The sequence below is a fragment of the Quercus lobata genome, chromosome 8 (genome assembly GCF_001633185.2).
Source record: "Quercus lobata isolate SW786 chromosome 8, ValleyOak3.0 Primary Assembly, whole genome shotgun sequence".
In the NCBI taxonomy this organism is placed as follows: Eukaryota; Viridiplantae; Streptophyta; class Magnoliopsida; order Fagales; family Fagaceae; genus Quercus; species Quercus lobata.
The window spans coordinates 57649226-57793404 of record NC_044911.1 but is presented as its reverse complement, the minus strand read 5'-3'; the positions used below and the strand labels follow the sequence as shown (position 1 = coordinate 57793404).

At 34.9% G+C, this 144179-nt stretch overlaps 9 protein-coding genes, 2 long non-coding RNA genes and 4 other non-coding genes across 17 annotated transcripts; 11 read left to right on the top strand and 4 right to left on the bottom strand.

The window, feature by feature from the left end:
* The first annotated feature begins 7607 nt into the window (after nucleotides 1-7607).
* Nucleotides 7608-9409, top strand: LOC115958613 (60S ribosomal protein L35). Its single transcript, XM_031077040.1, has 4 exons — nucleotides 7608-7718; nucleotides 7857-7992; nucleotides 8111-8267; nucleotides 9123-9409. Exons 1-4 carry the CDS (start codon nucleotides 7715-7717, stop codon nucleotides 9195-9197), a joined length of 372 nt encoding a protein of 123 aa, XP_030932900.1. The 5' UTR covers nucleotides 7608-7714; the 3' UTR covers nucleotides 9198-9409.
* Nucleotides 9410-27321: 17912 nt separating this feature from the next.
* Nucleotides 27322-29644, top strand: LOC115958407 (exocyst complex component EXO70H1-like). Its single transcript, XM_031076826.1, has one exon. It carries the CDS (start codon nucleotides 27648-27650, stop codon nucleotides 29556-29558), a length of 1911 nt encoding a protein of 636 aa, XP_030932686.1. The 5' UTR covers nucleotides 27322-27647; the 3' UTR covers nucleotides 29559-29644.
* A 555-nt stretch (nucleotides 29645-30199) lies between these two features.
* On the bottom strand, nucleotides 30200-34354 carry LOC115958196 (probable pectate lyase 4). Its single transcript, XM_031076589.1, has 5 exons — nucleotides 34154-34354; nucleotides 32488-32839; nucleotides 32194-32404; nucleotides 31980-32048; nucleotides 30200-30649 (listed from the first exon to the last, which is right to left on the bottom strand). Exons 1-5 carry the CDS (start codon nucleotides 34278-34280, stop codon nucleotides 30413-30415), a joined length of 996 nt encoding a protein of 331 aa, XP_030932449.1. The 5' UTR covers nucleotides 34281-34354; the 3' UTR covers nucleotides 30200-30412.
* A 984-nt stretch (nucleotides 34355-35338) lies between these two features.
* LOC115958640 lies at nucleotides 35339-35454 on the top strand. The gene has a single exon (XR_004084571.1). It is a non-coding gene; the product is annotated as a U5 spliceosomal RNA (small nuclear RNA).
* On the top strand, nucleotides 35349-36784 carry LOC115957834. Its single transcript, XR_004084410.1, has 2 exons — nucleotides 35349-35969; nucleotides 36136-36784. It is a non-coding gene; the product is annotated as an uncharacterized LOC115957834 (long non-coding RNA).
* Nucleotides 36785-37316: 532 nt separating this feature from the next.
* On the top strand, nucleotides 37317-37434 carry LOC115958652. The gene has a single exon (XR_004084582.1). It is a non-coding gene; the product is annotated as a U5 spliceosomal RNA (small nuclear RNA).
* Nucleotides 37435-38964: 1530 nt separating this feature from the next.
* LOC115958651 lies at nucleotides 38965-39081 on the top strand. The gene has a single exon (XR_004084581.1). It is a non-coding gene; the product is annotated as a U5 spliceosomal RNA (small nuclear RNA).
* Nucleotides 39082-41071: 1990 nt separating this feature from the next.
* LOC115958653 lies at nucleotides 41072-41187 on the top strand. The gene has a single exon (XR_004084583.1). It is a non-coding gene; the product is annotated as a U5 spliceosomal RNA (small nuclear RNA).
* Nucleotides 41188-60375: 19188 nt separating this feature from the next.
* LOC115955750 (ankyrin repeat-containing protein ITN1-like) lies at nucleotides 60376-64528 on the top strand. Of its 2 annotated transcripts, none has more exons than XM_031074062.1 (4): nucleotides 60376-60537; nucleotides 60636-61175; nucleotides 62053-62462; nucleotides 63412-64528. In XM_031074062.1, exons 1-4 carry the CDS (start codon nucleotides 60516-60518, stop codon nucleotides 64234-64236), a joined length of 1797 nt encoding a protein of 598 aa, XP_030929922.1. In that variant the 5' UTR covers nucleotides 60376-60515; the 3' UTR covers nucleotides 64237-64528. The 2 variants fall into 2 exon arrangements, with proteins under 2 accessions (XP_030929922.1, XP_030929921.1); XM_031074061.1 differs by having other exon boundaries at nucleotides 60630-61175.
* A 10378-nt stretch (nucleotides 64529-74906) lies between these two features.
* On the bottom strand, nucleotides 74907-76405 carry LOC115955289 (probable membrane-associated kinase regulator 4). The gene has a single exon (XM_031073371.1). It carries the CDS (start codon nucleotides 76223-76225, stop codon nucleotides 75140-75142), a length of 1086 nt encoding a protein of 361 aa, XP_030929231.1. The 5' UTR covers nucleotides 76226-76405; the 3' UTR covers nucleotides 74907-75139.
* A 3703-nt stretch (nucleotides 76406-80108) lies between these two features.
* Nucleotides 80109-96454, bottom strand: LOC115955295. The gene is made up of 18 exons (XM_031073386.1): nucleotides 95866-96454; nucleotides 94627-94848; nucleotides 93715-93810; nucleotides 92736-92788; nucleotides 89933-90029; nucleotides 87995-88068; nucleotides 86490-86607; nucleotides 86023-86133; nucleotides 85070-85146; nucleotides 84224-84290; nucleotides 83413-83478; nucleotides 82471-82578; nucleotides 82213-82343; nucleotides 81965-82031; nucleotides 81797-81864; nucleotides 81625-81718; nucleotides 80975-81045; nucleotides 80109-80839 (listed from the first exon to the last, which is right to left on the bottom strand). The coding sequence occupies exons 1-18, from the start codon at nucleotides 96016-96018 to the stop codon at nucleotides 80461-80463; spliced, it is 2052 nt and encodes a 683-aa protein (XP_030929246.1). The 5' UTR covers nucleotides 96019-96454; the 3' UTR covers nucleotides 80109-80460.
* Nucleotides 96455-118143: 21689 nt separating this feature from the next.
* On the top strand, nucleotides 118144-121521 carry LOC115957508 (chalcone--flavonone isomerase-like). The gene is made up of 4 exons (XM_031075766.1): nucleotides 118144-118339; nucleotides 118746-118904; nucleotides 120197-120420; nucleotides 120972-121521. Exons 1-4 carry the CDS (start codon nucleotides 118234-118236, stop codon nucleotides 121182-121184), a joined length of 702 nt encoding a protein of 233 aa, XP_030931626.1. The 5' UTR covers nucleotides 118144-118233; the 3' UTR covers nucleotides 121185-121521.
* LOC115957509 lies at nucleotides 121293-122570 on the bottom strand. Its single transcript, XR_004084368.1, has 2 exons — nucleotides 121962-122570; nucleotides 121293-121910 (listed from the first exon to the last, which is right to left on the bottom strand). It is a non-coding gene; the product is annotated as an uncharacterized LOC115957509 (long non-coding RNA).
* A 7086-nt stretch (nucleotides 122571-129656) lies between these two features.
* On the top strand, nucleotides 129657-132945 carry LOC115957501 (receptor-like protein kinase HERK 1). The gene has a single exon (XM_031075757.1). It carries the CDS (start codon nucleotides 130268-130270, stop codon nucleotides 132710-132712), a length of 2445 nt encoding a protein of 814 aa, XP_030931617.1. The 5' UTR covers nucleotides 129657-130267; the 3' UTR covers nucleotides 132713-132945.
* A 4372-nt stretch (nucleotides 132946-137317) lies between these two features.
* On the top strand, nucleotides 137318-142743 carry LOC115957500 (protein RDM16). Of its 2 annotated transcripts, XM_031075756.1 has the most exons (7): nucleotides 137905-138070; nucleotides 139444-139527; nucleotides 139610-139728; nucleotides 139922-140374; nucleotides 140467-140661; nucleotides 140749-140909; nucleotides 141563-142743. In XM_031075756.1, the coding sequence occupies exons 3-7, from the start codon at nucleotides 139687-139689 to the stop codon at nucleotides 142434-142436; spliced, it is 1725 nt and encodes a 574-aa protein (XP_030931616.1). In that variant the 5' UTR covers nucleotides 137905-138070; nucleotides 139444-139527; nucleotides 139610-139686; the 3' UTR covers nucleotides 142437-142743. The 2 variants fall into 2 exon arrangements, with proteins under 2 accessions (XP_030931615.1, XP_030931616.1); XM_031075755.1 differs by having other exon boundaries at nucleotides 137318-138070; nucleotides 139444-139728.
* The last annotated feature ends 1436 nt before the right edge of the window (nucleotides 142744-144179 follow it).

Below are 144179 nucleotides of genomic sequence, written 5' to 3'. Positions count from 1 at the left end.
CTGCTCGGCTGTTATAGATGGCGAACACCGGTTAGTTGAAGCGTCTAGGCAGCTTAGCCCCTTCGATTCTATACGTGAAGGGTGACCTTGAGACCTGATCCAGCGCTTTCTTCATGGCGTCGTTCCCCGAACCCTTGCTGGATGGGCTCTCATACTTCCGCACAGGGCGTGGTTCCCTTTCGTAAGAAAAGGTTTCACTTGGGGGGGTCCTTGACCTTTGTCTGTAACTCGCATCCTCCACATTAGAAGACTCGCCTGAGTCAGAGGGAGATCGTTTTCGCTGCACACGTCGTAACTTCCTTTTTAGGTTATCTATCTCTCGCTGCATGGCCTGGTAACTATTTCGCCTCTGAGACACGTGACTACCTATCTGAGTGTGACTCTGGCTCGTCCGGATAGTATGCACACTTCCCTCACGATTCCCCCTGCCGCCTGGGTTGGTTAGGTTATTTTGCCTCTAGGACTCGGCGGGTTGTGTCCGTTGGGAGTTAGCTTGGTGAGGATCCTCCTGGTGCGGACCTAGTTCTGCCATGCTCGACCGTTGCACTAGCTGATGCCTTAGTTCTTCTCATAGACGGCGCCAATTGTAGTTGCACGATTTTCCTGGCCCAAATCCTATTGATCAGGTTTCGGTCTAAGATGCAACCCACAACAAATTTTTGTAGAGGATGGGTCAAAGAACTTAGCCTCAGCGAGCCTATTTGGTATGATACATGGACAATATTATTGCGGAAACAAAAACACAAGGATGGATCTCCAACGTCAGATTCTATTTCTTTAGTCCCGAATACAGTTTTTTGTGTCCCCCTTCTTTGAGGGACTCCACTACATTATATAGCTCTCTTGTTCTCATCTCAACCTTACACTTGTTGATCATCTAAACATCTACTTGAGCACCTGTCCCATCAGACACCCCTATCACTCCCTTTGTGAGTTGCAGAGGCCAAGGTAGTACTGTTCAGGGGTCTTTTCCTCATTAATGCGGCCAAGAGGGTGGTTGTGGCGTAATTAATGTGGTGGTGACAGCTTTCCATGAGATATTTTGGATTTTATTCTTTTTATATGCTGGGAGGATGAACTACAATGGTTGGGGCGAGTTCCTCGTCTGGACTTCGTAATGTCCGAGGAAGAATTACTCCTCGGACAGGTTTCTTCGGTGTAATTGGGCCTGAATAATGCTGTCTGTGATTTCTCGTCGGACAGGATGCTTCTCGGACGGGCCTGTAGTTAGACTAGCCCATTATTTTGGGCCGGGCCCCACACTCACCATTCACCTTCATTGTCATATCAATTTGTAAGTTTTATGTAGTAAAAATTATAGTGCTTGAAAAATTATTAGATACTCCTGAGGCACGATAGTGTTGTTCTCTCCTCTACTTACATTCTTGGAGAATCCCACTCATTATTTTAATTAGTAAGATTTACGATAAATATGAGAGATGTGAGCACTACTTTACCATATTTCAAGAGTACCGAATAATTACTCGTATTACTTTGAGCATGTTCCTTCTTTTAATATTTGAAATGGCAAAATATCTTCTTCTTCTTTTTTTGATAAAATTATCTTTATTTATTGACTTGCCTTTTAGTAGAAAATTGAAATTTAGGTGCCAAATAAAACTGTCAAGGGTTAAGATCCTTTTCCCTCAAATCATTTTACTATAATGAATTATTAATAATAATTATATGATGAGTCTTTACCAAGTTAAGAATACAAATTGTACACCTAATTTTTATTATAATTCAATAGTAACAACAATGAAAGAAACCATTTTTCCTTAATTCATTTGACTTCAATTTTTCTTAAACCTAAAATGTTGAATATTGAATTTGTGTGAAAGATTATCAATATTAACTAATTATCTTATCCATATTAACCATACTAACCATACATCCCTAATGTTGTCAAATTAATAATTTAACCAGTTAACGATTACAATTAGTTATTAAATAACATATAATTGTAAATCATTCTCTCTTTTTTCATTAGGTAATTATCAATCATTCTTAAAGTTATTTTTCACTTCTTCCCAAAAAAAAAAAACTGTGTTATATTCCTTTACTCATGCTGTTTGGGGGGGATTTCTTGGTGACGGCAGGTTTGACTAGTCATGTACCATGAATTTCACGATCGTCAGAATTACCTTTTTCTTGGGTCAGACTTTGCTTTCATTTCTCTAAAATTGCTTTTTGACTACAGCCATACGGGCCATTTATGCAACTTGAAACTTGGAAGTCACAAATGGTTGATGCGTCCATTCAGATAATTATTGATAACGTACAAGGACAAGGATGAGTTGGAGTAGAATAACTTTGAGGATAAGTATACTCTCATTTCCAATATAAATTTAAGGTTGAGATTTTTTTTTTTTTTTTTTTAGTATCTAGTAGTTACATGAAATACATTTATTTGGGATGCTAGACTTTTATGGATTAATAATTTGCACCTTTTTGTTGTGTGTGCTTTAAATTTTTTTTGTTTTTTTGGAAATTTGTGATTGTTGAAAGTTTATTTTTACCTTAACAGAATGTTCAGTTTTATCAAATACAAGTGACAGAACATGTCAAAAATTGAAGCCTAGAAATAAATTAATATATTAATAATTTTTTTAATAATAGAAATAATAAAAAAATATTTCAAAAGCGGACACCATAAATTGAAACTTTATCAAAAAAAAGAAAGAGAAAAAAGAAACAATAAGGGATATTTTAAAATTTGAAATAATTTAATGACCAAGTCTTAACTATGGTTAGTGGTTTCTCAAAAAAAAAAAAAAAAAAACTATGGTTAGTGAAAATTTTGTTGGTTAAATATCACTGTTCGTTGTCACACAAAATTTGAAGGGAAAAAAAACTTCCAACACAAAATGATTAGGGCTTGGTTTAAAAAAAAAAAAAAAAAACACTTTCATACCTGATCAAGCTAGAAGTGTTTTTTTGAAAGTTCAGTGACAAGGAATTGTAATATTTATCTCAAAAAAGATTTCACTAATTAACCGTGGTTAGGATTTAGTCAATAGAATCTTTTCGGAATTTGAAATATTTTATTAATGGTATTAAGTATTTTAAGTGCATAGTGTCATCACTCAATTAAATAAAATACTATATGACTACTTTTAAATCTTTAACAAAAAAATAAAAATAAAATATCTACTGCTACTATTATGCGTGAGTCTTGTTGTAAGCATGTCGTCTCATACAACATGTAGTTTAAAATGTATATGTATATATTTTGATTATTAGATAGTTGGGGGAGGAAGATTTAAATCCTAGATGTTTTCGTTGGAAATACCAAAAAATGTCAATTGATCAATCTACAAGGCTCTTGGCAAAAATTTTATATTTAATAATTGACATGTCATTTAATTTATTAGGAAAACAATTGAAAATAAATGTAGAATGGGTTTGGAAAATAGAAGTGAACAGGATTTTTGTTTTTCTTTCTCGTGGGAAACTGATTCCACAATCCACATTCCAGTCTTCTTTTTTTAAGGCACATTCCAGTCTTTTTTCATGCCTTTATATATAGGCAATGATACATTCAACAAGAAACATGCTTTGTCACTCATTATTTTTTTATCCTTTTTCAGACTAGAAAAAGTAAAAAGCTAATCTCTAATTCGGGTCATGTTAAATGATGCTCTTAGAATAATTGTTAATAAATTATATTAGGAAAGTTTTGACATAACTTTTATAGAAAATATAAAAAATTGTTAATAAAGTTAATTGCTTTATCATTTTCTCATAAAAATATTTCTCCTAAACCAATGCTCTTAATGCATTCATCTACCTTCCCCACCTCTAATTGGCTGTTCTGCAACAGTTTCCCGAAATATACATGATTTTGGAGTTTAAATTTGATGTTTGTCCAAAGGTGGGTGACTTTGTTTTCTGTTTTCTGAGTTCTAATATTGCTTGCACTAAGAACAAAAAGTTACCAATGTACCAAGCCCTAGCTAGATAGTATACACGAATAATACGACATAGTTACAAGTTAAGGCTAATCAGAAAAAGTTGTGGTCAATATGCAAGCATCGTGAACTTTGTCATCTAGTTGAGGAATTTTTGCACTTGTTTCTATCCACATGTTGCTTGCAAATTACTTTGGGCCTGCACCCAATACATATTTAGTTATAATATTATTTTGAGTAAAATATGTAATTTTTTTTTTTTTTTGAAAGCAAAACCAACTTCATTTAATTAGAAATAGAAATCGAATCCAAATACACTATATTTCAATTTAATCTCTAACCTTTTAATTGTATCATTGGTCTTTTAACCTTTCAATACCATGTTAATTTAGTCTCTGCTATTATTTTTTGGATGAAAATTGTTGATATGGTTAACAGCAAAAATAAAAAATTATTTTTTGTTGATATGGCAATAAACTAGTTTTTTATTTTGGTTGTTACCAAATCATAAATTTCCATACAAGAGATAACAAAGTGACTAATTTGACATAGCATTGGAAGATTAGAAACCAAATTAAAATATGGTATAAAGAATAAGGATGAAATACATAGTTTACTCTAATATTTTTCACATCATTGTTATTGTATTATATATTTTTTTTTTGGTAGAATGTTATATTATAATTAAGTCACCATTGAATTTCTCTCCAAAAAAAGGGAAAAAAAGTCACCATTGAATTAATGATAGCGGTCGATGTATTTTTCATGTGCTCACATTCCACATTCAAATAATATAAAATTTTGATGGAAAAAATAAAAGGTAAAGCTATGTTCACATTCCACATTCAAATAAAAGAAAAGGAAAAGTTGCGTAAAATGATGGCATCGCCAACTTAGGTTGAATTGACCTTTTAGTAGACGGCTGACCAAAGAAACAGAACCCAATTAAAACCAAGGTTTTATACACACGTCGTAATAGGTAGACAATGCTGTGCACATCACATTTTCTATAAAGCTTGAACTCAATTTCTTCGGTTTTTTTTTTTTTTTTAATTATTTTATTTATAAATTCAATAAGGATATGGTGAAACACTGAAACCCCACTTCCAATATAAGTGTGCATAGTCAAATTTTTTTTTTTTTTTTGGAAACTTTGTGCATACAAATTTGAAGTGGAAGGTTAAAAAAGTGTATTTACACCATATGCTTATTGAATTAATTTTTTTTTTTTTTACTTTACATTTTTTTCTAATTTTTTCAATAATCGATTTTAGAAACTTTTTTTGCGACTAGTAGTTATATTCATTCTGGATTGGTCTTGTAAAATCGGACACGAACTTGTCAATCCATCCAAATTTTAAAAGGAAAAAAATGGGCTATGGATTAAGAAGTTTTGGAACCTCTTATTAATAATATAGATAAACCTCTCTTGAATAGGTCATATAATTGAGGATATCTAATGCCTTACTCATGGCTTGCGTTGGATGACTATTAGTTGTGTAAAACAAAGTGCACGTTGTACAGTCGTTATGCTAGGGATGTATCTGATGAAATTGTTTGGATGGAAGAGTCCCCTCCACCAGCTTTGGAGGCATTATACTTTGATTCTCTATTATTTTAATGAATGAAAGGTTTTTCATGCTTCAAAACATATTTAGGATCATTCTCTTAGTTTAATTGCAATTAGATGAAGTTATTTGATTCAAATGGTTGTAAGTTACATTTGTTTTGTCATAAACACCTAACTACAAAAGATTTTTTTAGGGTGGTATGCATAGTTGTTCGTATTGAACAATACATGATGTGTTTTGTAGGAGATTAGAGTTTTAATAAATATTACCCTTGGACATTGACCAAAGTTTCAATTTAGTCATTAACACTTTCAATTTGAACAATTAATCATGGCCTTTGACAAACTAGATATTTTGTTCGTATTTTCCTTTGGAGATTAATGAAATTAATCACATCATGTGCACACAATTTCTACCCCATTATCAATAATTTTGGAAATTTTATCATATACACATCATGTGATTAATAAGTTTAAACTGAAATACTAACAAATGGTTTGATTTGCATCATTTGCCACAAACCTCAAGCCTAAGGGAGTTAATTATTCGAATAGAAAGTCCAATAACCAAGTTGATACTAATGCCAAAGTCTAGACAGTGATTAGTATAAATAATAATAATAATAATAGGGTAAAATACTATTTTAGTCCCTAAACTTTATCAAAAGTTTGTTTTTCATTCATAAACTCTAAGAAGTTCATTTTTTATTTCTAAACTATTGAAAAGTTCATATTTCATCCTTAAACTATTGAAAATGTTTTATTTATGTCCTTAAACTTTACTAAAAGTTTGTTTTTCATCCCCTAAACTATTGAAAAAGTTCTTTTTCATCCTTATTTTTGTCTCTATACCGTTCAAAAAACTACTTATTGAGTTTAGGGATGAAAAAAGAACTTTTAGTAAAGTTTAGGGACCAAAATAGTATTTTACCCATAATAATAAAAATAAACATAGTAATGGCTTAAACAACTTATATAAGGACAATTGCAACTTGCAAATCGTTAGTGAGAGCTGTCCTCATCCAGTAACTTGTTGATGGTGGAGATGAAGTCAAATGTAGTATATTATTTGAAAATCCGAATGGCCATTAACTTAAACCATATAATAATCTGATGGAAGTTTATTTTCCTTCATTTCATTTTCATGGAAATCATTGTCATGAACGACTTTCTCATCCAAAGAAAAGACACAATGTGGTTCGGCACTAGCTTCGTCCCACATGGAGAAAGGGATGGACAGTTAAATTTAACATTATAAAAAGTTAAGATCTCTCAAGAAGCCACAAATTTGTTTCTTCCAAAGATATAATTGTCCTAATATTTATCTTGCCCTTATTACTTCGAGTACAACTATTCTCTATTATTGATATGTCTACGATATTATAGAAATTAAAAACACTTTTTTTTTTTTTAATGCTATAAAACATTTCATTTTGTTCCTAATATATACATAAAGATTAGAATCCTCTAAAGTTCTTAGAATAACTCCCTTATAAAGTTCTTAAGATTTTATTAATCTATTTGGAAATATGAGGACTAAATTTTATCACAACATCAATATTAAAAATAAAAGATGAATATTTCCAATTTGGTATTTCGTTAAAACTTTTAAAATGTAGTAAATTTTTTTAATTTTAAAATGGATATTAAAATATATTATACACAATCATAACTCCATGATGAAATCACCATTAGAGGATTGAAATGTGGAAATATGCAAGGGTTGATCTAAGTTTAATGGTGTCCAAATGTTTGAAAAATCTATTAATCTTAAACAAAATTAAAAACTAAAATTTTGTTACTAGGCCCATCCGAGATTTATAGGACTCCCTAAAAGATGAAATAGGCCCGAGATGGGCTTTATTCTTTTCAGTTCTATGAGTTAAAGAGAATGTGTAAATGTTGAAATTGGACCAAACTTCAGATACACCTAAGAAACCTTAAAAATTGGGTCAAAATTTTCTTCATCAGGCCACAGTTTGGCCCAAAATGATTCATATCCCTTTCCAACTCTTGAACCCAGTTATGAACCCATCCCATGACCCAAAATAACAATTCTAAAATTCCCCAAAACCCAATAGAGCCTAACCCAAATCTAGAAAATTCACCAGCCCAATCTTAAAACCTATATCTATATATATCATATATAAACTAGCCCTTTCGCTCTCTCAGTTTCCTAGGGTTTCATTAGTAGTGAAAAAGCATCCGCCGCAGCGTGTAGCTCAGAGACGCAATGGGTACAAACCAAAAGCCCTAATAACCCTTTTCTGCATTTCTCAATTCTGATTCCACTTTTTATGTTTTTCTCGTAAATTGAATATGAAAAAAACGTGTTTTTGTTTATTGATCTCTACGTGTTTGTGAAAATGCCACAGCGAGAATCAAGGTCCACGAGTTGCGTCAAAAGACAAAGGCGGAGCTGCTCAACCAGCTGAAGGATCTCAAGGCCGAGCTTGCCCTCCTCCGCGTCGCCAAGGTCACCGGTGGCGCACCCAACAAGCTCTCCAAGATGTACTCTCTCTCTCTCTCTCTCTCTCTCTCTATTTGGTTTATATTTTTTTGTGTTTTCAAAAAACAAGCTTTTGGTTTTTTGGTTATCTGATTTGGGTTTTCGTTTTTGGTTATGCAGAAAGGTTGTGAGGCTGTCTATTGCGCAGGTTTTGACTGTGATTTCACAGAAGCAAAAGGGGGCTCTGAGAGAAGCTTACAAGAAGAAGAAGTACTTGCCACTCGATCTGCGTCCCAAGAAGACTAGGGCCATTAGGAGAAGGCTTACCAAGCGCCAGGTATGTCTATCTGCGAGCTTGATTCATATATGCATTTTTTTTTATGCTTGTTACTTTTTACTTTATTGGGTATGCTATTTCCAATTTTAGTTCATCTATTGTGATAGTTTTTAAAGTTTTTTGTGTGTTTGTTTATGTTATTAAATATGGGGTAATTGAAAAATGTTTAATTGGAAATGCTATAAAGTTTCGGAACATTATGGGTGAGTTATTGTAGGACTAATGTTGTATAGGTTTTTTAACCTTTTAGTTGCTCATAGCTTGTTGAGAGAATAAGAAGGGTTAAAATTTTGGGAATTGGAATGAAAAATTTTATGTTTAGCTTAGCTGAATTCATCGCCCTTAGATGGAGCAGGCCCATACATCAAAAAGAGTTGCTTACTAATAAGAAAAATGTTTTCCATTTTGACCAATGGGTTGTCTGGAATTCCTATAGTTGTTTACTGACTCTGTGCGTTTGGTAATTCGTTGAGCAGGATATATGTGAATTAGGGACCATTTTTGCTTCTGCTTGTATCGGTCATAGTTGGTATTTGTTGGTTGGTTTAAATGAATGAGAAAAAGTCATTATTAGATGGTATCTGATCATATGAAAGTTCCAACACACCATTTTAGGATATAACGATCAAATCACTTAATGTTCTCATTGACCATGAGATTTCCATAGTGCAAAGTGGGTTCTTGTTAGCTTTGATTATTATTGTTGTGTTGTTGGTTTGCTTAGATTATAAGTTGTGTGATGGCTCTGCGTTGTGTACTTGTATAGTCTTGTCCAATTAGCATGTTTATATTTGTGCTTGGAGTGTCTGGCTTGGCTGTTGCCTGATTTGTTTTACTTTCTTTTTGTTTGCATAGGCATCATTGAAGACTGAACGGGAGAAGAAGAAGGAGATGTATTTCCCCATGAGGAAGTATGCTATCAAGGTGTAGGGTGTAGGGCCTTTAGTTTATGAGATCTTGCTACCTTGCTACCATAAATCCATTTGGTTTGCAAATTTTGCCATTTGTTTACTTAATCTTAATTTCATATTGGTGGGACTTGATCTTATGTTTTTGTTTTGACATTGTAAAACTTAAAAGTGAGATTTTAGGCTATTTGGTGTGTGAGTTAAAAGTATGCATTTATATCCTTCTTTCGTGAATGTCATAGTATTATTTTAATGCTATTTTTAACGCCTTATCAATTTTGCCTCATTTTGTTGTAAATTTGTAATCCTTCTTGTACCATTTCATGTTATGAGGAATGTCCAGCCATGGACATACGAGTGTCATGACCTCTGAAATGCCTGAGCTTTGAGTCATTACTTGAAACCTAACCAGTAAATGCCCATGCTTAGTTTAATGTCTATTTTCAGGTCATGATTCATAACCATTGCGTTGTGCTGGATGTTGTGTTTCAACAGTTCTCAGTTTTAAATAGAGTTTTTTTTCCCTCTGACATAGAACTTTGGCGTTAATTGTCCTTTCCCCACTCTATTTTTGTTTGTCACAAAGTTTTCATTCATTCTATTTATTTTTATTTTTTAATAAATGAACACTGTTTACCATGACTATGCACGATAAAGTCACTCTTTCCAATACCTTTTCTTTTTCATTTCTGAAGGACAGATGATTTTATTGTTTTTCGATTTAGAAGGTTTGTAACATAGAACTTTTATTTGGTTTATTCATGGCTGTAAGTGAGTAGAGTTTATGCTTGATTGTTGAACAAGTTGAGTTCAAAGTTCAAACTTAATATAATGTGGTCTGGTGGTTTTGGTAAATGCTTGGGAAATATGAAGCTGTATATATGTGTATACATGTATTAAAATTTATTTATAGACTTAATATTATAATGAATAACGTTGTAAATAAGTTATATCTTATCAAATTATCGTTCGTGATTTATGGAGAGTTATTGGTTCTTAATCACCGAATGTTTGAGAATCTAATTTGTATGTGTTACAAGTTACAACTGCTACAATAAAGTTGTAGTTCCAAAAACTTGGGTTTACTATGGATTCTTAACAAACTAGTTAGGGTTGATCTCATATATTATTTTCTTTCAATCTAATTTGTATAATTAATAAATGAAAATCACTATATTTAATTGATTTGTATGAAATAATTTTTACCTTTTTTAACAAGAATGTGATTTTAATTATAGTATAAATTTGTAAAGGGATAAATTTTTTTAGTTATTATATGTACTATATTTGGGGGAAAAAATGTAAATCAAGTCTGATCAATATTTAAGGTCAAAATGAGAAGAGTGATTAATAAAAATAAGGGGTAATTGCAATAAACTTTCCCCAAACTCATTTTGTCTAATGTTACTTTATTCACTTAAGGTAAGTTTCATTTGTAAAAAAAGGTAAACATGTATTTTTGCACTTTTTTTTTTATGTCTCTCTCATTCTAAAAGCATAAAATAAAATAAAAAATTAAAAAAAAAGGTTAGGGTTTCTTAAAATTTAAGAACAAACATAATCAATAGCCAAAAACACCTTATACTAAAAATTCAATTTGGGTTTGTTTGTCTTCTGTTGATGGTGTTTCTATCTCTAACTCTCACTCATACAGAACCCCACGGCTAAAAAGCCTTAGGCTTGTGTTCTTCGTCTTCTTCCTTGATATATATACATATAAACTAAGAGCATCCACAGCAGTGGAACTAAAAATTTAGCTTTTTAGTTCTACCAAAAGTTACTTTATCTATTTTACCTACACACATGCTACAGCAGTGGATTTATTTTAACTTTCAACACAATAAAATAATATAAACATCATAATAAAATAATATAACTACTACAATAAAATAATCCATCCCACTACAATAAAATAATATATTCACTACCCACAATTATCACAGCCACACACTCCATCAGTGACAACCTTCATGTGACAACCACAGCCCACGGCAACAACCTTCATGTGACCACCACAGCCCACGGCCATAACCATAACCCAACATAGCCCACGACAAGAAAAAAAAAAAAAAAAAATCAAACCACCACCAACACAGCCACAACCACCAACATAGCCCACGACAAACACAACCACAACTACCAAACCACCACCAACACAGCCACAAAACCTCCATTTCAACCACAATCCACAATCACAACCAAACCCAACAAAAAATAAAAAAATCAAACACCCAAAAACCCACAAACTCAGCAATCCAAAACCCATGAAACCAGAATTCCCGTCGCAGATCATGGGTCCGTGGGTCCGTGGCGCGCTTGATGGGTCCGTGAACCCACAAACCCATGAACCCAAAAATATTGACCGAGCATAGAGCTTCGATGGGTCCGTGGCGTGCTTGAGTTCAATGATGGCAAGATGGGTCAGCGGCGTGGGACGGCAACTGGGCGACGACGATGAAGATCGGTGATGGCGAAGCAGAGAGTAGACGAGTCAGCGGCGTGGGACGGCAACTGGGCGACGACGATGAAGATCGGCGACGATGAAGATCGATTATGAAGATCGGCGACGATGAAAATCGGCGATGGCGAAGCAGAGAGTAGACGAGGGAGAGAAAAAAAAATGAGAAGGAAAGAAGAAGAAACAAGAGAAGCCGGAGAGAGAGAGAGAAAATAAAGAAAAAGGAAAAAATATTTTTTTAATAGAAGTGGAGAGAGAAATTTAATAAAATAATATTTTTTTTTTTTTTATTTTAGATGGTATGAACAGTGCACATCTATTTATAGATGTGCATTGTAGCAATGGAGCTAAATTTTTTAGATTTAGCTCCACTGCTGCAGCCAAGTTTTTATGTTTGTGGAGCTAAATTTTAGCATTATAGCATTATAGCTCCACTGCTACAAATGCTCTAAGAAATTTATTTGCCAATGTAGTAGAGGTGAAGTGAAATTTTCAAAGTCAAATAACAACCCAGAACCCACACAATCACCAAATCTGCCACAATACAGCCCACCAAAAGCGAGATCCAAACCTTTAGTAACCAAACTTCAGAGCTGAGATCTGTTTCCCAAACCCCCAATCTGCTACTTCACCACCATGGCCACCATTTCAATATCAAACCAAGTTGATCCAACCACAAGTCCCACTTTCCTAAACACCATCTAAACCCTAAAGAATTGCCCTCTGCCACTGCTGCTATGTTTGGAAGTTTCAGAGAGAGGAGAGTAAAGGGGAGTAGAGGGAAGGAGAGTAGTGGAAAGGAGAGTAGATGAGAATGGTTATTCTCAACCTTGTTTAAATATTTTTAAAATTAAGTAAAAGGGAGGAGAATAATTAGTCTTTTCATTTGTAATTTTGTTAATATGGTAAGGGTAAATTTGATAATTCATTTGATCAAGTATTTTCATGCTCCACTCTCCCTCCAAATCTCTCAAATTTGGGAGAATTAAAAATGAAGGGTTAGAAGTAGTTCAAACCCCACCAAATCCCTCCCTCTCTTTCCTTAAAAAACATCCAAACAAGATAATTAAATTACTCTCCCTTTCTCTACTCTACTCCCCCTTCTTCCCCCAACATCCAAACATAGCATACAGGTTTGGGAGGAGTGAAAACTTGGGAGGAGTGAGGAGTGAAAACTTAAGTGAAGGGAAATTTTTTAGGATTAAAAAAAATAACCGAAAAAAATACTAGCATATATTAGTAGAAATAGACAAGAGTTGCTTTGCTAGATGTGTGGAGTCTATGGACAATGCATTTTCTTACTGGCAAGTAATATGTCTTAACAAAAAGATTCTCAAATTTTTTTTTCCATTAAAGGTTAGTGCGTTATGTTGAAATTAATTGCTCCATTGAAGTTCTTCATAAAAAGTAAAACATTTTTTACAAATACACATTTTTATCTTGTTTTCATTGGTTTTGTTATGTTTTAATGGAAAAAGTAATGAGATGAGTTACGAAATCCTAAAATGATACTTTTCAAATCATGAGTAGGTAAAATTGATTTCAGATCAAATCATAAGTGAGTTTATTGCTGTGGGGCCAGAGGATTTGTGACCCTGGCCCACTTTACATTGGGGGCCAAGGCCTGAGCCGAGGAGAGATATAGCCGAGGACCTACAATGAAAGTTCAAATAGCCTTGAGACATGGCCGAGGATGACTCTATCCTCGGCATCCCCAAGGTACTCCTAAAAGAAATGGCAAGAACAGCATAGGAACAGTTTTGGGATGAGCCGAACACATCCGCGTTGATAGATAAAGGAGCCCTGGACAATATGGCGACAAAAAACAAAGGAAAGGCTGCCATTACTGCAATAAATACTCTGCGCCAGACAGAGCAATACTTTTCAGCTTTTACAACCACCCCCAACCACTTTGGGTATGGGCTGATGGGACAAGTATTAGCCCTGGAAAGTTGAACCTACACGTGGACGTTGGAAGAGGGGTAAAGGCTAATATAAAAGGAGAAGTAAGCAGTCCAGAAAAAAGTGGCTGGGAAAAAAGGCCAAGAACCAAAGCCTCCCAGGCCGTATCGAGGAGAAAAACTTCTCGAGCGAACATGGTTTAGTTCTGTATGAACACCATGACTAACCATCGTCCGGTGACCAAGGCCTAGCATTTCAAGCCCAAACTTTACAAATTATATTGTTTAGGCCCTTAACGTGAGAACCCAACATCATTTTTGGGTTGTTACAAATTGAGTCCTTACAATTGGCGCCGTCTGTGGGGAGGCTTGTGCGTTGGCACAGGCGGTGGGTCGAGAAAGTCCCTCCACCACTTCCAACGGCCCGTTGTTGTGCTCTAACATAAAGTTCCACTAGGAGCTGCGCTTCGAAGCACCAGTGGCACGGGCAGTTCTTGGGGCTTCCAATGTCAGATCAACGTCCCACACCTTGGCTGAGGGGCTGGTCCCCCCAAACTTAATGAAAATATCTAAGTTTTGGACAGAACTAAGGTATTGTATGATCCTCGGACTCAAACCTATGAGGAAACCAACTACTTAAAGAAAATATCTAAGTTTTGGACAGAACTAAGGTATTGTATAGTTTTCGGACTCAAACCTATGGGGAAACCAACTACTTAATGAAAATATCTAAGTTTTGGACAGAACTAAGGTATTGTATGGTCCTCGAACTCAAACCTATGGGGAAACCAACTACTTAAAGAAAATATCTAAATTTTGGACAGAACTAAGGTATTGTATGGTCCTCGAACTCAAACCTATAGGGAAACCAACTACTTAATGAAAATATCTAAGTTTTGGACAGAACCAAGGTATTGGGGGAAACCAAATACTTAATGAAAATATCTAAGTTTTGGACAGAACCAAGGTATTGTATGATCCTCGGACTCAAACCTATGAGGAAACCAACTACTTAAAGAAAATATCTAAGTTTTGGACAGAACTAAGGTATTGTATAGTTCTCGAACTCAAACCTATGGGGAAACCAACTACTTAATGAAAATATCTAAGTTTTGGACAGAACTAAGGTATTGTATGGTCCTCGGACTCAAACCTATGGGGAAACCAACTACTTAAAGAAAATATCTAAATTTTGGACAGAACCAAGGTATTGTATGGTCCTCGAACTCAAACCTATAGGGAAACCAACTACTTAATGAAAATATCTAAGTTTTGAACAGAACCAAGGTATTGTATGGTCCTCAGACTCAAACCTATGGGGAAACCAACTACTTAATGAAAATATCTAAGTTTTGGACAGAACCAAGGTATTGTATGGTCCTCGAACTCAAACCTATGGGGAAACCAACTACTTAAAGAAAATATCTAAGTTTTGGACAGAACCAAGGTATTAGGGGAAACCAAATACTTAATGAAAATATCTAAGTTTTGGACAGAACCAAGGTATTGTATGGTCTTTGGACTCAAATCTATGGGGAAATTAGTCATTAGAAAATGGATTAAGTCTTAGACAAAATGGAAATCCCGTCCTGTTCTCGGATCCCCAGCTCTAAGGAAACTAATGTAAACGAGTATTTAGGCCCGGTACAGTTATACCTCGGTCCTCGGACCGGATGCCAAAAATGGTCAAAGCCATGAATGAATGTTGTTAGGAACGTGGTAAAGCACTCTAGTACATAGTGACCATCTCGGATAGTTCATTTTGAGTTACCTATCCTCGGATGATCGCCTCATCTGCAATACAGAACATTCAACTGTTATCTCGATTAGTCTTATATGTATAACCTTTTTCAGGTCGGCATTATTGTGCCTATTAGTCTCAGTAAGTTCAAAATAATAGTTTTTTGTTAACAAGGGGTTCGGCCTTAAGTATCGTTCAGAAAAAATATATATATAGCACATCCATTCACAATATAGCTATGGCAGAAAAGAAAGAATGTTTAGACTAAGATAAAGTCATCTTTTATTAATATCAAGAAATAGTACAGCATACAATGAAGGGCTTAAGTAAGCCTATACCAGAAGCTAATTACAAAGGCAAAAAGAGAAAGCAAAAAAATGAAAAAAATACAAGGGAACGATAAATCCTTCAAAATTCTGCTTTTATGGCGACTAGGTGTGTCAGGATGAGCCCTTTTGACGGAAGGGGGGAAGAGGCAGAAAAAGAAGAAGTAGAAACACCAGGATGTCCCTAGTGATGGAAGAGAAGAAGAAGCGGAGGCAAAAGAAGGCACCAGAGAAGGAGGAGAGGAGGAAGCGAGGATGCCCAATCCCTGCATCAGCTCTGACTCCTAACACGTGGGTGCCATATTAGCAGCACTCGAGAGAAAGCGGATGGTACCGACGATGAGAAACCCTATTGCTATCGCACCGAAAATCTGGTGCGACCAATATCTGCTTCGGATTTTGGCTGAAGGAAGAGAAGACTTCTCCCCCGCCTTGCGAAAGGGGAGAGCTGTCTTGAGTCTCCGTCTCCCTTGCCCTCACCCCCACTTTTGCCTCAAACATATCACTCACTAAGGCTTGAATTGCACTAGTAATGAAAACTTTAAACGCAGCTGGAGGTTTAGGAATTTGAAAAGACTGAAGGGTCTGTACGTAAAGGAAGTGACCTCCTGCCTTACTTCTTATACGGAAGGCAAGCCTGGTGGCATTTAATCTGTACAGATTTCCAAGAAAAGCTACAAACGAGATAATTCCCACTCAACTCCCAACGCCGTCTACAACTGTTGGATGGGCGTCGCCTCGTAAAAGGAACTTATTAAAAACGCGCCTCGTACACTGAAACGATAGAGGCGCGACGTGAGTAAAATTAAAGGAATGTCTCATGGCCGGGAGCGTTTCCCAGGCAAACTAAAAGACACCGATATTAATGAAGGACAAAGTTGGGCAAGCCATGATATAGGCCCGACATCACCAAAACCCTCCTCCCCGACCAAGAAGTCGGGTAGTAGGATTTTGATGGGCTATTGTGGGGCTAGAGGATTTGTGACCCTGGCCCACTTTACATTGGGACCCATGGCCCGAGCCGAGGAGGGATATAGCCGAGGACCTACAGTGAAAGTCCAAATAGCCTTGAGACATGGTCGAGGATGACTCTATCCTCAGCATCCCCAAGGTACTCCTAAAAGAAATGGCAAGAACGGCATAGGAACAGTTTTGGGAAGAGCCGAACACATCCGCGTTGATAGATAAAAGAGCCCTGAACAATATGGCGACAAAGGACAAAGGAAAGGCTGCCATTACTGCAATTAAATACTCTGCGCCAAACAGAGCAATGCTTTTCAGCTTTTACAACCACCCCCAACCACTTTGGGTATGGGCTGATGGGACAAGTATCAGCCCTGGAAAGTTGAACCTACACGTGGACATTGGAAGAGGGGTAAAGGCTAATATAAAAGGAGAAGTAAGTAGTCTAGAAAAAAGTGGCTGGGAAAAAAGGCCAAGAACCAGAGCCTCCCAGGCCGTATCGAGGAGAAAAACTTCTCTAGCGAACATGGTTTAGTTCTGTATGAACACCATGACTAACCATCGTCCGGTGACCAAGGCCTAACCTTTCAAGCCCAAGTTCTACAAATTATATTGTTTGGGTCCTTAATGTGCGAACTCAACATCATTTTGGGGTCGTTACAAATTGAGTCCTTACAATTGCAATTACCCCTAAAAATTACAAAATGAGAGTGATTAATAAAAATTTATTTAACCGTAGTGGTCAGAATTTAGAAAGTTTCTCATGAGTCTTGGCTCGTGAAGCACCTCACACACATTTGGTGGACTGCACAGTTGACACTTCACACGTAAGATTAACATTTTGTTCTATTGGTTGCTCGACCTTTTGCTTGCAGAGTCCATCCTCTTTTTGTGGGCCATGGGTTTGTAATTCAGGCCCAATGGGTTGGATTGGGCTTAAAAGCTAATTCCATGTAAATTTTATCATCAGGCTTTGCTGGGGTTCAAGAGAAGAGACCATGCTCGGGACATGGAAAAAGGTGAGTGCTACAAATCGTTCACAATATGTTGACAAAACTAAATCCTTCTAAGAAAAAAAAAAGTTAAGAAAAAGAAGAGACTAGGTGTGACATGTTCAAGATATGCGAAGAAACAATTGTTTTCTTCATTGGTTGATTGTGGTTAGTATTTTTATATCATCCGTTAGATCTTCAAGGTAGTCTACAAAGTTCAAAATTGTATACAAAATTAAACTTTAGTGTACAATATAAGTATAAGTGTATAACCATGGGGTTTAGTCCTCATTTATTTATTTATTTTTTTTAAATATGAGTAAGGATAAAATTAAAGAAAGAGTGCAAAACCCAACCCATCTCAATCTTAAAAAACCCAAGGAGGAAGAGAAGAGATGGAAATAGGTCTATCCCAATTACAAAAAGTAGCCCAACATGCCAACTTAGTCCTACTCTTTGTGGTTGTGTCCCCATCAAATGTTCTGCAGCAAAAATAAAATAAAGAATATGATTAGATTCAAATTATACTTCATGAAACTCTTATCGATAAATTCACTACCGGAATTCATTCCCTTGTAATCTCTATACAAAGCAAGTAATACTCATGTAGGGGCGGTTTTTGGAGCCCAGGCCCAGCAAGTAAGTGGTTTTGGTCCAAAAGACCCTAGACAATGAATTTGTAAAGAGCGGGTTACAGAACTAGGGCTGGACGAAGTGAACGTTAATTAGTTGTATGTCATGCAACAGTCTGAACGTGAGAATATTTCATTTATGTCCACAGGATACCGGTTCGAGAAGACGTATGAGTGCACCTCTTACTCTGATTAAAGACTACAGAATTCTTTAATCTCTCTCTCTCTTTTTTCCCTCTAAATTTTCCGATCCCTTTTTCATGGGGATTTCGTTCTCTTATATAGCCTCCTTAGATTGATAAGAACCTTACACTTGTTAACTATCTGGACCCTCACTTGAGTGCTTGTCCCATCGGATATCCAACTTATCTTTCTGTGAGTTGCATTGGCCAATGTAACATTGTTCGCCTGTCTTCTCCACATTAATGCGGCTGGGAAAGTAGCTTCTCTGCATTTAATGCGGCAGTTGTGGCTGCCCCCTGGACGTCTCATCTTTTCTTCCTCCTTCCTGCTTTTTGGGACTTATCCTTATTACCAATATTTGTTTGGAATGACTCCTTATTATGGATAGGGTGCACGTTGGGCTTGTATTTGGCGCGTCCGAGGAGACACTCCTCCTCGGACGTCTCCTTTAAATAAGTTTGGACTTATTTGGGTTGGGCTAGCATTTGTTTTGACGGCCCATTTCTCCCTTTGGTCGTAGTTGGACTTTGTATAGGGCCCAAGGCCCATTGTTTGACTTGAGAATTTTACCCCTACAACTCAAATATTAAAATTTCATCTATAAAATATTTAAAAGTTAAGATTTTGTACAATTTTATTTTCTTTGTATATGTGTGTTACTACTTACTACCAAGAAATAGTTGACTTTTTCATCTCAACTTTTTCGAGGATCACTAAAAAAATCTCAAGATATACATTACATTCGACTTAAATTTAATGTAGCTCTTATCAATATTGTACTCCTTAAAAAATTTGATTGGATTAGTATTTTGAGAAATCTATTATTTTTTACCATACTCTTCCAATAATTTTTATTATCACTAAATATCAAGATGATATTTAGGATGACCCTCAAATTTTCTATAGATATAGTTTATAAAATATAATTTGTTATGCTTTTTTACTCCAAAAATTATGAGCTTACCTGTCTTAAAAAAATAAATAAAGATTGGATATTTTAATTCAAGATACTCAAACTTTCAGGGAATCAAAATTTATCTCAAGAAATGAGTAAAAAAAACTGTAATTTGTTCCAATGAAAATAAAAATATCTAACTTATTAATGACTTTTGTTGGGGAACCACAATTTGACTCCCTACAACAACTCTAAAAATAGGCCCGTGTGGTGTGATGTCAAATGCCATAAAAGATTTGAGTATGTCTTCCTCATCACCAATTGCTTTTGAGATGAAATGACATAGCTCACGGTCCGACAAATGGTATCAGAGCCAAGGTCATGGGTTCGAGTCACAGAGTGTCATTGTGAGGGAGGGATTGTTAGGGGGACCACAATTTGACTCTCTACAACCACTCTAACAAAGGCCTACGTGACGTGATGTCGAATGCCATAAAAGATTTGAGTGTCTTCCTCATCACCAATTGGTTTTGAGGTAGAATGACATAGCTCAAGATCCGACAACTTTCATCATTTACTACAAATTTTTAGTACTAAAAGTTTTCAATATTGTATGACATTTTTTCTTTCAAACTCATTAATTACATTCTTTTTTTTTCCTTCTAAAAATGATGTCATCATGGTGACAGGAACAATGACCTTATTATATGTGATGTATGATTTGCTGAGTGTAGTAATGAGACTTGATGATGCGAAAAATCAACAGTTGAGTTCTTCGTCAATGTTGATAGACGACGGGGTTAGATTTGTCTCTGAAAGTAACCTGTAATAAGATTCAAGATAAAAACAAAAGAATGCACCGGTGTGGTGTTTGCTGAAAACCCTCTAATGATTAAGTAAAAAAAAATTCACTTGAAGTGTGTTGTGAAAGAATTCGACTTGAGAGTGGTTTTTGGGATGAAAATTGTGTACCTTTTGGTTTTGTTCCATTTTCTTTTTATAGTCATGTTGGTCTTAATGGGCAATGAATCTCTGCATTTATGTGTGACGGTTAATGCGTTACAAACTGGTGTTTTGATATGCATAGCTCCTTTGTTACAGTTGCTCTGTCCGTTACACTTTGGCATAAATGCTCACAATGAATAACGTATATTGGGCTCGTCAATGTCATTCGACAATTTTGTTATTTTTCGATTCATCAAGACTAAATCTCATATTTCAACTTTGAGGTGGTCACAATCGCATAGAGTTGAATCGACTTTGTGATGTAGTGGACGCAACTCGCAAGTCACAATCTATGAAATCAGGAGCTGAACCCGTCACATCTACTCCATTTATGCCTATTCTATTTACGTGGTCTATACCATCTTCGTTGATTTTGAACCTTCAATTTGCTGAGTTTTGTTCACTTATTCAAAGATTGTAGAATTGCAGATGGTATAGAAGGGAACGCAGAACGCCAAGTTTGTAAATCCACCTTTAATGTTTCTAAAGTCTAATTCAACACCAACCTTACTTCAAAGCCAATTTATTGGTCTAATTACTTGGAAGATTGTAATTTATGCAAAAAAAAAAATTACAATTCAATGTGATGGAAGGAAAATAATGAGCAAACAAAAACTTGATTTCAAAATGGAAAAAAGTTTATCTGTAAACCAGTTTGGAAGAAAATCTTTCCAACTTGTTACACAATTGATAAAACTATTCACATATACTTTTCGTCACATGTTCTATATATTTAATGGGATGGTGACTTATTTAAAAATCATACATGAATGGTTTTATGAATTGCTCTGTAATGAGTTTAATGATAGTTCTTAAATTTTGAATTTTTAAACAAATATTATGTTTTAAGACAAATTAAGAACGTGAGATTATCAAGCTGTTAAAATAGATTGAAGATTGTAGGATAACATTAACTTTACATGAGATCAAAGAATTAATAGTTAAGTGATGTTAAGGTTATCACAATTTTTACTACATTAATTATACAAATTGATGGGTCACAGATTTTAAACACAAAATAAAAAAAGTAATCAAGAAATTTATATAACATGTCATTATTATTCTCTACCCATGTGTAATGTGTGGATGATATGGATTTCAACTATAAGGAACTGCTTTCTCAAAAAAAAAACTATAAGGAACGGAACCTTTTTATCGGCCATGATGAAGTGTTTGTGGGCAATATTTAGAAAATAACGTCAAAGTCATTTGGACCTTAGTTCGTTATTCAAACATTAGTGTGCTTTGTTTGTCAAAATTAATAATCTTGTTATGTAATTGTAATTATAGTTATTCAATCAGAAACTTCATAATATTTTGGTCCATATGCAGGGGGAAAAAAAAAAACTATAAGCCTAGAAGTTTCTGCCACGTCATCTTGACTTTTTTGGAGAATGACGTCATCTTGACTTTTTTTTTTTTTTTTTAAGAATCACGTCATCTTGACTTGAATTAGCCCTCTATAACATTTTGCTCTCTCTATGAAAATTTGCCAAACTAAATATAATTTTAGGTTAACTAGTTTTTGTAATTAATAACCCATTTGAGAATAATTTGTGATATCCATCTATAATCTAAAAGTAGTATACAAATTAGTGGTGTATATTGCAAATGCTTTAATATCTTAGGATGCATGTACCTTGCAAATTATTTCATAATTTAGTGCTCACCTCTATTTCTCTTGAAGTTTATGGTGGATAGTTTCACTAAATTGCTAATTTTTACACTAACTTAAACCCTAGGATAAACATTACAAATCAACATCGAATTAGAGTGTTAATTTCCCATTGTAAAATTCTGAAGTTTAGGGTGGATATTAATTGCAAATGCGTCTACAATTTTAAGTGGATGATTATAATTAGCCCAATAATTAAGTTTGTTAAGAAGCACACAACAAATTGTCACTAGATACATTTTATAGTCCTTAGATAGTATTCAGAAATAGAGTAGGGCTTAGCTCCAGTGCAATAGAGCCAACACGATGCGGAAACGTGACAAAAATCAGACACATGTTTGTATCGTGTTGGCTACAGTTCATTGGAGCTAAGCCGTGTTCTACTATAGATGCATACTATAATAATACTCTCCTAGTGTCTATAAACATGTTCAATGTAATAATTTCTCATCAATTGTTTCCATTTTCTATGCTAAGAATAACAAAAAATGGACTTTTATCATGCATATGTTGCTGCTACACATGAAATTCAGGAAAATTTGTTGCAAGCTACAATTCTTTAATTGATGTATATTTGTTTAGTTGTGATTAATAGAAAGCCCTGATCATCAGGTTATATCACCCTTAACTAGTAACTAATGTTGATTCTCAAAATAATAATAATAATAATAATGTTTTTTCCCCTTTAACTTTTCTGTCTAGCCACAAGTTGCTTTATTTGGTCAAGAAGCTATAAATGGCTTAAAGTAAATTCTCCAAGCACATGATAAAGAATTTTGAAGTTTCTACTTTCTAGCTTGAATTTTACTGCTAGGCCTTAGAAATGACTTGTTGTAATTGTGTAATAAGTTTTTTTTTTTGAGAGGTCATGCCAATTTGGATTTTTTTTAAAAAAAAATATATATATATATAAAACTCTAGAAATATGAAGGTTCAATGTATACTCTCCTAATGACAAATTAAACCAGAATTTATCCACTATGCCTAATATATTTCCTATATAGTGGCTGAAATAATGGGTTTTCAACATAATTATTAAAAAAAAATTATTTCTCTTTTATCTCCACCTGGAAGATTAGTTTGTCCTCAAAGACCAAGCATTAAAAAATGAAAACGATGGGCAAACAATACGTACAAGTAATAACTTCATTGTCAAAGTTTTTTATTATTATAGAATGGTCTTTACGCTATTGACAGGAAAAAACCCGTATCACGCCTAATTACACTACGGTCTCCGTATTAGACATCTAGCTTAAAATTAAAGCCACGACTTGAAAAGCATATCATAGTGGAGTGGATAGATTTCTATTCGGGAAATTTAGAGGAGTTTGGATGTTTCACAATATTGAGGAAAATTGTAATACTAGAGATTAATTGGTTTGAAGATCAATAAGACTCATCATTGTTTGTAAATATAACCTTAAATTGTGAATAAATAACGGGTCCAATTATTCTTAAACTTTATAATTTAGAACAATCAAAAGCGTTTAACTGGTTGCTACTTTTTATTTTTTTAACGAAAACATCTGTAGTTTAAATCATTCTCTTTTAACTATCAAATTATCCAAAGATAAAAAAAAAAATATATATATATATATATATATATTTACTCATTATTATTTTTATTTGACAAATGCACACAGGCTATTGAGACGATAGACAGGTTTTCCTATTCAATACATGCATGCAAGGGTGAAGCTACTGAGGCAGGAGGTCAATGGGGCCCACCATAATCCTAACCCTAAACATTAAAATAACAATTTTCAATTTAACCAAATTTTACAATGATACAAAGGTAAAATGCTAAAAATATTTTCCTTAAAACATTTTATAGCAAAACAAATGGAGTGTAATGAATGACATAAGGGCATAAAGTAAAGAATAATAAATATTTAATTAGGTGTTATAATACAGAATTTCCAAAAACAAGACAAACTTATTGTCCTTTTTTGCCAAGTTTTCTTCTTTGAATTGTTTATATATTTTATAAGTGTTTTGAGGGTAGCTATGGCAAATTTGTTGTTAACTTTGTTTATGATATATATATATATATATATATATATATAGAGAGAGAGAGAGAGAGAGAGAGAGAGGAAATAATATGTTTGGAGAAGAATATGATTAGTAATATTAAAGTGTTTTAATTAACCTTTAAATGCTTCTCACCCTAGTATGATAATCCTAAGTCCTAACAATTTTTTAAATCACTTTCGGAAATTCTTGTATTGACCGAGTCCACACAATCAGTGGTATTTTTATATTTTCGGTTAAAAAGTAAAAGCACCATAACTTTCTAGATATTTAGCAAAGCTTGTTGTCCATATGGGGTTCCATGAGCTAGTGTGGCAACTGGCAAGAAGAGATTCCGTTATTTTTACATTTTCAGATTAGTTTCATTAAGAATTCAGGAAAATATTAACGGATGGTTTAGGGGTATTTATTAGTGAACCATTTTAAGAAAGTTTTTATAAAAAAAGAAAAAAAATTAATATTTTGATAGTCTTTTCAATTTCCAATAAAAGTTGTGTTAAAAATTTATTTAAATGATTTGTTAACAATTGCCTTAAGAACACACATTAACAGTTAACAAAACCCATTATTACAAACTTTCTATAATCTTTTTAAAAAAACACATTATTCCTGCAAATGATCAAAAATTACGACAAAATAAATAAAACCGTTATAACTATGAGGATATTGAAACAAATTAAGAAAAAGGATTGGTTGTGTACTAATTTGGTATTTTTCAAAACCGTTTTGTATGTTAATCATTGCTGCTGATAGGATAGCCTGATTTTAATATTAGATTTTTTTACCACCGCACACCTTTGGTGCATTGGTCACTTCACAAGTATAAGTATTTGTGGGATGTGGAGGGTAAGGATCAGGATTCAAGTCTCTAGGAAGGAACTTCATATACATATATATTTAAATTAAGTTAAAGTAGAATTTCTATTTTGTATAAATATATATATATATATATATTTATATATATATCAAACTTTTTTGACTCCGTTACATTTACAGCATCCACACCAACTCGTGGATACTCATCTAAAATACAAAAAGTGCTCCAATTTACATATTTTATCTCAAAATCTTTCCACATCAGTTCTTGTAAAAATGTCTAAATATACATGATATCTTGCAAAATGAACAGTAACCGTGCATATATACACGGTTACTATTCACCGTGTAAACGATTTTTTTATTTTATTTTCTCTCTCCTCTATCAAACTACTTCTCTTCCCCAACCATTACAACAACCCAATGCGCCAGAATAACCACCCAACCACCAAACCCAGCACCACCACCAAACACCACAATCTAGCACAGAGTATTAACCAAACTCAACTAAAAATTAATCCAAAATCAACAGAAAATTAACTCAAACACATCCACACAGACAAATCAACATGGAGATACATTTGCTCAAAAGTAAAAAAAAAAAAAAAAAAAAAAAAAAAAAAAAAAAAAAAAACATAGAGATACATAAACACACCCACACACAAACAAACCTAAACGGACAAACAACAAAGAGAGATCGGTGCTTATTGAAATGATCGATGCTTGACTGGAACGATCGAAGCTCGTGGGTTTTGCTTAATCGGAGCTCGTGGGTCTCACTTGATCGAAGCTCGTGGGTATGGGTCTTGCCTGATCGAAGCTAGGGAGATACACCAACTGATCGGTGCTTGTGGATTGAAGTTAGGGAGATCGGTACTTGCCTTATCGAAGCTGTGGATTGGAGCTAAGGAGATCGGTATAGAGATGATTCAGAAAATTGATTCAGAAAGGGAGATCGGTATAGAGATGGTTGGAGCTAGGGAGCTAGGGAGCTGTGGATCGATATAGACCGAGAGGGAGAGTTGATTCAGAAATGGGTATAGAGATGGGTTATGGGTAGAGAGATGAGTATAGAGAGAGAGAGCTGTATCAGAAAAAATGGGTTAAAAAAAAATGGGTTGTGAGAAAGAGAGAGAGAGAGAGAGCGCGCATGTATAATAAGGGGTTAGTTTAGGAAATAATAAAAAAATTGAGAAAATTGATTATTTAAATAAAAGAGGTGATAAAATAAATGAACTGATGTGGGTGTTTTGTAAAAGTGGATGTGTAAAATAGAAAAAATAGATTTTTAGTGTAAAAATGGATGTGTAAAATATACAGACTGATGTGATTGCTTAGTGAATGAATATAATAACAAAGAATGTCATATCCCCATAATAAAAAAAAGAAAGTCATATCATTACAGGTATAGTACAAGCACATACATCCATTGTGCAAGCCGCCATTTCTTACTTAGACCAAGATATGATTTCTTGTGTGGGGGGGGGGGGGTGTAAATAATATAGATTTTAAATTCCATGGTGATGGTATTTAAAAATAAATAAAAATAAAATTTTCTTTATTCACATCAATGCAATTCTCTCTAAAAAGAGCACCAGTCCATACCCAAATTCCTTTTAAACACACAAAAAAAAACTATGGATAAATAAACTTCAATTCACATTCAACAAAAGTATATGTAGCCCAATAACAAAGCCCTCCATGGAATTTAACCTTTAATCACTTGCAATTTGAAAGCACGATATCCTTAATACCTTTTATGAGTGAAAAAAACTGAAAAGCAATGCATTGACAGAAACTTTCAAAGTCTCCTTCTTTTGTAAGTGCTTCTAATAAGTGGAGCCAGGAAGTTTTCTCAAAGAGACCGGTGAATACATTTTTGAATAATTTTAGCTTCTATCATTTGATACTAAATGTTAAGCTAAGATAACACCATTCAAAATGTCCTACATTTTTGTTCCATTCTCTAATTTTTTTGAGGAAGGAAGGCTATTTTTCTTCTCAAAAAAGAAAAAGAAAAACAAAAGTCAGTCACTTTGTTTTAATGAAAAGACTTGGAAAATGATGAGCTGTATAAGAGGGGTTGACTGTAGACAAGCATGTCACATTTTCATGGGTTTAGAGAAACTGTATTACTAACAGAAATCCTTTTCATTTCTTTCCAGGTTGTTTCCCAACGGGCCTGCACTAGTTATAGCTTATAGAAAATTATAGAAAATAAAAACATATAAGAAAAAAGAAATGTATAGTTTTTTGTTGTTGAAAATAGACAATTAGTACAATACGTATGTAAATTGAAGAATTAGTAATGGCTAAGTAGTCAAACAGATCTCTACTGCCCTGGTTAAGGAACTACTCCATAGCTAAGTAATTTTTCCATTTTTTTTTTTTTTGAGAAAGAAGTAATTTTTCCATTGATTTCAAAGAAATACATAAATGAAAGACTACTTACCAAGAACTTTAGGATAGTCTAGCAGAATTAACCAGCTCTTATTGCTAAATTTACTTCACTACTAATGACTCACTCATGCTCATATGGATATGTTTGACTAGATCTGAATTACCTCATTTTTTTTAATACCAGAAGCCGTTAATTTATTCCTAATATAAATTTTTAGTAATTAATTATAGGTAGACACTCAACCAGGTCCGTCAACTGTTCTTGTTCTTGTAATCCAATCAAATACACCTTCCTGAAGTGGAAACTAGCAGCTTTCTTCCTCTATATAAACCCCAAATGCAAGAATAGGTAACTATAAGCCTTCTCTCTCTCAATAGCCAAATATTAGATTGGCTTTCATATTTGAGCTTTGACGTTCTCTTAAGTTTTGAGTTCATTGCTCCTAAAGGCTCAATGATGCTGTCAGAAACTCCAAAGAAATATAAAAACATGCCAAGCAGATTAATGTCTAGTCTCTTCTTCTCTTCCTCAAAAACCCTTTCTTCTTTGTCATCATTTCCAAACCCTCACACTCCTTCCACCCATATCAGATTCTCTGAGACCATGATGGAAGAAAACATTGAAAATGCTGAATCAATAATCTCCAAATGGGATTTAAACTCTTCGTTCTACAAAGCCACCTCTCTCTTCCAACAAAACAGAAAAGAAGCCCAGGAGTTTCTCAAATCTGTCAAGGACTTGCAGCGAGCAATGCATTTCTTAATCAGTGAAAATTCTACATCCAAGAAGCTCATACTTGCCCAGAACCTAATGCAAATAGCCATGAAAAGGCTTGAAAATGAGTTTTATCAGATACTGTCTAAAAACCGTGACCATCTTGATCCTGAATCAGTTTCTGGCCGATCCTTGGGTGGGTCAAACAATTCTGATGATGAAGATGACGTTCAATCCAAAGACGAGTTGGAAATTGCTGGTGACTCAATCACTGAGGTGGATAGAGTCTCAGAACTTGCCATGACGGATTTAAAATCAATAGCTGAATGCATGATTAGCTTGGGTTATGGGAAAGAGTGTGTCAAGATATACAAAATTATCAGAAAATCCATAGTAGAAGAAGGATTGTTTCATCTTGGAATTGAAAAGTTCAGATCTTCTCAAATTCATAAGATGAATAGAGAAGACCTTGAGCAAATCATTAAGAAGTGGATAACTGTAACAAAGATTGCTGTGAAAATGCTGTTTTTTGGAGAAATAGTTCTATGCAATCATGTGTTTTCAAAGTCTGAGAAGATTAGAGAGTCATGCTTTTCGGGAATAACCAAAGAAGGAGCCTTCAGACTATTCAGATTCCCCGAACTCATCACAAAGAGCAGGCATTCGCAGGAAGAAGTTTTCCAACTAATGGAACTTTATGAAGCAGTCTTTGAGTTGAAGCCAGAGATTGAATTTATATTCGACTTTGAATCAACCAAGGCTGTTAAATTACAAGCTCTTTCATCACTGGTCAAACTTGGTGACTCCATCCGCACCATTCTATCTGAATTTGAATCAACAATTCAAAAGGACTCATCAAGAACTCCAGTTTTCGGGGGTGGCATTCACCCACTGACCCAATCTGCAATGACATTCATATCTTCACTGGCAGATTACAGTGGTATTCTCTCCAGTATCATTGTTGATAATCCGCAAGCAAGGACTTCACCACTACCAGAATCTTACTTTGAGAGTCCGACCTCTGGCAATGGTTCAACACCAGCAGTGTCAGTCCACCTAGCTTGGCTCATATTAGTTCTTTTGTGCAAGCTTGATAACAAAGCTGAGATCTACAAAGATGTGTCTCTATCATACCTCTTTCTTGCAAACAATCTCCACTTCATTGTTGAGAAGGTACGTTCAACCAACCTTAAGTACCTCCTAGGCCACGACTGGGTGTTGAAGCACACGAAGAAAGTAAAACAATACGCTTCAAACTACGAATCAATGGCTTGGACTAAGGTCTTCTCATCTTTACCGGAGAAAAATACCCTAGCTATAACTCCTGAAATGGCAAAGGAGTGCTTTATGAGGTTCAATGTGACTTTTGAAGAGGCATACAGGAAACAGACATCATGGGTTGTACAAGATGGGAAATTAAGGGATCAATTGAAAGTGTCAATAGCAAAGAAACTGGTTCCAGAGTATCGAGAATTTTATGATATGTATTTGGCGGTGCTGACTGGGGAGAAGAATTTGGAGTTATTCGTAAGGTTTTCACCTGACGATTTGGGGAACTACTTGTCAGATCTGTTCCATGGGACTTCCACCTCAGGTAGTTCTACATCGTCTTCGTCATTGTTTCAGTCACAGGGATGTATACCCCGTTGAAATAACTATGTATGTCCATTACCATGCAAACTAAGTCTAATTTTCATATCCAGTACATGTAATTCTGTTATGATTAGTACTGGTCACTGTGAAATGGTCCTTTCAGATTTTCCTATAAGATCATTCATCGTGAGCCATGTATGAATGATAACCCTTTAGCAATACTACTCCTTTACTTGGGCATTCTTAATTTTCATCATCAAACTAAAATATTCCAATCAAATTCTCAAGGCTAGCCAAATAAACTTTTGACTTGAATGCATAGAAAATTTTCATATGGTATTAAGTTGATAATTTCAATTGGAATATCTGAATCACATAAAAGGTAACAAACTTGCAAATATTGAAAGTTAAATATGTATCTATGCCGATTTTGAAGTTTGACTATATCATAAGCTAATTAACATTTTGAAACAATTTAGCTCATAAAATAAGAATAGAATAGAGAACATTTGGAGCTATTTGAATTGGGAAATTATTTATATGAAGAGATAACGCAAAAAGAAAATACTTAATACTTTGATGGTTGATATATTTGAGTGGGAAATCTTAACCTTGAATAGATCTGGTCAGGCATATTAGCTTAAAGTCAACAAACTTGTGAATATTAAAATAAAAAGTGCAAGTGTCAACAATTGAAATTTACTAAGCTCAAACCTGTCTTAATTCGAATTACTAAGTTTTGAAACAACATTTTGTATATAAATATAATTACAAGAAAACAAGTCTGACATAATTTAAATATATGGTGCCAACCATAAGTTTCAAATTTCAACAACATTTTTCAGAGAGACGAGAAAACCTATAGAGGTAAGAGGAACATGAAACTGCATACACACAGGATAATGAATAAACTATCCAATTACCATCTGCTCCACTGGCCTGGGAATGGATTGCCAACCTGTACAAATTTGGAGAATATCTTTAAGAGAATCTGAGGGTGCTTCCATTGTCCATGTCAGGTAGAATTCACTTGGGTGGAACACACATTCTTCGTTGGCCACTGTTGATAAGTAAGCTTGAGCCCCATTCAGGAACAAGTCTCCTTCAGATCTTATTAAGCCAGATTTTACCTCTTCCCGATCTGCTGCCTATGGAATCATCAAAAAAGCAAGCATTTGAAACATATTGTGTCAACAGCCAATGGAAATAAGACCATTCTACTTATTCAGAACAAAGTAATGCATATAAATAGTTTGTAACTTCGCAGTTTGAATAAAGTTACTAAATAACATTAGTTCCCCACATTCCAGTCTACCCAAAAGGACCCCTCTGTGATTCAGCCTCTTCTTAAGTATACATGAGACACCCAAAGGCTTTTTTTTTTCCCCTCCTTTTCTTTATTTCTTTATGGAAAATATAAAAGACATGCTATTTTTCTGGCCAAAATGTCAAACACTTAAAGGTCTTGTCCAGTTGCCCATTTTACAGAGAAAACGTTAACTATAAAGATATTTAGTGAGAAAACTCTTACTTTAGTGAAAATACACTACTTAGTCACTGTTTAGGGATACATGGTCAATTGGCTGAGGATGACAGATTATCTGGTATGCTCCAATTGAAGCACAATACCAAATCTGAAGCTGTTATTTTCTGGAGTAGATCTTTAGATTTCAAAGACAACATCCCTCATTCATTGTTGCCTGCAGCACTTCTCATTTGGAAGAATACTTAGCACAAAGGTATTAAGTAAATAACTGGTTCAACCACAGACACTCACCAGAATATCATAAAGTAAATGTGTTCTTTTTCAAAAATATTCAATGAGGAATATTCATTTTATTAAAATAATCAGGTGCTTCATTGCTTGTAAAGAATGTGGTTTCCTTTTTGTCCTGTATAACTAGACAAGCATTTTTGCAGTGTTCTGCAGTTAAAACAAAACTACCATAATTAAGGAAAACCCTAAGAATAAATGTAAGACATGGTGACATGCGATGTAAGATAGTCTTGGATGGAGTTAAATGCTAAATAAGGTGTGTATGATGATGAATGATTTGACAAAAGATAAAACTTCAATGATGCATAATGAAAAACTAAAATCATGTTTACATATACAGCCATAAATGCATCCAGGTTCATACGTACAAACTCATCTGTTCAATATTGGTTATGGAGATAAGGAACCAACAGGAATAATCTCTTATATTAGATAAGGTAAATAATGAAAAGACAATACAGTTCTTAAAAAGGCACAAAATGTATCCACAAAGTGAAATTTGACAATTCAGTTAATGCATCACATTCTAAAACATGGAACTTTAGGCTGTTTAAAATAAACTTCCATTGAGCATATCATCTATCTATATTTTTTCCTTACATGAATTTCGAACCTTCAAATTTGAGCTCTGAATTTTATGAAGGGTCATAAATAATCAGGAAAAATTTCAGCTTTGCGATGCAGAGCAAAATATACTTTACCTTCTCTGTATAATATTCAAAAGACTTTTTCTTCTGTCCTGCTTCATATATGTTGCATTGAGAGTATATCTGAGAAAAATAAAGGTTAAACAGAAAAAAATTAAAAATTAAAATTAAAATTAAAAAAAAAATCAGATAAAAAAATGTGTGCATATATTGAGGACGCAGAAAACTTAAGACACTTAATCAGAAGAGAAAACAAATAGCCATTTACCTGAGATTCTACACTGGCACAAACAGCATATATACCCCAGTTTCTGGTGTAATTGTTGTATAGATGAACTTTTCCAAATCTAACACGAGGGTGCCTTTGGCGAGTCCCATCAAAGAAACAATGATGAATTGTTACCCGAATGCATCTATCACCAACGTGAGTGGGGTCTGCCCCAATAAGCATTGTCTTGTCATGTTGTGCAAAGTAACATCTGGTGCCAAAGGCAGAATAATATATCAGAACTTTTTACCTCCAGTATTCAGTCTAATCCTGCAACATGAGATATCAACCCACCTAGAAATAGTTATATCTGTGCTTTGTCTAGTGATATCTATAAGTCCATCATCATAATCACGGAGGCTGCAGCGGTCTATCCATATGTGCTTTGAATTTGGTTTTATTTGAATACCATCAACATCATGTCCTCTACCACCTTCAAACTCAAGGTTGCATATGATTATGTGTTCACATTCCTTCAGCCTTAAGCCTTTGCCGGTGAGCTTTATCCTTTGACCCCGGCCATCGATTGTCTTATAAGACGACACGTTCAAGTAAGAAGAAAGATGAAGAGTACCAGAAACTTCAAAAACTATCCATAGTGGCTCTTTTTTATGGCAACCTTCACGAAGGGATCCTGGACCATCATCTAAAGACAGAACAAAATTTGATATTAAGTAATTCAATATCAGAAACTTTAGCTCAAAACATTTAGCAATTTGCATAAAAGTAGAACCTTAATAAACAAGTCATTTCATACATGATGGTATGTCAACAAACCTTACAAATAATCATTAGAGATCCAAATGACCCTGATAAACTGTCACTTATCCTAAAAGCTTAAACTATTAAAAAATATTAAACCCAATACCATTATTATTATAGAAAGGAAAATTTTGCGTTTTTTTTTTTTTTAAATATTAGCACGATACCGATAAACAATATTAAATGAACAATAATTCTAGAGTCACAACTTTTCTTACAATTCTTTTTATAATTACTAATGTGATAAGTTGTTAATGGTATACAATAAAGTAGTGTCAATGGTGGAGTCATTTGAGAATCAATAACAGCTTATTAAAAACGTTGGTGTATATAGGATTACTCTTAATTAAAAGAAAAAAGAAAAAGACAAAAGGCTAAACAATATTAAATGAACAATAATTCTAGAATCACAATTTTTCTTACAATTCTTTTTATAATTACTAATGTAATAAGTTGTTAACAGTATATAATAAAGTAGTGTCAATGGTGGAGTCATATGAGAATCAATAATAGCTTATTAAAAATGTTGTGTCTATAAGATTACTCTTAAATAAATGGAAAAAGAAAAAGACAAAAGGCTAATAGTGCTTTATTAATGTATTACACTATTAGTGTGCCATTCACATAAGGAGGCATTTGGTTTGCTGTGATACGTATTACAATGACGTAACATTAAAGTTTTTGATTTATTTTATTTTATTTTTTCTAACATTACCATAATTTAAAATTACAAAATATATCGCATCATATTAATCTTATCACCTTCCTAAACAATATAATATTGTTTTCTTGTATTAAGATTACCTTCTTAAACAATATAATATTATATTCTTATATTAAGATTAGGTTAATATTACGGTCACGGTGAACCAAACACACCTAAGAGTTTGGAAACAAATAATTAACTAATCTAAGCTACAAATCGAATTGAAAATTTGAAACTACATATTAGCAATTTCATGATCCGGAACTTAATGTACGACATGAAATTGTATACAAACAATACCGAATTGGCAACAGAAATTTTTGGCAAAATCTAAACTGTGAATCCTGATTGCAATGCCGAAATTAGCAGCTTCATAAACACAAAATAAATCGAAAGGGACACAATGAGAATTTCAAAAAAGGGAGCAAAAAACGTAAAGAACCCTAAGTTTTACAAAAGCACAATGGTTGAAAGCGAAAGAGAGAAGAGGACCTGCGAGAGTGGTGACGCAATAGATGGGACCGTCGAGGCCTCCGATCGCGAACCGACCGAACCCCTCTGCCCGACCCGCCAGAGCTCTGAGACTCGAATCCACGTCAGCGTAAGGTAGGGACGCCATGGTTCTTTTGGAGCTCAAAAGTCTGAGCTTTGAATAGTATTACTTTGACGAGCCGTTAGAACAGACGAGAAGAAAAAGAAAAAAAAGGTCGTTACTGCGGTTCGGTTGGAACTGACACAACGAACGAACAGTAAAACCGTAATGGGCCTGCCTGTGTGGGCTGATTTGGGCCTCATTTAATGGGCAAACCCTTGAATGACCTAATGGGGCTTGAGTCTAGGACCACATTTAGCTTGTGACCCACAATGGATTTTTCCATTTTATATCTATAATAATAATAATTCTCAAGTTTCAATTTTTTTTTTGGCCTTTATTATATTGTAACCGGTGCCTACGCACAAAATATTATATTGTAACCGTTATGCACAAAATATTCGTCAATAGTGATGAAGAAAATGATTTTACTTAGATAAGTAAGATAGTTATTTGAGTTTGTGTTGAGTATTATAATTTATGAATGAATCAGTTGACATCAAAATTAAGAAAATTAAATTAAATACATTGTGTAAAATTAGATAACATTTACTATAAACTAATTTGGATTATGATTGTACTTTGAGTTTAATATAATATTTTATTTTTATTTTTGCTAATAAGGGTGATCTCAAGAGATTGACTAAAGGTTTTGAATCTAACATTTCTTGAATATCATGAGAATGTAGGAACTAAAATGCACTAGATCATCAACTTCTTGAGATTCCAATGGTTGAGATTCCAATGGCTGATGAACAAGCTTTTTCATTTTACTTTTAGAACTATTCCCATGTGAGTTCTTAAAGCATAACCCTTGAGTGAAATTTGATGACCCTCTTCTTTGTAACTAATTAAGCTTGTTCATCATGTGAAGTTGTGAACAACGCTTCTAAAACTTACTCATAGCCTCATGGATGGGCGTGTAGAATAGTGGTTAGATAGAAGTGGGAAATGGAGAAAGCCAATGCAGTTCAAGTCGGTACAATAAAGAAAAGAAATTACAGTACCACCCGGAAAAGAAGTCGCAAGAACCAGCCCACCACGTCGCTATATAATGAAGCAACTAAAACGTTTTAAGATCACGCAGCCGTGCGGTGAGCACAGAGCGAACTATTCTTTCGCCTTTTACTAAAGAATACCGTGTGCTCGCCGCAAAGAACGGCATACGCCAATTTTTTGAGGGGATTTCTTTGGGAGTTCCCTGCCAAATCGAGTCCAAAATCTATTTATTAGAAAAGTTTGTTAATCTATATAACTAGCTATAATTTTCTTTTGGCTTTCGGTATTTTTATCCTCGCTAAAACTTGATATCTTGGACCATCTTAAGATTAAAGACTGCCGAGTTTACAACTACTAAAAAAAGTGCTGCACCATCAGAGACTTTTTGAGGCACCAAAACACAAAATATACTGAGATGAGTCCAATGTTGCTTAACACTGTTTGACTTGAAAGAAGTGTTGCACCATCTTTGATGTCGTTGTCTTCTCAATTGCTTAATGAATTTTTATGCCAAGATTATAAGCATCTTTTGGTTCCATACAAGAACAGAATTTTTGTATCTTGGTTGGAGTTGGCTTCATTCCTTGTTCGTTATTCCAATAAGCGATTACTCAAATCCACAAATAATACTTCAAGTTCTCCAAGAATCCAAGAACACCTGAAATTAAAGAGACAATACAAGAATACTCCCAAGCAGTCGTATTTGGATTCTCCAAGGTAATCCCAAATCAGAAACTTTGAGGCACCAATACACAAAATCATATTAAGAGATTTTCTAGGAAAATTCTACAACTTTCAGCCTAAAATTGAACATTTACTATTAACTAATTTGGATTTTGATTATGCTTTGAGTTTAATATATATATATTTTTTTTGCTAATAGGGGTGATCTCAAGAGACTGACTAAAGGTTTTGAATTCAAGATTTCCTGAATATTATATGGCTTGAATTAGGAGTTCGACTCCTTGTTGGATTTGGATAAAAAATGAATTTTATTCTTTTTGGGTTACTGTTATTTGAAGTTATCAAGTTTTATCAGAAGTCTTGTCTACCACTTGATTTTGAGTTCTATTTGGAACATAAGTGATTTTTCTTTGTGTGTGGAAAAGAAGTCTAGTCCTTCTTGGTTTTAGATATGCTAGCCAACTCAAATCTCCTATACAAGCATAGGGCTACTGTGGTTCTTTGATATTTGTGAGTTGTAATTTGGAATAGTGAGAGAGGTTTGTGGCCTCTTAGTTTTGGTTTCGTGGTTTGGTGATTTGCTCTTTCTTGGTGTGTTGCAACTTTTGGATTGGATTTGTGTCTCTCTCTTTGGTTTGTGTGAAATTCATATTTGGTATTTGGTATTTATATTTGGTATTTGTGAACCTTTGGTTCTTTAGTTTGTATCTGGTTCTTTAGTTTGTATCTGGTTCTTTGGTTTATATTTGTGAAAGAGAGCTATTTGGGTGTATTTGGGATTTGGGTTTATGAGAGTGCATTTACACCAATTTGTATTATCCCAAATTTATTAAAGTGAAATTTGTTCATCGTTGCCCATAGATGTAGGCTATTGCTGAACCACGTAAATCTTAGTGTTTTGTGTCTATTTTTTTTTTTGGATTAATTTTCTTCATTCTTATTGTTAGTTTAAAGATCTTTCCTAAAATATTTTCACAATCAATTTTGATAATTTGAGCTTCTCCTATTTTACAACAGGATGCACTAGATCAACTTCTTAAGATTCCAATGGCTGATGAACAAGCTTGTTCATTTTACTTTTAGAACTATTCCCGTGTGAGTTCTTAAAGCCTAACCCTTGAGTGAAATTTGATGACCCTCTTCTTTGTCACTAGTAAAGCTCGTTCATCATGGGAAGTTGTGAACAACGCTTTTAAAACTTACTCATAGCCTCATGGATGGGCGTGTAGAATAGCGTGGTTAGATAGAAGTGGGAAATGGAGAAAGCTAATGCTTTTCATAAAGAAAAAGAAATTACAGTACCACACGGAAAAGATGCCGAAAGAACCAGTCCACCACGTCGCTATAGATTGAAAGCAACTAGAACATTTTGAAAACACGCAGCCGTGCGGTGAGCACAGAGCGAACTATTCTTTCGCCTTTTACTAAAGAATACCGTGTGCACGCAGCATATAACGGCATACGCCAAATTTTTAGAGGGGATTTCTACGAGAATTCCCTGCCAATTCAAGTCCAAAATATATTTATCGTAAAGAAGTTTATGTTAATCTATATAATAAGCTATAGTTTCCTCTGCTCTCTCAGTATGTCCCTCACTGAACTTGAGTTTACAACTACTTGAAAACTTAACTTGAGTTTACAACTACTAAGTGTTGCACCATCAGAGACTAAACACAAAATCATACTGACTTGAACTGCATTCATATTATTAATGAATTGAGGCACCAAAACAAATATACTAAGATGATCCAAATGTTGCTTAACACTTTTGACTTATAAGAAGTGTTGCACCATCTTGATGTTGTTGTCTTCTCAATTGCTTAATGAATTTTTAAGCCAAGATTATAAGCATCTTTTGGTTCCATGCAAGAACAGAATTTTTGTATCTTGGTTGGAGTTGGCTTCATTCCTTATTCGTTATTCCATTCCAATAATCGATTACTCAAATCCACAATAATACTTCCAAGTTCTTCAAGAATCCAAGAACACCTGAAATTAAAGAGACAATACAAGAATACTCCCAAGCAGTCGTATTTGGATTCTCCAAGGTAATCCAAATCAGAAACTTTCGCCAAAACACAAAATCATATTAAGAGATTTTAATGGAAAATTCTACAACTTTCAGCCTAGAATTGATCTGGCTGGTGGAGAGTTAATCATCAAACCTGAAGGAGTCATTCCTTGCCTCAAATACAATTCACAAAGGCTAAATTATCGTTCAATTATTAGGAATTTCCTTCACAAGGCCAAAGCATGGCTCTTTATACAACATAGAGTTAGTTATGATAAATTGATAACATCATGTAGAAATGGGTTTGTAGCATCCTAAAATAATCACAAACTAAGCTAATTCCCACGTCTGACTTCCTTCTAAGTCAATTAAGCACTTGCCATATCATCAAAGCTTATTTTAAACGAAAATGTTTGCTAGCACTGCATCAATAACTCTCTTAAGTATAGTTAAAATGATCATCTCAATTTAACTTTGTCACATTATTTAAAATGTTAAATAACTTAATAATGTGAAATCATGTACATTATTTTTAAAAAAATTTATCCAACAGACCCCTGCTCTTCTCTATCATATATTTGAAGTTTGAATAGAAATCATTTTGAACAAAGTGTTAGACATAGGTAGTACTGAGCAGAAGCTTGTGTTGAATTCCAAGTTGCCAGTTCTTGTCAAATGGCCATAAGTTAGTAATATGTTGTTCTTAATGCTGTGAAGGTAAGCAAAATTTCAACATTTTATGAACCAATTGGCTTTTCTATCTATCTTCTTGCATTTGACATTTGAGGACCGCATCTTTTTAAAGAGAGGCTACCTAAAAGCCTGAGCTGGCGTGGTGTTAGACAAAGGTGCGAGATAGTGGCCAGTGGGAGAGACAAGTGGGAATGAGAAATCTAATGGAGTTCGAGTCAGTATAAGAAAAGAAGTTAAAAAAGAGTACCACACGGAAAAGAAGAGGAAAGAACCAGCCAACCCCATCGCTACAAAGTAAAGCAACTAAAGCATTTCAAAATCACGCAGCCGTGCGGTGAGCCCAGAGCGAACTATTCTTTCGCCTTTTACTAAAGAATACCGTGTGTGCGCCGCGATTAACGGCATACGCCTATTTTTTGAGGGGGATTCTTTGGATTTCCCCACCAATTCTATTTCAAACTTGTTTAATATTTTACAACCAGTGTTGTTTCAAGTTTCTTTTGTTCAAATCTTTGAAAGTAGTCCAATTTTAATTGGATGGTGTGATTGGCTTATAATATGGACAAGATATGCAATGGAATTGGCCTACCATGGTCTAGTTTTATCTAGCTCAGACGTAAAGAAGGCCTAGTTTCCTCAACTCAAGCTAGCTTAATTAGTTAAATTTCAGGTCTCAATTATTGAAATTACTAAAAGACATTTTTCTGAGAAATAGATTTTCTTGTTTATTGAGACCAAGTGACAAACAACCCCAGATCAAAATTTGCAATTACATCTGAAGCCTAGTCTGTAGTTAACCATTTATAAGTATGCATTTGAATGCCAATAAAAGAGGAGAAAAGGTTTTCTCCGTTTCAAAGTTCAAATTTTTCTATCAAGCCCATCAAAATAAGCCGAAGGCATTCTTTAATCTTTGTTTCAAAGGTTAAAATTTTCTCAATGAAGGATGAAAATTCATCCAAACTATATACAAAAGAAATATTTGTCCAACTAGTACTTGTTGGCACTTAGCATACTCCTAGAGCAATTTCGATAAAGAACTTGTTATGCTTAGGATTCAGATCCTTTAGATTTCTTAAGATACCCTACGATGTAAAGTTCTTTAAATTTCAACATTTCTTTTAAAATAAATGGTTAAGATGCTGCCACATTATTAATTCATAAATACAACCCTAAATTAGTCTTAAAATACAAAAAATACAATTAATGTGTAGTAAACGTTGACGTTAGCAGCTTAACTCCATTCAACTTCTTTTTTTAAGTTTTCTTTTTCCATAAACCAATGAGGTCAATTGATGATTTACGAGAAATGAATATTAATATTAACATTTAATAAGAAATGAACCAATGAGGTCAAGCCGTCAAGGTGGATTCCCAAGCCAAAGCAAGTCTTAATACTAAGTTTATCTTCAACATTGGGATGGTTAATCCTCCCAAGGATGAAACAAGTTAGAATAATAAAATTGCTTGAGCAATTCTGTTCAAATGGAGATGCAAACGCTTTTTACTGGTTCAAGAATCCAAAACAAACTCTAAAGATCTTGTTGCCAACAACCCTAGATGCAAGCTATACCTTTGAAAAAAGCATTTGATGAAAAATCTGAAACTGGATGAAAAATGATTGGGTTGTTATTTAGTTTTTAAAGATAAAAACGTGGAGATAAAAGCTTAAGTTATAATGATCATTGTTTTTGGGTTGATGATTTTTCTGAAAAAAAAAGTAACAGAGATAAGTCCATAATTTAAAAAATAAATAAATAAATAAAAATTTTAGAGATAAGTCAAGAAGTTGAAAGGCATTTAGGATAAATAGGAATATTTATGTGTTTTGAAAGACTAATTTAAGATTATATAAGTGAATTGATAATGTGTCACCATCTTAACCATTTATTTTAATAGAAAGGTTGAGATTTAAAGAATTTTACATTGTAGAGTACCCTAGGAAATCTAAAAGATCTGAATTCGTTATACTTATGGTAATTCAATAGCTTACAAAGAATCTTCTAAAGCTAATGAATCTGTCTGAAGAAACCCACAGCCCCAGTTCGAAACAAGGGCAATTCGTAGAGAGTAAAAAAACTCTTTCTTTTTTCTTTGAGTTAGGAGAGAGTAAGAAACTTTATATAATTATCTATGGAGGCCCTGAGGGAAGGACTGGTGGAGCTATTCAATGGAGGAGCAAACTTTGCTCCCACACATAGGTCACATAATAGATTATCCAGGAAATGTGAGACTTAATGAAAGTGAGTTGGGGTGTGTAGTAGAGGAAGCTGGTTTTGATACCATAGAAGAGCAAGAAATGGTAGTAGAAAATAACTGGGAAGCCACTGGAAATAGTTCAGAACTACAAGTCCCACATGGAAAAGGAGTGTATAGTGACAACCAGACCAATTGAATATAACAAACAAGCTAACATTACTTAAAGTCATGGAGCCGTGCGGTGAGCACAGAGCGAACTATTCTTTCGCCTTTTACTAAAGAATACCGTGCGCTCGCCGCAGATAGCGGCATACGCCAATTTTTATAGGGTAGTGTCCGAGGACGCTCCCATCAATTCATATTCAAAATTAGCAGCGGCAAGTCTGGGCTTTTTGCTGTGGGAGTCATGGTTACAAGGCCGTTGTGTCTGAAAGCCATCAATAGCTCCCTAATTTTATCCCTCTCGGTTAGAGAGTGACAAGATTATATCATAGCTTGTGTTGCGGCGAGACAATACAAGTTTAGTATACTAATTCACTCATTGTCAAATTTAGAGTTCGCTCATTGATACAAATTTAGTATGTCAAATTCAAAGTTCACTTATTGATGACATGGCGGAGGCGAATGCAAATTTAGTACGAATTCACTCAATGTCAACTTTACTCATTTAACTTTACTCATTTACGCGTTAACTTGTATGAATTCACTCATTGTTGACCGACGTGCAAATTCACTCAATTTCTCATAGACTTGTACAAATTCACTCATTGTTGACCCACAAATTTTCACTCTCATTGTTGACTCATCGTGAAGAAGGCTTGCAACAATGCCATGAAATGTTAAACCGAGGCTCAGCATGGTTGATGGGTTTAGGTTGAATTTTTTTTTTTAAAAAGATTATTTTTAATATAATGTATTGTAAAATAAAAATAGAGTTATATGGTATATTATTAAAATGGTTATAGAAGATAGAAAGAGTGACATTTTAGAAATGCAAAATAGAAAAACTATACAAAACCCAATATAAATTGTAGGGTCACGTTTTTCAGTCCAAGCCCAAGATGCATGGGATCTTAGACCAGTGAGCCCGGTACAATGATTTTGTAAAGAGTGGACCAAAGAGCTAGGCTTTAGTGTATGGACAACGGTTAGCATGGTGTTCTTCACGATCAAGCTGAGATGGACTGAGCTTACCAAAGAAGATTGGTCATCGGCACGGTCCGATGAGTCTTTTCTGGTGCCTCTAGTGTGTTGGGGGGTTTTAGCCGCCTCTTTCTGTCTCCCTCCACTCCCTTTTTATAGTAGTTTCCTTCCTCCTAAATGGGGTTCCAAGGGTAGGTACTTGTCTCATCAACCATCCCCTCCAGTTGTTGGGAGTGGTTGTAAAAGCAGAAAAGCATGGCTATGTCAGGCACAAGGCACTGAATGAAATCATTGCAGCCTTTCCCTCTGACATTTCCATTTTCTCCGTTGTTCTTTTCTGCTTTAGTACTTTTTCTGTTCCGTGGAATGACCTGGAGTGTCACTACCAGTGGCAGGTTGCCCCCTTTGTCCTCGGCTACATCCATGCCGAGGAGGATTCTTTCCATGGCCGAGGAGGGGTTCTTCCTTGGACTGGGCCCTTGGCCCAATGTGTCCATTGACATGGACCTCCTGGTCTTTTACCCCCCACATAAATGTTTTGAGATTCAAACATGAGATTGATTCCTCACACTTTTATTAAAAAAAAATGTTAACAGTCACATTCAATCTATCACTCTTATAATAAAATATATAATACCTTACACCTTTATCATATTTATCATCATAGGTATCAAAATTGTGAGTCTATTTAAGACAAATTGTTCTATTTTATATTAAACATAATTGGACATTTAATCTTTTGTGAACTATCTCATAGTTCCATATGATTATATGTTATGTTCTTGAACTACTAAATAATTACCCCTTCATACATTCTCTAATCGATGAGCATAGTTTAAATACTTTTTGTTGTGTCACAGAAGTGCTCATAATTGTCACTCACATGCTAAAAGATGACCAATACTTTCTCTTTTATTTTTATTTTTTATTTTTTAAAAAAAATTGGTGGTTGACATCTCACCAAGCCCGCATCTTTTACCTAGCCCAAGCCCAAAGTCTCCATGTAGCCAATTTCCAAGAGTACTATTGCTTATGGTCTTTGAAAAAGATTATGTGAGGGATTTTTTTTTTTAATTTTTTTTATAGAAAAGATATTGATGTGTATTTCATTGAAGGGAAATTTGAGAATCAAATACAACCCCTCAATGGCTGGAGGAGAGGATTCTTCAAGTTTAATTCAAATCTTATTATGTTACATTAATCATTTATGTAGGGGCACGATTTGGGGCCGAAGTCCAAAATGTATAGAGTCTTGGTCTAATGAGTCCAATACAATGAATTTGTAGAGTATGGGTCAAAGAACTAGGTCTTAATGAGTTGGACAACGGCTAATGTTGAATTAAAAGACAATCAAGCATAAATAAGAGACATTGGTGTCAATGGATTTTTAGTCCGAGGAGGCCAAAGTTAATGAATACTGATCACAGTTGGATATTAAGATAGTTTAGTAGGCTATAGTGTTCTCTCTCTGTTTTTCACCACCCCCTCTCATAAGAGTTCTTCCACATTATATATCTTCTTTTTGATCATATAGACCTTACACTTGTTGATCATCTGAATTCTCACTTGAGTACCCATCCCATCAGACACCCCTTTCAGCCTTTTGTGAGTTGTAGTAGCCAAGGCAACACTGTTCAAAGGTCCTCTGCACATTAATGCGGCCAGAAAAGTAGCTGCAGTGCACTTAATGCTGTGGTAGCAGCTTTTCCTTAGATATTTCGAGTTTCCTTCCCTCTCACATGTTCATGGGACGCATTTCAATTGCTAGAGTACATACTTGGACTTCATTTGTCATGTCCGAGGAGGAATTCCTCCTTGGACCTCCTTCCTTTCATCTCCCACTAATGAGACTTTTACTGAGAGTCATTTAATAGTTATCTCCTTCTCCTCGGACTTGTTAGTGTCCTCAAACTTATTAGTATCCTCGGACAAGGCCCAAGGCCCAATACATTATTTTGGGCCCTAGTCCTTACAATAGCCCCTCAAAATTCCGATTTTTCCCTCCCATCCGATTAGAAAAAGTGGGGTTTTGATTTTTAAGAGATAAGATCAATTGATTTTTGATTCACACATGTGGGAGTGCGGTTTTATATGCTTTATGATTGTTTCTGACGCTTTGTAGTTTACGAGGCGTTATTACTTACTCCAGGCAGCTTTGTGTCCCTCGCATCTAACGGCGAAGTGCAAATCCAATGACTGACATTTCTCCTAGTATATTGAGCGGGAGTACTCCTTTCCATCTTCTCCTTCTATATAAAGCCTTAAAGGAACCCCCTTTGCCTTTCTTTTTTACGAATCTTCAAGAATTTCAAAGAACTCCAGCGCCCAGTCTTCATAAAACGCACCAAACTTTTGAGTTTCCGTAGTCATTTCCTATAAGAAGTTTTATTTTGAAAAAATCTCTGAAAGTTTCAGAGATTGTCGTACGAGTACCCGTAAGTTCTCATTTCTTTATATTACCCTTTTTTCTCTCGGCCTCTCAGTTCATCTAGATGGGTAGATTCAAGCGTTTAGTAGACACACCAGCTGATATGGAGGGCTTTAGAGCTAGGTACCGTATTCCACAGGGGGTGGTTTTAGAATATTGCCCCCCGGATAGAGTACTGACTTATAGAGATGTGGGTCAAGTCATCATTCCCATGATCACTTTCATAAAGGGAGAAATGACGCTTCCAATGAGTAGGATAACCCAAGACTACTTGATTAACCATAGGTTGACCCCCTACCAGTACGCCCCCAACCTATTTAGGGTCTTGGGCTGCGTAGGTGCCCTGAACGAGCAGATGGGCTTAGGGCTCACGTGGCACGATGTGGTTCACATGTACGAGTGCCACAAGCTTGCCAGTGAAGGTTACTACCTTAAATCCCGGTCCGAGATCGTTAGGCTAATATCCTGTCTCCCCAAGTCCAATAAGGGTATGAAGGATGACTACCTAATTGCCTCAGGGGAATGGAACAACGATCTTCATTGTCCAACTCGGGCAGAAGATCCAGGTGTGGTACCTTTAGGATCAGTCCCTTTGGAAGGGGACTTAACCTTTTAGCTTTATTCTTTTTACTTGGCACTTCATCTTCTTTTGGTAGAAAATATTCTTTTGGCAATCTGACCATAATTTTCTTCTCGGCTGTTTTGCAAATAAGGCCCACGTTGCTCTGCGGCTCAGCCATACCAATGTTCAGACCCTTAATTACCTTCTGAGGTCGGAGATCTTTGTAAGCGAGGACGAACAACTGCAAGCCGCTTAACTGATCTTGGATTACGAGCCTCTGTCCTGCATCTTTCAGGACATAGGCCAATCGATAAGAGCCGAGAGTTCAAGGTTAGCTCGGATTGACGTCTCTAAGCCAGGATTTTTACCTCGAAGGGATCTTCCCCCGGTTACCTTGCCAGTTCCACAAAACCTTCCACCAGCTGCACAGCCACCTCCACAAGACCATCTCGAAGCAATAGCATTTATTGAAAAGGAGATCGCCTCATCTCGCCTTTCATTAGAGGAGGAAATAGACGAGTTCTACTTTGAAGAAAACAATCCAAAGGTTCCTTTGATTAACCTCTCAGACACCGAGGGTGAGTCAGACAAAAACTCCGACATTCGCACCCCTCTTCTTGTGATCGCCTGCCCGAATAACTCCTCCGACGAAGAGGAAGATAATATGGCCTTGAACAAAGGCAATAAGAGCCTAAGGGAGCTCATGGCTACCAGGGGCAAGGGGTCAACCTTGAAGGAACCCACTAAGTCACAAGCTCCCTCCAACCTTCCTCCTGCTCCTCCACAAGTCCCTGCCGACCTCGGCCTAAAGCCTAACCTTGACTTGAAAAATAAAAGGCCAACCGAGTCGCTCGAGGAAGGCGAGGTGGGTTCTCGGCAAGGGACAAAACATCAAAAGGTGGTCCAGGAGCCTCATAACAAAAGGGCCCATTCCGTGGACAGCTGCGAGGAGCAGGATAGAGCTAAAGTACGCATGGCACAGCATACTTGGAGCCCTCAGCTCGAGGTGGATGGGGCACCAATTCCCTGGAATGCCTCTGTCTGAGAATATCAAAGGGGCCAAGCAGGATACATTGTTGAAGCCCTGGAGCAGCCCATACTCCTTCCCAGGGACATGGACGCTTACAGGCGTTTCTTGCAAAATGAACTCTTCTTGTCCCTAAAGAGGGACCTTGTGATGGTAAGGCAACTTATCCCTTTACACACATAAATGTTGAATTGTACTTTGTTCTAACTCATGTTGTTTTGTGATCTTTGGGTAGATTACTCAGCAAGTTTTTGTGGTCGAGGAGTGGTATCATGATGCTCACAAGCAAGCTGATGTTGAAGCCCTCTCTCGCGTCGAGATAGAGAAAACACTAGGGGTTATTAAGCAGGAGTAGTACGAGCTAACTGAGAAGCTAAAGGAGGTACAATCAACTCTTCTGAGCGTCGAGGTTGGCTTGAAAACCGCAGAAAAGCAAGCTGAGGATCAGCGCCAGAAGTTACACGTGACTGAGATCAATCTAGCCACTGAGAAATAGACGGTCTTAGATCTCAAAGCCGCGTTGCAGAAGGCCAATGAGGAAACCCAGCTAGCCAAGGAAGCAATCGAGGCCAAGAAGAGAGCTGCATACCAACTTGGCGTGGAGGAGACGCAAGTAAGGCTTACCGAGGAGCTATCAGAGGTATGCAGGGACTACTGTAGCGTTACATGGGACAAGGCCCTCAACGTTGCGGGTGTCCCTGCAGACTCTGTTTGGAGGCTGCCTGAAAGCGTTTTCTATCCCCTAGAGATTCGGGAGGTCCCTGCTGATGCCCCAGAATCTTTCGAGTAACCTACAGCTATCCCTTATGCTATCCCATTAACTGAAACTACAAAGGGGTCTAGCTAAGCTACCAACCAAGGCCAGGGAGCTGAGGGGAAGAAGGGCAAAGGGAAGAAACTCTCTGCCAAGTCAAAGGATGCCGCCAAGGAGAAGGTTGCAGAGGCCGAGGATCATGGAGTTGACCTCCAAGCCAAGGTTGTTCCTCCTTCTCAGTCAGGCCAAAATGAAGACCCTCCTACTGAAACTTAGCCCTTAGGGTTTCTCTTGTAATATCATTTGTAGTAGAAGTGTATTTTTGTTTTTGTTTTAAAGACATCACGTTCGAGCGTAATGTACTATCTTTATTACTTAATGAGAATGCTCTTCCTTTCATCCTTTGTCCTTTTGCCTGATGTTATCTAGATTTTATTGCATAGCTCTGAATTAATGTAACTGTGCCTTCAATTAGGGTTAATAATATTTTGTTTGCCAATATGACTAAGTGCTAAGGGTAAAGTTGTGAATTGAATCTTAGGTAATGAAGACTAGCATGCATAGACTTATTTCATGCATAGACTGTATATTGCGCATAAATATAGGTTTAAATTTGCCTTGGGTCTGTTTTAGCTTCAAGTCCTATTTAAAAATCTACATATATGCATTTTAAGATCACAAAATGCATAGTTTCATCCCCATATGTGGTTCGAAAGACCTGGCCTATTTTAAGATCCGTTTGATCTGTTTAACACTTGAATAGATGTCATAAGTTATTAATTTCCCCTAAGCCTGTGGTCCGAGGAGCCATGAGGGACTTAGGTTCTGTTTAACACTTGAATAGATGTCATAAGTTATTAATTTCCCCTAAGCCTGTGGCCCGAGGAGCCATGCAGAACTTAGGTTCTGTTTAACACTTGAATAGATGTCATAAGTTATTAATTTCACCTAAGCCTGTGGTCCGAGGAGCCATGCAGGACTTAGGTTATGTTTAACACTTGAATAGATGCCATAAGTTATTAATTTCCCCTAAGCCTGCAGTCCAAGGAGCCATGCAGAACTTAGGTTCTGTTTAACACTTGAATAGTAGTGAGCTGCATGACGTGCAATTACAATAAATCAGAGTGCAAACAAAACTGCTTTTATTAATAATAATACCTTCTTAGGTTATTTACATTCCATGGGCGGAGTACAGCTTTCTCATCTAAGTCTTCCAAATTATATGCACCTATTCCTGCTACTAAAGTGATGCGATATGGACCTTCCCAGTTGGGCCCCAACTTTCCCCAGGACAGGTTCTTGGCATTACCCAAAACTTTTCTCAACACCAAGTCTCTTGGTGCTAGTGGCTGTAGTTTTACATTGGCATTATACTCCTGCTTGAGTTTCTGGTGGTAATAGGCTAGTTGGATCATTGCCTTTTCTCTTTTTTCTTCAATTAAATCCAAACTCTTTCCTAGCAGTTCGTCGTTGTTGCTTGAAGTGAAGGTTCCCATTCTTAGCGTTGGGAAGCTAGTCTCTAGGGGGAGGACAGCCTCGACCCCATAAGTTATGGAAAAGGGAGTCACTCCTGTTGATCGACGTGGCGTAGTTCGATACGTCTACAAAACGTGTGGGAGCTCTTCCACCCATCTTCCCTTCGCATCATCCAATCTCATTTTCAGCCCATTGACTATGACCTTATTAACAGCCTCAACCTACCCATTCCCTTGGGGGAAGGCCGGAGTGGAATATTTGTTTGTAATTCCTAGGTCACAACAGTATCTCTTGAAGGTCTTGCTATCAAATTGAAGGCCATTATCCGAGACAAGGGTATGAGGGACTCCAAATCAAGTAACGATGTTCTTCCAAATAAATTTCTTTGCATCCACATCCCTGATGTTGGCCAGGGGCTTGGCTTCGACCCATTTGGTGAAATAGTCTGTGTCGACCAATAGGTATCTCTTATTTCCTGCCACTTTAGGGAAAAGGCCTACAATATCCAAGCCCCACTAAGCGAACGGCCAAGGGCTAGAGAGAGGATTGAGGACCCCTCCCGATTGGTGAATATTTGGAGCAAACCTCTGACATTGATCACACTTCTTGACGTATTCTTGGGCTTCCTTCTGCATACCCGACTACCAATATCCTTGAGTGATGGGTCTGTGGGACAATGATCTTCCTCTGTGTGACTCCCGCAAATTCCCTCATACAACTCCTCAAGTAATAGCTCTGACGCTTCAGGATGTATACATAGCAAATACGGCCCAGAATAGGAGCGCTTGTATAGCTTGTGATCCTCGAACAGCCAAAACCGAGGAGCTTTTCTTCGTATTTTCTCAGCTTCTGATTTCTCTTCTGGTAGTGTATCATCTTTAAGAAAGCTCACTATAGGATCCATCCAGCTCGAACCCACTCTGACTTGATTGATTCGAACCATGTCCTTCTTGACTACATCTACCCTATACAAGTCCTCGACAAGGATGATTCGAGGTAAACCCTGCTCTGAGGATGTGGCAAGAGTGGCCAATGAATCTGCATGCGTGTTTCCACTCCTAGAGACGTGTGACAAGTCGAAGAATTCAAAATCCGATTGCAAGCGCCTGACCTAACTCAGGTACTCCTGCATTCTCATATCTCTAGCTTCTAGCTCGCCCTTCACTTGGCCCACAACCAATCTGGAGTCTTGATCTAATGAGCCTAATACAATGAATTTGTAGAGTATGGATCAAAGAACTAGGTCTTAATAAGTTGGGCAACGGCTAATATTGAATTAAAAGACAATCAAGCACAAATAAGAGACATTGGTGTCAATGGATTTTTAGTCCAAGGAGGCCAAAGCTAATGAATACTGATCACAGTTGGATATTAAGATAGTTTAGTAGGCTACAGTGTTCTCTCTCTGTTTTTCACCACCCCCTCTCATGGGGGTTCTTCCACATTATATAGCTCATTTCTAATCATCTAGACCCTACACTTGTTGATCATCTGGATCCTCACTTGAGTATCCATCCCATCAGACACCCCTTTCAGCCTTTTGTGAGTTGTGGTAGCCAAGACAGCACTGTTCAGAGGTCCTCTCCACATTAATGCGGCCAGAAAAGTAGATGCAATGCACTTAATGCGGTGGTAGCAGCTTTTTCTTAGATATTTCGAGTTTCCTTCCCTCTCACATATTCATAGGGCGCATGTCAATTGTTAGAGTACATACTTGAACTACACTTGTCGTGTCCAAGGAGGAATTCCTCCTCGGACCTCCTTCCCTTCATCTCCCACTGATGAGACTTTTACTGGGAGTCATTTAATAGTTATCTCCTCCTCCTCAGACTTGTTAGTGTCCTCAAACAAGGCCCAAGGCCCAATACATTATTTTGGGCCCTAGTCCCTACAATTTACTTTGTACTTAGTCACATCATTCACACATGATTATTTCAACAAGTTGTGATATATGTTTCGGGTTGAATCCTCTCAAAAAACTTTAATTAGTATGTTTGGATGAGTTTGTTTTCATTGATTTATTTTGCTTAAAACATAAACTAAGTAAAAATAAGTTGTAGAAAAAAAAAAAAAAAAAGGTAAGGTATTAAAATGCTATACATATGCCAGATAAACTAACATTATTGAAAAATAAGTGTTGGTCTGGACTTGTTTAAAGGGGGCAAAATTACAATTGTAATTTAAAAAATTAAGTTTAAATTGTTGAACATAAACAACTAAGTTAGATAAGTTTAAAAAGACTAAATTGCAAATCATACCTGTAGGGACACGTTTTACAGCCCAAGCCCAAAGTGTGTGGGATATTGGCCCAGTGAGCCCAGTACAATAAATTTGTAGAGAGTGGGCTAAAGAACTAGGCCCTAATGAATTTGACAACGGCTAGTATGGATGTAGAAGATGATTAAGCAAGAACAAGGAACATAGAGCTGAATGAATTCATTGTCTGAGGAGGTAGGTTTTCATATAAATCAATTAGACACGTTACAAGTGCAATTTAGATTGCTACAGTGCCTTTTCTCTCTTTTTCCCTGGTCCCCTTCCTCTGGGGTCTCTACTCTCTTTTATACTACATCTCTTCCTTCATCTTTACCCTACATGTGGACAGTTGATAATTTATGCTGATACTTGTCCCATCAGCCTCCTCTAGAAGTCTTTGGGAGATGGTTAAAAGGCTGAAAAAGTATTGTTCAGAGGTCATTTCCTCATTAATGCGGTCAAGGAGTTAGCTACATAGCATTCAATGCGGTGGTAGTAGCTTTCTCTTATATATTTTTGGGTTCCCATTTTTCTTGTACGTTTATAGCGCACGTCCCTATCATTAAAGTTTCCTAGATTGTCACTTTGATCATTAGGATCTACATCTGATCTATATTTAGCTTATCCGAGAAGATATTCCTCCTTGGACCATATTCTCATTTGTATCTTGCTCATTAAGTCCTAAGTCTAAACCATTCATTACCATTCGTTCGTCCTTGGACTACTCACACTCTCGGCCAAGGCCCAAGGCCCAATATATGATTTGGGCCTTTAACCCTACAATACCCTTAAAAGAAAAATATATATTAAATTGATTAATAAAAGTCATGCTATTGTAGCTTAAATGGGGTCCAAAATAATGTAGTTTCAATTTTTATTTTTTATTTTTTGTTATAAGTTTAAATTGCACTTAACGAATATATCAATATAGGATATGGACAAAGTTTCATGTGATAATTAAGTAATAATAATATTTTTTGTAGTTTGTAGTATCTCATGCTTATGATTCGAATCTCACTTTTTCCTTCTCTTTATCTAAAAAAAACAATTGGTATGGGTAAAATGACTTGTTTCTTATTCTTTTTATTTATTTATTTATTTTATTTTTAAGGGATAAAACTTGTTTCAAATATTACAAAACATTAGAGATCCATATACAAATTTTTAAACGTTCGTGAACCAAATTTAAATCACCTTAAATTTTAAAGATGCAATTTGTAATTTAGTTTAAATGAAAAAGAGGGAAATAAACTCAGAATAAACTCATCAAACCGATAAGAAAAGTAAAGAGGGTGTTTGGTAAAAGAATTTGAATAATGTTATTTTGATATTTTTAATATATGTATGGATAAAAAAAATGTTTAAAAAAATGTATAATATTGTTTAAAATGCTTAAAAATGTGTTTAAACTTACTTAACCGTACATCCCCAATAAGCTTTCACAGAAAATGATTCTTTATATGTTGGACCAAAAAATTAAAAAAAGTTATGGGCACCGAAAAAGGTGACGTGAACTTATGCCTATTTTACACACTAGTAGGATAAAAAGGAGACTTTTTACACGTGAATTTGACTTGGACTCATGTGTCTTGTCCCAAAAAAAAATAAAAACACCATTTGGTGGCCTTGTCTCCAAAATCCATATGCAAATACCTAATTTGCAAGAAAACCATTGCAAGATGAAAGCGACATTTTGTGGACTCATGTAGCTTGTTTGACTATGAGTCTACGAGTTAGATACGAATTTGTCCAATCAGTGATGGCTTTGTTAATTGCTAACACAAAGTAATGCTTAAGAATTCCGAAATACGGAAAATAGTATTCTGTATTTTTATATTTATGATATGATTTATTTATTAAATTTATAATAAATTTTATTATAAATATGAGAGAAATGAGCACAATTTATTTATTATCCAAAAATACCTAAAAATTTTTCATTAACACATGAATATTAGTCAAGATTCCTTCATCAAACATAACGTGGAAGGATTTAATTAACTCCTTCCTTCCCATCCAATTGCCCCATTGCAATTTGCAAGCCCCTGTGGTCTTTTTGGCCATGAGCTTATTCGAAATAAATGGCTTATTTCTTATATATTATCAATATTTTTAGAACAAATTATAGCTTAACCATATAATTGTGGGGGCAGTTTCAAAATTTTCAAATTAAACCATGAAAATTAAGACTATTATAAATTCACTCTAGTTTCATTTGTTTTAAATTAAACCATGAACTTTTAAAAACGTATTAATTTAACTCCTTGATCAAACTTGATAATTAACTAAACGCCCAAATCAAATTTGAAAAGTTCAAAGATTTAAATTGTCCAAGGTTTGATTTGGAACCCACAAATTATGAAGTTTAATTTGTGACTAATCTAAACTTTAGAGTTTGATTTGAAAATTTTGAAATTACAGCATTCAATTTGAGACCGCATATAAAATATGGGGTTTAAATTAAAATTTATTCTATATACTTGAGTTTTACTCTTTTTTTCATATAGTATTTCTTTCAAAGGAAAAAAAAAAAAGAAGAAAAAAAGAAGAAGAAGAGATTCGAAATTACTTCACAGCCCCAATTATCCCATTGATTGAGTTTTTTTAATTGTCTAAATTGAAATTTACATCCTTAAAGTTTTAAATAATTTTAATTTTGCCCCTTAAAGTTTCAAAATTTTGATTCACACTCTAACATTACCTATCATTTGAAATTATTCTTTTCTGTCTATATTTGTGGATGAGATATGCTCATTAAATGCAAACTCATCCCAAAATGTTATTTTTTTTATTTTTTTATTTTTTTAATGGCAAAGGAGGATCCGAACAATGGTGGCGAAGGTGGTGACAACAAATTTGAATGGCAATGGAAAAGGGTACACAAATCTACACACATATACAGAGCCCTTAATATAATAAGAAAAGACGTGCAAGAATTTTAAAATTTTAATTATAAGAATAAATAAAAAGCTTGCTAATATAGATAAAATGACGTAGTTTTAATGCCTTTAAAATTATATCAATTTGAGTTGAGGTGGCATTTAATAACCATTTCATTAACGGAAATGAACGAAAAGGCTTTAATTTAAATGTTATGTGCGTTAAATTTTGAAATTTTGAGAGACAAAAACTTCAAGAGACAAAATCAAAATTATCCATAAATTTAGAGGTTCGTATATCTACAATTTAATAAATAAATAAACAACTGAGGGTGTGGAGTTTTTTCAAGCACTCACTATTCACTTTAATTTTAAATAGAGGTTTCTTTTATCAAAGAAGAAATGAATGGCTTCTAATGTCCTATGAGTTTGTGACACCATTTCATTACAAACCCTACCAGGAGATATTATAAGTTACTATATATATATACAATTGATCGTTCCCCAAACATTTGCTGCTACATCCCACAATTTCTCACTATTGATGCATATTTTCCAAACCTAATATTCGGATGATGAAAACGACAAACATCTAGTGGAAGTGGAAGACAAGTTTAAAGCAGTACAGGTAGAAATGCCAAAAACATCAATATTGCTAGCTATTCTCCTTGTCTCACTTTCTAATTTTCTTTGTACAATTTCTAGGAAATTCAGGCCGAAGGGACCCTCAATGTTCAAGTTGGATCAGAAGCCTGAAGCTACAGACTACAACTTTGACCTTCAACTCTCTGGCTTGTAACTATTTACCCTTAATAATTCATGAGGCTGCTCTGTAGACTGTACTATATATCATCCAGCATGTTGACTATGAAATATTTCCGATCTTTCCCATTGTGAAAGTTCTCGTGTGAAGGCTTGGACATGGAAAGTAAAATTGCATCTCATTTCAGCTAGGAGCTGTTGCACACAATAAGTTGTATATTGCTGCACACAGTTCAATTGAAATTGTGTTTTAAAAACATAATTGTAGTTATATGTCATGTTTACACATAACTAACTATTACTACTCAATTTAAAATACACCATAATCATTAAAATAATATTTGTCGCCAAGACTTAGAGTCAACTTTAGCTACTTATTATAATGAACTCATGTCATTGCCCAAAGCAAAAAAGGGAAATGTGGTTGTTAACTAAAAAATTTGGTTATTTTCATCTTATTAATTTTAGTAGTGATGAATTTTTTGGCAATGGAGTGTCTAAAATTATTTTAACAGCCAATTAATTTTTAGACATGATTAAATTATTAAAATGTTCTAGGTTTAATGAATGTTCTAATTATTCTTTTAATCGCTTTCAAAAAAAAAAATTATTCTTTTAATCAAATTTCAAGAAATAAGGCATGCATATCAAGTCGTGCAAAAATTAATGTTTATTTTAATCTAAAAACTTAATTTTTCTACTTTATATAACAATTTTTCAAAAATACTCATTATATAATCTATTTTAAACTTTATTTCATTAACATATCAAATTTTCTTGATTTTTTAATTGTTTTTCTTCCTTCACACATGTAAGGACACGATTCGTAACAAACCGTAACAGTGTTGGGTTCGCACGTAAAAATGCCCAAACAATATCATTTGTAGAGCGTGGGTTTGAAAGGCTAGGTCTTGGTCACCAAACGGCTGGTTCTGGTAACGTTCGTATATGATTTAAGTCGTGTTCGCCATGGGAGTCTTTCTCCTGGAGGCGGGCTGGGAGGCTCTGGTTTTTGGCCATTTTTCCCAGCCCCTCTCCCCGGATTGCTTATCTTTCCTTTTATACTAGCTTGTCTTCCTTATCCAACGTCCTCGTGTGGGGTTCGATTTTCCAAGACTGATACTTGTCCCATCCGCCCATACCTAGAGTGGTTGGAGGTGGTTGTAAAAGTTAGAGAATATGGCTCTGTCAGGTGCAGAGTATTGAATGGCAGTAAGGGCAGCTTTCCCTGGTCGTTATATTTCCCAACGTACCCTTTTCTAAATGACGTAGATATTTTAGATCTTTTCCCAAGCTGTGTCTAGATCGTTTTTTGTCCTTCCTTCCTTCCTGTGAGATCTCAGACCTGCAGAGGACCGAATTGTCCTCGGCTGCGTCACAAGGCTATTTTGTACTTGTATTACCGATCCTGGGCTATAACCCTTCTCGGCTCAGGCTTTAGGCCCCTAATGAGTAAATGGGCCAGGGCCACAAATTATTGGGCTCCACAATAGCCCCTCAAAATCCTGCTGCCCGACCTTATGGTTGGAGAGGAGGATTTTGATAATGTCAAGCCTTTTATTATGGCTCGTTTAACTCTGTCTTTCATTAATACTGGCGTCTTTTCATCTACCCAGGAAACATACCGGACTACGAGACATTACTATGAATTCATTCACAACGCGTCTCCGTCGTTTGATTGTCCGAAACGCGTCTTTAATGACTTCCATTCACGAGACTATTTAATTTCAACGGTTCGTTGACGATGTGGGGAAGTGGAACGGGTACATTTTCGTTTACAGATCTGCTTGGAAATCTGGACAGATTAAATACCCTCCGTTTTGTTCTTCATATAAGAAGAAAAGTAGGAGGCTATTTCTCTTATACAGTGACCATTTTCACCCTTCTGAAATCTGATACCCTTATCCTCCTTCAGAGTTTACTTTACTCGCTAGTTACACTTTAAATCGTGATACGTTCGAGATAGGAATAAGTAATGGAGGAACCGTACATCTCCCAAAAACACCATATTCTTATGAGACTCAAAATGGCTCGGTCAGGGCAGGGATGGTGGAGACTCAAGATCCTTTTTACCTTCCTTTCAGCCAAAATCCGAAGCAGGGGCTCGTCACGTCAAACTTTCGGCGTGACTGAGCTGGGGCCACCCATTATCAGTACCAGCCGCTCTCTTATGAGCATAACTAACATGGCACCAACGTGTTAAGAGTCAGGACTGACGCAGGGACCAAGTGTCCCTGCTTCTTCCTCTCTTCCTTCACTGGTGCCTCCTTTTACCTCTCTTTCTTCTTCTTTCCACCGCCAGATCCATCCTGGCGCTTTTCCTTCTTCCTCTTCTTCTCCTCCTTCTTTCTCTTCATCTCCTCCCTCTTCTTCTGAAGAAGGTCCTTCTCTCAATATGGGCGCTACTAGGGCAGAGTTTGGAAGGGTTTCGAAGACGAGAGAAAAAGACATCGGACTGTCTATTTGTTATATTGTTGTTGTCTTTCTTTTATTATTTTTGTAATCCACCTTCTGTATAGGCTTGTTTAAGCCCTTATTTGTACGTTGTAATACCTCTTTATATTAATAAAAATGGTTATCGCTTTATTTCATATGTTCTATCTCTTTATTTCCGAAATGATTACGCCGTGAATAGATATACAATCTTGTAAATTCTTTTTATTTTTACACTTTGACCGACGTCTAGGACCGAAATCCTAGTTAATAAAAAGATCTTGTTTTGTGTTTATAGAAACTATCCGACTTAATAATACTGAATCGAACAAGTGATACTTAGGGCTGAAACCCCTATTAGGAAGAAAAAGAAAGGACATTATGATGAGCTTATTGGGTCGGCCTGCCACAATACCGCCGACCTTAAAGCACAAGACTTAGGGCTGAAGTCCCTTATCAAGGAAAAAGGCGCTGTTATGGACTTACGAGTGCTGTTTGGCACAATAATGCAGACTTGAACTAATGACACTTAGGGTCAAAAACTTTTGCTAAGGAAAAGTTATTATCATGAATTTAATCAAAGTTGCTTGGCACAACACTGCCGACCTGTGAAAACAACACTTACCCCAAAAATAGCCGAGATGACAACTGAATGCTAGGTGCGGTGCAAGAGGTAATCATCCGAAGACATATAACCCGGAAATGAACAACCCCTCCAGGTTGCTGAGTAATAGGGTGTTTTACCATCTTTCTAACAACTTTAATAGCTTTAACCTTTTATGGTATTTGAGCCGAGGTTGAGCATCTTAGAATCTTTATTAAGTAGCTGACCTTACCATAGGTTTGAGTTCACCTAAGTAGTTGGTTTCCCCATAGGTTTGAGTCCGAGGACCATACAATACCTTGATTCTGTCCAAAACTCAGTTTTCTCTTCTAAGTAGTTGGTTTCCCCATAGGTTTGAGTCCGAGAACCATACAATACCTTGGTTCTGTCCAAAACTCAGTTTTCTCTTCTAAGTAGTTGGTTTCCCCATAGGTTTGAGTCCGAGGACCATACAATACCTTGGTTCTGTCCAAAACTCAGTTTTCTCTTCTAAGTAGTTGGTTTCCTCATAGGTTTGAGTCCGAGGACCATACAATACCTTGGTTCTGTCCAAAACTCAGTTTTCTCTTCTAAGTAGTTGGTTTCCCCATAGGTTTGAGTCCGAGGACCATACAATACCTTGGTTCTGTCCAAAACTCAGTTTTCTCATCTAAGTAGTTGGTTTCCCCATAGGTTTGAGTCCGAGGACCATACAATACCTTGGTTCTGTCCAAAACTCAGTTTTCTCTTCTAAGTAGTTGGTTTCCCCATAGGTTTGAGTCCGAGGACCATACAATACCTTGGTTCTGTCCAAAACTCAGTTTTCTCTTCTAAGTAGTTGGTTTCCCCATAGGTTTGAGTCCGAGGACCATACAATACCTTGGTTCTGTCCAAAACTCAGTTTTCTCATCTAAGTAGTTGGTTTCCCCATAGGTTTGAGTCCGAGGACCATACAATACCTTGGTTCTGTCCAAAACTCAGTTTTCTCTTCTAAGTAGTTGGTTTCCCCATAGGTTTCCGAGTACAATACCTTGAAAACTCAGTTTTCTCTCTAAGTAGTTGGTTTCCCCATAGGTTTGAGTCCGAGGACCATACAATACCTTGGTTCTGTCCAAAACTCAGTTTTCTCTTCTAAGTAGTTGGTTTCCCCATAGGTTTGAGTCCGAGGACCATACAATACCTTGGTTCTGTCCAAAACTCAGTTTTCTCTTCTAAGTAGTTGGTTTCCCCATAGGTTTGAGTCCGAGGACCATACAATACCTTGGTTCTGTCCAAAACTCAGTTTTCTCATCTAAGTAGTTGGTTTCCCCATAGGTTTGAGTCCGAGGACCATACAATACCTTAGTTCTGTCCAAAACTCAGTTTTCTCTTCTAAGTAGTTGGTTTCCCCATAGGTTTGAATCCGATGACCATACAATACCTTGGTTCTGTCCAAAACTCAGTTTTCTCTTCTAAGTAGTTGGTTTCCCCATAGGTTTGAATCCGAGGACCATACAATACCTTGGTTCTGTCCAAAACTCAGTTTTCTCTTCTAAGTAGTTGGTTTCCCCATAGGTTTGAGTCCGAGGACCATACAATACCTTGGTTCTGTCCAAAACTCAGTTTTCTCATCTAAGTAGTTGGTTTCCCCATAGGTTTGAGTCCGAGGACCATACAATACCTTGGTTTTGTCCAAAACTTAGTTAATACTGATAAGTAGTTGGGGGAAAATAACCCCTCAGTTATGGCATAAGACCTTGGTTTTGAGGGAATTATCTCCTCGGCCGAGCCCCTAGAACCATCTATGCGGCTGACGCTACAAAGCGTAGCCCCTAGTAAAGAAACATAGCCCCTAGTGGAACTTTACGCTAGAACACAACAACCGGCCGCTAGAAATGACAAGGGAACTGTCCCGACTTACCGTCTATGCCAACACACAAGCCTTCCCCACAGACGGCGCCAATTGTAAGGACACGATTCGTAATGAACCGTAACAGTGTTGGGTTCGCACGTAAAAAGACCCAAACAATATCATTTGTAGAGCGTGGGTTTGAAAGGTTAGGCCTTGGTCACCAAACGGCGGGTTCTGATAACGTTCGTATATGATTTAAGTTATGTTCGCCATGGGAGTCTTTCTCCTGGAGGCGGGCTGGGAGGCTCTGGTTTTTGGCCATTTTTCCCAGCCCCTCTTCCCAGATTGCTTATCTTTCCTTTTATACTAGCTTGTCTTCCTTATCCAACATCCTCGTGTGGGGTTCGATTTTCCAAGACTGATACTTGTCCCATCCGCCCATACCCAGAGTGGTTGGGGGTGGTTGTAAAAGCTGGAGAATATGGTTCTGTCAGGTGCAGAGTATTGAATGGCAGTAAGGGCAGCTTTCCCTGGTCGTTATATTTCCCAGCGTACCCTTTTCTAAATGACGTAGATATTTTAGATCTTTTCCCAAGCTGTGTCTAGATCGTTTTTTGTCCTTCCTTCCTGTGAGATCTCGGACCTGCCGAGGACCGAATTGTCCTCAGCTGCGTCACAAGGCTATTTTGTACTTGTATTACCGATTCTGAGCTATAACCCTTCTCGGCTCGGGTTTTAGGCCCCTAATGAGTAAATGGGCCAGGGCCACAAATTATTGGGCCCCACAACACACAATTACTATCATTCACTACAAAATAAATAGTGTCAATGTAAATTTATATATAATTACTATAATTGTAGATAATTTTTACACAATTATATAATGATGTGTAAGATTTTGGGGATTGTAATTTTTTAAAATACGTGTAATTAAAATATATATAAATAAAAAAATATGTAATATTGTTTAAAATGTAAAAATGTGAATTTAAGGCAGGATAATAAACAGGCCCTATGAGTCTACGAGACTACGACTACGTGTATTTTGCGTGCATTGCTTTATTTTTCCGTCCCTCGTGTTTTCATTTGTTATACCTAACAGAAACAGTAAACGACTATTTAGAAATTAAACCGGCGGGCGGCCACAGTGAAGTCTATTTTTACTAGTGATTTCGCGGCAAGTTCATGGAATGGCCTCACTGTATAGAGTAGTAGAGTCTTGAAGTGGGCCAGTTTCTTTGCTGACTACAGTAAAAGCTCAAACAGCAATGGTCTTTTTCATCTTTCATCACAAACAAACAAAAACTTTCTTACTCGAACTTCCAAGTTTCCAACGCATCCTCTCTCTCTCTCTCTCTCCCTCTCCTTCTCTGCACGTTCCTCTCCTCTCCTTTTTCCTTTGTCCACTTCCTCTTATTTCCTCTCTCTCTCTCTCTCTCTCTTTCTCAATCTCACACCTAACCTTTCCCTTCTCTCTCTGGATGACCTCCTAAGCTTAACAGCAAACTCCCTAGGGTTTCCACTTTCTCTTCCAATTCATCCATGGCGTCACAAATCGAACAAGGTACTCTCTTCAATCACTTCGATCGTTTTGATTTCAAGAAAATTGTTAGGTACTGTATTTTGACTTTGTAGTTGTTAATTTTTGTTGAATAGGAACAGGAGGTGAGAGAGACTTAGAGAAGGGACTGACGATGACTCCAACGCCATCATCGACTCAAAACCCTCTCGCCGAGACCTCTCCTTCGCCTTCACCGTCGCCGTCTCCGTCTCCGTCTCCGTCTCCATCGGCGACAGCCACGGCTCCGGCGTTAGTTCTATCCAATTCCGGCAAGCGGATCGATCAAGCCGGGAAGAAGAAGTACGTGAAGCAGGTGACTGGCCGGCACAACGACACCGAGCTCCACTTGGCGGCGCAGCGCGGCGATCTGGCCGCCGTGAGGCAGATACTCGGAGATATCGATTCGCAGATGATGGGGAATTTGAGCGGCGCGGAATTAGCGGCCGAAGTCGCGGAAGTCCGGGCTGCGGTTGTGAATGAAGTGAATGAGTTGGGAGAGACGGCGCTGTTTACGGCGGCGGATAAGGGGTACCTAGATATTTTGAAGGAATTGTTGAAGTATTCGACTCCAGAAACTCTTACGAAGAAGAACCGGTCCGGGTTTGATCCGTTGCATATAGCTGCAAGTCAAGGCCACCATGGTAAGGGATCAAGTAGCTTTATCTTGTTTTTGATTATGTGGTTTATGAATTTTTGTATTTTTGTATTTTTTTTTTAGTTTGAATTATGGTAGAGATTATTAAAGATGAAAGTTAAGCTTATATAGGTATTGAATTTATTAGAGATGTGGCATTTATTCAATGAATGCTGTTATATAGGTATAAATGCATTACTTATGGTAATTGTAGAAGGTTTATATAAGGTATTTGACAGTTGGGCTCTGTTTGATTGCAATTAAGAGAAGTAGCGGCTAGGAAGCACGGACACTTCATTTAGGGTGTCGTTACCGTGTCATACCAGTGTTGTACCGGCCATTATTGCTCGTGTCACTGTATGGTACCCATGTCTGTGTCCGTGTCCGTGTCTATGCTTCCTAAAGTAGCAACTTGCAACTTCATGAACTACCAAGTTAGTTAACTGAGAAAAAAGATTTCTTTGCAGTTGTCCTTTAAATGCCTATATATGGATAGATATCAAAATTGAACATTCATAGAGCACATGTTCACACAAGTTAACAGTTATAAAGGTTCTCTGTGGGTTTTGGTTCGGTATTAGCTTATATGTGTTAACGTTTAGAAGATTATCGTTTACCAAAAAGAAATGGTGAGCTCAATTGGATTGTAATCGGCCCCTTACTATTGAATTTCCACTTTTTTAGTTTTATTGCTTTTGGCCCTGATTTCTGCTTCAGTCTTCAAGATTACAAGTTTCCATTTTAATCTGTTTAAAATCATGAAAGTTATGGAGACCAAAGAATTGAATGTCATAATGACTACATATGTAAAATATGCTACTAGTTGCAAAATCTCTGGTTTCTATACAATTGACAGTGCACTGATAATGATTCTTCTGTTACAGCCATTGTCCAGGTGCTACTAGATCATGACCCTGGGCTCAGCAAAACAATCGGCCCATCAAATGCAACTCCTCTTATAACTGCAGCTGCAAGAGGCCATACAGAAGTAGTTAATGAACTACTGTCAAAGGATTGTAGCTTGTTGGAAATCTCTAGGAATAATGGGAAAAATCCATTGCATTTGGCTGCCCGACAGGGGCATCTTGGCGTTGTAGAAGCATTGCTGACCAAAGATTCACAGTTAGCACGAAGGACTGACAAGAAGGGGCAGACTGCTCTGCATATGGCTGTAAAAGGGCAGAGCTGTGAGGTGGTGAAATTGCTTCTTGGTGCTGATGCTGCAATTGTTATGCTTCCTGATAAATTTGGCAATACAGCGTTACATGTAGCCACAAGGAAAAAGCGAGTAGAGGTAGGTGCTTCTTTTGGTGATGCTGCACTTTTTTTGTTTAGAATTAGAAGTGTATCCTTTGAGAGATTCGATTGCTCACATATCTTTTGAACGCTAATAATATTTGTATCTTCTACATATAAATAATAATAACAAAAACCATATATTTTAAATTATGGTCAACGACTTTAAATCAGATTGATGCCTAGTGTCAGCCTAAAACTAAAGTTTTAAATTAGTTTCTTTCATCCTTTTTTTTTGTTTCTAATCAAGCTACTCTCTCCTTTCTAGTACCAACTTTTCTTTTACATGCATTCTCTACTACTTCCTTTGAATCTCTCCAATGTCCAAATGCCTGCCACTTTATCTCTGCAAGTGTGTAGCTTGGATCTTATCTCTTTCAAACAATGCAATTAACATCTCTGTAATGAACTTGTGCTTACTTGCTAATGTAGTGTAAATTAAGTACCTTGTCACAAATTCTTTATTGTTTCTCTTGGGCATTAATTGTACTATGAAAGATGAAAAATATCATGTTGCTTTGGTCTTCTACCATCAATGTTTTCCTCCTATTTTAGCACCTCAAATGTTTTCCTCATATTTTAACACCGCAGCAGGAAAACTAGTATGTATTAATTGCTTCTTTCATGTATGTCATGCTTATTTTTCTTAAAATTTTTCTTCCTTTGAATTTGAATTCACTATATTGCATTTGAATTAACAATGGAATTGAACCAAGCCACAATAATCAGCTATATTAGACTAAAATTATCCAACTTCTGTGTTTTTCGATTTATGCCAAGTTAGTAAATTATATTATGATGTACCCCCTCTACTCTCTGGGCATAACAGATAACTCATTTGATTGCATGTTCCAGTTGTGCATGCTTTATATTATTTGAAGTCTGCATATATACATTTAAGGGGAAAAGAGTTGTCCTGGAACTGACCTTCCCTTTTCTCCTTGCAGATAGTGACTGAGTTGTTATCCCTTCCTGACACTAATGTCAATGCACTGACCAGAGACCACAAAACAGCTCTTGACATAGCTGTAGAGCTTCCCCTTTCCCCAGAGTCGTCAGATATAAAGGACTGCCTTTTGAGATATAATGCTCTCAGAGCTAATGAACTGAACCAACCAAGGGATGAGTTGAGGAAAACTGTGACTCAAATTAAAAATGATGTTCATATCCAGCTTGAACAAACAAGGAAAACTAACAAAAATGTTCATAATATTTCTAAAGAGCTCAGGAAACTTCACCGAGAAGGTATCAACAATGCCACTAACTCAGTTACTGTGGTGGCTGTGCTATTTGCCACCGTTGCCTTTGCAGCTATTTTCACTTTGCCTGGTGGGGATAATGATAATGGTTCGGCTGTGGTGGCGAAATCAATTTCTTTTAAAATTTTCTTCATCTCCAATGCCGTTGCACTTTTTACATCGTTGGCTGTTGTGGTTGTTCAAATTACACTGGTTAGAGGCGAGACAAAAGCCGAAAAACGGGTAGTGGAGATAATTAACAAGTTGATGTGGTTGGCTTCTGTGTGCACTTCGGTGGCATTTATGGCATCCTCATATATTGTGGTTGGGAGGAAGCATAAATGGGCTGCGATTTTGGTTACAGTTGTGGGGGGAGCAATAATGGCTGGGGTTCTTGGCACCATGACTTATTATGTGGTGAAGTCGAAGAGGAATCGTTCAATGAGGAGGAGAGACAAGAGTAGGAGCATGTCCAACTCGTGGCCGCAATCTGAATTCTCCAACTCAGAAGTTGATCGGATTTATGCCCTTTGATTGGGGGACTTTTAGTATTGGAAGTATGTAGGACTATATAGACTGGAAAATGCATGCAGAAGAGAGTACAAACGTGTTTAGGTATGCCTTTAAGAATCGCTTTGGTATTCAATAAGAAACAATACCTCTAACAGTTACATTCTTGTGCATGTCTATGTATTCCCACATCCCTGCAGGCTTATTTTTTGGGATCCAAAACTTGGAATGATAAAATCATGTAATGTTGCTTTTAATATGAGATATGTAAGTACAGATGTTGATCTCAGTAACAGTAGTTAACCACCTCTGCTCCTCCCCCTTTCCCTCAACTCGTTATACCTTCTCTGCTATTACAATCATGGACTTATTTGTCTGTTTTTGTTAATTTTAACATAGGAATGTTCAGAGCAACTAATCACTAAAATATTAATTTCATGTTCTCAACCAAATAATTAAAACACATTATTTTTATTTTCTAAATTTACTTATTTTATTGGGGAAAAAAAAAAACCATAAAAATACTTTTATCTCAAAGCATATGGACCTGTTAGAATTTTTTAAATTATAAAAGAGAGAATAGAGAGAATGAGAAAACACAAAAATTACAGCCTATATATATGGAGGAAAGCCTTTGAGTCTTTGACAACTATAACTTCATTATTGAAGTTATAATCCCAATTCTTGTGTATGGAGGAAAGCCTTTGACAACTATGTCTTCATTATAATTTCAATTCTTGTGTTACAATGAGGGGTATTATTTATAAGAGGTTGAACCCTATAATTGCAACAGTTAATTGACTTGTACTTCCAAGTAGGATTCTTGACTTGCACATCAAGGATTGGGTTTAGGTCTAGATTATGATTGGACTTGATACCTTCTTTAGCATCCACTCAAACTCAAAGTGGAAGCTTGAAAACAACATGAGTTTGGAAAGTGAAAATGCCTCAAATGTCTTGAAAAAGATGACCATGAATGACCAACATGGATGGAGAATGAATCGTGTAGAATTAATGCGTAAACTTTTGATTATGACAATGAACTACAACATTTGAACATTTGATGAATGCCAGAAGATAATAAGGGCTTAGGAAGGGTGCATCACTGAACAAGGAGGGGCTGCTATGGCCTATGGGTGTCTACACTAAACGTTGTGATGAAGTATGTGACTGAGTTAATAATGTCGAAGAACCCAAATATAAAATTGTCAATTCATGTGATTTGGGTGACTCACACGGACAAACGGATCCCAAAATCATAATCCATGCTAAAAACAAAGTGACACACCCGATTTAAATAGAGCAATGATTGGTGAGATGCATGCAATGATTAAAGGCTTTAATGAAATCCAAATGCACCAACGATTGAGATTTCAATGAAAAGTGGTGCACATTATACCTGTAGGGGCTATTTATTAGAGGCGTGATGAAGCCGCATAATAAAAAAAGAAAAGACAATATATATGAGGCTACCGATTAGCGAAGCAGTAATCACCAAGATCATCGAGGTTGTTCGTATGTTTTTCATGACAGGGAATAAATTAGGATGATCCTATAGAGTAGGCAGTGATGACAACCCTGATCTTGCAATTAATAGAGGCCATAGAAACTTACAAGGTATAAAGCAACTTAGAGCAATAAAGATCAGTTCATATTAGCAACTGTGTATGTGAAGTGGATTGCGGGCATGCATAAGTTGAGCGGTCTAAAACCCAACAACAATTTAATCATAGGAGTAGCAGGACATAGCTTTAGCTTTAAGTTCAATGGTCTTTGAAGCCTTTGAAAACAATAAGCATCTTCAACAACACGTGGTTGTCGTAGGCATAGAAAGACTTAAATCATGCTTTGAAATTCCTAATGGATGGGCCACGCTTTGCCACAATTTTGTCAATTTGCAACATTTGGGCTTTAAACATGGTTGAAGGTGACAGCACTTAAAGGCTAAGCTTGAGCAGCAACGTTGCAATATCTCGATAAGGCTTCAGCGGCGGTACATTGAACAAGGCTTGATTTTTATTTTTTTATTTTTTACTAGCCTCAAACCGGCATGCGTTATGCGTGATAATTATTTTTATGGTAGTTTTATTAATTTTTTTTTATAATTTAAACTAATTTAATAATGAGTAATTTATTTCGTAATCTTTTTTTTTTAGAGAGAGAGTTTTAACCAATGGCGTCCGCTCCTGATGATGGTTCTTTATCATCAGACCAAGACACCAATCAATTTTTTAGTGTAGGCGGGGATTAAACCCCAGATCTCTTATACAACCATCAGAGACTTTACCAGTTGAGCTAACTGGAACCCATAATTTATTTCGTAATCTATAAGAGCATCCGTAGCAGATATTGCAAAAATTATGTCATTTTACCACACCAAATGCCTACTTTATTATTTTATCACATCATTTTACAACATCCCATTTATCAGATGTTTTATAATTCAATCCTATACATTAAAATAATATTTACTACACATTAAAATAATATATTATCTCCTCCCCCATTATCATCAACAACAGCAACAACAACCCACAACAACCCACACCGCAGATCAACTGCCACAGCCCACAACCACCGGCCACCCCCACAAATCAACCACCGACCACCAATATCAGCCACTGCTACCAAAAAAAAAAAAAAAAAAACACTACAACCAATATCAGCCCCTACACCAAAAATTAAAACAAACAACCACCAAAAAAGAGAGAGAGATCAGCGAGATCGGAGCAGCGATGACAATCAGCAATGATCGGAGTGGCCTCGCCCATGCCGCTTGCACCAAAATACCCATGAACACCAACCAATCTCAACACCAATTCAGCCCAAGCCAAAGTACCAATCACCTACAACCGATTCAACCCAAGCCCCAACCGATTCAAGCCACAACTCCACCATTGAAACACCAACTACCACCGGAACTGAAACCCAAACGACTGAAGAGGGAGAGACAACTAAAACCCAAAACCGATCTCAAACACAATCTCCACCATGACCCATACCCAAAACCGATCTCCATCGTGACCCAAACCCGATCTCCACCATGAAACCCAGCCAATACCCAAACAACCACCACCAATCCGAACCTAGCAACCACTGAAACAACCCACCACTTTAAACCCAGTAACCACCAATTTCAGCTTGTGATAATGGTCACCTTGCCTTGGAGCTTATTGTTTGAAGATGTGGAGTGTGCCATTTTGTTCATTCTCTGTTGAGGGAGGAGCTAAGTCTGATGTGAGAAGGAGCTGGGTTTGATGTGAGAAGAGAGAAAAAATCAAGACCAGAAGTGAGAGGAGAGAAAACCGAATAAAAAACAATATTTCAATTTACCATTTCTGTTCATACCGTTGCAAATTTGCAATAGTACGGACAAAAATTGTATAATTTTGGCACATATACAACATTTGATGGGAGGTATTTTTTGTGTTTGGTGTGGCAAATGTGCCAAATATTTGGCATTTGGCACATTTTCCACATCTACTGTGGGTGCTCTAAGAACAACCATAAATGTTATATAGAAACAATCATAAATATAAATTTTGTCGTACCAAAATGAAAATAATACAATTTTTCTCAAAAATTCAAACGGCAAGTCAATGAAAATATTCATTTTTAATAAAAATTTATATATAACATTTTGTGAATCATTAAAAAGAATATAAATTTTGAAAATTATTCTTTTAGTTTTAAACAATCTTTCTCAAACCTTATTTTTTCTGCCTATAATCCAAAACACTGAAAAACGTAACTAAAAAATTAATAAAACTTAACAATGATTAATTGGACTAATTAGGAAATCTAAAAAATTAATTGTTGTTGATAATATATTAAGGTTATTTTCTTTGCAAAATATGTAATTTCGTCCACCAAAAACATATTATTTAATAAAAAATTATTAGCAAAATCTAAGAATTAAATTTTTATACATGTATTGTTATAAAATAATAATAATAATTAAAATAAAATTGCAACAGCTAAAATTTATCACCCATCTGATTATTTTCGTTTGGCTAACCCTTGCTTTTCTCTAAATAAATGGCATTATAGAGTACTTCTAATACAACTATTAAGAATGTTTTGTCCACCACAAAGGATTAAAAAATAAATAAAAATTAGTAAAGTCTCATAGTTTAACATCTAAATTGAGCACTATAAAAAATCATGCTATGTAATAGAATAAATATCAAATTATCCAAATCATACTATGTAATAGAATAATATTATATTTTTATATGCTATATTTAATTCTTTATAACACAATAAGATAACATTTAACAATCAAAGAGACAACAACAAAAAAAAAAAAAAACAATTTTAAAAACAAAACTAAATCACATTAACCCAAAGTAGAGTTTTAAAGAATATAAAAAATTATCAACCTAAAACAGAGATGCAAGAAAAATAAAAATAAAAAATCCACCAAAAAATTGCGAGAGAGAGAGAGAGAGAGAGAGAGAACCCTTTTTTGTGAGGGAAAACTATGCATAGAATAGAAGAGGTAGTGACAAATTTATAGTAAGAAAGTGTGAATAAGAAGAAACAAAAATAAAGGAAGATGAAGGGAAAGAGGAAGAATGATATTAATGTAGAGGGTAGTGGAGAGATGAAAAAGTAAGAGAGGGAGAAAGGTTAGAGAAGTAGCGGGGAGATGAAAAGTTAAGGGAAGAAGAAAGGTTGGAGAAATGTAAATATTTAAAAAATAAATGTTAAAAACAATTATAGGAAAATTAGAAAGAAAAAAGATAATGACATGGAGCTGATGTGGCTCAACTGGAGCGTAGCAACAATAAATGCTACGCTTCAACTTTTAGATATATATAGATATAGATTTTTGGAACGAATTTGATGTAGGTTTGATGGAACAAAAGGTAAAAAAAAAAAGCCAAAGATTGTGAAGGAGCAGAATAATTCTTCACTATAATCTCAATTCCTAGGTAATTTATAGGAGACTAAACTCTAAATTAACCCTACAATAATAAACCATAGTTAATTGAATTGTACTATAAGTACAAATTAGGATTCTTGATTTTGCACCGTAAGGATTGGGCTTGGGTCTTGATTATAATTGGGCTTGATATCTTTAACAAGAGCCTTTCACTATTTGGTACTCCCTCCGTCCCACTTTATTTGTCCTGTTTAAAAAGTCAAATTTTTTAAGGGAACATCATTTATTGTCTTGTCTACCTTTTAAAAATGTTTAAGTTTCCAAAACTATCCTTAAATAAATTTATCAAAAAATTGAATTAGTAAATTAATAGGGGTATAATAGGAACATTAGTAAATTAATAACTTTTATTTTTAGAAACAGGACAATATTTTGGGACATCCTAAAATGGAATAGAGGACAAACAAAGTGGGACGGAGGGAGTATTTACTAAACAACGTCATTTTACTTTCTATTGTTGAAAGGAAATGCTAACAAATGCTCTTAGGGCATTCGTTAATAATCCATTTAAAGAAAATTTTTATAGGAAAAGAAAAAAAAACAATTAATGTTTTGACAGCTTTTTTCATTTCTCATAAAAGTAATGTCAAAACTTTCCTAAAATGAATTGTTAACTAATACCCTAAGGGCACTCGTTAGCATGACCCTTAAAGGATTATGTATATTCACAATTTCAATTACTGAATTACAACAAAGTAGTGTAGCTGCATAGCAAGAGGGTATCTTACGAGATGCTTTTATGAGATGTAATGACCCCGCCTGCTTTGGGGCCCATACCCCTCACGATTTTGTTCTCTCCCCAAAGTACAATATCTACACAGTTGAAGTAGGGTCGTTACCATGGGCGGCTCTAGGTGCAATCTAGGGGGTTCAAATGAACCCCCTGAGCTGGGCCTATATATATAAATATATATATATATATTTTTTTTTTTTAATTTTTTTTATTTGACCCTCCTAAAATAAATTTTGAACCCTCTATACCTAAATTTTTTTTTAAGCCTAACTAAAATGAATTTGAATATGATCATCTTGACAATATCTTGGTCTTTTTAAACACACACACAAAAAAACACCCAATAACAAACCAATTTGATCTAAAATATTGGAGAGGGGGGGGGGGGGGGGGGGGGAATAGTAAGCCTAATAGCAAAAGTATAAATTTGTTCATCTTAAATCTTAAAAAAAAAAATCATTTAGATCTTAGCAAATTTGAAATAAACTAATACATAAAAGTTTATTGAATTTAGATCTCACTTGGAGTTCACTTAACAACAATAATTCATATGTTGATTGTATTTAAAAACAATATATAGATGATTTTCAAGATTTAATCTTAGCAACAATAATTATTATCTTCATCATATTAATAAACAATATGTAAAGAACTAGTTTATCTTATATGAGAAACGCTATGTTCATGATACGCTCGTAATAAAGCTTAAGTGGCAAATTATTACTAGCTGTTACTAATGAGAAAAAAAGTAATTTCAGTAGTGAGTTTAAATTAGAACTTAAAACAATTTATTACCTAAAATTTGTTGGAAAAGTGCTGTGAAAATGTTGTAAATGTAACATTTCTCATCTTTTATTCTCTTGCTAGTACGTACTATGAAAATTTTTGTAATAAAGAAATCATGTACGGCAAGATTCACATTTTTTTTTTTTGCTCAAAATGCATCTTCTTACTGACCCTCCTAAAAATATACCCTAAAGCCGCTACTAGTCGTTACAAATGGTATCAAAGCCATGCTCTAGCCAAAAGTATAGGTTCCATAGCGGACAATACCTACACAGTTGGGGTGAGGTCGTTACATGAGACCTCTCTCTAAATTGGTATGAAAACAATATCATTGAATTAAGGCTTTCGACACATATAGGAATTTTAATTGTTATTCATTTTCTTTTGTGCTGAGTGAGCAACTCGTCTGTATACATGGGCAGTGGGCTCTATTTTATAACTGAAATGGCCCCATTTCCATCTCTGCTCTACCCCACTCTGTTCATTGGGCCCTTGATCAAGGGAATTCGTTTCTTTAACATTTCGAAGACTTATCTTCTTCTTCTTCCAGAGATTCTTTCTTTTTGTTTGTTATTAATGAATAAAAAGGTGGCAATTGTCTCAGTTCTAGGTGTGACCAACTGAAAAAATATTAGTTCAGGGTTCTAGCTAGATGGACCCACTAGAGGAGGCTGAAGAGGAATTCAGTGCTCCTTCCCTTTACATTGGTTAAGCCAACCTAGAGTCCATTAACTTCGGTTCAGGTGGTAGCTAGGCATGAGATTATTATTGAATTGTTAACACTTAGCAGCAATAATCCTAACACATACCAACGTCATGCGGTCCTCCGAGCCTTCAAAGTTCAAACTTACCTAACCAGTGATTCTTGTTGTCTAGTAAGTGCTACATATATATATATACATTTCTGGTTATATATATTCTGCAAGCTCCTTTTTTATTCCATTGGGATTTGGGACCAACAGTTTTCTAAGGAAAACAAGGTTACCTGGATCACATGAGGCAACTTTGTTTAGGCGTGCAAGGTTTCATGCACTAAGAATCAGTTTGGATATCGTTTATTTTGCTGAAAATTGAAAATATTGTAACAAAATAATTTTTAAATGTGTGAATAGTGCTATGGGACCCATTTTTAATGAAAAAATTTCTGAAAAAATAAGTTTGTAGGTCCCGTGAACAGTGCACAAGACCCACTGGTGTGCATTGTCCACCACTTATTTTGTTGGTGTGAACAGTGCACTGATAGACAAAGTCAAAAAGAAACGCTCTCCCAAAAAAAAAAAAAAAAACAAAACAAAACATAAAACGCTGAAACCTTTTCAACTATCCAAACGCTCATTAAGTCTATCTTCAAGTAATTTTTAAGTAAACTTGGGGAACTTGTTCCCTGTATTAATAATAATAATACTCCAACAAGTACATACCCATAAACTCTATCCTTAAAAACCGATATTGATCATTAGTGAAGCACAAAGTTAAACACCAGAAAATTATTAGTTATTCTCAAATCATAGTGATGTACTACTCCATACCAATAAATTCTAATATTAGCTTACTTGTATGTATTGGTATAGAGCATTCATGTCAATTGTACTTCAAAATATATACTGTCATATGACCTAATAATTATAGGTTAAACCAAAGACGAACTATGTCTAACATAAGGGGGTTGCCCTCACAAAATTTTTAAAATTAATTAGTAGTTGGCAAATATAAGACTCACCATTTTTTTTTTTTATAGACTTGGCCCCCCTTCCAAGAAAATAATTAGGCCCCAGCTATGACATTTTTCCTTGTAGTGAGTTAGAAAACTTTTGTATATTCAATAGAGTCTAGAAAAATGTAAAGCTTTTATATAGGATAAGTTTTGAGAAATGGAACTTTTGTATGCGATATATATATGAGTTATGACTCACTTTGGAATTAAAAATCCAAGACTTATGTATGTGTGGTACTTTTGAGTTTTTCTTGAATTGTGAATCAATGTGATAGTTTAGTCCCCCACCCAAAAGTAAAAATCCTAGTTCCGCCCTGGGTTAAACACTACATAATTGTAAAATCAATTACCCTCAAAAGTGAGATATTCCGATGTCAGATTAGATGTAATGGCTGCAAATATATCAGGCATTATTTAGCTATGCATCCAGACCTCATGACCCTGAAAGGCCATTTGTGTGCACTGTGCACACTAATGAGTGTCCGTACACTGACTTTTTGTGCAATTGTTTTGGGGGTCATTTTGAAAACGTAAGTTACAAAAGAACAAGCTGAGGTAATCACTAATCAGGCACATCAGTAGGTATGTGAGGCCTTCCATTTCCTTCTTTGTCCCTGTAGAAGCTGGGTGAGGAAAAGGGTTTCTCACCTTGGTGCTCAACAACATCAAACTGGCCTTTTTATTACTTTCCATTGCCTCTAATCCTGTCAAAGTTCTGGCTGACATGTTTACTTAGTTTAAGGTATTGCACACTGTACACCCACTATAGCTAAATAAAAAGAATGGCAAAAGAGCCACCTGAAAAGCTTTTTGTCTGCACTTGAAAGATTTCCTCTTCTTATATTTTGTTTTTTTATTGTCTTTCCTTAGCTTAACTTTGTTGGTATTGCATATTGTAACCGTGCAAGTATGGGCGGTTTAAACTTAATCCTAACACTTTTCCAACATTCTGATCGGTTTTCTAAAACTTTGTAAAAGAATGTTTCATTTTTTTTTGTCGGAAGTGATAAGAAATTTAAGGGAGGCCGTAGGTGTCTCTTAGTTGCTTTAGAGGGGTGGACAAGTGGGCTTCTAGTATTACAGTCATGATTAATTCTGTTATTTGATAATTGTCTGGAACATAATGATACTTATCTTTGTGTAGTTTATATTATTTTGTAATGTATTTGAAGGAAACCCTGTCAGCTTGTGGAAGTGATGGCTGGTGATTAGAACAACCTAACTTTACAGGTAAGCAACATATAATTCTATTTGTTTGGAATAAATAGGTAACTATAAGCCAGTTTATTTGCTAAAGTCACTTTTTGTCTCCAGAGTAAAAAGCAAATAAATTTACAGAAAATAAGCTAGCCAAACACACATATTCTTTTTCTTTTCTCCTAATCATTTAAAAACAAAGTTGAAATTAAGGAGGCCTTGAGAATTATGTTGGGAAATGCTTGAATGTCATTAGGAAAGCTTTGCAAAATCATGGACAAGCTTGGGATTTTTTTTCTAATTTATATCTTCCAAGTTTTTAACTTCATAACCATGATAGAAACTGTCAGTTATGGAACATGATCATTACTTTTTGCTACTTAATAAAATTGGAAAAGATTGTATTTCTCATTATAAACAATCACTATCAGATCCACTTCCTATTAAGTTATTATCTAGGTGAATAAGCCTAGATTCAAATAGCTTCCATTTCAGAAGAAACAAGGATATAAAATCCTACTATCAATACCAGACTTTTAGTTGTACAGTACACCTGAAGAATCAAAATTGATGTCAATGTTCCCTGAATTAGTTAGAATCATTTAGGAGAAGCAAGGTCTATATAAAATAGATGCTATCTTGATTTTTCATTCTTATACTTTGGTCCTTATAATTCATTGTGTTATCCACAACCTGAATACTAATGTCTTAAAAGATTGGAGTTACTGAAGTCAACTTGATAGCCAGGTGATGGGATGTGCATGGAGTCTAATCTTCCATGTTGGTTATGCTGAGGATTCGAGAGCCAGCAGGTCTAGTCCTGGATCACATAAAACGGGTGTCTGTACCATTATTAGGAATATTTCCAATATTTGAATACACTGGCTGCCCTATACTCAAATTTGTAATTTCACACATGAATGTAGAAGTAATATGGCAGTATATATATGCTGATGATCTTTGTAACTCCTTTTGGTATCCGTCAAAATAAAACTGTAACAACTTCATGGACATCAAAGAAGTCAAGCTTACCCCAAAGTGGAATTGGTGGATTGAACCCAAGTTCACCCCTTTGGGGGAACTGGAGGCGCCATTAAGTCAAGAGGCCTTTGGTGGGAAACTTTTGAAGTTTGTGTTCAAAAGTGAAAAACAGCTTGTGCATAAAAGAGGATTTTTTTGTATAGAATTTTCCAAAGTGGCTTTTGAATAGACGGAGCTATGATTTCTTGTCTAAGGAAGATGTGGGAACAAGAAACGTCAATCAACTAATATTGGTAAATCCCACTTAAGTGGAGTAATCTATATGAAGAACCTCATTCATTTGTACTGAACATAACTTGTTTTGAGGAAGAGAACTTTTATTCAGAGTTTTCACAAACTTCCACAGGTTGCTCTGATCTAAAAATTACAAAAAGCCATACACAATTATAAGTCTTGGATCAAAGCATAGTCATTATCAAAATTATGAAAGAAGGAAAGCACATCATTAGACAATTACAACTTTGTACTTTGCCCTTGTTTTTCTTCTCTCTGACTCTCTCTCTCTCTCTCAGCCCCTGCAAAGGTCTGGCCTTTCTTGATCTTCAAGAACTGCAATCCTTGAAGTTGACAATGAGCAAAACCCCACTTCAGTTACAGTCTTTCTGGAATGGAAGAGCTGCTGAGACTGCTTGCAATGAGCAATTGCTCCTTGGATTGATATCTCAATATCTGAACTAGCACTGTTACATCTCTTGAGAAATTGTAACTCATGGAATCCATTTGAATTGTTTGAGCTTGAAGATGAAGAAGATCCAGATGATTCTGAAGAGGATGAAGACTTCTTTGTTGAATGGCGTTTGATAGCCATGGAGAATGATCTCCTATGGCGACCAACAATACCAATCTCTGCACTCTTTTCTTTGTCAATGCTCCTCACACTACTAGTTGAAGTTAAGCATTTGTCCTTGTTAATTTGTCCAAATGGGATTTTCTTAGACTCCTTCATGTACTTATTCATACATTCCTTGGCTTTTGAAACCGATCCTTCATCTGCATCCTTTGTAGCAGCTGTGCAGGACTCGTGGGAGCAACCGGATTTGCTGAAGAAGGACTTGAGGTAAGCCCTGGAAGCCTTCAGCTTTAAGCCAAGTGAGGACTGCTTGAGCTTTTTGGTCCAAGACTTTTTTGGGTGTTCACCAATGAAGCCACTGACCTCATTGGAATACTCGTAGAGATACTCATCTGGGTTCAGCTCTCCACTGACCCTGCATGATTCTGAGGGTGAGATGTTGCAGGACTCAAATGGGGTACTATAATTTGGTGTTGGGGCACTAGTGGTTAATGGGGTGCTATAGAATTCTTCAAAGATGTCTTTTCTTGTATCATAAGCAGGACTGGAGTTTTGCAAGAGTTTTTCTACCATTTGTATACGTGGTGGGAGCTGAAGAGGAAGGAGCTTTCCTTTGTAGAAGAGCTCATCAGCTGGTGAAGTTGTAGGCTCTCTCTCCTGAGAGATGGAAGACATTTGGAACTCAAATTCTCTGGGGTGTGGAGGGGAGCTTAGAGAATGGGAAAGGAAGTGAGAGTATGAGCTTACTTCCATGTCAATGTAGTCATCATCTGCTTGCTCACATGGTAGGAGGTTCACAGCCATTTCAAGTTTCAATCCTGTTTTGATAAGATGGACCTCTCTCTCTCTCTCTCAATGAAGTAGCTTATGGGAGTTGAGCATTCTGAGGAGGGAAGAGGGCAAGTGCACCCTTTAAAGTGTGGATGATGCCAATTTTGGAAAGAAATAAATTTTATTGTCCGAAATTTGTAATATCTTTGAATGCTTCCAAATATAAAATTCAGAAACATTAAAGAGCTTTTTTAATGTCCCAGCACTGACTCATGTCTACATTTCTCTTTTCTTGTGGCTTACTGCTTTTCTCATTTATATATTTAGTTATTAAATGGCCTCTTTTGTTTTAAAAGTTGCTCTTTAAAGAAGTTAAAAGAAAACCAGTAATGATTTTAATCAATGAATTATGCAGTATTATAGTATCTCTGTCATGGCCTCATTGTTCCTTACAAAGCACTTTGTAGGCATCATTAAGACTTGATTATTTGTTGGGACCATATGCCATATTGCAGATTCTCAAATTAAATTGTGATCAGAAGACTACATCCATGAGCAATGAATCATCCCCCATTGATTTGATATGATTATCAGATATTCAGAGAAATGGATCTGATCATTGAAGGATTCACCTAGCAGTCTAGCACTGTTGTAGTACTAGGGTTGGCATTTGTCTAGCCAAACTTAGTTGCGTAAAAAATGAGTAATTTGCAAATACCATTTTCTATGAAAATTCCATGTTTGATATACCCTACCTCTAACTATAATAAGTTCATAATCCTTTTCACAATTATTGAAATGATATGTTTTGATTAGTATTGATAAAAGTGACGTCAGCGATGGATCGATGTAAAAATGATGACACTCTAATTATGACTTACCACATCAATGATTGTAAAAAAGAAAATGATTGTGAAAATTGCTAATAGTCTTGTAGTTCAATTGACAATCACGGGTGTTTTTAAACAAAAACAGTCAAGAGTTCAAATCCTCCTCTCCTAACATGACTCTTTTACATTTTTCCCCTCCCCTCTTTCATTTTATTTTAGGCTGCAGCTTTTCGGGGTCTTTTAGTGTACTCCTTGTGTACTTTAATTATACTCAAACTTTTTCATTTCTAATAACAAATTTTCTGCTGCTGATATTTATCTCTCAAGAACCTAAGATTAAGTTCTTGAGATCAATATTTTATTAGATGACAACGTTAGGCAGATTGCATTTTTTCTCTGTTTTGGATTTATTTTCTTCTTTTCTTTTTAGTTTATAACTTTATATTGTAGTTATTCGGTTATCTTTTTCTATAATTCTTCCAAATATATCTTCATTTCAATTTTAGATTTATAATCTATCCAAAAAAAAAAAGGAACATAGATAAGATGGGTCAACTCTATTTGATTCTGAGGCAAGAGATGAAAGCCACATAATATTTTCATTTTGTTATAATTTTCAAAATAAGAGTTTGCATAAGGTCCTATCAATTCTAGAACATTTTCTAGAGTCCTATCATATTAACCTCTTTTATTTTAATTTGTGTCTAACACGAATTAGGGTTTCCTAAGCGTATCCTAATCGCACCAAGATTTCCTTACAATAAATTAGTGATTGTAGTCCCTAAGCATTCAAATTATTGATTAATAGAATTTCAGAGATGTTTTCTATTATTTTTATCTGGTGGATTCTAGAGCCCTCCCATTGCATCAAAAGAGTAGGAGAATCTGCATGATTTTTTCAATTTATTTAGTGAATTAGATAACCATAGATTAAGAGCATGTACCTAAAAAGCAATTACATATTTCTGGTTTTTTTAATGCAAAACTTACTAAGCCCCTATCAACCACATCCAAATTCAAACTTCAAGCCGGCTCATAGCTTAAAACATGGCTTTTCAGCACACCCGCAATAGAGGAAGAAGTATTTGATTGATTGCTCTCTATGCACCATAACTAATAAAAACAAACTTGAAAAAGGTCCTTCATATTGAATAATACTTAGAACTAGGGAATCGCTTTATACTACATGCTTTTATCACTTTCACTGGATTCCTGGGTGTGTTTTTACTTTTTGTAACTACTTTTTTTAATCATTTATAAGAAAAAATTTCGTTAAATTTCTTTGCAATTAAGCACCTTTCTGGTCTCTGGATATTTTTATTGTTCTTTTTTAGTAAATATTCTTTTTACATCCTCTTAGATTTTCGTAGTTTTTAAGCTTGTATTCTCTTCACTAACTCAAAGTTGACATAATAATAAGGGGGAGAGAGAGAATTGTTGACCCCAGAAAGGACCAACACATGATCCGACAATTCATGGTGGGGAAGGGAATTTTGGATGGAATGCATGCGAAGCTCGAGATTTTTTTTTCTTCTTTTAACACCCTCCATGTTTCCACTCTTAGATGCTTAATTTTAACCACTAACAAGGCCATAGGGAGCCCTCCATTCTCAAAATCGAGACAGTTTGTTATAGCTGCTGTGTTCACAAGTATTGTGGTTATAGCCATAGGGAGCACACCACCAGAATTGTGGTGTGCATGGTTTAGGTGCAAGCAATTAGATTAGAGTTTGACTTGCATCCGATGCTCAGTATACTGAACGCAATAAAACGTGACCAAATGTCCAAAATTAACCATGTATCCTTATCGTGTGTCCCGTTTAGTGCTCTTAATCTGCTAGAGCACTGGACAGAAGTTTTGCCCGTTAGATTATATCATCCTGAAAACATGTTGACCAATTCAAGGTTCAAGAAAAAAATATTTTTTAGCCATTGGATTATAATTGTAAGAAGAGCATGCTAAGCCTACATCCAAATGTCACCCCCTTGGTAGCTTTTACATTACCACACAGTCCCGAAAGTGTTGTGTTACCCGGAAGTGTTGTGTTGAAGATTTCTGTTCTAAGCAATCTTAGTAAAAAATAGAGATATTCGACACAGAAATTTATATGGTTTCTGTGTACCTATGCTCATAGGAGTGAATGGTTGAAAATTCCTGCAAAAATGAGGATTTACAACACATTTATATTACCCAAAAAACCTTATGGTGCGTTTGGATTAAAGGGGAGAGAGGGAGGGAGTAAAGTGGAATTAACTCAAAATTAGCCTATTTTTAGCCAACTCTACTCTATTCCCCTCTATCCTTTCTCTCTCCTTCTCAATCCAAACGCGTCCTTAACACGATACTTTTTTCTTTTCTTTTTTGGGATGGACCTAACCTGATACATTGAATTTCCCAATATACGCTAACCTACTCTTATTGAGAATATGAGTCACTGTTAACACGCTGGATGAACATTATGGAAGATTAATTCTTCTTACAGACGCATAAAAGTAGAAGCAAAGTACAGCCATTCATATATCCATCCGAAAGACCCACCACCCAAAAAATCAGGATGCTAGAGTAATTTGATTGGTTCAAGTATCCACCAGTAGAGCCTCTCTGGTTCGAGCACAGTGGCTCCCTTGCCGGGTATTCAACCAGCACTAACAAAAGCAGAAAATTGCAACAGCACCTAAACAGTTCCAACAAATGTCTTTTGGGAGTCATTTTACAAACTGCCTTTTAAGGGATTTTTGGTAAGGTGTTCCCAGCCCACTAGCTTCTGTACCCTGGTGCTGAAAGAATAGACATCACGTACAATCATGATGCTCTTCAAAGATAAAACAAATTGCAGCTTCTATCTCAGGAAACTTTTCAATAAATCAACATTAACAAAGACCTTAGAACCCCACATTTGCCTCTTGTTTCCTTCATTTCTAAGCGCGAAGGCACGACAGGCCCCCCTACAACACTGAAAGGTCATTCCCCTCCAACTTCTCCAAGAGACAATTTTGGCCACATTCTCACTCCAAGTAGGTAGTCTTGGGACAGTTAGATATTTGCAGGACAACAACATGTAATATATTGCAAGGCAAGCCTCACCTAAAAGAAAAAGAAAGAAACAATGATGTTTCCGTTACCCTACCCACTTTACATGAATGTTGCAACTATGATGCAAGCAGAATAGTCTTTAAGAATTGTTAAGGTTTCACATTTACAACCTAACAACTTACATTCATTTGTTTAATATATTCATTACACAAGAAACAAGTTTGAGAATTTACATAAGAATGAATTAATTGGAACTCCATAAGATGTTACAAAGAGAAGCTGGAGATCTAAAGCAGCTTTGTGGAGGTCAGATTGTCACACGCAAATTTATATCGTAATTATACATTTGCATGCTCGTTTATTAGACCTGAATCACTGGATATCTGTGTAGGAGAGCTAAAATTTTATTTGCTTGTCGCTGAATCACCAGCTGTTAATTCTCTTTCAAGCTCATCAAATTCCCAGTCACCAATCTCCTCTGCAGAGTAGTCTCGACCAACCTTTCCAAACTCTGACTCCAATTTTGCCAGTTCTGCCTCAGTATCTAGCACCTGCTCCGCCTTGATTGCAGGTGACTTGGGCTGTTCATCTATACCAGCTCTTGGTGTCTCAGAATCTGGCAATGGAGGAGGGGATGGAGTTTTCTGTGGGTTCTCACTAGATTGAGTTTCATCCTTCGGGGTCGGAGTCTCCATTTCTAAATTTGGTCTCTCAATAGACTCAAATTCTGCTCTTAACTTTTCAATTTCATCAAAAAGCTCCTTGACCTTTGGATCATCTTTCCTGGATAAATGGGAGCCAAGTATTACATTTTGTGGGAAAATTTTGGACCCAAACAAAAAAAAAAAAAAAAAAAAAAAAAAAAAAAAAAAAAAGTAAAAAGACAAAACAGGTAAGGTTATTGCCAGAATATCAAACCTGGAAATTTTGCCTTGCTGAGCATAAAACTGCTCCTTCATGTTATCCACTACACTGAAGGTGGTTATGATCTGCAACAAGAAAGCAAATCAACAGACGCATAAACTAGGCCTAGCATTTCTATTCATTTCATTCCTTCTTCCACAGAGAACCAGACACATGGAAGAAAAGGTAGCTTCCTCTCATTCCCTCACATTTTTTTGGGTCCAATGCCTTCCCTCCTTCCCTACTGGCCTTGCCTCCAGCCGTACAGAAGTGTAAGTATTAAAGGAGGTTACAAAGGGGAGTTTCAGGTTGTGCATGGACAAAGAAAATAACAAATAAATCTTGATAATACTTGTGGAATTCAAAGGTCATTTTCGGGATAAATCTAGATTTGATTGACGTGCCATGTATATATTAATAAACACTTGTAAATCAAAATTATCAACCTCATTCATGATAAACAGAACTGGTAAATGGTAAAAGTGGTTTTAAGCTTTTTGCAATTTTGAACCAAAAATTCTGAGGACGATAGAACAAAAGAAAATAGAGCCAGAAGGTAGAATTTTCTATATGGTTGAAGAGAAACTACAAACGAAACTTTGAAATTTTAAAAATGAACAGATCAATAATTTAGTGCTGTAATTATGAATATAAGAGATTTGTACCTTGGCTTCATAATCCAAATATTCCTCCTCGAGATTTTTCCTAGGGTTTAATACTGTGGAATCCTCATTATCCAAAGTGGGTGCCTTCTCCGACCTGTCTCATCAGGTAAGAAGAAATTAAAAACTGGGTTAAGATAGGTCAGAACCATTTCAGTGCAACAAAAGATATTACCCGTCACTCAAATTCTTCAGGTTCTCCACAAATTTCCGTATACAGCTGATTGAAGGCCCCAACTCTTTCTGCATCAAGGGTACAAGGTTGAATAAGGACGAGGGAAGAGCTCACAACTTTAGGTCCATTGCTGGAATAAATCTTTAATACAAAGAATATAATACATACCTTGTAATTAGAAAGGAGATGAATGGCCATGTTCACAAAATAGTCCTCATGCCTCTCCAATTCATCACTTGGATATGCAAATAATTTAAAGTAAGAGCGCATGACACATAAGAAAGAACAGGGAACTTTTATCTTCTAGGTGCGAGGTTTCAAAAAAACATGCTTGACAAATGCTTTAAAAATAAAAATTAAAACACACACTCACACATACTGATTGCACTATTAAAACACTCAGTCAATGTACATACTTGACCTGCTTCTCCTTAATTTCCACATACGAGCGTTGGAGAACCCAAGTATCTTCCAGGAAATTAGTCCATGTACTGAGAACACCTGCTTCTACCTTACATGAGGCTATGGATTTGGAAAGCTCATTTTCCTATCAGCAAATTTCATAAGATATTTCAGGCATTAAAATGATAAGAGAAGCCAGAGGACAGAATAATTTATGATCAGAATTAATTATGAAAAAACTTGGAGAGAAACTAGGAAAAAAGAATGCAAACCTTCGTTTTCAAGTGTGCAACAATCTGATTGTTAGCTTCCTCAAATTGGTCCCTCTCTTCTCTGGCATTGTGAAGGCGTGCATTAGCAGCAGCCAAGGATATATTAACCTGCACCACATGTACTATTGTTAAAAACTCAGAATCAATGAAGGGTATGTCAAATGGCACAAACCTACAAAGAAAGCTTACTAAAAATCTTGGGGAAAAGCATTGACCGACCCATGTCAATCTACTTTTGGACATTAAGCTAATATATTCTGAGGACAAGACTGCAAAATCATGACTTTAAAATAAGTTTAAATGCCTTAACCACTAATATTTAATTACACTCCATTAAGCTAACCACTAATGTGTTCCCTGTGGCATATAGATATCAAAGAAAAAAACTTCAAGTATAACTGTATAATTTTCTTAAAGGGGAAAAAAAGGCCTACATGTTCCCAAGTAACAGAAGCAGAAAGCAAGGTATGTAATAGGTGATCACTCATAAGAATAATTAGTCACATAATCATAGTTCTGTGGGAAGTAGAATGCATTCTTTGATGATTTTAGCCACTAACAGGTTCCAAGGACTAGAATGCCACCTGATATGCAACATTTTGTGAAAGGAAAAGTGAGCTTTGATCAAGAAGCTAACGCTAGCTGAAAAAAGCCACAATGCATAGAATGCAAAATAGCCTCAAAGTTAATCATTGGATTGAGCAATGCCGATAACAATAAGTGGTAAATGGCATCAACTCTGCAAACACTATTCTCATATAACTTTGATGGAATAATATAAGAAAAAATCATAATCTGGAAGCAGCATTAGTGAGGTAAGAGAGTAGATTCAAGTATTGGAACAGATAAGGAAAGATAGAATTACATGAGTGATAAGAATTAAATATGACAAGAAAGTGTCTCCCGTTAAAGGTAAGAAAGAGAAGGAGACAGCAGAAAAACCTTTTTCAATTCAGCTTCAAGACCATCCCTTTGTCTTTCAAGTTCTGATATCTCAGTTGTTAATTCCTGAAAACATATTTGTGAACAAGAACTTATAATTTTTCTCCTAAAACAAATGGGAACAGCAAATCATGGGCTTTATACCACATGTATATCATACAGCCTAGGAAGTTCATCAACTAGAAAGGAAGCTACTCTCCTGTTACAAGACCATGCAGTACCATTAAGTGTAAAACATTACAAAACCAAGCAACAAGATGTTTTGATAGTGGCAGATGCATGCACATAGATGAGGATGTTCTCAATGATTTCAAAACTACATAAACCATTACTGTCAGCTTTAAAAAATAACAATAATAATAATGGACATCAAAGGGCAAATCTTCATAATAATTTCTATACAGTTAACAACATCCACACCACTTAGCAAACCTTCCTATAACCCTCCATAATTTCCATATAATTTGAAGCAATTATAGACACATAATTGAAAGAAGTTGAGAAAATACCAAGCCTTCTTTTAAATTTTAAAAATTATTTAAAAAAAAAAAAAAAATCATCATACCAGGTTTTCATGTTCCTACCTATAACTGCAAAAGAATGGTGCCTTTTCTTTTTTCTTTTGTTTTTTTTATAAGTAAATATTTTATTGATTAAACGCAAAGAATGATTGAACTATAGTAGATAAGAAAATATGCCATTGTTTAGATAAGAAAAGACACCAAAGAATGGTGTCTTTTCTTATCTGCTAAAGTTTACTCACTAGTCACTACTGGTACCTGACAAGACAATGCCTGTGGGTGCACATTACCTTTTCTCTTTCACTAACTTCACTTGCTTTGGTCACACGAACTTTTAATGCTTCTTCTTGTTGCAATCTGCCAACAAGGAAAGAACATCTATAAACCTAACATCTAAAAGTCAACAGTAAATTAAGCATAAAGGACATGCCATTCATGATATTTAAGATATCATGTATCCATCAGAGAAACCCAGAAGGAAATGTAATGAGGTTCAGGTTTTCCTTGCATCCAGGTTTCCATCTCTGAAACTGATATATAGTCATGCTCAAATCAGCCTAATATTGTTAGCCACCACTAGCAGCTAGTAATCCTAGATTCCATGCATGAAGGACTGACTGAGAGCATAATGACATAAATTAGTGACGAGCTACTCCAATGGTAAAATGACACCATGTTATTTACCAAAACCCTGGGGAAGCAATTAATTAATAATACAATGTAAGGAGCCAGGCATGTTCATGACTCAGTAAGTGTTCGATGCATGGAAACGCTATACTTCTTTTGGGAGCAAGTGATGACTTGGAAACCTTAAAGAATCTTGGTAAAACAATGCTAATCTTTTCATTAACAAAAAAGGCAACATGAAACCAATTATCAGTGCATATTGGCTTATCAATATTATCATACCACATCCTTTCTTCCTCATAATAAAAAGCCTCAAAAAATTAATTATAGGTCCTTCCCACAGGATAGCAAATACTTTTTCAAAATTATTTACAAGCTGAATTTCTAAGAAGATGAAATAAAGTATTTCACACAAAAAAATAATAACTAAATGAAAAACAGCTTCTAGCTCTTAAATTTATCATTTGAGATAACCCAATATCTTTAAGAAAAGTTAGTTTGATTTATACCTATGATCGGAAATACGTTTTTCAGCTTTTGCAGCAGAGCTAGCAAGAGATTCTGATAAGACCTTTAACTTATCAACCTGCTCATTGAAACAAGACAAATAGTGGTGACAGTAGCTTTTGAAACTAAGCATTTTCTGATTAATACAGGTAAGAAAGAAAAGAAATAAATACGTGCACTCAAAATATACAAATAGAAATCACCGGGAGAAAAAGGAGGAGTGGGAGGAAGAAGAGAGAGAGAAGGGGAAAGAAAGTTGCACAAATTAAGGCCAAGAAATTGGCACAACAGAACATATAAAATATGCTCCATTATGCTTAGTCTTGATTTGGACCCACAATCAGAGGAGATAAATCCAACCTATGGTTTGTGGATACGTAGATGGGCGCCACACTTGATTTTTAATAAGTTTTACATTTAAATATTATGTCAGAAAAATGTATCCAAAAGTGAAGAATTGATGAGTGAATATCATGCTAATATATATAAGAGAGATGATCTATGTATGGCATAGGTCTGTGTGCTATGGTTTGTCAGAGACTTCTCCCTGTCAGAGATGGTACATTGGACTGTTTCTAGACAATAACAATGTAGCTTGCACACAGAACACCATCAGACACTTAGAACAAATATTGGCGTTCATACATCTCATGAAACATGCCGCTTATCGTAGAAAAATAATTCCATCATCTTTTTTTGCTTCCTACACTCCTTTAGACACACACAGACTAAAAAGTGTTCAACCCACTAAATTCACACCGCATATATATCTAAATCTTGAAAGCTGCAGTGTGGACCACAGCCACAGGTAAGTGCTAAATTGAAAATCATATACACTTCCACAAATTGGAAACATAACTGTTAAGCACAAGCAAGATACCAACAATAAGAGCCATGTTTTAAAAAAGTAACCAAGCAATGCCCCAAGGCCCCCAACGGCAAGAGAAAAGCATACCTTTTGAGCATGAACCTCTGGAGTGTCTCCATTGTTTAGGAATTTCTTTTTCAGTAACAGCCCTTCCAATCTAGAACAAACTCGAATTTGTGCAAGTGCTTCTTTCAAAGCCTGCCACAAACATGGGACAACAAAACTCTATGTTTCATAACTTCCCTCAACAAATGGTAAAAAAATTACTTGCTTTCCAGAACAATTGCTAATATCAGCAACAATATAGAAAGGGCTGGATTCAGCCTACTCCTTGTACATGGAAAGAATTAGATATATTACTTTCAGGTAGAGTCAAAACAATAAAAATTCAAGCAAAAGAATTGGAAATCAAAAGGACTTAATGGAAGTATAAATCACGATTCATGCATTGGCAATAATTTTATCATCTGCTTTTAATGAAACAACAAAATCACCACAATTGTGCTAATTTTCTATTCAACTGTATTTGTCTGCCTATTCACAACCAAGCTGACCTCTATTGTAGCTAAAGTTGTTTCTTCAGATGTTTGTTCATGGCCTTCATCTGAAGGCTTCTGGGGAGCTGCAATTTCATCAAGCTTTCTCTTGAGACTAACAGCTTCAGCATCTATTCTGCAAACCAAATATAAGAGTTAAAGTCCTTCCTTGGAATTCCTACAACTATCTTTCTTCATCTTTTCTTTTCTTTTTCTATTAAGGAATTCATTAAAAAAAGTGCCAAAAGAGATAAACCCAGGAGACATAAGCCCCAATTGGCTAGCAAAGCACCAAAGACCTTTTTTTCTTTTTATGTGGGAGGGGAGGGAGATTTGACAAAAAGGAAGAAAAATTAACCCTTGCAACAGAGCAAAAAACTTGTCAGGAAATAAGATTTTCTATGCAAGAGGAAAATCAGTTTCTGCAACTTATAACTTAAAATGGAATAAAGTGAAAATCTTATAACTTGTCAGGAAATAAGATTTTATAAGGTTTATAAAATGGAATAAAGTGAAAATCTTGCAATGAAACAAGATATAATCTGATTATTCCCCACCACTCAACCTATATGACACTAGTAAATCATTGCCTTATACACAAAGAAAAGCCACCTTGTTGGGTACCAAAGTATGCACTAAAATTCCAAAATTACTAATAAGGAAGATTCCTGAATCGTGACACCATCTCTTAGAAACCTTATAGTAAGAACTCATTTTAAAATTTTGTGTTATTGGTTTGAAACCAACCCACTGTAATTCCACTCACCTCAGCCCCCCAATATAAGCTTTAAAAAGGCCTAATACAAAAGTCATTTCCCAATCCTGCATATCGCTCTAGTAAGTGTAGGATACCAAGGCAAACTCCCACTAGACCACCCTAAATACCTTCATCTGATTTTTCTTGCTAAGCAAGATTCAATCCTGAACCTTCCCCAACTACACCCCAGCCCACCTGACCTTTTCACCTCCTAAACTAGTGGCAAGTGGATGGCCCAAAGTACTGACAGTGTTTTAAAGTTCTACTGACATAAAATTGACAAGTTCCCTTAAACTAGGTGGATGTCCATCACATGCACACAAGCAAGAATGACAAAAGGCAGGACCATCACTATATGGCATTCAGGTTAGTTGAGATTGACATGAGACAATCTTGTACTAAGAAACTGTGTGGATATCTTCAATTCTTCATTACTGAATTACAACAGGATTCAAAAGAACCATAATCATGAGAAAAGCTGTTCACACTTCACAATAAAGCAAAAATTTTAGTGGTAAAAAACTCAATTAAACATGAAAATCAAGACTGCTCTGAACAAAATGAAATAAAATATCATCCTAAGGATGAAACTATCATTATCTCCAATGAGCAAATACAAGTGCAAGGTAAAATTTTGAACAGTCATTTCGACAACAGCAAACAGCACACATCTGTAAGTCATAAAACGACAGGTAGACACAAAGCCAAATGAAAAAGAAAATATTGGAAGGATATATATAATTATAGGTTCTTATATCTTACAAACCTTCCAATATCAGCATTAAGTTTCAACCCTGTAATGGCACCCTGTGCAAATTGAAGCAACTCCTCCCGCTTCACCTAAGTATCAAGTATACACGTAAAACAAACAGCAAATCCTCACTTTAAAGCACAAACAGGGGGCAAAAAAAAAAAAAACATGCACACATAATGATTGAATGCTAAGGCCTGCTTGACATTTGATCTCATTGTTAGAAATCTAAATAATAGAGTTTTGGGCTATGATTTTAGTGGAGCGACCTAAAAGCATAACATAACTATAAACACTTTGGGAAAAAAATCAAAAACACCCCCTGAATTTAGGTCGAAGCAAATCTTCTTATAATTTGAAATTCTAGGTCCTTAAAGTTTGAGAAATGGCAAAATCGGCCCTTATGTTAGCATTCCATTGGTTTAACTGACGGAATTGCTATCACATGTTGTGTACGTGACAACATATTAATAAATAATTCTGTTTTAAAATCTCTGTGTGTGTGTGTGTGTGTGTGTGTGTGTGTGTGTGATAGCAAGAGAAAACAAAACACAGAGTCACACACAAAATCCAAATAACAAATGGGAAAGAAGGGCAGGTGATGGGAGAAGTCAGCTGGTGATTGTGGCTTTTGGGTGGCAGTTTGAATGATTCAGGATGGTGGTGCCACCATCACGAGTTTCACATTTCTGTTGTGCCACAGCCACTGAAGTGGGTTTTGGGTTTCTCTTGGGATTTGAAACTGACCTGCAACAGCACAAAGACGGACAAGGGTAGTGTAGCTCATCCATTTCAGGCAGTGTTGCTAGGCTTCTCTTCATTGGCCAAAAGGGGACAGTTTTGAATCAGAGAAATTTTTGGGAAATTTTTTTTAAAATTTTTAAAATTTTGAATTAGAGATTTTTATGTGCTAATGAGAACTAGGCCTTGATTTGATTTGAATCAAATTGTGTTCTCGGTGTTGTGGTTCTAAGAATAGCCATGTGGAATTTGCTTGATCTGGCCTTTATGGTTCATGGGTTTGAGTGGTATGACAATAATCTGGAGTATGGCTGAAATGGATGGGATGATAATGTTGCTGCTGTGGTTGTAATAGTTCGGCAATGGCACTGCTCTCTGATAATTTTGAATTAGAGATTTACATGGCATTCCTCTGTGTGTTCAATACGCAATGGAATTGATGGGGCTACTCCTCCACAATATTGCTGCCAGTAGGAACTCTATGGACATACTTCATGAAATTGATAGGTTAGATAACATCCCATCAAACAATAAGAGTCAAAACAGAGTTCAATATCACAATATTGCTGCCAGAAGAAAAAAGGATTTTAAAAAAGAATTTTACTAAATTTAATTTAAAAATAATTATTTATTAAAACGCTGCTATGTGCACAGCATGTGATAGTAATTCCTAATTCCTTTAGTTAAACCAACAGAATGCAAACAGAAGGACCAATTTTGCCATTTATCAAAGTTTAAGGACCTATAAGTTCAAATTAGTAGAGGGGGTCAGTTTAACTTTGACCTAAAGTTTAGGGAGTGTTTTTTATTTTTTCCCAAATAACTGAAGAGAGAGAGAGAGAGAGTGCCATAAGATTTTTTTATCACAATCATGTGTTTCTATTTTAAAAGTGAACTGGTTTTTTTTTTTTTTTCCGAATAGGTTATTTTTCTCTTGATGCCTTTAATATTGTTGTACTTCACTACCCAAAATTTAAAAATAATAATAATAATAAATAAATAAACAGGTTTAGTTTCCTATCATGGGACAAAAAGCAATATACAGGGGAAATAATGGTATAAACTACCACCCCATCGAGTGGACTTGGTAATGACACTTTTGCTAAGGAATTTATATTTTATCAAAAATCATTAAGCATGATTCCCATACAAAGAAAATAATTTTAAAAGTGTGGTTTCTTATAATTTGCATATTTCTAAACATGTCTTTACCAAGACTTCCTCTTCATAGCTTGAAAAGGCTTTTGCCAGATCCTGTATACTGCTCATTATTGCATTATGAACTTCTTTTCCTCCAGTAAGACAGATCCTGCAAGTGATAATATTATAGAAAAGATTAAGATCTGATTATGGGTGAATACAAGTAAGATACTGACAACCTATTTTACATTTTCAGCAAAAGACCAAACAACAATAACAACTAAGCCATTGTCTCAAAACTTTGAGGTTGTCTATAAATCCTCAACAAACTAATCGAAGTCGGCCATATGTATTCCTTTTTCACCGTTCTATCCTATCCAAAGTTATACTCTATTATCTCCTTAATTGACATGTCATATATTACTACTTCTAATAATGTTATTTTAGGTCTTTCTTCACTCTCTATTTTTTGTTCTCTCGGCTTAAATCAACTCACCTCTTCCTCACTTGTGCATTAATCACTCTCTATTGCACATGACCAAATTATCTCAAGTGACTCTCTCTCGTCTTCTCATCAATAGGAGGCACCCCTATCTTTAAGCGAATTTCTTCATTTCAATATCCATCTTTCTTTGTATTTCCACTTATCCATCTTAAAATTCTCGCTTTAGCTTCACTCACTTGATAAACAAGTTGCTTCTTTATAGTCTAACATACAATACCATAAAGCATAGCCAATCTTATATAGCAATCTTTTTTTATTGATAGGTTTATCTAGCAATCTTATAAAACTAGCCATTTAACTTTAATATGTATTCTATGTCACACACAATACTCCTAGTGCATTTCTCCATTTCATCAACCCTGCCCTATGATTCACATCTTCAATCCCTCCATCCTTATAAACATTGATCCAAGATATCAAAAGCACTCACTTCTTTCATCTTTCTTTCAACTTTTACTAAAATTACATTCTATATACTCTATTTAGTACTACTTAACTAGAAGCCTTTGCTTCTAAGGCATCTCTCCAAATTTCTAACTTGACATTAACTTCACACCTAAAATTTCATCCACTAAAACAATATCACCTACAAAAAGCATATAACAAATGATTTCATTTTGAATCAATCTAGTGAACTCATCGATCACAAGTACCTAGAGATATGGACTTAATGCTAATCCTTGATACAAACCTATAGTGATTAAAACTTTTTTTTTATAGGTAAAAGAGTAATATTATTAAAAAAAGAAAAAGGAAAAAGAATACAAGGTGTTCACAATAATGAACAAAGAACAACAAAACAAAAGGCAAAGAAACACAAGAATCAAGAAGCTATGCTAAGAGACAAGAGAACTTCAATAAGAGAAGAACAGTCCAAGAAACCCCAACATCAAGACAAATCTAAGAGAGTCCGTTGGCAGAAATCTATCAACTGAGTCAAAGATTTCTTAGTATCCTTAAAAGAACGCCGATTACGTTCTGTCCAAATAATCCACATCAAAAAGCTTGGAACCAAATGCCAAGTATCGGAATTATGTTTCCCAAGCCATTGCTACCAACAAAATAATAAGTCAACAACAGAACCTAGCATGACCCAATGAATCCCAAACAATTGAAGCATATGCACCCACAAAGAATGAGCTAACGGACAAAAAATAAGAAGGTAATCCACAGATTCCTCATTACAACACATACAACACCGATTTTCCAAAGGGCGACCTCGAAGCATAAAATTATCCAATGTAAGAATCTGGCTATAAGTTGCTATCCACATTTAAAAAGCCACCATTTTAGGAACCTTTGCTTTCCAAATGCCATTCCAAGGGAAAATAGAAGTAGGAACATCCCAAATATTATGGTAGAAAGACCGAGTATCAATCTTTCCCCTTCCATTAAGGCCCCAACATAGACTGTCGCTTCCAACACACTAGGAATCCAAGATTGAATAAAATTAAGAAAAGAGAAAGATGCCTCCGAGTCATGGAAATCCATGTAAAATCGTAAGTTCTAGACTCTGTCATTTCCACCCACTGGAAGACACAAAACATCATAAACGCAAGATTCCTTGTTGTCTAAACACTCATATAACCCAAGGTAAAGTGTTTTGAGAGGATTATCCCCAATCCACTTACCATGCCAACAAAGAATACGAAAACCATCACCTACCACAAAACTCAAGTGTTTAGAAAAGCTCTCCCACCATTCACTAATACTTCACCATAAACCACACCCATGGGCCCTCCTACAAACTTTAGTACTCCACCCCCTTTCCCCTCTCCATATTTCATGGCAATAACCCTCTACTAAAGATGACTAGTTTCATGGTCATACCTCCATAACCATTTCCCTAATAAAGCCTGATTAAAAGACACCAACTTCCGAAACCCCAATTCACCCAACTCAAGAGGTAAACAAACTTTTCCCAAGCCACCAAAGGGTATTTGAAACACTCCTCTAAAGGAACCCCACAAAAAATTATTTGCGATTAAAACTTACATGTGATGCCTCCACTTGTTCTCATACTAATTAAAGACAAACCTACAAGGTTCCTGGCTTTTTGTTCTTGTTTTAAGTCTTAACCTACATTCAATCACTCACTAGCCATTTTATTAACACTCACTAGTAAATTTGTTAGCAAAAGACAAAAAATTTAAAAAAAAAAAAAAATCCAAAAAATAATTGAAGGAAAAACAAAACCATTCCCTCATGTTAAAATCTAATTTATCAAATATTCTATAAACCCAAGGTGATATTATTTTTACATTATTAACAAGAAAATATTGTTTTCATTCCAGTGAGAAATTAAATAAATGCAGGCAATTCCAACCAAGATCCAGCATTAGACACAGTTGCAATAGTGAGAGGACTCACCCAAACATCTCCAGGAGCAGAGAAAATTCATCTTCAGTTGGTGCTTCAAGAATCTGAGGCATAGAAAAGAGTTAACCTGCGGTTAACCTACTTAATCAGCAATTACAAGACATAGGAGATTCTTTTAGAATTGCGTTGATATGAAAGGTTAGGGGAACATTGTACCCAAAAAGCATTTTGTCATTATATAAGGCTTGAATAATGACGAAAACCCATGCAATGAGTCCTGATCAACAACCTAAGCAAAAGTTTACCTTAATTCAATATTTAGATAGATTATTATAAAAAATAAAATAAAAAAAAATCCTGTAGAGTAGCAAAATATGTCCTTGCAATGTGAAAATATTCAAGTATATCAAAATAAATTAATTTTAGATACTTGGAAAAAAAAAATCAATAAGATCAATTTTTTTCAGTAGATTTTTATATCCGTAGATAACAGAATCATCCATTGAACATAACCAGACATCAGCAAATTTTCATGTGCGCATATTAAGGGCCAACTTATTAAACACTTGAACCATTTCTTAAAATTTTCAATTCCTGACTGCCATAACTGGCATTCTAACTGCATCAAAAACTTTTTTCCCCAACTAGCCAGATATAACACAATCACATAACACTTAAGAACACATCACCACCTCATAAAAAAACAGTAATATTATGGAAATGTCCTTGTAAATCTCCCTGACCATTTTTCATAAATAAACTGAAACGAACTATAGCCTAGGATATTGGCGACTTATGAAATTACTGTCTTTATCTCTGTAATTTGAAGCATCTTATACAGTACAAACTTCGGCCAACTAAACCCAGTTGTACTCTTTACCATTTTCCTCAAAGTATACCAGTGTACATAGTTTAATCAATAGAATGAAGTTTCTTATAAGTACGTACGACACAATGAATTTACTTTCAACTATTTCTAAGTACATGTCAAAGTAAATCTGTTTAAATGACAGAAGTTGGTTTGACATACCATAGACAGTGTTATGCCCTCCAAAGCCTGGCTCTGAAGAAAAACATCACGAAAATTCATTGGTTCACCACCAATATCAGAGTCATAGTACAGAACCTATGAGAGAAGATGGGGAAAGAGAGAGAGAGAGAGAGAATCAGTAAAAAAAAAGATAACGCCCATTTTATTCTGATTACCAACTGTTTCACACAAGTAATTTCAGCCCAACTTACAGTCATGCAGTGAGCATTTAAGATTCAAAAACAATGAGCAAAAACATGATACATAGTAGTCCTTTAGGTCTTTTATCAAGGAAAACCAGTGAACACGGTGAATTACTTAAAACTATTACCAATGCAATCATAAGCTGTTAGAATAACTGATTAACTGAAATGAGCTTCTCACCAGTGTAACATGTCCAGGGATATAAAAGAATAAAAGAAATAATAACAACAAATAATAATAAAAGCAATGTAACCAGTACAATATTTGGTGGTGTTGTCTTCTCATTAACATAATAAAGTAAAATAAAAACGTAGAATGAGAGGGAATAGCATAAAAAAAAAAAAATCAAAATTCACTCTGGATTAGTGAATCTATTAAAGGTCAATATAAAACTAAAAAAATTAACAAAAAATTAATAATAAAAATATATATATACTATTCACAATTGGTAATAGACACTAATTCAATGTGGGAAGGTTACTTCCCTCATCTTAAAAGGTTCCAATAACCCAAATACCCCTACAGCTGCTGAGAAAGTATTCAGAGCCAATCAAATTCATGAAACAGAAAGTCACAAGGTACGGTCAACCTAGAGCATCTGAACATAATTTGACACCTAATTACGAAGAAAATAAGATGGAACTTCTTATACTATTATTACAATATGGCATTTCAAGAATCCAAATAAAGAAAAGAAAGTTTATTCACCAGAGGTGGTCTTCTCGGGCTATCCTTTGCTTCATCTGAAGCAACCTGTTGTTCATGGAGCTTCTCTTTATCCTCAAGGGGAAGTCCAGATAATTTTTCAACCTCTTTAAGCACAACCAACCATCTTCTTAGTAACTGAACTCTTTCAGGGCCCCTACACGAAACAGCAGCCTCTTCCAACCTTTTAACGGTCAGCTTAACACTTCTATAATTCCGAGCCCCCTGCACACCCGTCCAACTTATCAAAGTCAGACACATTGTACATACAAGCCAAAAAAGTAATTTATCATTTGTATCAAACAATTATCATCAGTGACGCGTATCGCCCAAAATAGTATGGACCATTCCCATCAACTTCAAAAACCACATATGAAAGTTCAAATAGATGGATTTACTTCCGCTGTTCTTAGGTTCCCTTTCCTCTTGTACATAACTTTCTGTTTTCTTCTTGCTGCTTGTAAATGTTTTCTTTGCCTACTTCATTATTTGAATGGAGTAGTTTTCTCTTAATACAATTTTTCTTACCTATCAAAAAAATAAAGTTCAAATAGCGTAATGCAAATCTTCTTCTTATATCTTCCTTTACAAAATAGTGATCCATGTGGACTTCCAAATGACTCGCCTTAGAGTGCATTTGGCACGGCGGATGGAAATGGGAAATGGATTGCTATTTTCACTAGTTTTTCGGAGTATAAAAGTGGAAGAAAGGAAACAAACAAAAGATGATTATTTCTATCCAAACTACCATTTTTCATCTTGCCAAAATGGGAGCAAAATAGGAGAGAAACCATCTTACATAGGCGACTTGACAGTTTTATGATCCCTCTAGTTTAATCAAAACAATTCAATACAATATGCTTTGTTTTCTCTTCGCTATTCTACCCCTCCTACCAAACATATATAATGAAAAACCTAATCTCTTCTTTCCTTTTTTGTTTTTTCACCCTCGTTACATTTTCCGACAAAATTAGAGCTTTCCAGACTGTCAAATTAGATGCCATTTTCAATTTAGGGTTGCCTCCTCTTCAATTTCGACGAAAACAAATATTCAAAACCCTAAATGCAACAACAAAGCAATTCCAGCTATACAGTACGTAACTAAACCAAACAAAGCAGTGACTATTACAAAATTGCAACACTAACAACAACAACAACAAATCAAAACCGATACTGTGAAAGTTAGCAGAAATAGAAGAAAGCGGAAAAAAAAAAAAAATGAAAGAGGAAGAGTAATTGTACAATGCGATCTTGAAGGATTTTGGCGCCTTCAGCGACGGCTTGACCGGCGTGGTGGACGACGGTGTCGGCGTAGTTCTTGACGGTGCGAGTGAGGTTGTTCTTGTTGCCGACCTCGACGGCCTTGCTCACCGCAGATCTTATCCACGACGACATTTTTTTTTTTTTTCGCGATTCACAGGGTTCAAGAGGTTGACTTACTATTTCGAGGAAGACGAAGAGTGTGTGCGTGTGTGTGTGAGTGACACAGAGTGAGAGTACTGTGGGAGAACCAGAAATCGTGCATGCAAGGTGTTTGTTAATTTGTTTTGTGTTTTGGGTTTTTACTTTAGAGATTAGAATTTAGAAATGGGGAATTGGGGGAAGTGTTGTGTTTGGGAGCTGTGTTGGACACAGTTTTGGCGTTTTGGATAGCTGTCTGTGTGCGAGGAATTTTTAATGGATTTGGAAAGTTTTGGAAATGGAGTGGTGTCGTTTTACGGCTAATGGCTAGTCGTTTTACCCGGGACAAAGTACAAACTGCCTACCTGCCAAACTACCAGTCCACTTTAATATATTGGGATTTTTCTTTTTTTTTTTTTAACGGAAAAATGTTGAAACTATATGATGTTTCTGAGTTTTGTCTTTCACGAGAGTTTGGCATCTATAAAACCATACACTCTTCCTTTGTGTACTTCTTGTTATCTTCTTCTTTTTCCTTTCTTTTTCTTTTTTTTTTCTTTTTTTTTTTTTTTAATAATAATTGATAATTACTCAGAAGTGGCTTTCAGCTTAGGAAGTATTGGGCCTGGTGGGAAGATTGGCCCATTTCCTCTTGACGAAATGGGGTTACAAGCCCAATAGAAGGGAGATGGATCTTGGAACCGAGGATGTCCTCCTGCCGAGGTGCGTTAGAAACAGCCCCACCATCAAGTAGCTTTTGGAGGTGTCCAAATTTTCTATCTCACTTTTCCTGCTTCACTCTATATTTCACCAATAAAAATATGTCACGTGTTCATCTAATTAATTAAATACTATCATTATTGACTTATTAATACTACCGTTATTAATTAATAGTAGTATTTAATTAATTAGGTGAACACGTGGCATGTTTTTATTGGTGGAGTATAGAGTGAAGTAAAAAAAGTGGGACAGAAAATTTGGACTCCTTTTGGAGAGCTTGATAAGGGATACAAAGAGACTAAAATGAGGAGTCATAATCAAGCTTCCTAATAAAGTAATAATCACATTTGTATTAATTATGTATCTATTTAGATTCCGCTTATTTGTTGAAAACTGAAAACTTATTGCTAAAAACACTGTAGGAAAATATTTTTTAAACAACCAAAACATTATTCACGCATTTTGTGCAACTTGGCTAGTCCATGAACAGTGCCATAAGACCAGTCAAACGCAAACGCAAACACTGAAACCGCAGTACGCAAACGCACACTATATTCACCTGCCTGGTGCAGTCACGTTTATTACTAAATGACTGATCGGAACAATGCTTCAAGCTCCAAAAGTTCATATTCAACATGAAAAGAAAGAGGAAGATGTCTAAAGGGACAAGTATCTTGCCAGCCATGTGGCCACAAAGGATTTCAAGGAGAAAGGCAAAAGAGAGTATAAAAAGCAGCGACGCATGGAGAATGTGTATTTGTAATGTGGAAATTTCTTTAGAATAAAGAAGGATATTTTTCCTTGAGTGTTCTTGATTGATGTTCTTAGTTTCTTACACTTGTTCAAGTCTCTCATTCTGGATTCATTCCTACCTAAACTTCATAAACTAATTGTGACGTTAGAGCACCCTTTTTGACACTCGCAATTACATTTTTTTTTTAATAATCGATAATTACAATACTTAAGAAGGGGAATTTAAATCCTAATTTTCTTTGTTAGAAATATTATGAAGTACGAGTAAAACTCAAGTTCTTGCCATAAGTTATTTTACGCTTTAATATATTACTTGAATGAGTTATATTCAAACAAAGTTTCAGAAATAATATTTGAAAAGTGAAAAGGTAGCCCTCTAAGGAAAATAATACTCCTATGAAGATAACAATTGAAGCTCTACATGAATATTCAAAGTAAGGGAAATCAAAAGTGCCTTATTGGTATAAAATTAAAAGAAGAAAAAAAAGTTATTAGTGCCTTGGATCACTTTAATTTATTCACAAGAAGTTACTACTTTAATTTGTTTGATTTTTCAATCTCAAATTCATATTGGCGCATTGGGTTTTCGTTTTCTGATTGATTTGTGTCGATTGGCTGCAAAAAATTTCTTTTTTGCTAAAATTTGTTTGATTTGCTGGGTTTTTTGTTGGTTGGGTTGTTGGGGGTTTTTGTTGCTAGATGCACAGAATGATTAGGGGGTTTTGTTGATTGGGTTTGCTGGCTCAATTTGGATTATATATTGTCAAAAAAAGAAGGAAACATGCAATATGTGCTTAGCCTTCCATTGCTCACAAATGATATGTCGGGATCTGGAATATAAAGCTTAAATGTTTTGGTCTAAGAAGCTCTGGCAGATCAGCGCTGGGTTTTGATGAGAGGGAGAGAGCAACAAAGATGAGAGGGATCAGAGAGAAAAATACGCTTGAGTCTTGGGATATTTTGTGGGTTATAATCGTGTGTAATAAAGTGTATTAAGTTTAAAGTTATTGGCTGACGTGGCACATTATTATTGCTGGCGTAAAAGAGCTGCTTTACGCCAGCTTTTCATTTTTAGAAATATTTTTTCGAAAATTTTAAAAGTTGTTAATACTTTTTCAATTCTCAAGAAATTTTTTTCCTAAAAATGGTTAATTATTGTATGTCCTTAAGACACATATTAGTAAAATCCTATTAAAATTCGATGTGAAAACCCAAGAAGTAAATTTATTATTTATGTGACAAGCTTTTTGTACTGATGAGCATATAAGCAGCTTTTTTATTAGTAATCGGTGAGAAAACCATTTTCTCCAACCAAAAGATCTGGCGGTCAACATTTAAGACTAACTCAGGGCCCCAGAGAGCTATCTACCATGCAGTCAAACTTTTTTCTTTTTGGAAGTTGTTGCAGTGCCTTAAATCGTGCTTCATTCATTCATTTCAATTAATGGGGCAATACACTTCAATCAATCATGAAATGGAGGTTATAAAAATTTTAAAATTTATATATAATAATGAATTTTCTTTGTCAAGGTGGTCACTCGCAAAGAAGCCAGTGACCTCCAATCATGGTCCGTCTAAATAGAACTTATTTTATTAAAATTAAAAACTAAAAAGTAAAAATGTTGTAACAAAATAATTTTTAAATATGTAAATAATACCGTAAAACTTGTTTTTAATGAAAAAATTACTGAAAAGTAAAATTTATACGTTTTGTAAACAGTACACGAGATTCACTAATATATTGAAAAGTCAAATTTACTGCTAAAAGTTTGAAACTGAGTAGCCATTCAAAACAAAGTGGTGAAGCAAAGTGACAAGACATAAAGAAAGCAAAACGTGTGAAGGTGAAAAAAAAAAACAAACAAACAACTTTAAGGACAGATATATGGGCCACATAATTAACTGGGTAAGATAAACATTCAAACTTTGAATTCTAAAGCTTTTTATTTTTTTGTAAATAAGATTGTTTTTGTCAGAAGTGGGATTTGAGAATCCACGCCCTCGTTAGAGGACCAGAACTTGAGTCTGGAGCCTTAGACCTAAATAAAAATTGATCAGGTTAACATTTAAAAAAAAAATAATAAAATAATTTGACATAACGAAAAATTAACATTTAGATAAAAGGATTTTATTAATGTGCACACAATAGTAAACCAATTTTGGAAAAGTTTTATCAGAAATTGAAAAAGTTTTGACAACATTTTCAATTCTCAATAAAACTTTTTCAAAAATGGATTTGTTAATGTGTGCCCTTAGGGCACACATTAACCATACCCTAGATAAAAACTTATTTTTTGAAAGGAAAATAAATAAATAAATGGTACTAAATTGACGTTTTAAATCAAAACTTTAAGTTTAGAGTCCATAGACTCTAACTTATTTTTTGAAAGAAAAATAAATAAATAAAGACTTTTAAGTATAGAGTGATGGTACTGAATTGACGTTTGAAATCAAAACTTTAAGTTTAGAGTCCATAGACTCTAAATTATTTTTTGAAAGAAAAATAAATAAATAAAGACTTTTAAGTATAGAGTGATGGTATTGAATTAACGTTTGAAATCAAAACTTTAGGCGAAAATGGGTAATTACCCATAAAAAACAAACTATATAGTTAGTAGGGTCAGTTTACAAACTATATGGATTTTTACCAACTCGAGCTTTAAAAGCTCGATTTTGGGCCCCTAAATCGAGCCTCTAAGGCTCGATTTTCATGGGTTATTTCCGTCTGATGTGGCACTTTTTCCAGTTGGCGTTTACATGGAAATCGAGTTTCTGAGACTCGATTTACATTTAAAAAAAAAAAAAAAAAAAAAAAAACCAGAAGGCAGCAGGAAAAGAAAACCACAACAACATGTTCATCAGAGAAGAAAGGGGAAAAAAAAAACCCCAAAGAAGAATGTGTTCATTAGGAAAAAAATAATAATAGTAGCGCGGCGACCTAGTCGCGCACGGCCTGGATCTGTCGCACGCGGCCTGTGTCGCCGGCCTGGATCTGGCGCAGCCTGGGTCGGCTTGAGCTGATCGCCATTTCTTCTTCTTCTTCTCTTTTTTTTTTTTTCTTTCTTTCTGCGTTTTTTTTCGTTGTTTCTGCATTTTGGATTGCATTTTGAGTCATTAATATTTTATTTTTGGTTAGAAATCGAGTCTTAGAAACTCGATTTCCATGTAGACGCCACCTGGAAAAAGTGTCATATCAGACATAAACAACCCATAAAAATCGAGCCTTAGAGGCTCGATTTAGGGGCCCAAAATCGAGCCTTTAAAGCTCGAGTTGCTAAAAATCCATATAGTTTGTAAACCGACCTTACTAACTATATAGTTTGTTTTTTATGGGTAATTACCCATTTTCGCCAAAACTTTAAGTTTAGAGTCCATAGACTCTATGATGTGACTACTTAGTTCTCAGTAAAGCTGCTTTCTGATTGATGAATCTGCTATGGTAAGATTCTTAGGTGATTTTTTTTGAGGTTGCTTTATTAAATGGATTTTACTAACATGTACAAAATTTTGAAAATGGTCCTGTTAATGTGTGCTCTAATAAATTCATTTTTGGATAAGTTTTATTGGAAATTGAAAAAGTTGTCAAAACTTTTTCAATTTATGATAAAACTTTTCTAAAATTGGTTACTATTGTGTGTCCTTAGGGCACACACTAAAGAATTTATGAAAATTTATGAGAAAGTTGGGAAGCAATTGTTAAGAGATCTGAAGTAGGATTTGAATCAGAAAGACTTCATTTATGAGAATAGGCCATTGGTGGATAGAGGAGTAAATATGAATCTAAAGAATTTATGAAAATTTATGAGAAAGTTGGGAAGCATTTGTTAAGAGATCTAAAGTAGGATTTGAATCAAAAAATTTATGAATCTAAAGAATATGAGGTAGAGTCCAAATGAATCTATTGTGAATGAGGGAGAGAGAGGAGTTTGAAGAGGACTCTGCGTGACAAATAAGCTTTAGGCATGAATGATAGAAAGGTCCGGTTAATGTGTGTCTTAAAGGCACATATTAAGTTTTCTATTTTTGGAAATATTTATTTGGGAATTGAAAAAGCTGTCATTACTTTTTCAATTTTCAAGAAAATTTTTCAAAAAATGGAAATTAAATTCTTAGAGCACACATTAGTAAAATCCACCTTCAAATTGAAACTTTAAATTTCAAACAAAAACAAGAAACAAACAAACAAAAAAAAATCTACAGCATACTTCATCTTATTTAATTAAAAAAAAATTACTATTTCCAAACAATCCACTCATATGTGATGGTGCCAAACAGCCTTGGTATTTAGAGTGATGAGTGACGGAAATTGAGTGACCAAAAAATGGTGGCCAAACAGCCTCTAAGTGCTCTCTCATATTATAAAATCTCAGTGCTCACAGTGCTCTCTCATATTATAAAATCTCACAACGCTCACAGTGCTCTCTTGTATTTTTTGGGTAAAAAAAAAAATGAATACGTGGGGTAAGTTTTGTAGATTGGAGGAGTTTTAAAACTAATAAAAGAGTAATCCTATTTTGTAGAGAGTTAGTGAATAGAGATAGGAATTTAAATCAACGTAAAAGTAGGAGTTCATTAGAAGCAGGAATATATTTCAACGTAGAAGTATAAATTTATTATTTTTGTCAATTTACTATTTTAACCCCATTTTTAAGTTTTAGGTAGGGGTATTTTTTACAATAAATAAAGCAATAACTAACTTTCTTTTGTTAATTTACTATTTTAACCCTATTTTTAAGTTGTTGGTTAATTAATTTAGGGGTATTTTTGACATGAAAAAAAGTAATAACTAACTTTCTGAATCCTCTTAATATATACAAATTATTTGAAAATCCTAACCATTTATAGATTTCCATTGAAATATTTGATCATGCCATAATCACATGAAACCTTACAAGTAGACATTTTTGAATGTGTTGTATCAATATTCTTTTGTCAAGTCAGTCGATTGGATTCTTCAACAATTCAATTATTCACATGATTCACTTGATTGGAATTTTCAATAATTTAGTACTTGAATTAGTTTTTTTTTTTTGTTAAATTACAAATTATACTCTCTAAATTTGTTTAAAATTCAAATCAATCAGAGAATTTAATTCAATACTAGAATTTTGATTTTGGTCAATTCAATCCTCTAACTTTTAACGGAGATTTTGGCACTTTACCCTTAATTTTTTAAAAAATTAGCAATATGCCCCTGTTTACAAACTATATAGGGGCGTGCCCCTGTTTCGATACTCGATTACCCTAAAATCGAGTTCAATTAAATACTCGATTCATAGAAAATCGAGTTATGCCCAATCAAACTTAAAAAAGAAAAAAAAATTGCATGAAACTCGACTTTCAGGAAATTGAGTTCCATGCAAAAAAAAATTTATAAGTGTGATCGCCCCATATTCAGGGAGCTTTATAGTGGCGTTTTTAAACCCTATAATGACGTTTTAAAACCCTATAGCGGCGTTTTTATGCAAATTTTTTTATGAGTCTGACTGCTCTATATTGAGGGAGTCCTATAATGGCGTTTTTAGGCCATATAGTGACGTTTTAAAGCCCTATAGCGGCGTTTTCCTGCAATTTTTTTTTTAAATGTGACCATACCAGATTCAGGGATCCTTATAGTGGCGTTTTTAAGCCTTATAGTGACATTTTAAAGCCCTATAGCAGCGTTTTGGAACTCGACTTCCCTAAAATCGAGTTCCATGCATTTTTAAATTTTTTAAGTTTTATTGGTCATGACTCGATTTTCTACGAATCGAGTATTTCATTGAAAGTTGATTTTAAGATAATCGAGTATCGAAACAAGGGCATATCTCTATATAGTTTCGAAATAGGGGCATATTGCTTAATTTTTTAAAAATTAAGGGCAAAAGGCTAGAATTCTCAACTTTTAACTTGATTCAATTATTAATTCAGTCCCAAAATGACGTCATTTTGATCTTGAATAATTTTTAAAAAGATTCAAAATTATTAATAAAAAGTCCACCCATTGAATAAACTGTGTCATGGGTTCATGGCAATGTGGTATGACTGCACTCATTCTTGGGCCAAGAAAGAGATGAGCTCCCACAAATTTTATTGATGAAATGAGATAGGTCCACCTGATATCCATTGGGCCAGTTTAGCCCAATTAGCTGTTACAAATAGGGCCGATAATACTGGCCCGTGCATTCTAAATGGAGTACTCATTCCTCATATGCGTCTCACACAGTCATATGGATCGTATATTATTAGGCCTAGCCCCGTGAACATAGAACTTTTTCTTCTTCTTTTTTAAATTTGTTTTTTTAATGTCACTAATTTCAAACTCTCGACAATGGAAGGTGGAGAATTTAAACCCCAATTTTCTCGAGGAATGAGAGCATACAAATACAATGTCAACAACAATAGAAGGGTGAGGTCCCACATGTTTATTCAATAATCACACTTTTAACACCACGTCACACACCTATTGGGTATTTTATTATTAAAAAAAACTAATCAATGCTTGGATAAATTTATTTTAGTTTCTAGTATTATTACCACTATAGTCTCGTGCACATATATGGATACAATTAAAAATAATTATAATTATATAATTCAAATGGTATTTTTTTTAGAAGATATTTAAATTATACATGGTATTAGCTTATACTTTTTTTTAAATCATATATTTCTAAAATATGTAATGATTTCTCATTTTACATATATATTTATATATATATATATATTGTAAGGACTCAATTTGTAACGACCCCAAAATGGTATTGGGTTCGTACGTTAAGGGCCCAAATAATATAATTTGTAGAGCGTAGGCTGAAAGGTTAGGCCTTGGTCACCGGACCGTGGTTGGTCATGGTACTCATACAGAGGTGAACCATGTTTGCTCAAGAAGTCTTTCTCCTCGGCATGGCCTGGGAGGCTCTGGTTCTTAGCCTTTTTTCCCAGCCCTTTCTCTGGATTGCTTACTTATCTTTTTATATTAGCCCTTACCCTTCCTCCAACGTCCACGTGTAGGTTCAGCTTTTCAGGGCTGATACTTGTCCCATCAGCCCATACCCAAAGTGGTTGAGGGTGGTTGTAAAAACTAAAAAGCATTGCTCTGTCTAGCGCAGAGTATTTAATTGCAGTAATGGCAGTCTTTCTTTTGTCCTTTGTCGCCATATTGTCCAGGGGTCCTTTCTCCATCAATGTGGAGGTGTTCAGCTTTTCCTTAAACTGTTCCTATACCGTACTTGCCCTTTCTTTCAGGAGCGCATTGGGATGCCAATGACAGAATCATCCTCGACTGTATCTCTAGGCCATTTGGATTTTCACTGTATGTCATCGGCAATATTCCTTCTCGGCTCGGGCCTTGGGCCCTAAAGCAAAGTGGGTCGGGATCACAAGTTCTCTGGCCCCACACACACACACACACACACATATATATATATATATATTTAATTGGCTTTAGATTCTTTGATTTTTGCACTCAATAATTCATTTGTCACAAAAATTAAAAACTTAGATGAACACATGGTGAAAAATTGGACTCTAATTAAAATCCAATTTAGAATCTAATTGAAATTGAACTCTTTGATTTTTACACTCAATAATTCACTTGACACAAAATTAAAAATTAAATAGGAAACGTGGCACAAAATTGAAAATCCAATTAAAATCTAATTGGATTTTCTCTAAACTTTGGCTATTAATTTTATATACAGATGCGATGTATGGCTTGATAAAAATTCATATGTAAGTTGTATTGTTTATAATATAATTGAAACAAAATTATTAAATAAGTAGTATAATAAATTATAAAATAAGTAAATATTTTTTGTATAGGCTAAAAACCAAGAAACCCTCTTTGGGCTAGGCCTCTATCCCAAATTATTAATTTGTAAGAGATGAACCTTTGGCTTAACAGTTAAGCAATGAAAATAGACTCAGATAAGAAAAAGAAACTTTGGAATCAGGACAGATTAAGGACAAATAATATCTTGATATTTAGGGTCTGTTTGGTTTTTTTATTTTTTTTTCATCACTCCTCACTCAATTTTCGTCACTCATCACTCATTACTTAAAATACCCCAACTTCCTACACCCTACCCGTTTGGCACACGTTTTCAACTTCTCATCACTCAATTTTTTCTACTTTTTGTGGAACCCATACCTGAGCACCATGTCAGGCATTCCTATTAGCCTACCCGCCTCACACTATTTCCTCCAAAAACTAGAGACTTCAACCCAGGCATTCCTTTTTTTTTTCTTTTTTTTCTTTTTTCCCTTCAGCCCCCAATACCCACAACAACCACTTCAGTTCTGAGCTTGAAGCACAAACCCACAAAATTCATTAGCATCCTTAAAGCGCCCAGAAAATTCACAAACCCACAACAACCAATTCATTGTCCCAATCGTTGATTTATTTTTTATTTTTTATTTTTTTATGGGTCTGAGATGAGAAAAGCCAAAAGAAAGAAGAAAAAAAAAAAGAAAGAAAAATCGGACCTCCGACAATCTCCACCATCACCAGCGGCAGCACCATTTTATGGGTTCTGTGATGAAGAACCAAAAAAAAAAAAAAAAAGAAAAAAAAAAAAGAAAAAAAAAAAAAAGACACCCAGGAACCCAAACTCACCAAACCTAGTGAAAGAAAGAAAAAAAGAAAGAACTGCAGCGAAGAGTTCATGGGTTCTGTGATGAAGAACAAAAAAAAAAAAAAAAAAAAAGAGAAGAAGAAAGAAAGAATTGAATGGAGTGCAGCGTAGACCAGAGAAAGGAGAGAAAAAAGAAAATGTTTGTGGAGAAGAAAGCCATTAAAAGACCATCAAAAGCAATGCCTCACGTGTGGTACACTGACAGTGGGTCCATGCATGTGGGTTTAATTACGAAAATGTCATTGGAAACTGAAAACACCTAAAATGTGTTTTCAATTTCCATAACTCATCACTCAAAAATCAAAAGAATTAAGTGATAGAAACAAAAACAAAAAACAAACCCAAATAGACTTTTTTTTCGTGGGAGTCACATATTTTGAGTTATGAGTGATGGAAATAGAGTTATGAGTTATAGAAACAACAAATCTAAACACCCCCTTATTAACTCCCCTCGGAATATCAGATGAGCACTATTACAATGGCATGAATACAAGACAAAATTCCCCCAAGTGTAAACAACGTTCTCTCTTTCTCTTTTAGAAAGAATTATAAGGACTTCATGGTGGACAAGTGTTGTGATCTACCATTCTAGTAAAAAACTCTCATCTGTTTAAAATTGTAGAGTTTTAAATAAAAATTGAATACTGACTTAGAAATTTTAAATAGGTAGGAGTCTTTTACTAGAATAGTGGACAAATGACGTGATCTATCATGAGGACCGTATAATTTCTCATCTCTTAGGCTTGGTAATTCTCAATTCCACAGCATGTGTGATCTTTTCCTATTTATAGTTCTAGTGCTTCCATCTTAGTGGTCCACTTGTAGAGTGGATGACCCTTCAGGTAAGATAGTTGTCTCATATTTCCCTTTCCCTCATTTTGAGGATGAGTTGAGTAGTTAACAGGCTATTGGGGCACTTTTCAAAATGGTCATTCAGTCATTAATGCGGCATGATTAGCTAGTATAGTGCATTTAATATGGAGAAGACAATGACTTCATCAGGAAGCTTACATAAGTGAACCAAGAACTTAAATTAGTGTCCATAATTTTATTTTTTTATAGTAAACTTCATTTTGCATAATATCTTGCACACAAATTCATAAGCAAAAAACAATAAGTAAAATAAATTTATTAGGTTAAAAAATAAGCGTAAGTTGCATATTGGGAAAAAAAAAAGTAAAAAAGAAAAATATAACAACATGAAGTGCATTGTGTGGGATTTAATTATAGGGATGACTTTATTGGTTAAGAGAGATTATATCAAAAAGCCATGACATTATATATGTGTGTGTGTGAGAGAGAGAATTTTGATAATATACTATTAGTTGGAGTAGAATTTAAATTTCTAAAATGTAGATAATAAAATTTTATCTAAATTAAATTATTGTTAAATCTTTTATCCCTTAGTCAAAAGTCATGTAACTTAATATTCTAATATAATATTAATTTAATAAGATGCAACTTGAGGAAAAAAACAAAACAAAAACATGAGTTGTGTGAGATTTAAGCTTATAAAATTTTGATGGTAGACTTTTAGTTTTATTTAAATCAAATAGTTGTTAAATGTTATCCTTAATTTGAGAAAATATCATAACAAATAATATAAAATTAATTTACTAATTAGTTGTACTTAAAATATTGATAATAGACTTTTAGTTTGAGTAAAAGTCAAAACATAGTTTTTTTTAGAAAGAAAACATGAGTTATTGTTTGGGATTTAAGTTTAAAATTTTTAATAATAGACTTTTAGTTTGAATAGAATTTAAATGATAATGTTTTACCTAATAGGAATGGTAATAATAATATACTCAAACCAGCGTGGGACGAGTGGCTGAGTAAAATATACTCACGTCACACACCACTTATTAAATGGAAGAAGAACAGTATTAATTGCAAATTGCAACACGTCACATCAAAAGAAGAGAAAGCAACAAATAAAAAATTAAGGCTGTGTTTGGTTGCCGTAAAACGTTTTCCGGAAAATACATATTTTCCGGAAATGCTAATTTCTGGAAAATGAAAATATTTTTGTGTGTTTGGTTGTATTTCAAAAAATTTTCCGGAAAATATTTTCTAGTGTTTGGAAAAGAAGGAGGAAAACACAAAACCCAGAAAACACAAAAGCCACAACCCAGAAAATCGCGGTCTCGCCGTCGCGAGATCGCGATCAACGGCGCGGTCTCGCCGTCGCGAGATCGCGATGTTGATCGCGATCTCGCGACGGCGCGATCTCGCGGTCGACGCTTCGCGAGATCGCGCCGTCGATCGCGATCTCGATCCGACGCGATCTCGCGAAGGCGAGACGGCGATCGACGCTTCGCGAGATCGCGATCGACGGCGCGATCTCGCGAAGCGTCGATCGCCGTCATCGAACTGGTCCGCGCGCGTTCGATCGCCGTTTTGTTCTGGGGCTCAAGCTCGCGTGTTGTGTTCTGTTTTTTCTCTCCCTCTCTCTGCGTTTTGCAAGCCACGGAATTCATTTGAAGTGAAAATGAAGGCAGATTTGCATTTCCGTGGTCAAGGCTTCAAACAACGGTCAACAGGAAATTCATTTCCGGAAAATAATATTTTCCGTCACAGCCAAACGCTCCATTTTCCGGAAATTGATTTCCGGAATTCATTTGAAGTCGAAACAAACGCACCCTAAAAGGAACAAACACATAAACGTGAGGACGTGTGATAGAAGGAAGTAACGAAGTAACTATTTTCACCACCGCACATTCTTAGTGCGATGGTCACTCCACAAGTATAAGTGTTTGTGGAGTGTGAGGGGTAAGGCCCAGGGTTCAAGTCTCCAGGAGGAAGTTTTACATACATATACACTTAGATTAGGTTAAAGTAGAATTCTATCTTGTATAAAAAAAAAAAAAAAAAAAAATGAAGTAACTATTCCCCATCTTCCGCCAAGCTTTAATTAATTCAAGTTAGTACTTTAGTCTACCATTTTAATTAATTTAATAGAGTCATTTACTCTACTATTTTAATTAATTTAATAGACCATTTGACTTTACCAATTTAAATAATGAAGTCTTTGAATTTACTAGATTAAATACATCTATAGAATCTTTTACTCTACCATCTTAAACAAGAGAGTAGTTTGGGCTTTAATTAATTCAATTTAGTACTTTAGTCTACCATTTTAATTAATTTAATAGAGTCATTTATTCTACTATTTTAATTAATTTAATAGAGTATTTGACTTTACCAAATTAAATAATGAAGTCTTTGAATCTACTTGATTAAATACATCTATAGAGTCTTTGACTCTACCATTTTAAACAATGGAGCAGTTTGGGTCCAATGCTTCTAGTGCACTGGATCTGTTGAGATAATGACATGCGTATGGACACGTGTCACAATCCCAATGAGTCCAGTGTCACCGGACACTGGACCCAATCCAAACCCTTTAAACAATAGAGTTATTACCTCTACCAATATAAACAATTGGGTTTTTGACTCTACCAATTCAAATGCATCAATAGAGTCCTTGACTCTACCAATTAAACAAATAAATGGAGTCCTTGACTCTATCATCACGAATTAATTCAATAGAGTCCTTGATTGAGTTGACTCTAACAATTTAAATATGAGAAATGCTAATGGATGTGTTTAGAGCAATTGTTAACAATCTATTTAAAGAAAGTTTTCATGGGAAAAAAAAAATAATTAATATTTTGACAGATTTTTTCATTTCCAATAAAAGTGGTGTCAAAATTTTCCTAAAATGGATTGTTAACCATTACTTTAAGGGCACTTATTAGCATAACCCTTTAAATATTAGAGTACTCTACCAAATCAAATACATCAACGAAGTCATTAACTTTACCATTATGAATTAATTCACTAAAGTCCTTCACTCAACTAATAAAGATAGGTTAATGGAGTCCCAGACTCCACCAACTAAACAATTTGGAGTTCTTCACTTCACTAATTTAAAATGATACGATCCAGTGGAATCCTTGTTGTCCAAATTATTTTTAATGGAGTGGAGTTTCTAATTGCTTCGCATCAATTCAAATGGAGTCCTTGATTCTACCAATTAAATAACTTGGAGTTCTAGATTCCACCAATTTAAAATAATATGATTCAATGGAGTAATTATTTCCAATATGATAAATTCTTTGGGATTCCTAATTCTTCAACCAAAATTGGAGTTTCTAATTCCCAAAATAAAATGATCATAAAATTGATTTGAGAGAAATTTCTAATTCCCAATCTCTAAAGATGTGCATGAATATAAAATTGCTTCAAAAGATTTTTCTTTCTCTTAATTAATTTTAGGGACTTCAATCAAAATATCATTTCTATCTAAAATTCCTACCAAGAAGCAAATGAAAGAAATGGAAATTTGTTTGGACATTAAATTTTTCAAAAAGAGAGTATTTGGTTCAATTTCCATAAAAAACATGGGCCCTTGACTTATCCTTGAGATTAAAATAAATTATCTCACCCAAAAATAAAATTAAGTCAATGCTTAATTAAATACAAAATATTTTATTTAAATGTTCATCACTTGAAATTGAAAAAATCATATTTGAGGTTTTTAAATCTAAAGCCTCAATTTAAGAACGAATTGGCTTGATCCCCGCCAAGGGTACGTAAGCAACCTGAATGCATTATTAGGTGCAACAACAAATAAATAAAAACTCATACCCCTAAAATGAAAAAAATAAATAAACTTATGTATAAAGGCAACGTGGTTGGAACCAAAGGGTCTTCACTTGAAATAAGGGATTGTAATTAATAGATACGTTATCTTAAATGGACATTACTCACATTAATAAAACATTTTTTTTAGAGAGTTTCAACCTATGACGTTTGCTCCTGATAATAACTCTTTACTAGTCGCTAACCCGTGCGATGCACGGGAAAACTATTAGAAAATAATAAAGCATGCATATATTAAAAGACAATTTAAGTTCATGTGTGCTTGTAAGGGATACATACCTAAATAGTTCTTGCGGTATAAATAAAAGCCTTATCTTTGAGATAAATAACTGATGTAAACAAACTAACCTTACATAAAACAAATTAAAAAAAAAAAAATAAAACTGATGTCACGGGAAATTCAGTCACATAGTAGTAATATATAAATCTCTTAAAACCTAAACCTAAACATAAGGACTAAATATATAAACAAACTAACCTTACAAAAGCTGAACTTTATAAGCTAAAATCTATACCGTGCATTGTAGATCTTGAAATGCTTTAGGGCTTCCTACGTCTGGAGAGAGAGTTTGTAGAAACTGTGGCTTTATATTTCTTAACTTGAGAGAGGGGTAAGGTTACTAGGGTTTTGTAGATCTTGAATGCTTTAGGGCTTCCTACGTCTGGAGAAAGAGAGAGTTTGCAGAAACCGTGGCTTTATATTTATTAACTTGAGAGAGGGGTAAGGTTGCTAGGGTTTTGAGGAGTTATAATTTTTATTTATTTTTTTATTTTTTATGCTGATGTGGAAAATTGTGGTGCCTTTTATTTTTTATGCTGACGTGAAAAATTGTGGTGCCAGCAAAAGTTTCGGTTTTATATATATATATATATATATATAGATTATCAGACCAAGACACCAATCAGTTTTTGGTGTAGGCGGAGATTGAACCTCATATCTCTTATACAACTATCAGAGACTTTACCAATTGAACTAACTGGAACCCACCACATCAATAAAACTCATATGCCCAAATATCTATGGGTGAAATTATGTGTTGATGGATTTTATTGTATAATAATTTTTGATAAACAATGTTTTTCCATTTTTATTGTAATTTGTTGAGCTAAGGAAGAATGTGTTTAAGTAAAGAATGTGATTTTTTTCCTTTTTTTTTTTTTTTTTTCAAATTACAAGTAAAGAATGTGATGATGAATGAATAAAATTAAAATAATTTTCAACTTTGCCAAAATGTTAACAATATTTTTTTGCCTTACCTAATAATTAAAACTAGGGGTGTTCACTAAATTGCTCAAACTGCACGTCCACATCCAAACTGACCAAAACCACTCTTAAAATGGAGTAATCACACCACACCACAAGTGGTAGTGAACCACACCGCATGTGGTAGTGAACCACACCGCATTGTGCAATGCGGTGTGCGGTTTTATAATAAGAAAACTGCACAAAATCGCACCACACCACACCCATATATATATATTATTAATTTAATATTATATGAAATAAGTGGCCAAACTAGCCTTAGTGTGTTCCAATTTCACATTAAAAATGGCTTCATTTTAGTTAAATACAAAATCAAAAGTTCAAAACCTCATTCACTTCTCTATCTCATGCTCTCACTCTCACTCACACAAAATCAAAAGTTCAAAATTTTAATATTATTTTTTCGTTTTTTATATATTTGTAGTACTTTTAGTTTACTGTTAATCTGTCATGAATTTTTTTTGGTTGTCTTCTATATATTCGTGTTTCTTTTTATGTTACACACATTATATATTAACTTACTGTCGTATTATCATAGTTATTAATAGTAAACTAGTAATTGGCTATGACATCTTGAAAAATATACCATCTTGAAACTGACCAAACCACACCTTGTACACCATACAGCACCGCACACATGACCGCAAAATTGAGGTGCAGTACGGTGATGGTTTTGGCCAAATCGCACCGCAAAGTGCGGTGCTTAAATTGGCCCAAAACCAGACTAAACCGCATCACAAACACCTCTAATTAGAACCATTACATTCACTAATTCACTTTATATATATATATATATATATTTATATATGTATGTATGTATGCATCACAAAATTCAAAATTATGTTATACTCAAATGTTATATTTGATTTTTTTTTTCAACCACAGTAAAAATATCCAATGTTAGAAATTGAAAAGTATAAGACCTAAATTAGGGTATAAGTAGAATTGTGGAAGTAAAGTACTTCAAATAAATTGTAACTCTTTGACAGTCACAAGTCTCACACACCTCACTAGGTGTAATATACGAAACCCCTACCCAACAAACTTTGCCAATTTTGAATTTTAGTAGCAAAGACTAGAGAGAGATAGTCAGAGAGAGTTTTCAAAGGAGAGTAAAAAAAAAAAGAAAAGAAGAAGGCAAATAGGTGATATTTTACTTCTGTTTACATGACCATAAAAAGGGAAAGTTTCTGATTATCAAAAAAAAAAGGGGAAAGTTTCATTTCATCCAGGTTACATCACATGTATGTATAGTTTTCCTCTAAACAATTGGTTTATCTCATTCTGATGTACGGATGACAATTATTGTGGTAGATGGGGACAAAAAGAATTCAAGGCAAGGCAAGGCAAGACAATCAAGCCAAAAAGCCAAAGCCAAGAATTCTTGAGTACCTACAATAAAACCAAACTAGTGGTACTCTTTCTCATTGGTTCATGCCTTATAAGGTAGAAGGAGAGAAGTCATTTTTCCAATGTGGGACAAAAAGAATTCAAGGCAAGGCAATCAAGCCAAAAAGCCAAAGTCAACGTCAAGAATTCTTGAGTACCTACAGGATATATTTCTTAAATTAAGGGATAATATTTAACATACAAAAATTTAATTTAGATAATATTTATCATCTAATTAACATTATTATTTTTATTTGTTAGGATATATTTATTAAATTAGGGGATAATATTTAACATACAAAAATTTAATTTAGATAATATTTATCATCTAAATTTTAAAAATTTTAATATTACTAAATTAATATTATTTTATCAAAATATCAAGCTATAAAACTTGATTATTAAGGGATAAGCACAATCCAAATTCTTCAAGACGTGATTAATATAAATCTATCCCAATAAACAGTATATATCTTCAATAATTTGATAATCTCTATCTATTCAAAAAAAAGTATATATCTCCATTAATTTGATAATTTCTACGTTGATGACATTTAAATATATATATCAGAATTCCTTATAGCTATCAACCATGTTCTCTTTCTCTTTTTATTTTATTTTATTTATTATTTATTTTTTATTTTTAAAAATTTTTAATTTTTATATGTTACGTTATGTTGAATCAACTTTTTTTTTTTTTTTTTTTCATTCTATTCATATGACATTTTTTTAATTCCAATTTTTATGGGATAAAAACAAACACATTGATTAGATATCTTTAATTTCAATAAGATTTAAATGAATTATTTTTCAAATGAAACTCTACCAATATATATATTTATATATATATATATGTGGGTCCGAGAGGTCTACAATCCGGCCCAAACTCTATCTGGGCTCAGGGCCCATGCCGAGGAGGTATTTTGCCGATGACGAATAATCGATGGTCGGGGTGTCAAGGGGAACGGCTGAGAAACTACCCTGTCCTCGGCATTCCAGAGCTTCAATGGGAAGACCAACATCTTGGTGGAGGCTATTCCCAAGCAGCCCCCTAAAGGGGATATGAGTGGAATGGGGCCCATCGGGAAGCAGGGTGTAGGATTGGATCAAGGAAAATGCGTCCCCTCTGCATTAAATGCCTCTGCCAACACTCAGATCCGATTAATGAGAAAAGACGCTTGGACGGTGTAAGTTTCGATCTGCACAACTAATAGAAAGTAAGAGGGGACGGTTGATGGGATGGATACAGAAATAAGCACCTGCCTGACCAACAAGTGGAGGGCTAGGATCAATCAAGACGGACTATATAATAAAAAGATAGGTGCACCAAGAAAGAGGCTGGGAAAAATGGTAAAAAACCATAACCTCCCAGCCCACCTCTAGGAGAAAGACTCCAAGGGGTGAAGGAAACTTAACCATGCATGAACATCACGAAAAACCCACCGCCTGGGGACCAAGGCCTAGCCTTTCAAACCCACGCTCTACAAATGATATTGTTTGGGTCATTTCACGTGCGAACCCAACACTGTTACGGTTCGTCACGAATCGTGTCCCTACAATATATATATATATATATATATATATATATATATCCCTCTATATCCTTTTTGGAGTGAAACTTATTTTAATATGTGAATGCCTAAATTCCATGAAAATGCATGTATGCATTCTTTTATTTATTTATTTATTATTTTCATTTTGTTTATCTTCTTTAGTGTTATTATTGGTTTTTTGTCTTCAAGTGATTTTAATTAATGAATTCAAAACATTCGAAAAGATTGTCGAGTTTCTAAAGGCTCCTTCTTTGTTTTTGTATTTTGTTTTTATTAAATTGATTAGGTTTTTTGTATTGGTTGCCTTTTGTTTAAACTAATTTTCTTAGATTTGATCTAATTTATATGCTTAGGGTTAGGGTCTTAGAATTAATGATTAAATATGGTTAGAATTAATAGATTAATTTTAACAATTTTCTTATTTGATTTTTATGTTACATCAAATTATCAAGATGTTCTACACGGGTATTCTTGAATTATCAACTTCAATTTTAATTTATAATATTACTTTTTTTAAAATAATTATCAATTTAAAATTAAATTTGGAATTATCAATTTAATTTAATTTTAGGAAGAAATCTTACCCTTTATTTTAGTGAGATAATTATTTACACTTGATAATTTTTTCTTTTATCTTTATTGAATCTATTAAAATATATAATTATTTATACATTTATTTTATAAGTTTTTTCATAAAACCATGCAACGCACGGACCTATAACTAATAACATTTGAAAATTTAACTTTTACCATTTTCCTATGCAAGTGGGGCCCAGCAGCTAGGGATGGCAATGGGGCGGGGCATGGCCGAAGGATGGGATCTTCGTCCCTATCTCACCCCGCATGACGGAGAAAACTTTCTCACCCCATCCTTGTCCCTTGGGGCCCCGCGAAATCCCACCCCACCCCATAAAACTCTACTTTTTGTTAATTTGCCCTACAACTAATACAATTTTTTTAATGAAACCTATTTCATTAATAATAATATACTTGAAATTACAACTAAATTTATCCCATTAAATCAAATCAATTTTTAGAAAAAAATTGAATAATATACCTAAGTATTTAACAAAATAATCACCAAAAAAAAAAAAAAAAAACTCATAATATAACACATAACAAAATAAATGCAGAGAACTACGTTGGGTAGAATAAAATAAACTAATATTGATATATTTGTTTAAATAATAGGGTTTTAAGGTATAAAAAATTTACAATTATAATTCCTTAGCAACACAGGGCGGGGTGGGGATGGGGAGTGGTGGGGGAGGGCTAAAATCTTGCCCCATCCTGCCCCACCACCTTTGTGGGATGGGAAAAACCCGTGCGGGGCGAAGCGAGAAGGGGCGGGCAAAATTTCCATCCCTACCAGCAGTTGGGTCATTAATAGATGCTGCCCAGCTTTTGTTAACAAAACTGATATAAAATAATATATAGGTTCGCTTAATAGATGTCTTTAGAGCATCATTTAATCATTCATTTAAGGAAATTTTTAATAAAATTTTTAAAAAGCTGTCAAAAAATTAGTTACATTTTCACTTTTATATAAATTTTGTTCTAAAATGGTTTATTAATAGATGTCTAGACTCCAAGGACATCTGTTAGTAAAACTCATACTAAATAGGTTCCTAATATATGCATTATTTTTTGCTTTTTATTGCATTGATGTGATTTCGTTATAAATTAACTTTTGCACTCTTACTTTGACTACATTAATGTAGTCGTATTAATGAGAAGTTTTGCCAAAGCAGCTACATTTTTGTGTCATACAAAACCAATCTAATCGGTCCAGTTCATTTTCCTAATTTAGCTGGTTAAACCAGCAAACTTTCGGGTTTTTATTTATTTATATAATTTTAAATTTTAGAGAGAACCAATAGGATTTAGACGAAATTCACGTGGTTTGATTTTTTAAAGTCATGGCTATTAGACTTTTTTCATATCACGCATGATAAATTCATACACATGAAACTTGCATATATACGACAGCCATATGCTTATTTGATATTAACTCGTGGGATATATCAAAATTCAAGATTTTTATAACTCAATGACATTACTTGATTATTCCAACAAGGAGAACTTGAGCGGTGCCCATACTGGCAAAATTGACTAAGGGTATGTTTGGTACATTGAATGTAGATTACAGTAGGAATGGTAATCTTTATTACCAAGAATAAAATGTGTCGTAATGGAATAACTAAATTTATTCATTAGTTTGGTTGTGAGTTGTAATATTAAAATAAAACTTATGATCTATTTTAGGAAAAATCTCATTCATACAATTATATTTCCTAGAAAATAATATATTTTAAATTTGAGAGAGATGAGTTATTTTTTTATGATTTTTTATTTCCATAATTGTTAGGTGGATATGAAAAGTCTATTTATTTGGAAATATATTAATGTTAGAAATTATTACATCTACTAAGGAATATCTATTACAACCATTTTAGAGAGGAATAATTATTCCTCATTTTAAAGAATAGCTATTCATAAAGAATGACTATTCCCTGTAATAAAAACATAACCAAATTATTGAATAACTAAACTATAGGAATAACTATTACATTACAGTGCCTATTACAGTCTACCAAATGTGCTATAATATCTTGACATATGGGTCTCTTATGTAGTAAATATATAGTATAACAATTCCACAAAACACTCCTCTCATCTCATACAAAACGTAGACTCCCCAAACACAACCACAACAATTCAGCCTAATAACGGAAAAAACAAATTGAATATTAGTCAGTAATCAAATCATAGAATATCATACATTTGACGCGTTATTCTTTCCTTTATTTATCCTTGTATGAAATGAAACCTTTTGCAATATTGTTCTTCCTAAAAATAATTAAAGACAAAAAAACAAAAAACATAGACAAAATTGATCTTACCTAATAAAAATTGAAAATTAAGAGGTGGTCCTCATTTTCTCACTCATATGATATGAATACTCATATATCATATTAAAGTCTACCAAACAAGGTAGGTGTGGACATTGGACATTGGATATTATTGCTTGCGACTAATTTGGTAAGCTTTCGTTCGATTCCTTCCTCGCACGTGACCTATCAATCAACACACGTGCACCCATCTACCCATCTACCGCCTTAAATTGTCGTACATTTAACGTTATAAAACGACTATCAAACACCGTTCTTCTCACCAGTCAAACGTACACACCGACACAGATTAACAACAAAGACAAAGAGACACTCTCACACTCAACAGAGCAAAAGAAATGGTCCTAGCAGCGTCTCTTCCAGGAGTTCAGGTCGAACACGTGGCGTTCCCATCCACGGCAAAACCTCCGGGCTCAACCAACACACTGTTCCTCGGCGGCGCAGGTTCTTAAATCTTAATTAATCTTCACTGCAATTTGTATACACCTTTTTTTTGTGTGTTGTATTTAATTTCTTTCTGTTGGTTAGATTAAATTATTATATTCATCGTTTCCTAACGATGCGTTCGGATAAGAGTTTTGAATTTTAAAAACGTATTTTTAAGCTTTCAAAACACCTAATTCTTAAACCTGTTGGGTCAATCTATGTTTTTATCATGATCTCCTGCCTGCACAAAAAAAAAAATCTAAAAGTTTGATGAAAAAATTATTTCACTTACAAATACATGGGTTTCAATCTCTTTTACTATTTTTTAACTGTTTAAACGGTTGTGACAGTTGATAATTTACTATTTTTTTCTTAATTTTTCATTATATTTAGTACGGTTTGTGGTGTTTGCTAACGTGCGCAGGGGTGAGAGGGTTGGAGATTCAAGGGAAATTCGTGAAGTTCACGGCGATCGGAGTGTACTTGGAGAATAATGCAGTGCCGTCGCTCGCCGTTAAGTGGAGGGGAAAGAGTGCGGAGGAGTTGACTGAATCCGTTGAGTTCTTCAGGGATATCGTTACAGGTAAGGGACTTAACTGTTTATAGTTTTTACAGTTTAATCTGCCCTGGGTTCCTTCAGGATCTTCGTTAATTTGACCTGGTCGTTTATGGGCATTTTGACAACTCATGTTTAAAGTTTGGAGAAAAAAGCTAGTACAAGTTTTATTTATTTTTTTGTTATGCTAAAAAAGGTTGTACTCTATAAAGTCTAAAAAAATTGACTCGGTAAAGTTAAAAAATAAAAAATTGACTTGGTAATGGATGTGGTTGAACTTCAATAATAATATTTAATTTGTCTCTATTAATGACATGTTAGTTTATAACTTTATTGTAGTGGCGCCAACAAATTTAGAGGCTTAAGATGATTAATTTAAATGAGATATTTTTGTTATCATTTAAATAATATTTAATTAGTGTTTAATATTATAATTTTTTATAACAAAAATCCATTATTTTTATTTTGTAATATGCTTTTTTTTTTTTAAAAAAAAAAATGCTAAAACTATAGTAAATTTTACTAAAAAAACTTACAAACAATATAGTAATGAATGCGATTAATGACATTTCAAGAAGATAATAAATAAGTATTTGAATGAGTGATATTAAAAATATTATAAATTTTACAATGAGAAATGATATGTCTACAACATTTTTACAACAAATCCTAAATGGTAAGTTGTTACTAGTTGTTATTGTTGGAACAAAAAAGTAATCTTAGCCTTAGTTTGAAATTTAAACCAATAACAACTAACCACATGTGACTTGTTGTAAAAATGTTGTAGACGTAGCATCTCTCTTTTACAATATGAAACTTACAAAGTTGTATAAACAATCACAAAAAAATAATTCAAAAATGTATTTAATAGGTTATTGACTTTTGCATATTATATTAATTGTCACATCAATTTGTAAAAGTTTTCAAGTAAAATTAATAATATTTCTAGTATTTTCTTATCTGAATTATTTCTTGCGATTAGTACACATATATTTGTAAGACCTATATATTTAAAGTTGTTTTAACTCTAACATTAATCAATTCTTTGAGACTTCTTAAAAGTAGAGGAAAAATGTAAAACTAATTTTTTCCCCTATATCTCCAAAAAAATAGATCAATTTTTGCCCTAAAATTTGAGGGTCTTTCTCTAGTAGGAGGCCTTAGGCAATGGTCTAAGTGGCCTAGGCCTAAGGCCCGCTCTAATTGTTATAAAACTTATAGTACTTATAGCACTACTTATAAAGTTTTGTAATAAGATTTTTTTTTTTTAAATAATTATTTTGATGAATAATATGAATATTATTCCTATTCACATGTAGGCCCATTTGAGAAATTCACACAGGTTACGACAATCTTGCCATTAACCGGCCAACAATACTCGGAGAAGGTGACAGAGAATTGTGTTGCCTTTTGGAAATCTGTTGGACTTTACACAGAGGCAGAAACCAAAGCCGTTGAAAAGTTCCTTGAGGTCTTTAAGGACGAGAACTTCACCCCCGGTTCTTCTATACTTTTTACGCAATCACCCAAGGGATCATTGACGGTCAGTATTTTAAATTATTGATTTTTCAAAAAGCTTAAACTATTTTTAAAAAAATGATAAATTTAATTATTTAATCATAATCTTAATACTCTCTTTTAATAAGTGGAGCTCAATACATGAAATTTTTAATATTTTAAATGAGAAGTAAAGTAAAAAATCAATATTTACTAATTACCTATTATTCCAAAAATTTAAACCGTTAAACACTTATAAATTTAATCATTTAACCATAATTATAATGAGTAAAATGTCAATATCCACGTAGCTAATTTTTAGTTTTCATTTGATAATATGAAAGGGTAAACTCTTGTCATTTTAATTCACATCAAGACACATCGTATTTGTATGTGGTGCTGCCTGTTTGATACTTAGATTATTTTGTAATTACAAAAATGTCTTTGTTGTGATGTCCAATATGTCAAATTTTATCTCTTGATTAGTTCTAAAATTGTTAATTCCACGTAGATATATGTTAATCAATGATCCTATTGTTAGTAAGAATGAAAGATAAGTGATAATTTTTACATTTTTCTTCCTTTTTTTTACTATAGATTGGCTTCTCTAAAGATGGGTCAATACCTGAAGTTGGGAAAGCGGTGATAGAGAATAAACTACTATCAGAGGCAGTACTGGAGTCCATTATTGGCAAACATGGTGTTTCTCCTGAAGCGAAGGAGTGTTTGGCTAAGAGGTTATCGGAGTTGCTGAAACAGGATACTGATAAGGTGGCCGAAAATCAACAATGTGAATGTGAAGGTCACTGAAGAGTAGAGTTGGAGGGAAAGGAATAAGTGGAGACAGGAGAGCAATGAAGAATATAGATTAAAATTCTCACTAAGTCCATTTCAAGATAAGTTCATTTTATGGTTCTGATTAAATATTTTTATGATTTTAAAAGTGTATCGAGAATCACGATCATTTAAAATTTTAATATACACTTTTAAATCCAAGAAAAAAATATCTGAACTATAAAATGAACACGTTTGTTCCGTGATTTGTATCTTGGTATTCTCTACTTGTATAAGTATGGTTCAAAATAATTGTGTTTATCAATGTAAAAGTCCTTTATTTCCATTCCTGAATAAACCATTTTAATATATATACATATCTGTGAGATGATAAAGATCCTTATTTCCTTACCCTCTTTACAAATAATTCGCTTATAAGTTATAATTACTGATGAAAATAAATTCATTTTCAAAACACATATTCCACTTGATGGTTAATACTGGTTGCTTCCCTTTTTTCTTTTTCTTTTTGGGATTCATGAGTTGCAGCCTTGAAAGTGCCTTGTTGCTATACAGTCAAGGAATAGGATAGGTTTATGCTGCTTCCAGAGCTGAAGCAAAGCAATACTTACCCAATAACGCGACAGAATGAGAATTTGACATGGTACACACTACACAACAATATGGAGAAGTTGTGGGCCTTTGGCCCTTTGCGTTTGCATATCGGTCCATGGGCTTATTTAGGCATGATCATATATGGACCTGCTTTCATCAAAAAAAAAAAAAAATATATATATATATATATATATGGACCTGCTGGCCCACACCACTGACAACATTTCTACCTCATTTCTCTTTTCTATTGTGGTCTTCAATCAACCAAGAGGAGAGAGTGTTTTTCATTTTCTTTCCTTTTTTTTTATTTTTATTTTAAACAACTCTATCTTCAAAAAGTTGAAAAAAAAAATGTACTGTACACACAATTTTCGTAAAAGATAAATCACACGATCACGAAATAGTGTAACCAATTATCAATTTATATTGATTTGTATATATGTGAGTACAATCCTCTGTATGAATCTTTATAATGAAAGAATACAATAAATTCCTCTGATTCGATCTCCAAGAAACGTTACGATCCGAAGGGGCTATGAAGCTTGATCTTGAATTGTGATGTGATGTCTCCAAGTTGAATGAATAGTCGAACGTGCTTGATTTGATGCGAGGGCTGTTGGCTTGATCTCGAACTAGGTTAAAGGAGAATCCCCACTTTGATTTGAAGAAGTAGGAATAGGCTTTGATGAACAATGGAATTCTTGTGAACTTTAGAGATGACTCTCTATTTTGGCAGAGTGTCGGTAGTGTTTTCTCTCTAAGTGTCCTCATTTTCTCATAAGAGAAGCCTTTATTTATAGGTAACTCAATGGTATTTAATTTGAAATTTTCTCTCAGCATTTATTGAGAGTTGAATTATATATGAATTTAATTTGGTATTTCATTTATAAGAACTTTCTATATAGATCTTTTCTTCTGATGCTGCCATATGGCTTTCTTCATTTGATGTTGCCACGTGGCTTGATTTCATTTGCTGATCATCCATGTCATCATTTAGAGATTAATTTGATCACAAATATTTTATCATGAATGATCGGACGGTTGTGAATTCATCATAAAATTTTAATGTCTACATGTACCAAACTGATATTTGATTAGGGCAGACTATCATGATTTGAGAGAGTGAACTTTAGAAGGTAGTGCATGCATTACGAACATGATATGACTTGCATGAAAAAATGGTAGAGGGATACAGCAAAAGAAACATATATTGAGTGTAAACAAAGACAGGAAATGACTAGAGCATTCACGTCAAAGATGAAAATAGCTAAAATGTCATTTTATAACTCAAAACACTAAAATAGGCTCTACATTAAAGCTGTCATATTTTATAAATACATTAGTAGTTTACTATTGCTAAAACTTACAATTTAAAAATAAAAAATAAAAAATTATTGTGGCAACGTGCATACCCTCTCCTCTCTTTTCTCTTTTTAGTTTTTTATGGCTTTTGTTATGTAGGATATATTATTTTATTATGTTGTTTGTGGGTCCGAGAGGTCGGCAATCCGGCCTCAAACTCTATCTGGGCCAAGGGCCCATGCCGAGGAGGTATATTGCCGAGGACGAATGATCAGTGGCCGGGGTAGCAAGGGGAACGGCTGAGAACTTACCCTGTCCTCGGCATTCCAAAGCTTCAATGGGAAGACCAACACCTTGGTGGAGGCAATCCCCAAACAGCCCCCTCAAGGGGATGTGGACGGAATGGGGCCCATAGGGAAGCAGGGTGTGAAATTGGACCAAGGAAAATGCGTCCCCTCTTCAATAAATGCACCTGCCAATACCCAGAACTGATTAATGAGAAAAGACGTTTGGACGGTGTAAGTTTCGATCCATGCAACTAATAGAAAGTTAGACGAGACGGTTGATGGGATGGATATAGAGATAAGCTCCTGCCTGACCTACAAGTGGAGGGACAGGATCAGCCAAGACGGACTATATAATAAAAAGGAAGGTGCACCAATAGAGAGGGGGGAAAAATGGCCAAAAACCAGAGCCTCCCAGCCCACCTCCAGGAGAAAGACTCCAGGGGTGAAGGAAAACTTAACCTTGTATGAACACCGCCAAAAACCCATCGCCTGTCGATCAAGGCCTAGCCTTCCAAACTCACGCTCTACAAATGATATTGTTTGGGCCTTTTTACGTGCGAACCCGACACCGTTAAGGTCCGCCACGAATCGCGTCCCTACTGCGAACCCGACACCGTTAAGGTCCGCCACGAATCGCGTCCTTACATTGTTTATATTATTTTAATATATTGTATGCTAAAATAGAATCTTTGATGTTTGGTGTATTGTAAAGTGAATTGTTTAAATAGATAAAATGACCTTTTGAATTGCTAAAAGCTATATTTTTTTTAGATATTTTGATGTGAATGCTCTAAGATAGACATCGTGTGTTAAACTTAAAGACTTGAGTGACACAAGGTGGAGTCCAAAAGTAGAGCTATAGAAATAACTACCAGGGCTTGTAACTTATTGCCCAAAGGAATGATAGGAACAAATTTTTTTTTACCATTTTGACAAAGCATTTTTTACTATTGTTAACTTGGTTTGTTTTGATCAAAGTAATATCACTGTTACTTGGGTCGATTACTAAGCACTACTTTTATTATGTACCAATCATAGTAAGTCATGCTAGCCATTGTGGAATAAAAATGTCAATAATATTGTATCCCTAGACTTATTGTATTTGGACCAATGATCAAACTTATTAATGAACAAAATAAATATCCTATTTTTTGAAAAATATAGAACTTTATATATATATATATATATATATATTTTACAACATTACTATTGTTGAACAATAAATGTCAGTCACGTGAATATTAAGTAACCTTTTAATGCTAGAAAACCTAAAATATAATATGTCTTTTATATTAGGGATGACAATTTTTTCCCGCCCTTTCTTGCTTCACCCCACGCGGGTTTTCCCTACCCCGCAAAGGTGGTGGGGCGGGGATGGGGTAAGATTTTAGCCCCGCACCATGGGGCGGGGATGGGTTTAGACTTTTTAGACCCACCCTGCCCTGCCCCTCCTCGTCCCCGCCTCGCCTCGCGTTGCTAAAAGTTATAATTGTAAATTTTTCATACCCTAAAACTCAACTATTTAAATAAACATATCAATATTAGCTTATTTTATTCTACCCAATGTGGTTCTTTGCCTTTATTTTATTATGTGTTATATACTATAAGATTTTTTTTATGATTGTCTTGTTAAACACTTGGATATATTATTCAATTTTTTCTAAAAATTGATTTGATTTGATGGGATAAATTTAGTTGTAATTTCAATTATATTTTTATTAATGAAATAGGTTTCATTAAAAAAATTATACTAGTTGTAGGGCAAATTAATAAAAAGTAGAGTTCTACGGGGTGAGGTGGAGTTTCACAGGGCCCAAAGGGGTGGGGATAGGGTGAGAAAGTTTTTCTTGTCATGCGGGGTGGGGCGGGGATGGGGCAAGACAAAACCATGCGAGGCGGGAACGAAGACCCCATCCTTCAGCCCCGCCCCATTGCCATCCCTATTTTATATTATGGTTATTATTTAGGATTTTTTTTCACCCTATATCTGTATAAGTCTTTTGTACTGTGTTAATTTCACTTATCATTATCATGGAGTGGTTTTTAGTAACTAGATCAAATCATCATATGGTAACAAATTGTGCATCTAAAGTTGTAGAATTTAACTAAAAAACAATATTGAATTGCAAAACTTATTTTATATATATATATATAATTATTAACAAATTTTATCACTTATAATTTATAAACTAATTTTTATGAAGTACAATAAGTTACTAGGTAATGTCTAAAGTTGCAACAAATTTCACAAATATGACATGTTGTGATTGGTATACAACAATAATGATGTCAATATTACTCCTATTTGGAAATAATGTTACACTAATCATAATCTATCACTTCAACAATTATGAAATTTATTGTGTTGTAGTATTGTTAATAAGTTAATGGATATAAAAAGTTGTTAACGCTTTTGAAATGTAATAGTATTTGATTTCTCACTCCCTTGTGTGTGTTTGTTTTTTTTTTTAAAAAAAAAAATTGATACTTCTTTAATGTTATCAATTGAAACTTTTACTTCTTTAATTTTGATAAAAATAGGAATTTTTTTCCGTTAAAGATAAAAAATTTTCTTTCTATTTTAAAAATAAAGTTTATATTATGAAATATATATATACACACACCTATTGTGCACAAATCTTAAAAAAAAAAATGGTGCACAAATCTTAAGCCATATATTGAACGTTGAGTCACACGACACATGCCCATAATGTTGCCTTTTTATCTCCATTAATTCCTCCAAGCTATAGTTCACGTGATGTTGCCTGTATGTTATAGTCTAAAGAGCCTCCATATCCTATCAAAAAACAAAATAAACAAAAAAGAGCCTTCACATTCAGCGATGATGATCTATTCTATTTCTAGTGACAAGATTTTCACCATATTCAAGTTCAACAACACGAGGGCCATCACAATTCACACAAAGGTCAACAAAGGTGGGCGGCACCAAAGTCTTTGAAATTCAAAAAGAGTAAGGTTTAGGTGACATTCTAATATTTTATGTCTATCCATAAAACCGCAAACTTTCCCACCTGTACTGTAACCGTGATAGAATTTTCCACAAGGTCAGACTTTGATTCTTCCTCTCATTTATCGCTTTTTTTTTTTGGGGGGGGGGGGGGGGGGGGGGTGGCCTTGAATTGGACTTAATGTGATGCTTCATTTTGATTAATTGTGTGATTTGTGTAAGTATGTGATAAGTCTCATATCGAGCACATATTGGGTTAAATTGAGTTTTATTAACAATTACAAGAAACCTCAATTGTAATTAGTCCTCTTGAGGTATAACGCAAAAGTGACTAACTTTTTTTTTAGATCGTTACATATGGTATCAGAACCGGCCTAGTAACTCTGTGTGGAGCCCTAACGAGGACATTAGTAATTTAAGTGAGGGAGATTATGATGCCCCAATTTAAATGATTGTGTGATGTGTGTGGGTAGTTACACTTAACCCAAAGCAGAATATCAACTTTGAAAGCCAATAAGAGGAGGAGGAGAATCCTTAGAAAACAGATTTGAACATTCCTCTTCCATTCTTCAATAACTTCTCTTTAAGTTATGTGGAAAAGTTGTTAAGTGCTTAATACTCTTTCTTAGGTTGTTTCTTTCAACATTCCATATTAATATTAGTTATAGTGTTACAATCAACAAAGATACGAATTTTGGATTTAAATAACCTGTTCTTATTTATTGATATTGAGAATTCATATGAAAAAAGGTCAATACACTTGCGGAATGCACAAGAAATGTTGAAAAAGTTGATAAAAAATAAAAATATTCTTCAGACTAATAATGCACTAATCCCATTCAACTAAAAAACCAACAACTTAAATAGATTTATGGGTTCTAACTTCTACGTACTTAACTAAATCGTAGGTTTAAATTTTATCTTGTCTTAATTTTTTTTTTTTTTTTTAATGCAAATTAAACAAACAACATGTGCATTGACACTTCACCTTATTGAAGTTTCTATTCTTTTCTTCCCATTGAATTTTTTTTTTTAGAGGGTGCATTGATTTTTTTTTTTTTAATCGAGATCCGGTGTACTGCACCAACCACCGAGTGCAATATATATATATATATATATATAGCCAAAGCTGAGAGAAAATCCAAAATTCAATTAGAGTCTAATTTTGTACAATGTATCTCATCTAATATAAGGTTTTAAATTTTTGTACCAAGTGAGTTAATTTAATGTAAAAATTGGATTTTAATTTTCTTTTTTAGAATACTAAGTATTTTTAACACACACGCACAGGGAGAGGGGAGAAGGTGTTTGGATACATATCACATGCTTTATTGGATTTTAATTAAAGTTTAATTTTGTGCCACGTGTCCCATCTAATTTTTTTTTTAGAATCAAAATTAGATTTTTCCTTTGTTAGCTTTTCATACAAATTTAATTATTTATATTTTTGCTGTTATTTTGTTTTTTCTAAATTAATGAGTATATTTTTTCCTATTTAGATATTATGCATGTGAAGATTTTGAACATAATAAACTATAATTGTGTTAAATAATCCCATGTACCTATCCTCATTCAATTTAAGGAATATTATTGAACCAATTTATTCTTTTATTTTGGGTTATATTTAGTAGAAATTTCACGGATAGTGATAGTGAATTGATATTGTATATGTAGTTTTCAATAGTGATTTTTAAAATTATATACATAATAGCAGTGTAATAAGAAACTTGATATAATCAATATCAATAAAATTGTAAAGAAAAATCATATTAGTACCTCTAAATGTCCTGGTCTATCTAATTTCCTATATATTTGATAACCCAAACTAATATCAATAATATCATTACAATTCATCGTTTGTGTGCATAAACACGAGTTACATACTAGTTATATCTAATGGATGATACAAAAGGTTTATTATTTAATTACCCTCTTATTTTGACATTTTCACATTAGCCATTGGATAGATACAAAAAGTTTTAACTATTTTATTTATTTAAAACTTTTTAATATAACGACTGATAAAATTAATAATAATTATAATTACACCCAATATAATATAATATCCCTTGATCTCAATATTCCTAGTAGTGGCTGTAAAGAACATTCCAGTTTTCAGAATTGGCAATTGAGCCCACTTGGATTAGACCAGGGGACACCCACCAGTACTATACCCACTATATGCCCCTAAGCACTAGCCCGGAGGCCTAGCAACCCACTCTTGGCTTTATTGTTGAAAAGGTCTCTCCTACCGCCGGACGTTTAAGACCAGTATTTTCTCAAATAACTATAATATTTTTTTCCCACATCAATCAATTTCATCGGTCCAGGCTACTCGCTACAAAAAGTCTAATACGTTCGGACACTTTGACAAAACTTAGACACGATTGATTAAATCACTTTTTTATTAACAAATTTACAGGTTATGTGAAAATGTGTATTATAAATCACTTTTAATAGGAGAATTGCTTATCACTATCACTATCCATCATTAGCACACAGTGTTGAGTGGTTGTGGGGAAAACGCGTTTTCCCCACCTGACACGACTGAAAGGGCATAATAGTTTCTGCCATTATTATCGAGAAAAAAAACAGAGAGATCAGCCTAATGCTGCCTTGTCCCTTTGATTGATCTTTTTTTTTTTTGGATGCAGATTGATCTTTTGTTTGTATATAGAAAGAGAGTGAGAAGGTTCGTGTAATACTTCTGAATAGGAATATTTCAAATCTAAAGTATAACAATATAAAATAAATAAGTTTAGGGTATCATTTTTTTAATAAAAAATTAAGTTTTCTGTCCATGAAACGGTCCAAAAACCTTATACATGATATAGATTGAGACTAGTATCTCTCAAGATCAATGCACCATTATTGTTTATATAAAAAAAAGGGAGTGAGAAGGTTCGTGTAATACTTCTGAATTCTGATAGGAATATTTCGGTGCTAAATTATAACAATATAAAATAAAAATAAAAGTTTAGGATACCATATTGTTTTTATAATTTTTTTTAAATAAAAAATTATTGTTGTTGTCCATGAAATAGTCCAAAAACCTTGAACATGATAGATTGAGACTAGTACCTTTCAAGCTCAATGCACCATGCATTATTGTTGAAGTAGCCGATGTTGCACACTTGCACATTCACAATTTTTGTGAAACATATTGTAAAAAGAGTTATGTCCTTGCTATTATTGAAAAGGAAAAAAAAACAAAAGCAAAAGAAAATCTTGGAACCTAATCTTTAACAACTCTTATAGAGGCCACACGTAGAAAGGTCATGACTCATGACCCATCCATAGATAGATAAAGCTGTCCTCGACTTTATTAACATAAATACCTGGCAGAAAATCAAAAGCTTTTGACTTCCTTATCCTCGTCCTCCTCTATGATTTTACATTCTTGTAACTTTACACTTGGTTTCATGAATTCGTCAAAACCAAAAAAAAAGTTGAACACTTGTATTGTACGGTCATTGTGAATTTTGTCAGTGGTGGTCTATTAACGTTTGGTACGTTACATTTATATTGTTGTACACATAAACCCATGGTGTACCCGTTGGTCGTTTTTTAACTACTAGTTTGAACAAGTTTGGGAGCTCATTGCAGTGAGATCTTTCTAGTTCAGATGTTCCTTTCATCTTGGGTTTTTGATAAAAGAACCTGGATTTTCCTCTTCATCCATTTCCAGGTGATCTTTAACCTTGACCCCTTTTGTCTATTCATTCATTTATGTTCTTGATTTTGTGTACTGTGTCACTGATACATTAGTGGTGAAGATTTTTGTAATATCCTAGAATTCTCACACCTCTAGTTCTGCAACTTTTGTAGCAACTTTCCATTATTATCTCAGCTTTGCTACTTCTATTTCAATCCGCTTTGCTTTTCAAGATCCTACCCCACTCTGTATCTCTCTCTCTCTCTCAGTTGAGTGTGTTGTTTAACTAAGAATGAGTACTAAAAATTTTGACTTGCTCATGTGGGTTTCATCTATTTTGTGTTTGATATGTGTTTCATATGGGTTTGATCCTATAGACAATTATTTGATAGACTGTGGATCCCGCACCAATGAACCGGTGGGTGATCGCATATTTGTGGGTGATAACTCTGATTCCAGTATTCTTTCAACCCCACAAAAGATTCTTGCAAACACAACCCTGGAAATTACTTCATCTCCTTATAATTCAACTCTGTTCCAAACTGCAAGAATACTAGATGGACCCTCTAGTTACAAATTTCCAATTAAGAAACATGGGAGGCATTGGATTCGCCTATATTTCTTCCCTTTCATTTATCAAAACTACAATCTGAGCACAGCAAAATTCTCAGTATCAGCTCAAAATATCACCCTTCTCAAAGAATTCCAAATAGAAAGTGGTCCTCAGGTAAAGGAATACTCTTTGAACATAACTCAAAGCAATCTGACTCTTACTTTTACCCCTAGTTCCAATTCCTTCGCCTTCATAAATGCCTTGGAAGTTTTTTCGCTTCCTGATGAGCTCATTCCTAAGAGTGCGCAAGCAATTGTAACAGACAACAATTACAGTTTGTCGAATAAGGCATTAGAGACAGTTGAAAGGGTAGACATGGGTAACAAAAGTGTGTATCCCCAAGATGATACCCTATGGCGTCTTTGGGTCTCTGATGATACGTATCTGATTCACAATAATCTTGCAAAGTTTGTGTCAAACACTACAGCTGTCAATTTCACGACAGACTGGGTAACAGATATTATCGCTCCCTCTTCTGTCTATGGCACTGCCACTCAGTTGGACTCAGAATCTGATCCTAATACCAAAGCAAATGTGACATGGCGTTTTGATGTTGATCCTGGCTTTGAGTATTTGGTCCGGTTTCACTTTTGTGACATTGGGAGTATGTCTTCATCTAGTATAAGCTTCAATGTTTATATCAACTCAATGCTTGTTGTTAGAAATTTTGATCTTAGCAGTCAATCAGGCTTGGGTGTGCCTTATTATAGGGATGTCATCACAAGGTCAAGCGATAGCCTTAAGCTGAATGTCAGTGTTGGCCCTTCTGATATTGGTAATTCTTATCCAAATGCCATTCTTAATGGCCTGGAGATCATGAAAATAAGCAATTCCAAGGGCAGCCTTGTCTTGGAGTCTGATTTGAAAAAAAGTTCTAAGATGAAAGTTGGTTTGATAGTGGGATTGGCCAGTGGAATGTTCATAGCTGTTATTTTCGCTATCATTCTCTTCGTGCTCTGCAGAAGAAGAAGACGAAGATATGCACATGTCAGCCATTCAAAGGCAGTAGAAAATTTTGCCCCTAATGAAATGGAGAATAACTCACCCAACAGGGCTGCTATCTTTTCTAGCTCAAAATTTGGGTATCGCTTTCCTTTTTTGGCAATTCAAGAGGCTACTGATAATTTCAGCGAAAGTTTAGTTATTGGTGTAGGTGGCTTTGGGAAGGTTTACAAGGGAATGTTGAGAGATGAAACAAAAGTGGCAGTGAAGAGGGGGTTTTCTCATTCACAACAGGGTTTTGCAGAATTCCAGACTGAAATAGAAATGTTATCTCAGTTTCGTCACCGCCATCTGGTATCTCTGATTGGTTACTGTGACGAGCAAAATGAGATGATCATAGTTTACGAGTACATGGAAAATGGGACCCTAAAGAACCATCTGTATGGTTCTGATCTCCCCGGCTTAAGTTGGCAGCAAAGGCTTGAGATATGCATTGGATCAGCAAGAGGACTTCACTATCTTCACACTGGCTCTGCCAAGGCAATTATTCATCGTGATGTCAAGTCTGCAAATATACTACTAGATGAGAATTTCATGGCCAAGGTTGCTGATTTTGGGCTTTCAAAGACTGGTCCTGAGATTGATAAGACGCATGTCACTACTGCAGTAAAAGGAAGCTTTGGGTATCTTGATCCTGAGTATTTGACAAGGCAACAACTGACAGAAAAATCGGATGTGTACTCTTTTGGGGTAGTCATGTTGGAAGTTCTTTGTGGGAGACCTGTCATTGATCCATCCCTTCCAAGGGAAAAGGTGAATTTAGTTGAATGGGCAAGTAAATCACTGAAAAGAGAGCAATTGGAGGAAGTTGTAGATCCTCATCTCGCAGGTCAAATTAAACCAGATTCATTAATGAAGTTTGGAGAAATAGCAGAGAAATGCTTGGCAGAATGTGGTGTTGATCGACCTTCAATGGGAGATGTGTTCTGGAATTTGGAGTGTGCACTTCAACTTCAAGGTAATGAACGAAGATCCAGTTGTGCTGGTGATCTGTCTTCACAAGTTAGTCACGTCAATCACTTGGAGATCAGTGTATCCACTGCACAATTCAGTGTGGGTGACATTGCTGGTATTTCAATGAGTAAGGTCTTTGCCCAAATGGTGAAAGAGGATACGAGGTAGATGATGGTGAAGCAATGTACTAAGCCAAAAAGACTTATATTTTTATTTTTATTTTTTGATTTGCAAAAAGACTTATATTGAGCTCAACGAAATGAGTATTGGATATTGTACATAAGGGGTGTGCCTCGAATTCCTTATGATGAATTAGCTTGATTTTGTGTTCCATTAAATGTGTAAATTCCTACCTAGAAGTACACCAATATAGCATTTGCAGTACCAGATCTGATTGGTTATGTGCGGCTCTTCTTCATTTATGGTTTTAATTGCCGTGCTTATACTGCGTATATTATCATTATGCTTTCAACATCTCTTTTTACTTGGTGTACATTTGGGATGGATGAAATTTGCCGGCATATTTTACTATTTAGCTTATTTTTGCTACTATTTATGGACTCCACTACACTTTTTGAAACTATTTATGAGTCTCACCGTACTATTTCAACTAACTTTTACTTTTATTTACAGTACTTTTAGTAAAAAGTTTTCAGTTTTAGTAAAATAAGCGGATTCCAAACAGACCATTATGGTAACAAAACAAGAAACGTACTTGTCATCTTATGTATTTTGTGTTGGTGTGAGTGTGTTTATCAAACACTTTTATTATTATTTATTTTCTAGCCGTTGGAAATTTATGAGTAAAATAGCCGTTGGACAATTATGAGAAATATAGCCGTTAGGCAATAATTGATAATTATAGTCATTAGGCTTTTATGGGTTATTAGTAACCAATAACTATAGACTATTATTTCATAAGTAGCCTATATAATACTCATTATAACACATTTTCTAAAGGGTCTTTTTACTATTCTATATTTAGAATATACATAATTCTATTATATTTCTCTCCCATATATTTTTCTACAATATATATTTATTCTCAGGAAAGGCAATAGAGAATTGTTCTTGAACCTTCGTAAGTGGCAGTATGTCCATCACGAAAGTTGACGTTATAGTTTAATCCTGAGGGATTATTTGGCCAAGAGAACTAGTTGCACCAAGTTTTATTCCAAGTGGCATAAATTAACATTTAAAGACAACGTTTTCGCAGTGTGATTCTATAGCATTTTGAAATTGTTCTAAACTCTTTTTTATTTTATATCTTTGCTAATTATTGAGGATATTATTTGTTGTATCAAAACTTGTTTATTTACTAAAATATTTCCAACATTTTGTAGAAAAGCATTATAGTGAATGACTAAGGTAAACAAAAAGCATTGTAGTGAATGACTAAGATAAACAAAAGAGGCATGCACAGACACACACACAGCCACAGGCCTAAACTTGTTCTTTAGCCAAGCTCCCAAGAATCATGAACCCTGGTACCTTATTTCATAAACAACATGTGGAACGTAACTGAACAAACTGTATGTTTTGGGCACCAAAATTTTGTGCCCCCAACTAAAAACCTCTACTCTCTACTGCTTAGTGCTTACAGGATGTGTTTGGAGGCCACTTTAGCAAACAATGACTTGCATTACAAATATGTTCTTGTGATTCATGGAATGCAATCATGTCATTTTGTAGGAGGTTAAAAAAGAATATGAGTTTAAATACTGCTTTAAGTACGTATTTCCTCTTTACTATTAAACTTTAATAGCACTATCAAGAAAAGAAACTTTACACATAAAACACATACATGAAGCAAGGGACAGACTATACCTTAGAGCATCTCTAGCAGCTTATCTAAATTTTTGTACTATTTGGACAGTGAACAGTGATATTTAACTTTTACCTTCCTACTTTTTCAAATATACTTTCCAATAGATTCTCTATCATTTTTTCTATCTCATTTAAATATTATTTCTTCATTCATTCTTTATTCATTATTTATTCTTTCTTTAACAACTACATATCTTCCAACATTTTTTTATTCAATAACTGATTATTATAATAGAAAAAAACATTTGAAGTGTGAACAGTAAACGCTACAATGTTCTCTACTTGTAGAGAAGCATTGTAGCAATTCTAATCTAAAAAATGGAGATGAAGAAGTTGTTGAAGTGGATTTTTGGGATGTTTTCTATCTAAAATTGGTTTTAAAGAAACTATTGGAGATACTCTTATATCCCAAAGTTATACACTATTTCTATTTCACATGAAAACCCGCAAATCACTTATCACAGTGGTCTCTAAAACCACACCATCACCTACTAGTCCTGGATTTCTTAGAGAGGACCCATTTGTAATTAACTTGATCCATACCTGTACGTTTTGGGCCATTGGGAATCAATATAAATCCCAAAACAGAAAAGAAGTCAAAGTCCTTATGGAAACATGCATCGACAAGCTTTGGTATAAGCCCAACTAGTTGAACCTCATATGGAATGAAAACCAGCCTATTTCTGTGAAGCTAGGGTCATCAAATACCCAACGGAACATAATTTTCCATAGCAGTTGATGCTTATGGCAAATGACCACATTGTTGCAATTAGAGCTTTTACTAATCCAGTTACCTTGAAACACCTGTGTGTGTTTTCACCATTTCTAATGGGCCAAAAAGATCCCTTCAATAAAATGGGCCACCCCATCTCCAGCCCAATCTACTATATGCTAAGCCTACCGAGATACTTGCACTTTAGAACATTAACCTAACCCATGCTCCCGAATCATTCTATATAAGCTTTCCAAACCAACTTGGCAATAGAATCTTCTCAACAACAACAACAACAACAACAACAACAACAACAACCAAAAAAAAAAACCTTGGCCATAGAAAGATATTTCTTGCTCTCTTAGCGTGGAAACCAAGTCCCCCAAGTTCTTTTGGTTTAGTCACATTTTACTGATAAAAAAGTTTGGCTATAAACTTAAATTCCATAGAAAACATTCTTGGCATCCATAATATTAAAAAGGGAAAGCTACATACATGCACACATATTGCATTAAATAACTTGGAACAGCCTTTGTACAGGAGCAGCGCTATGTGTTGGTGAGAGTGGTCACATGACCACCCTAACTTGAAAAAAATTTATAACAACACAAATTTATACCCTAAATTTTTTTGTATTTTAAAAAAATTACATGGTTGTTGACCACCTTGAAAAAAAAAATAGAGTCCATTAAAAATAAATTTTGATTTCCCCAAATTTATAACAACACAAATCAACCCACAAAATTTAGCAAAAAATAAAATAAAATAATATCCATCCCCAAATTCATTCCAATTTGAAGGAAATATTTAACCCATAGTTTTTAGGTGGTCAACTCCTCAAAATACCCTCAAACAAGTGATTAAAGTCAAAATTATACACTAAAACTCTTGGTACCCTCATCGATTTCTTAATGGCCACCCTAGAAATAATTTCTGGAGCCACCTTTGTAATTGGTGTCTAGTTGCATTGATCCAAACATGTAATTTAGCTAGACATGATTCTGATCAAAGCTTAGGAGAACACTAAATTTGGAAAAATTGTGGAAGAGTTTTGTAAATTTATGATTTGTATTTTTTGAGTTTTGAACTTGGATTTTGGGCTACGAGCTTAGCCAAGCTAAGTATTAAAATACCAAGTTTTTTCATTTAGTTTTATGTTGAATGTGAGTTGAGTTCAAGTTCATTACCAAACACGATTATATATTTAAGCTTCGACCATTTTTTTATTGAACAAACTTGATCTTGTTCACTAGCTAGTTACTAGTTACTTAATAACTTATTCTTTTTCCATATATAATAAAACCAGGACTCTAAATTTTTACTAACATAAATGGATTTTTATACATCAATAAATGAAAAAAATAAATAATTTGATATCGTATGGACCTATATACAACCTAACATAATCCTATCTCAAGAGTGTGTGTGTATAGACAAATATACATATACAAATAAAATTTTTTTATTATAAAAAATGTTTTTTATTTTTTATTTTTTTTTTATAATTTAATCAAGCCTTATGTTTACAAGCACATTATTATGTTTTAGTTTAACTCATTTAATAATCGAGTCTAAACTTGGGCATGAGTTCAACTTGTTTGTTAAACAAATGAAAACACAAGTCAAGTTCAAGCTGTTAATAAATAGCTTGGTTTACAACCTAATACAAAATTGTAATTTGTGAAATGTGAAATTGTTTACGTGAAAGAGAAGGAGTGTTGAAGAGGGAGGATATGTTCAAGAAAATAAGAAAGGTGAGGGAAGAGATAGAATTTATTTATTCTTGGAGAGAAAACAAAAATTACTAAAATGCTATATAATAAAAACAATAAATAAAGAAAGTTGCATATGTGAATAATAAATTAGGTAAAACAACACAAAAAAAGAAGAAGAAGAAGGAAGATTTTTTATTAGAATTTAAATAAAGCTTTTCTATGCTCCATGAGTTATAGTTAGCTCAAATAAAGTTTTTTGTCATTGAATAGGACTATAAAGAATTTATTATCAAAAATTAATTGGTGATCAATTATTTTAATGCGGAATTTTTTAGTTCAATTATATCAAAAAAGAAAAAGAAAAAGAAAATATTTATTCATGAAGTACAGAGGTAGTAGTAGGAATAGGATTGTGTCACAAAAATGAAAATATCAATAAAACCCGGTTCAGCACAGACAACCCGTAAAGTAACCGGGTTATAGATTAAAATCTGAGCCGTTATCTGCTCAGAATTTTGCATCAATCATTCATAGACAGACCCCCCAAAAAAAAAAAAAGAGGGGAAGAGACACTCAGAGAAAGAGCGAGAGAGAGAGTGATCTGCAAAACTAAACCCTAGCATGGACCGCCTCTCGGAGAGAGACAGAAGAAGCAAGCGCACCAGAGATGATAGAGACGATCGCGACCGAGACCACAAGCACCGATCGTCCAGAGACGACAAGCACCGCGAGCGCGAGCGGGACCGCGATTCCTCCGATCACCACCACTACTCTTCTTCTCATCGCCACCGATCTGGTCGAGAGCGCTCTCACGAGGATCGAGAAGGGAGCAGAGACCGCGATTCGAAGCGCGAGAACGAGAGGGAAGGGAGTAGAGAGAGGGATAGGACTAAGCATCGCGACGCGAAACGCGAGCTGTCCGATGATGAGGAGCTCGAGCGACTGTACGATAGGGACGGGTCCGTGGAGAGGCGGCATTCTTCATCGCACAAGAGGAAAGAGAGAGGCGTGAGCGAGGAGAGGAGCGATGGAGTTGATAAAAGAGCTAGGGTTTCGGAGAGAAAGGAGGCGGAGAATGGAGAAGGGAGGAAGGAAAAGAAGGAGCGAAGGAATTTTGGAGATAGAGTAAAGGAAGAAGAGGAAATTGAGGTTGATAGGGGCTTTGAAGATGAGAAGCGAGTGAATTTCATTGATTCTAAGGCCAAGGAAGAGGTGAGTGATGAGCTTTTTGACAATGGTCGGAGCCGCCGTGGCACCGCCTCTGCCAGTAATGTAAGTTTTTTGTTTACTGACCTTTTTCTATTTACAATTCTTGTTTTTGATGTTGTAGATGATTTGTAGTTCAAATTTATGGTTTTGCACATATCCAAACATGTAGCTGAAACTATAGGTTAGTGAAGCCATTGTGGCTCGTGATGATATGTTCAAGTTTTTACTAGGAGTATGTTAAAAATGCCTGATTTTGCAGTTGAAAAGTTGGTTGCCGATATCGTGTATCTAATTAAGGATTCGGTTCTTAATTAAGGTTTTTGGGACATGTGGTAGTTTATCATGTATCAAATTAGGTGGTACTAAGTTTGAATCCTATCTCCGTGTTGATGAGGTCCCTATACGAGTGTATGACTGTTTTGTGGAGCGTCTTGGCTACTTTCTTTTCTAGTGTTTAATAGTTTATAGACCTTATGAATCTGAGATTGTAATTCTTTACGAGTTGGTCAACTATTTGCTTGGTCTATTTCTCATTTGAATAAAAATTACATCTCTTATGAAAAGAACTTTGGTTCTTGCTTAAATGGGGTGCTCACGCTGAAGTTTAACCTTTGAAGTTTGGAGGTTTGAGAAATTGAAGTCTTTGAGAGTGTTGAAGTTAGGGCTGTTAGCGTCTGAATGGATTGTGTTAGGAAGGATACATGTTTGGTCTAATATTGGCCAGGTTAGGGTAATGAAAGTGATTGTCAATCTATTCTATTGAGTTGAACGTGACATGAATTTAGATACATCTTTATGGTCTTGTTGAACTCTAATCTAGGTGGCTCAGGTATAATTTATACATAGATGTTTTTTAACAGTTCCATATAGGATTGGTGTTTGTTATATTTTAGTACATGAGGTTCATTTTGATAATGCACTACCCACACATTTCAACTGCTTGCCTGTTCAAAGTGTTTATATGGGGGACAGATTAATTTCAAGCTTTGCTGTGAAAATGCGAAGTTTTCCAACGTAGTTTGATTATACTGGTTTAGCATAATGCAACCCATCAACCTTATTAGTCTATTGTACTGTACAGTTCGTCATGAAAAAATACGATATTTTGTGACTTTATCGCATTGATTAAAGTGTGAGTGTAGTTTCAATTGGGGGATGAACATGAGTGTTGTTGGTTAAATTCGTGAGTACAAATGCTATAAGTTAACTGCTATATAGCAAAAATGCATTCATGAGGCAAGGACATTATGGGCTTAAAAAAAAAAAAAAAAAAAAACTGAATATAATAAAACAGTATCTTAACCTTGGAGGCAATTTTCCAGTGGCTGAGGAAAGTTGTGCGCACCTCCTTCATGCTTCTTGTAATTTGTTTTTCATTTCTATTATCTAGCTTTGAGGGGCTAGTGGATGAACTTATGGTTTATTTTTTGACACAGGGTGCTGCTCTGGAATCACTCACCATGGAATCCAGCAGCGTGCATGAGATGTCTTTGCCCCCTGGTCATCCCCTTCCTACAAAGGTATCTTCAATTTCTACCACAAATGAAAATAAGGGAGTTACTGTTACCAGATCTCATGAGGTTCCTGGAAAATCTAGTACAGATGGGACATCTTCAGCTGCTGGAAAAAGTGGAAGTCTATCTCTTGATGCTTTAGCTAAAGCTAAGAAAGCTTTACAAATGCAGAAAGAATTGTCAGAGAAGCTGAAGAAAATTCCCCTTGTAAGTCATTCATCTTAGAATACATCCACACTATGTTCTGTGTAGCCATTGCAGTGATTTTTTTTTTTGGTGCTTTAACCTCTCTATCCCTCTTTCATTTAAAGTTGTGTGCAGATTTTTTTTTTTTGTTGGGATTCTTTTCTTGATTGTAGGTGTTCTTCAGTATGTATTAACTAAAATCTTGAACATGTAGTTGAACAAGGGTGCTAGCACAAGTTCAGAGGGCAGGTCAAACTTAGGATTGAATGAGGAACCAAAAGCACAATCTGTGTCTACTGGAACAGGGAAAGGGCCGGTTCTGTTAACTGCCCCTGCATCTGTTTCAGCAGGGGTGATATCAAGCTCATCAGCCTTACCTGTTGCATCTGCTGCAGCTGATCCTGGTGCTTCTGCAGGCCTCACAGCTGTACCCAATTTTGAAGCAGTAAAACGTGCGCAGGAACTTGCTGCCAGGATGGGTTTTCGGCAGGACCCAGAGTTTGCTCCTCTCATAAACTTGTTTCCAGGTCAGGTGGCAACAGATGTTGCTGTCCCACAAAAGCCAACCAAGGCCCCTGTTCTTCGTCTTGATGCGCTTGGTAGGGAGATAGATGAACATGGAAATGTGGTGAATGTGACTAAACCAAGCAACCTTAGCACTCTAAAGGTTTGTGAGTATTTTAATCTGTTCAGACATGTATAAATAATTTTTGAGGTATATTTTGTGAGTGCTTTAATCCTGTCTTCTAAATTTTCCAGGTCAACATCAATAAACAGAAAAAGGATGCATTTCAGATTCTGAAACCTGAATTAGATGTTGATCCAGACTCAAATCCTCATTTTGATGAGAGGATGGGTATTAACAAAACTAAGCTTTTGAGGCCTAAGAGGATGAATTTCCAGTTTGTTGAAGAAGGCAAATGGTCAAAAGATGCTGAGCATATTAAACTGAAGGTATTTGTTGTTGCCGTTATGTTTCCTTTATAACTTCTACCAATTCAACACATGTATTTTTTACTTGTAGACATTTTGGTTTTGCAGAGTAAATTTGGAGAAGCACAAGCAAAAGAGCAGAAGGCAAAACAGGCACAGTTGGCTAAGGCAAAGGCAGCACCTGATATTAATCCAAATTTAATAGAGGTAGCAGAGAGAGTTATCACCAAAGAAAAACCTAAGGACCCAATTCCTGATGTTGAGTGGTGGTAAGTTGATATTGAATTCTTATTACATGGTTTATACTGAATCATTTCCATTTATTTGAGGCATTTTATTAGTCTGATTGGCATGATTTGGGGGAATGAATATGATATAAAGGCTATATTGGTAATGCTAAATCTGATTATCATTCTCTTTTACTGCCGAACTAAGGGCTGAAAAACTAAGTCTAGGTGGGGCGTTATGTTAGAGATTTATTTGATTGCAGAGAAAGCTGTTGTTTGAGAGTCACATCTGATTCTTTACTGTTCTGTGAATACCCATGAATTCTGAAAAAGCATGATTGGATTTGTTTGTATGTTTTCTGATTTTGAAACGGCTGAGGGTTGAACTATAACTATTGGCATTTAACTGTAAGGGTTAACATTGTCTTGTCACACTGTTGACCACTAAAAAGAGCACATGAACCTATAAAAAACTATTGGGCTTACTGTAGGTGATACCTATAAAAAACTATTGGGCTTACTGTAGGTGATGAAGCAGAAAGGACCAATCCATTTCCTTGTCCTCCATTTGCTTCTTCTTCTTCTTATTATTATTATTATTTTTAATAGTCTTTAAGAACTTTAGCTTAGCCATCTGTCCTTATTTTTTTGGGTGTAAGTTTTATTTTATTGATTATGTTTACTGGAATCATCAGGGATGTGCCTCTCTTGCAAACTGGTACTTATGGTGACATTACTGATAAAGCCATGGATAATATAAAGTTGGAGAAGATCACTATCTATGTTGAACATCCTCGTCCAATTGAGCCCCCTGCTGAGCCAGCTCCTCCACCACCTCAACCCTTGAAGTTAACCAAGAAGGAGCAGAAGAAACTCCGTACTCAGCGACGTTTGGCTAGGGAGAAAGATAAGCAGGAGTTGATAAGACAAGGCCTGATTGAGCCTCCAAAACCAAAAGTGAAAATGAGCAATCTGATGAAAGTCCTTGGCTCTGAAGCAACCCAAGATCCAACTAGGCTTGAAAAGGAAATCAGGAGTGCAGCAGCTGAACGTGAGCAAGCTCACATAGACAGGAATATTGCTCGTAAACTCACTCCTGCTGAGCGCCGGGAAAAAAAAGAGCGGAAGCTCTTTGATGAGTCAAATACACCGGAGGCCATTGTATCAGTTTACAAGATCAATGACCTGTCACACCCTCAGACACGCTTCAAAGTTGATGTTAATGCCCAAGAGAACCGCTTGAGTGGATGTGCTGTGATTTGTGATGGTATTAGTGTTGTGGTTGTTGAAGGAGGAAACAAGTCCATAAAGAGGTATGGCAAGCTTATGCTTAAACGCATAAATTGGGCTTCTGCTGTAAAAGAGGAGGATGAAGATGAAGATGAAAGTGATGATAAACCTCCTAACAAATGCGTCTTAGTTTGGCAAGGGAATGTTGCCAAACCGAATTTCAACAGATTTTCAGTTCATGAGTGCATGACAGAAGCTGCTGCCCGGAAAATTTTTGCTGATGCTGGTGTTGGTAATTACTGGGATCTAGCTGTTAACTATACAGATGATCAAACATAATTGGAGAAAACTGCTTTGATGGAAGGATTCCCTATTTCTTGGATGATTTTGATCATCTGTAGCAAGAAATTGCATCATTTGGATGAAGTTTTATATGCAAGTTGCTGTAGTTGCACTGAATGAAATTGCCTTGTGTTGGCATATGCTTACAGTCATACATGACACAATGTTCGACAGTCTTTGGTAACGAACTGAAATTATGGTCAATTAATTCCAATTTGATAATCAGTTCAGAAGAGAATAATATTTTATCTTTATTCGCGGACATCTTAATATTTCAATCCATGGATATATGATTTCTCAGTGTTGTAACTTTTGTTATATTTACCTTCCTGATTTTTCAGTAAATGAGTCATGATAACTAGCTAGCATCGTGCTCCAGATTGGCATGCTAAACTTGTTAGAACTTCATTGAGATTGTCATGTTAAGAGAATTAACAGGTCCTATCCAAAAAAAAAAAAAAAAAAAAAAATCAGATTGGCAGAGAAGACATGTGGCCTACGATTGTTTGGTCTGGATTACTAGTCTAGACCTGTACAAGGATCGGCTGGCCCGCCTGAAAAGAATGTATTTTTGGTATCAATACTAATCAAAATCCATGGGAGATGCACAAAATAAACCTCGGCTCCAGTAACACCTTTGAGATTAGTTGTAGAATGTTGATATGGTTCTTTTGTATGTGTCTTAATTATTAAATTTTGATATGACTGATGTAATATCATTTTATATTACATACTTTTTCTTCACGGAGCTTTCATTCATTGAAAGCGGGCTTGGGCTTAAGGCTCTATAGGCCTAGTTGGGGGTAAGTTGTAAACCTGTTTAAATTTTTGGGCCACGTATGGTCTAGGTACAAAATAACAAATAGTCCCATTTAAAAAAAAAAAAAAAAAATTATTTACTTTTGTTTGGCGTAAATGTTACTTGCAATTTCAGTTTATAGCTTGAGAAATTGGGAGGGGAAAAAAATAAAGGGATCCCAAGGACAGGTTATTATGCAATATTCACCTTGACTTCAAAGTTGTTAAAAGATAGTTGAATGTTTTGAGTTTCGTAATCTTGAATTAGACTACTATTATATTTAGTCAGTTATTGGGCTTGAGCCTGGGAACTTTTTGGGCCAGGCTCAGGAACTCAATTGAGGCCCAAGGTCGAAGCAAGGCCTGGGCCCTACAGATTTTATCTTAATGTTTGCATTCCCTGCTTGGTCCATGAACAGATCTAATTATGACTCTCTGCAGTATCTTTTAACATAAATGTAAAAAGCACTCTTGTCTGTTCTTTGACATGCAAAATTTAATCTGTAAAGGACTGGCTGTTTCAGTTTCACTTTCAAGGAGGCTTATGGCTGTCCCTTTATTGACAAATGAAGTTTTGTTCATCAATTTTGTTACAAAGAAATGGCCTCAATTTATGAAATTTTAACTTGTTAGAAATTTACTCATAAATGGAGTTCGCATTATTCTTCCAGATCATCCTACGGGATGAGTTATTACTTACAAGTTTGGTGGGTATGTAGTAAATCCCCTTGCTTTTGATTTGACCACGTAGTGTCGGCGATTTAAATTCTGCCACCATATTCTACTTTGTATTAGGGGGCCTCGGTATTAAAGTCCAAAAAACACTACACGTTAATTTGGACCAGAAAATTTCGCTCTCATGACTCTGTATTACGTAGTATTTATTGCTCATATTTATTAGATGTGGTTGTTAAGCATGTGAACCACTTCTTCCCCATCTAT

Bases quoted from the DNA above. Each gene is read 5' to 3' on its own strand.
- LOC115958407 (XM_031076826.1), top strand. From the start codon at position 27,648: ATGATGCTGTCAGAAACTCCAAAGAAATATAAAAACATGCCAAGCAGA.
- LOC115955289 (XM_031073371.1), bottom strand. From the start codon at position 76,225: ATGGCTGTGAACCTCCTACCATGTGAGCAAGCAGATGATGACTACATT.
- LOC115958613 (XM_031077040.1), top strand. The intron at 7,993-8,110 runs GTACTCTCTCTC...TTGGTTATGCAG, and splicing joins CCCAACAAGCTCTCCAAGAT to AAAGGTTGTGAGGCTGTCTA. The intron at 8,268-9,122 runs GTATGTCTATCT...TTGTTTGCATAG, and splicing joins GAAGGCTTACCAAGCGCCAG to GCATCATTGAAGACTGAACG.
- LOC115958196 (XM_031076589.1), bottom strand. From the start codon at position 34,280: ATGGCGTCCCTACCTTACGCTGACGTGGATTCGAGTCTCAGAGCTCTG. The intron at 32,840-34,153 runs GTCCTCTTCTCT...TTCTGTCTTTAG, and splicing joins TTGCGTCACCACTCTCGCAG to ATGATGGTCCAGGATCCCTT. The intron at 32,405-32,487 runs GTGGGTTGATAT...CTTTGGCACCAG, and splicing joins ACAGATATAACTATTTCTAG to ATGTTACTTTGCACAACATG.
- LOC115955750 (XM_031074061.1), top strand. From the start codon at position 60,516: ATGGCGTCACAAATCGAACAAG. The intron at 60,538-60,629 runs GTACTCTCTTCA...TTTGTTGAATAG, and splicing joins GGCGTCACAAATCGAACAAG to GAACAGGAGGTGAGAGAGAC. The intron at 62,463-63,411 runs GTAGGTGCTTCT...TTCTCCTTGCAG, and splicing joins CAAGGAAAAAGCGAGTAGAG to ATAGTGACTGAGTTGTTATC.
- LOC115957500 (XM_031075755.1), top strand. From the start codon at position 137,420: ATGGACCGCCTCTCGGAGAGAGACAGAAGAAGCAAGCGCACCAGAGAT. The intron at 140,375-140,466 runs GTTTGTGAGTAT...TAAATTTTCCAG, and splicing joins GCAACCTTAGCACTCTAAAG to GTCAACATCAATAAACAGAA. The intron at 140,910-141,562 runs GTAAGTTGATAT...TGGAATCATCAG, and splicing joins ATTCCTGATGTTGAGTGGTG to GGATGTGCCTCTCTTGCAAA.
- LOC115957501 (XM_031075757.1), top strand. From the start codon at position 130,268: ATGAGTACTAAAAATTTTGACTTGCTCATGTGGGTTTCATCTATTTTG.
- LOC115955295 (XM_031073386.1), bottom strand. From the start codon at position 96,018: ATGTCGTCGTGGATAAGATCTGCGGTGAGCAAGGCCGTCGAGGTCGGC. The intron at 88,069-89,932 runs GTAAAGACATGT...CTTGATACTTAG, and splicing joins GCTATGAAGAGGAAGTCTTG to GTGAAGCGGGAGGAGTTGCT. The intron at 81,865-81,964 runs GTATGTATTATA...CCCTTGATGCAG, and splicing joins ATCTCCTTTCTAATTACAAG to AAAGAGTTGGGGCCTTCAAT.
- LOC115957508 (XM_031075766.1), top strand. From the start codon at position 118,234: ATGGTCCTAGCAGCGTCTCTTCCAGGAGTTCAGGTCGAACACGTGGCG. The intron at 118,340-118,745 runs GTTCTTAAATCT...TAACGTGCGCAG, and splicing joins ACTGTTCCTCGGCGGCGCAG to GGGTGAGAGGGTTGGAGATT. The intron at 120,421-120,971 runs GTCAGTATTTTA...TTTTTACTATAG, and splicing joins CACCCAAGGGATCATTGACG to ATTGGCTTCTCTAAAGATGG.